Source organism: Diadema antillarum, unplaced genomic scaffold, assembly GCF_040938485.1.
Source record: "Diadema antillarum isolate AM-2024a unplaced genomic scaffold, OU_Dant_1.0 seq00000029_RagTag, whole genome shotgun sequence".
Lineage (NCBI taxonomy): Eukaryota > Metazoa > Echinodermata > Echinoidea > Diadematoida > Diadematidae > Diadema > Diadema antillarum.
In genome coordinates this window covers 300-144,478 of record NW_027271145.1, presented here as the reverse complement: position 1 = coordinate 144,478, position 144,179 = coordinate 300, and the positions used below count along the sequence as shown (strand labels likewise).

Genomic DNA, 144,179 nt, shown 5'->3' with positions numbered 1-144,179 from the left:
TTCAATTCAATTCAATGAAGGTTTATTGACAATAAAAAAGAACATGCAGCTCATTAGCTGAAATTGTTCATTTTACAATTAAAACAGAAATACAACATTGTACAAAATAAATATATATATTTGTGAAATTGGCTATCGATATGAATCGAATTGACCGAAACACTGTACAAACGATATGACGGAAACACTGTACAAACAGATAAAACATTGATATTTTAACCCGGCCTCAAATCCCTGAATTTTGAACCAAGACCCTAAAATTCCCATGGAAATTATCAACAAACAGTACATTCATAAATATTTTCTTTTTCGCTGATTAAAACCTTTGACCTCTTAACCCTCAATAAAAATGCATGTATCAAAATCATCAATAATGGAGTACGAATACTGAAAAATATTGCACATGTAAAGAAACAAATGATTGTAAAAATCATTGAGTAACTGAACTGAGCAGGGAGTAATTAAATTTCTGAACAATAAAATAATTGAGCTTAATTATCGATATGCATCATAAACACAATCATATGAATGTAAACAAACTCAAGGCGCCGTTATGGCACAACATGTGGTTCTCAAAACAAGTCTAAAGCACATCTCAAATATAAAACAATATTTCAACACAATTGACAAAACATTAAAAACACAGTGTATTTATCACAAAGGTATTGAGTGCTTCCCACCCCCCCCCCCCACCCACCAAGTCCAAATCAATGAACATCCAAATTATTAAATAAAAATGTCGTACATCGATTTATAAATATCATCATATACCGGTAAATCATCATTTACACGGTTGGAAATCTGTATTCTACTGGGTTTACCCACTGTGACATAGACATTGTCGCTTTGTGCAACTGCGTTCCTCTTGATTTACGATGAATAAATAAAAGCATAAATAAATAAAAGCATATGGAACTCTCCGAGTTTCATTCCCAGATCGTAGCTTAAAATTTAATTATTGGAATAACTAAATCCCTTTTACACTATGATTCATGTGATTCATATGGCAGTCGATTAATAAGCATATAAATTTTGTCTCCTGACAGGTGGCGCTCATTATTATGATCAGATTTATCGCGATAGCTTCAAGACAGAGAGCACAGATGTTAACCCCGGTCATATGAGTTCAAAGAATGGACCGGACGAAACTAGTCAAGTAGAGGATGGAATCCCAAAGTGCATTGACAAACGCATGGATCATGTTGATGCTGCAAACACTTTAATCGGTTCCTTTCCCCGCAAAAACTTGCCGTCACAAGAATCGACCCAAACGGTGGAGCAGATCCCAGAAACTTTGCACGATGTTACAAATACTGATGAGTCTGGACGGGATCTGATCGTACCTAATGCGAACAAATCGTCCCACAATGTCAATGAAATACGTGCCACCCATTACTCACACTCTCGAAGAGGAACACACTGTCATCCGATACCTCAGAATTCCGTTCCGATCAGTGGCATGATAGGTGATACTTTGGACACAGATCATCAAAACGTTGTCATCCCAAAGTATAGAGGGCACCTGCCTGAGAATGATGACATATCAAAACGAAAAATGTTCTCCAGAGATCTTCCACTTCAAACGATGAATCTTAGATGTGGTAATACCGTGCACAAAGAGTCTAAATCATCGGAAAGAAATCCAGAATATCCATCTAGGGAAAAGCTCGCCAGACCACTGATAAAATCTGCAAACTCTGAAGACACCGAGCAACTGAGTCACACGCATTCATGCCGTTCATCGGCCATCGCTGCCAGGTCCTCAGGATATGATACTGTGTCTATGGATGACAGCACGCGTGCTTACCAGGGTTTATCGGCTCATGCCTTATGCCCCGCATCGGACACCAACTTCTTTCCTCACCAAAGTAAAGAGGCAACGATGGATGTAGAATGTCCAGTTTCTGCAAGATATTCTTGTACAAATGTTCAACCACCTAAAGACCAGAAGATAGAAGCACCAGCAAGGTAAGAGTCATACTTCTGTTCCGTCGTTCCTTGAACAACCAAATAATAAACTCATTGTCAGCAATTTTTACGTTGAGAGTACGCAGTTCCTGTTTCTTCTAGGCAACCTTTAAAGCAGTTCACGTTTTGCAAACGTAGAAATAAACTATGATTTATCTTTTATAATCCACAGCGTGGTCAAAAGTGTCGGTCTGAAGTGGAAGCTCGTCCCTTTCTGCAGGAATTTAGCATCATCAGGCGAGTGCTGAACAGTAAATTCTGGAAAGAAGCTGTAGTTTCCATTTCATTTTTAAACATTCTAAAACTGCATGCACCACATAACATCTTAAGGAAAGCAATGATAAGAATGCGTTTTGAATCATGTACACATTGTATTGAGAGGATTTTCAAGAATTAAAGGTAATTATGTTCTTATTTGTCTGTATCTATGATTGCAAGTGTACATGTATTTAAATCCTGACAAATCAAATACATACTGTTGTGTAGATCATCTTACATGGCAGTGAGGGAAAAAGTCAGTAATTGATTTCTCAAGTATTTTAACTCATTTTGAATGATACGTTTCCATTATTACATGTTTGCCCTTCAGATTCAATGAAGAAATCAAACGAGGAAAGACTTTCTACATCACTTGCAACCTCGAAACAGGTAAGACGATAAAATTCAATGGCATTTAATTGATTTGCTTCTTTTCTTGATTGTCGGTAGGACGAGGAATTAGTGTATATCAGTTAATCTTGTTGGGACATTCTCTTTAGTGATATTTTTGGGAAGGCAGTCTGTAATTTGCTGATTTCTGTGCAAAGATGTTACGTTCACAAGGTGGTCAATTCTGTGATGCTATCTGCCAAAGGTGCGTACTTTGGGTACAAATAACTTTACTCTACATTGATAAAGTGCACACACAACTGAAAATGTCATCTAATTACTGACGTAGCTGATTTAAAAGCAGTTCCGTAAAGCATTGCTGTTGTTTTTTTAAGTTCCGATATGGTACCGTTAAATCTTACACGTTCTGCACAATGGTGACAATTACATGTATATTTATATGCTTTGCTAGATTTCGCGTGCAGGGAGCTCCAGTGATAGTCAGGAGTCAAGACAGAGGTCGATTCTATGGAAGTCTGTTACCGAGATGGCTTCATCTGAGTTGACGTCCTGGCAACAACACCTGTACACTGCTGATAAAGTGCTGATGACGATGATCTACACTGATGGATCGTCGCAACTCAGAGAGCCCCAAGAACTAATTAGTGTATGGTTGCTGTACAATCATTTATAAAATTCAATCCCAATGTGTTTTATTGTTAGCGTTTGATTTATGGTGATAAAAATGCACACATGTGCCATTTACTGCACACCTTATATTGACAAAATTTCTTGTGCAAAATTTGTAAAACAACATACATGCTGTACTGACATATCAAAGAAGAGTTTCATCGTCCTGACAGATCTGATGAATCTAGTTACCTGGTATGTTTGTGTGTGAGTGTGTTCGAATGTGAATGTTCGTGTGAGTCATGGAAAATTGTTCATGATTTTTGTTTGTGTTTTCATGTGTAAAGCAATTAATTCGACATTGGAATGACATGTTTCCGAAAATTGTATGTCACTTAGAAGAGAAGAGTGGACAGCACTGACGACAGTGAAGGGAAAGCCAGCTTTATTCTGGCGTCCATCCTGGTGACCAAACCTTCGGGATGTTCTTCATATCCTGTGACCTTTCCTCTGACCAATGATGGACTGCAACGTGCGTCTGATATGGCGAAGTATGTCAACGGTATTGAATTGAATTGAATTGAATTGAAAAGGTGTTTTATTGATCATCTCTGTATCCTTATAGTGCAGATTCGGTGCTCATTCCCTGAGAAAAACCCACTTTTCTTTCATTTCCGAGATAAATATCAATCAAATTTTAGTTTATTCTTCCGGTTAGTTCGAATCATTCTTAAAATTAGCGATGCAATTTGTTTTCAGAAACGTGCCAGAGAAAAGTACTATGCCATACGAACTTCATTTTTTTTAATAACATTTTGTGGTATAAAGGGAATAAGGAACTGATCATGTCATAAGAATCATAAACTGTGTAGTATTTTCTCAGTGTTTTTGGTAAAGCGGTTTATTAGCTGAGATTTGCATCAGTATAGAATCATACGAATGTTTAAAAGTTTATTTATTGTGTGTTTTTTTTTGTTTTGTTTCCTGTTTCCTTATACTCTCGTCAACAGGACAGTTTTGCTGAATTTACTTGACTGTAAAATCACGAAAATCTGTTTCTACGCTCAGGAGCTAATGCACGCTATCCTTCACCACTACCAACTTATTCCACGAAGAGGTTAGTGAGACAACTCAACTATACTCCATATAATCGATTGTGCACTCCCGTTATAACGAACACGGTTATAAGGAAATTTCGGATTTTACAACGAAATAAAGTTCAGGGCCCAATATTATCAATTAGATATCTTTATACACTTTATTTGTTTGGATGTAGCGAAATTTCGATATGAAACTGCCGGTCATAACGGGATATGCCGGTACAACAAACACACACACACACACACACACACACACAGACAGACAGACACACACACACAAACACATATAGCCAGATATACGTGATTTTTCAATTCACTTAAACGCACGAGTAATTGAACAATGTGCCTCAAAAGTATTATCCTGTAAATACACTCACTCTTTTCTTCCTTTTTGCCTGAACATACATGTTTGCATTGCATTCATGTCTATGAGTTTGCATCATATCGCAGTGTGTTAAATCAGGGAGGTGAGCAATCCGGACGACAGTATATGTGTTGTTCCTCTTGCCTGTTTTCAGGTTATCCTTCCTGGGAGGTCTTAGACCCTAAAGTGGCTAGCTGGCTCCTGAACCCCGACAACCCTCCCATCACCTTCTCGGAACTGCTTGACAAACATCTTGAGGGACGCTACACGATGGCAGCGGCAATCGGACGGGTCTGTGACTTTTTCTCGCCGAGTCATTTCCCTCGGGAGATACAGTGATACACCTAAAAATCAAAGCCCTGTCAAAAAGCATATTTTCTTACTTGTATATCATGTATATTGCGATGTATCAGGGTGCTGCGAATGCACGTTCATCACGGTAAACTTGGATTATACTTTCCCGCTAGTAAAGGGTGCGTAAAAAGCCATACGGACAACAAAAAGACCTACGTTGTAACTTATGTAAATTGATTCGCTATATATACATGTATGTATAAGACATATATTATGTCCGACTCCGAAGATCCTCCACTGTTTGATATTGAAGGTTTCCAACGAAATCCACTTATCGGATCTAGCCTTACTGGATCCAGTGATGACCGATCTGTCTCGGAAACTACAACAAGAGGAGCTTTGTGATCTTTTCACCAATATCGAGGTCAAGCTTACACCAATTCTCTCGGGTACGACTTTTTCACGGAGTCTTAAGCTCTTTCTCACATTTGGACTGTAGAAGAAAAAAAAAGCCCAGTGTTTAAAAGTGCTTTAGACTAAGTTTAGTTCATTGGGGGATCTGTGAGTACCTGCATGCAGAGATGGTTATATGTGTAGTTTTTGTTCGTTGTTCCTATAGGCATATGAACAAAATCAAATTATTGCACATGGACATACTATTTTCATTCCGAGAATGGTTTCACGTCCGTTCCTGGACGCTTCATCATTTCGTCTGATTTGTTATTCTTAATTTCTTACTTGACCATCGATCAGCGTATCAAAATGGGATAAAACTTGAATCTTGTGGATAAAACTTAGGCAGTGTCATTACCTTTCACTCTTTGTTAGTATACATACGTCTGTCTATTTGTCTTTGTGTATTTCTTTGTGCATTTATGTTACTATGCTTTATTCCTTGTTTTTCTTTCAAAGCCATGGAAGTTCAGGGCATCAAGGTCAGTGGTGGAACTCTTCATGAATATGGTGGCATTCTGCAGGTATGTTATAACTTTATCGGCCAAGGGAAATACAGAGATATGAGCTAAAGTTATGAGTGACCTACCTGAGAGCATATAATAGGACCATTACGACATCCTCTTAGGAAATACGTGTGTGAATGTGAGACTTTTTAGGTTGTATTTATCACTGACTTGTTAGTACTTTGCAGTAATGGTTATGTCTTATCCTTGATCATGACCAAACTCTTCATTCTACTTAGTGGGCTCTATGACAGATTTACACTCGTATACATGAATGCTAAGTGAAGTATCAGGAAAGATTTCTAGCAAGGCAAGGTCAACTAGGTTAAATTGTCTTTCATGTAAGCAGAGACGACTAATCATCTGATTTTCCTAGAGATAATTGGGGCGCCTAATAAGTTGACATAATATTCAAGTTCACTCAGTTTTAGTGTAAATTATATTTGGCTGGAGAATCTCTCGTACGGAGTCGGCATACATGTGCTATCAAAAAGAAAGAAAAAAAAAATCAGAATTACAGGAATTTATGTCGCTTACCCAGGCGTAAGGAATGCACTCGTGATTATCAGTCCAGTGCACAATGCAAATAGGACAATATATTTATTTGTGATTAGTTGCAACAACCACGTTTGCATCAAAGATAGCGTGATAAGAACGTGATTCATGTCAGGTGGAACTGAAAGTACGTGCAATCTTTAGTTTCAATTACACGTCACGGTCGATCATGAACTATATCCGGAAAATTCACGAAAATCAGTGTTGGAAAAGATGTGACCAGGATTTTGCGCTGGACTTTATTTACTTCAGGAAATGGGCATGCTGGGATTAATTTCTTTAAATCATTTATTCACACCTTAAATGACAGAGCATATGTAAATATTCATTAAATGGAGTTTAATTTTCATAATATTGACAACCTCTCTCTCAAAACGTGTTTCCCGCACAAAATGCAAGGTTTTAGTTCACGACAGCGCAGTAAATGACAACAATCAGGATTGTAACGCCGAACTATTGCTTTATGCATTTTTTCACGCGTAGACTGCCCTGGTGTGAGGTTATTCCCTTTCCTTCTAAATTTACTGTATTTTCGCTTATCGTGCATATATCGGGCATATAATATGGTATAGTTTAGCCCTAATCATGCATCTTTGTAATACTAGTATCTGTATAAGTACACTATTTTGTCCACCTACGTAACAGAGGCATATGGCAAAGGCAGAGATACGATGTCACCAAGCAGCCGGACATCCTTTTCAAATCAACAGTCATGTTCAACTGAGACAGGTAGTTTTCTACATATCCCAAATCAATATGTAATTCATGTTAGTGATAAGATATGTTAGGACAAACCTGTGAGAGAATAGTGTCACATTAAGCAGGACTGTTAAGAATTTTTTACTTATTCCTACAAGCATATACAAAAATGATTGAGTGATGACTTTAGCATTCTCCTATAATGAGCGCATGAGCAAACGATATTCCGTCATCTCTCCGAAAACGTCGTCTAAGCTGTGTCTAATCTAACAGGAGCATTTATTTCTCTTTGTCAGAATAATGGAATAAAAAGGGTACCTGATATTATGCAGTTCGTAAGAAGGACCGGTTAAGATTGTCAAACCTTTGTTTAATCTTCAAAAGGATTTATACGATTTGATTTGATATTTTCCCTAGAATTCATGTAGATAAACATTTTTGATGTTATTATTGTCGTTTGCCATTTGTTTAATTTGTTGAAAGAAAACAAAAAAGGACCGGTTAAAAAAGCAAGATCCACCTACACTGACATAAGGAAATGCATTTTGAGTGCAGAGTGCTCTTTTTCATGTTCTTCTAAAGGTTTTGTTTGAAGAACTGAAGCTGGATCAGCAGTGTCGTGGCCAAAAGCTTGCAAGAACAAATGTGCAGAACTTGAAATCGACATCAGAAGCTGTGGTTGGTTGCCTTTGTCTTCTTCCTTCATACCTTTCCCCATTTCTCTAACCCACTGCCATTCTACGCCACATGCTGTCTCATCTTTATGGATCACACTCGAGTACGGACAATACCTTACAAATGAATAATGGTGTAATGAAGCGAAGCCAACCAAAGGACAAACTACTCATTGAAATTCAGATGGTCAGCTCGACCTTGACCTGTCCAAATGTGTGTTGATCGTATTTCTATAAGTCTGATTAAATGGATTATAGGGTTGACTTCATTTTTGTGTCATTTATCTTTAATAGAAAAAAATATATTCATATATGCTCTAAAATCGGACCATTGCATTCGTTTGTAATCTAAGTACTTCTCCCTCGTCTGATTTTTTGTGCACAATTTAAAGAAGGAAGCATTGTTAGTATTGAGCCGTTGGTAATTTCACTTGCAAATACATTAAGTGCCCTACAGACACGCTAGAAGTTAAATATAACAGCGATCGATCCTTTCATTGGTAATTATGTGTTATGGAGGTAATGAAGTTGTCTAATTAGTTGAAAGCAGGTGTTTAGATTTCTTGATAAGTTAAAAAGATGATAGTACATTGTACAATTATTGACTGAAAGAGAGCAGGAGAATGAGTTTTTACGAAGATATCTGTACTCGCCTTCTTCTAAAATGATTTGCAGTTGCATAAGCTGCGAGGGATTCATCCTCTTCCTGAACTTGTCTTGAGCTTCCGACAGGTAAACATGATATCTTATCATTCCTAAGAGTATGACTTTTTTTCTCGATGTAAATGAAAACCTGAAATAGCATTTGCAGAGTAAAATTTTATGAAAATTGCGTTAACAGTAAGCTTAATGTAACATGATTTAAGAAATGTCCTTGGATTATTATTATTTTGTTTAATATGACTAAAAGTCTGACCCTATGTATCGAAAATAGAGCAATGAATCTAAGTTTATGATCTTTATTGTGACAGAATTGTTAGATGTTTTTATTGTAGATGAGGGGCAATGTGCTTTATTTTTATGATAGGCAATGACAGAAGTATGCAGAAGTCGCATACAAGAACACACAAACACACATACACACACAACCTACTCACGCACACCCATGCACACACATATACATGTAATACACGCAATCCTCTTATGAGTCACTGCGCAACATTTGTTATTGTCATAGTTTGTGAACTGCCATATCTTGATCATTTTCTATTCAGTGTGTCTGGTTTTTTTTTTTTTTTTTGACTAATCTCTTTTGTAGTTGGTGAAGATGAAATCAACGTATATTGACGGCATCGTCGATTACATCACCCGTGTACGTACCTACTAGTAGTACATCGATCACTGATCCTCCCCTCCCGTCTTTTAGATGTCTTTTATTAATCATAATTAGATTTGGATGACTTTTTTTTTTTTTGGGGGGGGGGGGTCAATTTCTTTTAGCCGTCTTTCACATGATAACTGTGAGGTAAATTTCCTTTACAACCCGATAGCGCATCGTAAGCGCATTAACAAGCGATTAATCTACTCAATTTGAAGTGTTAAGTTTTATTCAAAAATTAAAAAGAAGTGCAAGGAATGTAACAACTGTTAATTGTCGTCCAGCATTATGTTATTTGTCCGAGACACCCTAAGAGAGAAACAAATCATGAAAATTTGTTGCTCCATTATCTCAATGGATGGTGAAAATTTACATCGGACCCTTTTCCATTACGATACTAATACATTACTGACGGTTAATCGATGATGTTGCAATTAGAATAATTTGATTGATTCCTTTACAAATGATATACACTTCCATCCAAACCAACAGCATCGTGCAATGTAGGCCTACTTATCGTATTCGAATTATTAAATTTCACTTAGTTTCAATCATCGCTGAAAGTGCGAACTTCACACACCGACCGTCCTGTCTTTTGGCGTGTTGATTAGATATACAACATGTCAATCTTAAGTATAGTTTTCAATCTTAAGTATAGTTCTTTTTCTGCCAACTGATTTCATGCTGTCAAACTACCCTTTGTTACAAGGAGGTACTCGCCTAGTACCTCCATGGTTACACCATGGTTACACCCAATAAATGTCACTTCTTCGTGCAGCAAGGTTACATCCATACGAGCTGGGAACAAACTACAGCTTCGTCTGGACGATTACAATCCGCCAATCCTGTAAGTGTGTGTGTGTGTGTGTGTGTGTGTGTGTGTCTAAAGTGTGTGTGCTGTCTGTGTGCGTGCGCGTGTGTGTGTGTGTGTGTGTGTGTAAAGTTCGAACGTTGCTGTGATGGGAAATGGGCGTGTTTGGTGTATGTTATGTAGCATTATTATTTTGTTTCTTTGTACCGTTATACTGAGTACCAGTTTAGATTACTGTCCTTGTGTTATTTGAATGGACATTTAATGAAAATTTCCATCTGAATTTTCATCTAAATGGAAATCATTATACACTGTACATTGATACCTAAGCACCCAACACATGATGGTGATGGCGCGGTATTGATGACAAACTGAGAGTAGATTTTAATCTTAATTTGGCACTAGGTATATCTGTCATGTCTGTTGTGAGGATATTAAAGATATATTTTATGACATCTGACGAAGCTTAATGGAACGTTACATAGCTTGCAAAATCTAGCAACAACTATGATATTTGAAAAGGAAATCTTACTTTGCTTTTTATGAGATTCAGTGTGATACGCAGAGACGGTGTAGTGAAGCCACCCAAGTCTTAAATCATTGCATCATTTTCTCGTGCAGAACATTCAGAACATACCGAGACAGCCAGTTGATTTAGAAGAGGAAGAACGTTCGGAGGAACAAACGTGCAGTTAAGTAAAATGTTTTAGGAATGTCTTTGAGTTGATGTCGATGGAACTTACAGTAGTGATTATTCTTTTCTTTGGTGCTTTTTCACCCCGTCGTGGTGCTCAAAGTGATGTACTTAGTCAAACCTGAACCCAATAAAGTGTATTGTTCAAGTACTCCAGTGCCGAGTCAGGATTCGAATCCGTGACCTTCTCATTGACCATAACACCTCCGTACTGTATACATGTTCATGAATGTGATTTTGATGTAATTACTATATTTAGACTATCACGCACCTTAGTACTTCAGGGAATTTTTCATACCACTAGTAAATGAAAAGGATAAGATTTCATGTGCGTGCATGCAAGTTGTATTTACTTCGTTAGGATGCCATGTGAGAGTTATGACTGGTGTAACTAGCAGGACACGTTTATTCACATGTTATTAGCTGGTAGAATGCAATGGTAGTGATCAAACTGGTGGGGACGATGATAATGAAAACTGTAGTAGTAGTAGTAGTAGTAGTAGTAGTAATATCAGTAATAATGAGGGTATAATTGAATGGGAAACAGCAGATGATTTAAGAGAATGTGTGTAGATAAAGAGTGGCAAATGTTTTGATATCAAATCGTAGTATGGATGAATTATTGTCCGAAATGTTCTTTAACTTTGCAACATGGTATCATGTATCATGTCAGGTACTGGGCACAATGCCACAGCCCTACGGATGAGGGAACCATTTGTGTCGCACGATGGCTGGACGTTTGTGGCTGCTGGTATGTGTTAAGTGTTACTTCACAACGTTTGTCAACAGAGAGCAAAAGGAACATTTTTTTTTTTTCTGTAGGAGGGAAATCGAACGATGACTAAACAGACACCTGACGTCATCATTGTTACCGTGGTATCCTAATGTTATAGACGATTCGTTCCTTGTCTATGGCTGTTGATTGGTTTTCAACTAGCGTGCGATCCCATCTCCAATATTTGAAGAGAAAAAGAAAAATACTAATATGATATTTTCAGTTTTACACAAATAATGGCCTCAGTCCTAAGTTGATTTTATATTTCACGAGAGACTGCATTTATGATTTGTTAACTGTCTGTGGTGACGCCCCACAGGAGAAAGTGACGGAGTATGAAATAGCAACAGGACATTTTAGGAAAAGTGTGTATTGTAGGCACATGTAAAGTGTTATCTGTGCTTGGATTTTTTCCTCAAACCAGCGACGATTGTTATACCATCTTGTGTGTGTGTATATATATATATATATATATATATTTCAGCTAATAGAAAACGTTATTCCTTATTGTCGCAGATTTTCAGTCTATGGAGCTGAGGCTTTTGGCTCATCTTTCTAAGGACCAAGTCCTTCTGGACGTCTTTAACCAAAACTCTGCTGGAGACATCTTCGTACAACTTACTTGTGAATGGTACCATAGCATTTTTCTTTCTGGATAGTGGAAAACTCTTTTTTCCCCCTGAATTCCATGAAAAATAGATATGTATATGTACATAAATGCATGGCTTCACGTAGTTCCCAGTAAGATTACATTGATCGAATTGCACTTTAGTATTTCTGTCATAAAAAAAGTTGTGTAACATAATTCGCTTTCTTCTGTTCAAACATCACGGAAATATATCAGAAACAGTTTCATGCAGGAATGATAAAAATCAAGAATCGTCGTACCATAGTTATGAAGACTAGGAAGGAGAGTTTCTACAGTTGTTAAGTTATTGACAAATTGATGATTGTATGGTAACTAATTGCAAAGTCTTAAGGGTGATCGCATAGTTGCCTTATTAGATTTGCAAGTAAGAGTTATTACTGTTTCTTTAAAATTAAAAGGTTTGCAATGCTATGGTTTGTGTTCTTCGATTGCAATTAAGCCATAGTTCTGTTTTACTTGTACTGATTTCAACTTAAGAGTGCATTTCCCTTCGAAGAGCATGCAAATATGTCACCAGAGGATATTCTCGTAAGTCTTTTTTTAACTGATTTCCATCAATTACACAAGCATGTTTTCGATGCGGAGACAGTCATTTTGGTTTATGACGTCATAATACTCCCCCTCCGCATGCAAACACACACACACACACACAAACAAACAAACACACACACACAAACACAAACACTCACACAGAATTATGAACTAGTCAACAGGTACAGTAGTATGGTTTGACCTGCTCGGTGCCCTTTTGTCCAGTCATGTCTCGTGCTTTGCATTTGATTTCTCTCTTACCAAGGCTTGGAGTGAGCGAAACAAAGGTGAGTGCAGCACAGAGAGATCGAACCAAACGCATCGTCTACTCGGTAATCTACGGGGTTGGTAAGTTGGACAATATTGGCAGGTTTAAAAGGTCTTCCATGTTTGCCTCTTGATTGTTTTGTTTGGTTTGGTTTGGTTTGGTTTGGTTTGGTTGTTCGTTTGATGAGAGATGTTGTTCATGCTTGTGGGTTGAAAGGGACAATATATTTGCTGATGTGTGTAACCCCTTGGGGATCAAATATCCCCTGTGCTTTGAAAACCGATAATTTCATACCGTGGTGTGTATGGGTATTTTCTCAAGTATTGTGATTATGCCGCTGTATTATTCCGTCGACAAAGAATTTGTACCAAGGTTATTTTCTCTTAGACCAGAAGCGGATCTAGAGGGGGGTGGGGGGGGGGGGGGGTTGCACCCCCCCCCCCCAAAAAAAAAAAAAAAAATCCGGGGACCATTTTTTTTTTGTCTTATCTTTTTTTTTTTTAACTTGTAATTTTATTAAATAGTGGTGTTTTAGATGCAAGAAAACGCCATTTTCACACACAGATTTTCAAAAATTCTCCCTACTGTGGGAGGGGGGACACACCCCTCCCACACCCTCGCCTAGCTGCAAATTGACCATCACCTCCGTGTATTCCCTTGTGGCTATCTATTTGTGACCCTATGTTTATCATTTTTTTTTTTTCGATGTGGCTGAACAGGACCCGAGAGACTCGCAGAGACTCTGGGCGTATCCAAAGATGATGCTAAAGTATTCACCAAGAGTTTCCTAGGCAAGTATGATTAGATCATTGTCATTTAGTAATATCATAATTATATATGTGTCTTTGTTTCAATGTAAGAGAGTACCCATGTATCAGTCGGAAGAGCGCTACGTTCCAACGCACTTTTGTCGACTACTATGATGGTATGCTGATATGTTAATGACTGTATGGTTTTAACTATACCTGATATGGTTATTCAGATTAATGTATGTATGAATATGTGTTTAATGAATTAACTTTCGTCAGGATTTTATTGACATGATGTTGTGAACACATAAGCAGAGAGAAACATCATTTTCCCACGTACTTTTTGTGTTTTGAAGCATGCAAGTAATTTCTATCTCCTACCCATATCACCATTTTGAACAGGGAAATTCAAAGGTATCAATTCCTTCTCACATGGCTGTATTGCTGACTGTCAGCGTCATGGCTTCGTGCGCACTATCTCTCGTAGGTGGCGTCACATCAAGAACATCAACTCTCAGAACTTCCATGCTAGAGCCCACGCCGAACGCCAGGCCGTGAATTTTGTAGTCCAAGGTTACTCCCGGATCGATATATTTTGACTTATTTAGACTTTGCAAATTAAACTTAAAAGCACTGTATAAAACATAGATAGAACATAATACATGCAACGGATTCAAAATATTGTAGACGTATTTCTTAGAACAAAATTCGTTACAAGCTTATTGATTTTTTTTTGTTTGTTTTCTACTTTTAAAAACCTATCTGGGGCTATTTTAACCATTTTATCTTACTCATAGTCTAAAAACGTGTCCTCACCTTCTTATTGAGATGTACTTATCTAATGAAGACAATAACTGCTCAATTGATTGAGCTCTTGTCAATATAACCATCCTTTGTAAGAAGTCTCAGGCATTACACTCGGGTTAGTAACGTCTTGTTTTAATTTTAGAAATTTCGTTGGAAAAATGACATTTTCGCTTAAAAATGTTGACAATACGTGAACGTACATGCCAACATTATGATATCTACATTCCTTTTTTCAGGATAGACAAATCTTTACTCAACTTTCTGTTCCTATATTTGTGAACATCTGTTGATAGAGATATTCCTATCCAAATGTCACACCGCATTGTTCTTTATACGGCTTGGCAGGGAGAGTCAATGTGGACAAAGTTTACAATGAGATTCAGATAGCAAAGCTTAATTTCACTTTCATAGGTTCGGCAGCTGATATCTGTAAGCTGGCAATGATTAATACCGTTCATGAACTCAACCGGAAGACACATCTCAGAGCCAGGTATGTTGGAATGTTTACCAAAGTCACTTTGACTTCCACTCCATTATTTCCATATGTTTTTACCGCTCGGATAAATTCAACAAAAGGGAGAGCATTACAGTATTCGGTAGGATGAGGGCAAAGGAGTGGAAATGATACGCCACTGTCAGTGACTGTTGCACTTCCCGTCTTACAATCACAGGGCTAGTGACAAACATTTTATTTACCTATTCTTGTAAAGTCTATCAGTATTTATGGCTAACTTATTGATTAAAATTCCGATGGAATATTGACCGATAGGCTGGGTCTGCCGGACCACTTTCAAATACCAGTCAAGACGTCATGTCACCACGTTTAACCTTTTTTTTTAAAGCAAACAAACAAACAAAAGAGGCACATGACTGGAATCCCTTTTGTCTTTCTTTGATGGTATCATATCAGAAACTAAGAAGAAGTCATAAGATATGTATTGACGCATTGATCGGGACTTATAACAATGATTGCAATGATTGAATGTTATCAATAAATTGCAATAATGTCTTTCTCATGCAACATTCACATACCTCTAGGTTGCTTGTTCAGATACATGACGAGTTGCTCTTCGAAGTCCATGACAAAGACCTATCTGAAGTGAAAGGTTTGTATCATTTTACATCAAAACGTTGAATGTGTCGTAAATTGATGCTGACCAAATCACCCCGCAGAAAACACCCACAGAATATCAAATACCTTTATGTCGCATCAAAGAATACAAGAAATTTGGAATAAGACTCATAAAAAAAAATGACCCCAACAAGATATTGATGTCACTGCTAACGTGATTCGATTTCCTGCATGCTTATTCTGACACGATATGTTAAGCTGTTAAAGGACACGTTTTCTTTCTTTCCTAGACAGAAGAATGTTCACAGCTACTAAAGTCAAACCATCCAACATCATCATATACTAGTATACCGGTACCTTAATGATCTCCACAATTTGTATCAGTGTATATTTTGTCCAAACAGGCAAACGCAAACTGCATACATGTACTGTAAAACATTGTTAACCTTAACATTGATAGCATGTACTCTTTTACACCGTTAACATATGGCTGTTGTTCAAACATGAGTTCAAACATGTGTGAAACTCGCTAAATTCGTATTTCTAAGTAAAAATGCAATAACAGTAAGATGAACATTTTAAAAAGCAATGATTCGGTAGCTGATTCGTTGATATCCCAGCGTAGATAACTGAGCAAGTTTTCACTAAAATCTATCCGAAATGACCTACATCATAATCAATACTGTATAAATTTTCATGAATTATCTTAACATGTAGATCTCCTAAAGAGCGTCATGGAAGCAACTGCCGAGTCCTGCGGACCTACAGTCAAACTCTTGGTGAGTGAAACGTTAAATTCCTGGAGGTAATCTAAAATCTAAAAGCACGTCTCGATCTCACCTCATCATTCGTAAGTACGTACTCAGTGTTTGATGATTTAAAGGCACATATCGATACAGTGGGTGTAAGAAATAGAAAAGAAGTGGGTCTTGATTTCATTGTGTGATAATTCAAATGTGCAGCCCCATCTCAATGTGTGATGATTCAAATGCCTGTCTCAATCCCAGTGAGTACTGATTAGCATGATTAGAGCACATCTCGATTTCAGGTTATTGTAACTGATATGACATCTGTCCTCTGATGCAATCTTGTGTATCAGTGCAAAGTAATTGGAATTGGTCTGTAGACCTCAGTTATCTAAATATACTGATTACAGGTAGAAAATGTTTGTTGCGTTTTGTGTTTTGTGTTTTAGTAGTTTTTGTTTTTCTCCTGGCTTTTATACTTGCTACTATGTCTGGGTCGTCATTGTTGTAACTTTGTTCCCAGAGATTTCTTGACATCGTTAACATCAAAATAGGCGCAAAATAACTTCAACTAGTTGGGAAATTGGATTGTTGGTATTTTCTTGACAAGATTTTTGACATATTAAAATAAATATTTCGTGAAGTTTCTTATCATTTTTTCCTCCTCTTGCGAAGGTTCCGCTCCCTGTTTCTCTGAGTACTGGCAAATCGTGGGGACGTCTCCAAGCAGCTTAATTTCGACTTGCATGGAAAGATAATGTCATACAATTCGAATGCTTGTCTTCAACTTTGACACTTCGCTAAAGACTTTAATCAATACTGTTGCACTTAGATTTCCAAGATACATGCGAAATTTGTCAGAAAATGGAATAGCATAGTCGAATTCGTGTAGGCTTTTCCAAGGGAAACGTATTCTTGTTTACATTCTACGTACTTTGTAACATTGATGATTCAGAATACTCGATGTAGAAGCATCATTTCTTCAAATTAGAGTGCATTTTATTTTCCCACTCCTAATCTGATGTTTCTATCTCCGTTGAGAGTAAGATAGAGCAATGAACATTTCGTTATTATCGATGACTCATTACATGTATGTAGTTTTTGTGTATGAACTTTGACATCTTTTATTGTAATTTCATATTGATTTGCTGTCGCAAGGGATCCGTGAGAATAAATGTTATTTATGATATTGTGATTTGCTGATAGGTTTGTCAAACAGTCGGCATTACGTCTGTAATGTAGAGCAGCAGTGTAATCATCTCCGATATAGCTTAAATATGGACACCGTCATGAATTATTATTTCATTTTAGCTGTCTTCAAACAGCACACAAGTTCGCAGACATAAGTTACCAGTGATTATTGCATGGTGATGCGGATCCAGAATACCTTCACTTCTTTTAAACTAAGTTATGAATATTTCTGAGACAATGCTGTCTTGCTGCATTTCGTACCTCACATAGAATTAATGTCTGTCAATCGCTTCACGTATGCCTATACATGTATATAGGCCTATATTCCAACCCACTAAAACCAAGGATTATCCAGGGGCCTCAGTCGCAAGTCCCCCGCAGCAGTCATGACCAACCAGCTCCCCTACCCCCCCCCCTCCCCACACACACACTCACACACACTTTCAAACACAAGAACAACATTCCTCGACCCCTGTGTATGTATACTATCCTATCAGGTTGACAGTTATCAAGTGTGCTTTGATGTAATTTCATGCCATAATTCGAGACTTTGGAACCACGTACGTAACAAGTATGACCATTTATAGCTGCAAAGCAGCTGACTCATTAATGCCAGTACAGGGGATGAGCCAGTTTGTTATGATGTTAACCTCTGCAATCGTTGTACATATGACTCAATGGTATTCAAAAAATTCCTTCATGTAGTAGTGGTTCATTGAATTATATTAGTATAGTTTCATGTAAGATTTTAAGAGATGTGTCAGCTTTTTGTAAAACCACCCTACAACCTCTGAAGTTGACCTTTTAGCAAAGGTGTGGCATCTTTATGCGCCGATAAAGCGAGGAGTAACGTATAATATAGATAACGGTTGAGATAAGTGCATTGAAAGATGTGGTATTATCTATAATTGATGTCAGAAAATTGAAATTGGTCAACAATTATATCGTTATGTAGACAGGTTATTGTCCCCGCCGAACGAGTTCGAGCAGGGGACTATGAAACGGGCTCCGTACGTGTGTGTGTCTGTGTGTCCGTCTGTCCGTCTGTCCGTCCGTCTGTGCGTCCGTGTGTGATCAAAATGTTCAATTTGCTACTTCTCTGTCATTTATGAGCCAATTTTGATTCTGTTTGCTTTATATGATAGCACTACATGGGATCTTTGAAACTTCTACACAGAATTTCAGTTGTGACCTTTGACCTTGACCTTTGACCTATATTGTACATTTTGCTTCAAAATGCTACTCCTTCGCCTTTTCTAACCCGATTTTGATTCCGTTTGCGTTATGTGATGGCACTAGGTGAGGGCTTCAAAACATCTACACAGAATTTTGACCTTTGACTTCTTTGACCTTTGACCTTGATTTTTGACCTATATTGTACATTGGCTACAAAATGCTACTCCTTCGCCATTTCTAACCCGATTTCGATTCCGTTTGCTTTAAGTGAAGGCATTAGGTGAGGGCTTCAAAACTTCTACACAGAATTTTGACCTTTGACTTTTTTGACCTTTGACCTTGATTTTTGACCTATATTGTACATTTTGCTACAAAATGCTACTCCGCCATTTGTAACCCGATTTCAATTCCGTTTGCTTTAAGTGATGGCACTAGGTGAGGGCTTCAAAACTTCTACACAGAATTTTGACCTTTGACTTCTTTGACCTCTGACCTTGATTTTTGACCTGTATTGTACATTTTGCTACCAGATGCTACTCCTTCGCCATTTCTAACCCGATTTCGATTCCGTTTGCTTTATGTGATGGCACTAGGTGAGGGCTTCAAAACTTCTACACAGAATTTTGACCTTTGACTTTTTTGACCTTTGACCTTGATTTTTGACCTATATTGTACATTGGCTACAAAATGCTACTCCTTCGCCATTTCTAACCCGATTTCGATTCCGTTTGCTTTATGTGATGGCACTAGGTGAGGGCTTCAAAACTTCTACACAGAATTTTGACCTTTGACTTCTTTGACCTTTGACCTTGATCTTTTTACCTATAATATTATTGTACATTTTGCTACTAAATGCTACTTCCGGCGGGGACATATATTACGCACCGCGTAATTTCTACTTTTCCTTGTTTCATTTTACTTGAAGGTACTCATGTAGGGCTTATATCTTTATTCATGTTTCACCTGAATTATTTTGTTTAATTCATATTTGAATGGATGTGTTCGTTCAATGCCTTTCTTCATGTAATACTTTGCAACTGCATGTATGCTAAATGAAAGCGACAAGCCAGCCCATTCTCTGGAGACGACCCAAGTAACTAAATATATGTACAAGATCATGAAGATGGGTTATATTCAGATGGTGAAACTGTACTGTATTCTTATGTAAATATTGCACTCCAAAACGAGATGTCTACTTTGGAATAGAATGCCGCTTGTTTTCGCTTTCACGTTTTAGTGTTTGAGGCGTAGGTATTAAACGGCGAAACGAGGTCAACCTATTTGCATGCTATAAATGTAGCATTCTTGATACAAAATATTCCTTCTAGTCTTTGCTCAAATTATAAAAAATCATATCCACGAGCTCCCTCACACACCATAATCAGTCACATCAATCCTAGGGCCCAGAGAACCTTGCCTAGCTCTTAAAAGAGCGATGTGAATTGCTTTTGTCGTTTAAAGTGTGTACATACTTGATTAACAAAGTATACATGCATCTACCCTGCATGTACAAGTGTATCAATTAATAGCTTTTGTCGATCTTTATTTTTTTTTTTTTTTTCAGGACAACTGTATATTGTACTGTCTAAAGTTTAAGTACCGGGATATAATTTTACACCTGACATGCGAACAAGTAGAGTGATCTGTATCGACGCTGTTTTTGATCAATACAAGGTCATTATTTTCCCGAATAAGGTCATAATGTTCCCGATTAATCTCATGGCGTCATTTGTCCAAGGAACTGCGTTGATACTGTACCACCTAATGAAACGTATCGCATTAAAGATTTGGCATATTGCATCGATAGATGGCGTAGATCCTACTTTACATAAAGGAGAAGGTGATATTACTGAATGAGTGGCACAATGTATCTTAATCTTCGTGGAAAGGGCGCTTTCAGTTGCGCAGATCTTTGAGAGAAAGTACAGCAGTGACTGCAGCCGCAAAAGAATGTCTGTATCAAATAGCATGAATCTACGCCGTAATAAAACAAAAGGTTGAAGATTAGTAGGAAAAGAAAAAAAATCATTAAACGGGGTATCGCACCCCGCCCCACTTCGCTTAACTGTTTCAAAATGTGTCTGTTTAAGAACTGTACTTCATTGTAAATGTACTAGTAATGGTAAGTTATGATTCGATTTAAGAACATATTCGGAAATCAAGTCGTGATAAAAATTTCAATACTGACACAGTCATTCGGTGATCAAAAAACAAACAAAACCAAATACACTGTATATGTCAAACTCACGGATCATAAGCAACATTAATTTACAAATCAACACAAGAAGTACGGCACAATTTCATAAAACTGAACATTGTATAGGTATAGCTGAATATGATTAGATGGAGGGGGGGGGGGGATAGATAAAGCTGAAAGGAAACCAAAGCCCAAAAATAAATACTGATTTAGAGAAAGCGGCGATATTAGTATACTAGTGTAGGCCTCGAACAATCCGTTAAAAAGTTATGAATTTTTAGTTGCGGCGCCGTCATACCTGGATAAGGAGACTACTACACTCCATGACATTATGACAGCTGACCAAGGATACTCATTATAATATTTTCTTTTTTGTGAAAGGAAAACAATGATAAGAGGAAAAGAAATTTATAGAGTAGTGTTTTGGCGTAAATATTCTAAAGAGGATGGAAAACGCCACTAAACACAAAACAACAACAACAACAACATTATGGACAACAACAAGTTCAACATATTTTCACTTTTCCAGCATGATCAAAGTGCACTTGACTTGCCTCTTCAGAAAGCAGGGAAAATGTTTAACAAGTCGATGGAATGTGTACTTTCATGGAAAAAAAAATTGTGGAGATCTTATATTTTCTAGTGGATCGTCCATAATGACGTCATGAAGAGTAATCCAGTGTAGTCTCAGTGTATGTTTATAGCTGTTCAGTACAAAGCGATTGCCGAAACGATAGCCAAAATTTGAATGAATATATCATCTATTAGGGCCTACATAGGGCATCCTAAGTCTAATATTTTCCCTACCAGTCCTTCCTTTTCCGTCTGGATATATTTATGTCGTACCATCATATTCAAGTAGCTGCATGCTTGTTCTTACTTGGAATATAATTATTACTGTATGCATCTGACTGTATGTAACAATAACTAGTATGCAAAGTGTTGGAGTTAATGATATCATCAATTCATTTCTCCATTTTTTTTTCTTTTTGTTAAAAAAAAAATGATCCCACCCACCGAGGAGTTTTAAAGTGTTTGGAGCTCCTTGCACCCACCATTGCCCACGTTATTGTATTAAAATCATTGTAACAATAATTGATGAGAAAGGTACATGAATTATTTCTTCTTTGTTTTAACGACCATTAAATGAACGTTTTAACCAATTGTACCAATTAAAGCATCACCTGTATCAAAACAGACGTCCGAAAGCATAAATATGATATGAAATACATGAATACACACACATTGACACAGTAAGACAACGCAAAATTTGACATTATACCCCTTTTTGCCTTTCCTTCTCCCCCCCCCCCCCCCCAAAAAAAAAAAGAAAAAAAAAAGAGAAAAGTCCTACATACATGCTCCATTTTTCTTCTTCTGCCATAAATGAACTAGAGAACTTTGACATTTCATAAAATACAAGTCAAAGCAAAAACAGCAATGAGTAGTATAAAAACTATTGCCGAGACCAGGATTCGAACCTGGGTTATTGCGGCCACAACGCAATGTCCTAACCTCTAGACGATCACGGCGCACCATTCTGGATGGATGGCATGCTTGGGCGTTACGTGTGCTTTAAAGTAACGAACGAGACAGTGCAATGGCATCCGGCAATAAGTGATACGGTACGCTGGCGCTACCAAAGATGTAGTGTACTTGTTTTGGGTGCTGCGGACGTTTTACGACGCAAACGATACGACGCACGAAAAACGTAAGTGGTAACTATATTCAATATCCCCGTATTCCATGTATTTACCTGACGGTAATATAAAAATGAAGGAAGGAATTGCATGTCTTGTTTCGCTGTCTTTGTATCGATCAAAAGCCGAATTTGGCGTGTCAGATCTTGATATCGACGCACTCCATAACCCGTTGGTAACGTAACTCAGTCCCACTCATTCATATTTGTGTATGTAGCATCGCTCACGCTGCACTGTCAGTAAAATTTAGAGTTTCTAAACTTCAATTCACTTTTGACAACACTAGGCCAGGTCTATATCTAATTTGTTTATTGCAAGTCTGTATCATCACCCTGGCACACGGGGGATGAGGTACCGATGATATAGGGCCGTAAAGTGCATGGTTGCTGGTTGCCTAGACCACGTAGACTAGATCTGAAGCTCAACAAACTAGACTAGACCTAGAGTTCTAGAGTTCTAGACCTAGATTCTAGTCTAGTTTCATTAAATTTTAGTTTCGTTTCCTCGGTCTAAGTAATTACTATACTGACTAACCTAAAGTAATCTACACAAGTAACAGCCACTTTGCAGTCCGTTCGCCTTTATATGTAACGTTAGACACTAATGCTTATTCAGCAGAAGCATCTGTGTAGAAGTACTAGAACTAGTTGACTGATAGTGTTAAGTGATAAAATTTACTACTACTTGTACTTGGTCCTCAAGCTTCAGCCTATATCTCCAGTGTCAGTGATCCTAGGGCAAGTAGGCTATGCCAAGTTATGGATTTGTTCCTGGTGCACCTCAGAACTCCGAAGAATGTAATTTTCACAGCACAACTATTGACAACAGCAGTCATGTCAGAAGTCAACTCGAGGGCAGGCACAAATACTGTAATCAGCAGCTCCAGCTTCCAGGATCAGGAACATAACATCTTCTTTGGGCAATATTTCATCACTTGGACCCCTTGGTTGGACGGGACAGCCGGAGTGATATTGATCAACTATTATTATCATTATGAACTCCACCAGACTTGTTGACAGAGATAAGAATCATTGCTATCTTTCATTACTATGAAAAAAAGAACTTCAAGTAGTTCTGTGTGGTTCATTTAAGCTGTCAGGTTAGTATTTGGTAAGTGTTCCATATTCATGTGTAGATGTAGATCATGAGCCTTTTTGTGTGGTATGTGTTGCACAAAACAAAAAGAGATTCTGTACCTTCAAAGTATTTGGGCACAGTTTTTAATACATAATCATAGGTGTTTACAGACTCCTTGAATTCTAATTGTTGGTTTTGTTTGTTTGCGCATCATTCTGATTTGCCCTCAAACCAATTTTACACTGAATAGGTGGGTATGTTAATAATCTGGTTGCAATGCTGTCATATGTTTATTATAGTGCTCACAAGAGGACATCCATACTTGAAGAGGACAGGTGTTGACAGAAAACACCATGTCTTACGCAAGGGCAACGCTGCCATCAGTGGCGGCCCAGTCCCACAAGATGGAGGAACCGAGCCAGGGCAGTAAACGAGAGGACTGGAGGAAGGCCAAGGAACTGGAGGAGGCTCGAAAGGCAGGCACAGCCCCTGCCCTTGTTGATGAAGAGGGAAAGTAAGTGGATGCAGCCTTTTTATGTTGAGTAGCAAAGACCAAACAACTATGTCATGCAGGTGTTTGTTGTGCATTTAAAAAAGTGCTGTATATAACATATTTCACAAAATGCAACTTGTAAGTGACAGTACGATAATTTTCAAGTGGATAAATTTGTGATCGAGAACCATAGTAACAAAATGACAACTGAATGTACTGACTATTAATGAATCATACTTACCACCCTGGAGATGTTGTTCTCTGCATTTGTGTTACATGTAAGATTACTTGGCATTTCATAATTTCAAGCATATCTATCAGTTGACTTTAAAGTTAGGTAGCACAGAAAAATATCATTTCATAAACAATACGCTATTTTTTCTGTATTATGCAAGGTTGTTGTATCTGATCATGGTCAGAGGTTATACAGTGAGATTATAAAGTCAAAGTTTGATAGTTTATTCAGTGTCTGAAATAACTACATACTGTGATTTATTTCATCAAGCAAATGTAGTTGATAATGATGACAATTCAGTAATTAGATATGGGGCAATATTTTGTGTGTTAGTGAATGGTTTTATTGTGATTGGGTAACCCTTCATAGGCCTCTGCACCTGGGAGGCCCAAGGTAAAATAATGCTGCATATTTTGTTTGCTGTTATCAGAATCATATGATTTTATTCAGCAGGAATATCTAAAAGGATGTCCAGTTTTGAATAATCACATAAATGTTCATTATGCTGATGGATTGGCCTGGAAAAAAAAAATCAGGTGAGGAAATACTAAGTAACTTTGAAATAATATACTGTTCGTGTTAGCCTAAACACTGGACATGGCTTTAAAGGGGAAGGCTAGTAACTGATCAGTGGGAATCAGTGGAAATGCTGGGAGATGATTGTTCCAATCCTTATGGGCTTCATTCAGGAGTTCATTGTATTATCTATTGTTGTGTGAAAATGATTTGCTTCAGAATGGTCTCATATTCAAGTAATGTGCAGTTTAATGCTTCCAGGTTAGCGTCCCTGGTCAGTGACGGAGCATTAATCTGCACATTACTTGAATATGAGACCGTTCTGAAGCAAATCATTTTCACACAACAATAGATATACAATGAACTCTTGAATGAATCCCATAAGGATTGGAACAATCATCTCCCAGCATTTCCACTGATTCCCACTGATCAGTTACTAGCCTTCCCCTTTAAGAGGGAGAGATTTTTACGGCAACTTTGCATTCACTTTTTTTCTAGGGACATCAACCCCCACATCCCTCAGTATATTGCCACAGTCCCATGGTATGTTGGATACGATGTGCCAACTCTGAAACATCAGCGTCCTCAAGATGAGAAGCAGAAACAGTTCTCTGCAATCAATGAGTGGTACCACAAGGGAGTCAAAGATGTGAGTAATGTGCTGTAAGGATGCAGCCTTTCCTTACACAAGTGAGAGAACTTCAACATCTGTTTCATGTGATGATAGCATTTTATAAGTCTACATGATGCTTTGAAGAAATGTTTCTTTTTTTGTCCCAATAGGGTTAATGTTTTATCAATTGTAGTTGACATCCCCATCTGTGATTCAAATGGTACACAGATGGAATATTTTAGATAACTTATTTGTTCATCAATGGAAACAGTAAAAAAGTTTTACCTTTTCTTTTTTAACATTCCACCCATGATTTAGTGTAGTCCAAATGGCTCTACAGAATGGTGATGGAAATCTCTGAATTTCCCATGAATTATTGTCTTCCCTAGCATGGCTAGATATAATAGTGCTTGAAGGGGTGATTTATGTGCCTAATTACTTTGTTTTCTTGTCAGCTTTGTTGTGGTATACTCATACTACACAAACAGGTAAACAGGTACCAGAAAATCATATTGGCCCCTAATCGTTTGCCTTAAGGTACAGGCTATAATTAGCCACCAGTATCCACCCAGCATATTGTGTCATGTGAATTTAGATTATGAACCTTTGTAGTTATTAAGTCTTGAGTCCTCACAGTGCTGTAAGTGTGTGAATGATATTTTGTAGTAACATTATTGTGTTTGGGGGGTTTGTTTTGTGTGTTTTTTTTTTTTTCGAACAGGGCTCGGTTGCAACAAAGTTTAGGAAAGGAGCATGTGCAAACTGTGGATCCATGACACATAAGAAGAAAGACTGTGTGGAGGTGAGATTTCAGTGAAACACTGCAAAGTGCTTAAAGGGATTGTATAGTTTTGGTTGAGACCTAATTTCAGGTTTCTAACATTTTTAGGTGAGATAGTGAGAAACCTCTTATGAAATATGAAAGAGCATGTAATTCCATGAGGAATTCAAAGTTTATTTGATGAAAATTCGTTTTGAAGTGGCTGAGATATCCAAAACAGAGTGGTTCAATAAAGTGTGGGACCCACATTTTATTACGATCACTTTGTTTTACCTTGTTTTTGGATGTTTCAGTCATTCCAAATCTGATTTTCATCAAATAAACTTTGAATTCCTCTTAAAATGGTATGCTCTGTACTATTTCATAAGTGTTTTCCTGGTATCTCACAAAAAGTTAAAAGCCCAATTTTCAGCTCCACCAATACTGTACTATCCCTTTAAATAACAAAGAATATCTTTTTTTTGACTGGAGTCAGTAGATTGTTGGATATCCTGTACTAGATAGTAGCTACCTTAAAGTAAATATTATTTCATGTTGCATTACTGCTCTCTTTTCTTCCAACAATCATTCATAACCAAATGATACAATGTGTGTGCTTGTTTTGGATGAAGTATTTGCCATGTGTAAGTAAATATGATCCCTGATGAACCATATCTTTTTAAACACAGTGTGAGCAACACAGAGAGTAAACAAATTCCATAACTGTGTACATTGTATGCATAGAATAAAGGTGTGATGCAAGGGAAAGAATAAATGTTTCATGGTTCCAGGATAGTCTGCACTTGGTTTCAGCAGCATGTGGTTGTTCAGCAAGACTCAGTTCTTGAATTTGGAGTTGACACAAGGCGGTATAGATCACGTGGTGCGTTTTTCAATAAATGTGCCTCGCCACAATCTGCCCTGCACAGGGAAGCAAGTTAACGACAATCTGCCATGCGCACGATGATATATGCTAAAGCCGAAAATTGAAACAGAGAATTATCCTTCTTCCTCATTGGCATGACACATTCAGAGACCGCGCAAAGTTGGAGCAAAGTTTACAGGAGAGTTCCTTGCACCAGATGAGCACATTCAGCCCACTCTCAGCTTTGACTATGATGGCAAGCGAGACCGCTGGAATGGATATAATCCTGAAGAACACGAGGCAGTAATTGAAGAGTATGCCAAGATGGAAGAGGTTAGTTAATGAACAGTGTATGGATAGTGTTATCTTTCTCTACCCAAAGCATATTCAAGGTGGTGAAAAAATAAACAAACAAACAAACAAACCATCAAACATTGAAATTATGTCTCTAAATAATGAAGTACTTTGATTAAATGTATTCTTTCAATTTATGTATTTCTGTACAGCTTTTTGTCTTGAAAGTAAAAATGGTGACTCTTTAAGATTCTACTGTATTGTCTCATTGATTCATTTAATATGTTAGTAAATTTTGCTAGAGTGTGAATAAATCATTAGAGATATAACCATTGATATTTCTTAAATATTTTTATTTACAGGCTAAGAAACAGCTCAAGGCCAGGAAATTGCAAGATGAAATGATTTCTGGAGACATGGAGAAAGCAAAGGTACACACTAATGTAGAAACACTGCTCTTCCATTTGCTTCACATACATCTTGTATGTGCAAGACTGTGAAGGTTATGTACACTTGCCTAAATAGGCAGAAAATAACTATACAATATTATATCCCTCATGTAAAGCTTCTTGCCATAGGATTGTACAGAGCACGAACATGGTGTAGTTTTACTAGCTAGCTACGAGCAGCTGGATGCGGTGCAATTGGTTACTAGCCAGCGTGATATAGTACTTTTGGGAATCCACGATTTGCACCCAATCGTGATCGTGTGATCGATATCTACATTTCTCACGTAAGAATGTACGCAGTGCGCGTAGTAGCGATACTTTTGAGCGACAGTCCTGTGGCTTGTAGCGAGCTAGCAGCGCGGTGCGCGACACAGCAGCATTACAGAAATCTGTGGTGCGATGGCGTGTGTATTTATTAACGATTAGTGTGATCAATGCATTCAGCTCAATTGACAAAGTGACTGGTTCAAGTAACGGAGGAATGATCGCAGGAGGACACCATATCAGGTACGAATTAGGAATAAACTAAAACCGATTTTGAAGATGATCTGGGTAACGAAGCTGCTTTAGGCCTACTTCTAACGTAGTCCTGGACCTCCTCGATCTTTCGGAGATTTGCACGCTGTAGTGTAGCTCGTGTGAAGGAATCAACAACCGGTAACAGCACAGTGGTACGCGCTGCACGCACTGCTGCTGCACAGCTACGGCCTAACGTTAGATTTATCGTTCAAGAAACCTGCACATTTTTCCAAAAGGGAACCGTCATTACTCTAGTAAAATGCTCGAGAGGGATATAAAACAAATATCGACTGCTTTCTTTCGGGCCATGGTAAAACCATTTGACCTCGGTGATTTCTCAACAGTGCCATGTCCCTCGACTTTGTCTGGGGACATAGCACTGTTGAGAAATCACCTCGGTGCAAATAGTTTTACCATCTCCCTCTGCAGCAGTCGATATTTGTATACTATACTACAGTTCTCCTTTGTTGGATCATTGTCTGTCCCTGCATGCCTTGCCCATGGGTAAAGATAAACTAATGAAGCTAAAATTTTAATTCCCCAATCCCCACCCACCCCAACCCCCCCCCCCAATAAAAACAAACAAACAAACAAACAAACAAACAAACAAACTGACGAATCTTTGTAGACAGTATAAACTGTAGGTTTTCTTGCCATTCTAGTGTCGTGCCATTTATTTTGCTGTAATTATGCCTTTCTTTGATTCTCCCCTCACATGGTATCATGTAGTCTCGTAAGTGTATTGAAATAGTGGAAGCTATTCATCTTAAAAGTGAACCATAAAGAAATAGAGATGATTGAAAAAATAACCTCAAATAAACTAAGCAGTATCAAACTTCTTTATGAGTCAGTTGTAATTAGGAACTTCATTTCCATTTATTTATCATTTATAGCCTGAACTAAAATTGTATTGCCCTCTTCTTCTACTCGGGCAATACAATTCTATTTCAGGCCATTAATGCCATATCCCCATCAAGGCCAGTCCATATTATATTATTGTTTGTATGACATGAGACTGCATGGAATTTCCCCCTGCAGATACTCATCACCAAACAGTGAAATCTTCCCATGGATGCTCTACTGAATACACCCCCTCCACCCCCCCCCCCCAAAAAAAAAGAAAAAGAAAAAGAAGAAGCATGAGATGAATAGACCTTGTCTTAGAAACACCACTAAAAACACTAAAAAAAGCTGAAAATAAGGAATTTGAATTATTTTTCTATCTGTAGGATCATGACAGTGAAGACAGTGATGCTGATGAGGACAAGTACGCAGACTCCTTTGACATGCCTGGGACTAACTTTGACAGCAAACGCAGAATTACTGTTAGGAATCTCCGCATTCGTGAAGACACTGCGAAGGTGGGTATGCTGTGGTTCAATCATTGTATGTGATATTTAAGGCATAATACTCTTCCAATCATGGAAGCACACATTTACCTCCATCATTTTGTTATTTTAGGATCTTATGCTGCCAGTGCTAGAAAAAGATAGTATGTATTATATTTTGGCTCAAAAATTTATCCTCTGATTGGTTGAAAGAGTTTCATGTGATTATAGGTATTTTCAGCTATGTCAGAATGATGGCATATTTGGCACTCCATGACGTACTATTTGCAAAATGACATCACTTCTATGACAACATTTTGAAAATGGTGTACCATTTGCAAATTATGTCACAAAGCAATTCTGAAATTGTGCACAGCTTTTTACCATCACTCTGTGAAATGTAACATTTCTAGCAAAAACAGTTGTGGTGCCACAAAGCAATTTTGACATTGCGCACTGGTCGTTTCGTCAGTCTGTGAAATGTATCAATTTCTAACAAATCAGTTGTGATATCATAAAGAAATTCTCGCATTGTTCGTACCCTCACTCTGTGAAATGTATCATTTGTAAACAAAACATCACAAAGCAATTCTGACATCGTGCGCTGCTTCAGAGTTAGGGTTTGTAGCCCTATGTAGGGTCCCTTGACAAGATTGCATCCACCACACAACTTCTCGCCTCTCATTTTCCCCTATTTTCCCTTCTTTTGTTTAAAGTTTTGATTCAAAATATAAAACAAATAAACTTCGCCTAATTCTGAGTTTATTGTAAATACTATAGGCCTCTGTGGTGATAGTTCTTTTGGAGTCACCTCTGCCCATAGTTTTAACCAGAAACTCTCAAGGCAAAGTATATTCGTATCATATAAGAATGTTGTCACAGAGGAAGTTGATTTGAGTTAAAGCAGCTCCATAAATCGAGTGGATATAAGAGTGAAAAGTCTAGAGAAACAAGAAGTGATATTAAAGTTCTGACAGTGAAAAGACTAAAATTTTATTTGATCATTTGTTTTACAGTTTACTTTGCAGTGAGCTAACCAGATGTAGTAAAGTTCTTTTGTTTTATTTTGGTTGTTGGTTCTTATTTTGTCCTTACACTACAGTATCTGTACAACCTGAACCCGAATTCAGCCTACTACGATCCCAAGACAAGATCAATGAGGGAAAACCCCTTGAGGGAGACAGGAGCTCAGCCTGATGAGTAAGTAGAGTGGCACCCATGTCATTATGGCATACAGTATATGCCGAATATTTTGCAAGATTTTCATTTTCACAAATTTCGTGAGTCAGGTGCTATTCACGAAATGAAAGACACGCAAAAATACTGACTGTGATCATGCTATGAATGTGACGTACAGGTATGTATTTCTCCGTCCGGAACAGAACTCCACGATCGCGAATTTAGCCACTCGCAAAATTGTCAGGAAGTTCTGATTCGTGAAAATGTAGACTCGCTGAATGTATGGCATATACAGTACCATGCTTAGTCCTGTCAGCACATTAGTTGGTGACAAAGTAATGTACACTACACACCAGTGAAAGTTTTAGACAAATTAGACATGTCTTAGCTGTTTCAAACTAATTCTTATTTTGAACAGTATTTCTTTCTTCAAGTATCCAGGGTTTACAGTAGCTGTGATCTTGTGGTCCATGGCCACAAAATATTGATGTCCAGTCACCAAATTGCAAAGAAAAAGGTATATTTTGGTGGCAAATGTTTGAGCAATGGGGATTCGAAATGGATTGATATGGTTCCTGTGTACATTGGACCACCAAAATGTGAAATCTAACTAGACATTAGTGGCTCAAACGCTCCCTCAGAAAAAAAAAAAAAAAAAAAAAAAAATTAGTGTTGAGCCCTGCATAAGCTATGATTCTCTATAAAGAACGAAATTAAGAGACTGTTATTATTCCAACAGAATCACATGATGAAAATGGCATTTACAAGTTCCCGTATGATGCATAAGTAAAGAAAGATGGTAGTCATTGTTAAACAAAAGTTATCACATAGTAGATGATATGTCATTTGTGTGTTTGTTTGTAATTTCTAGGCTGAAGTATGCAGGAGACAATTTCATCCGAGCTGGAGGAGATACAGTCAATATGGCCAAAGCACAGTGTAAGTCTGTAGTGTTTATTCACACTATATTCTTATAAATGCATCATGAAAGAGGCGCAGAATTCATTATGATTTTTGAAGGCCGTAGGTTAAAAATTCTCAAACCTTATCTCACCTTCTATTCACAACTTAATCATAATATACAGGTTTGCACTATTGCAGTTGGTTTGAGAAGCATTGATGTAAATGTAGCTTAAACAACAATGAGAAAGTGATTTGGTAAGGGTATGCGTGAATGAGGATTCATTCCTTCTTGGAAAGGGATTAAAGTCAGTCCTCACTGTCAAAGGTCATGAACAATTGATTCTTTTATACAAAGTGAGTTGCCTGAGAGGGTAGAAGCTTCCCTATTAAGTGAGTGTGGTGGTAACATTATTCTAGCTTTTTAGTTTTACCAGAGGCAAGGGCTCAAGTGAGTTCTTGAAATGGTTTTCATACGTTTTGTCACCTGTTATTGATACATGTTCATCTTCCTATTTTGGGTTCTCTACAGTTGTCATGGTTGTATCATCCTCCATATTCTGTCCTAGACAAGCTTGAATTATTGCTTTAAAAGATACATCAGATTTGTGTCCATTGACACACAATTATACAGTGAATTTTATGCATTAGTTGTCATAAATCGCTTTTATAGAGAACCAAATACTTTTGTTGGTCTTATAAGTCTACTAACACTAATAATTCCTGAATGTAAGGTTTTTTTAATGGTTGTTGTTTTTTTTTTTTTTTCAAATGCCTTTAAATGTCCATACATGCTGTATTGACTGCAAGCTTTCCCCTTCCCTCCTCAGTGTTTGCCTGGGATGCCAGCAACCGAGGCACTGATGTTCACCTGCAGGCAGAGCCAACCAAGCTGGAGCTTCTTCACAAGGAGTTTGGCAGCAAGAAAGAGAACTTTAAGAAGAGTCAGAAGGAGACCATCTTGGAGAAGGTGCCAACTGTTGCTCAGAAGCTTTGAAATGGATTCAGAATACCAGTAGTCTCCCATTCTTACCTCCTTCACAAAGACAAAAAAGACTCAAAAAAAGACTCAAAATGAGCATTTGATATGGTATTGCCAATGGATCAGCATGATAGAAAAAATGATGTACAGATTGTCAAAATGTTATCATGGTCTAAGATTTCATTGTTTCTTTGTTTTCACATATCACGGGACTATAAATACTTGTGTATTTTACCAACATTCTGTTTAATGTGAAGAACTAATAGGAATGTATTGGTACATTGGCTGTATAAAATTGTCAGATATATTTTTTTTTAATAGGCGTAGAGTGTAGCTTAAGTGATCATGATAAATGGTCTTTATGGTATTTACTACGTATTGCTTAAAGAAAATTTAATGTTTTGCTCTGATCAATCTGTCCATGTACAAGTATTGGAAACATATTTTGAATGAGCTCTTGTTTTGTGTTTCATTTTATCCAGTATGGCGGGGCAGAACATCTTGAGGCACCTCCCAAGCAACTGCTCCTTGCCCAGACGGTAAGTGAAATGTTAACTTTCTTATTGAATGGGAAATATAATTGCTGCTCCCTGCAATGTTGACCTGGTCCAGGCAATGTGATGATATTCATTGTGTATGACCAGCGAATATTACTGATTTAATTTAAGCAATGAATTGAAAGAGAGGCAGTAGATCATTGTAAAAGTGGAAATTTTCACGGTGTTGAAATTTTCATGCATTTTGTGCAACCAGAAGCTAGCGCGAAAAAAAAGTAGGCGAATATTTTTGCGTGCCATATGTTTCAGTAGTTGATGTCTTGATTCCGCAGAATTAAAAACACACGAAATTCTTCTTCCCCAGCCAAGTGCGAAAAAATTAGTCGCGCGAAAATATCCACTTTTACAGTATTGCAGGTAGCAGGACCTGAGAAGATGTCTGTCAACGTATATTTTTCACAGACATGAAATCAAGTGTGAAAGCCTGATACAGACAGATCAGGATGTAACTCACAAGAAAATGCAAAAAAAAGAAAAAAAAATACATAGGAGAATAGCACAAATGATTCCTTGTACATTTATTAGTGAGAAATTACATGATCTTTGTGTGATTACATATATCCGACCTTGTATTCCCCACCAATTCAGACCAGTGAGCAGGCAGTACTATTACTGTATACGCTATATATTTCGCGGGGGTTTTATTTTCGCAAATTTCGCGAGTTGGGAGCTATTCGCGAAATTAACAACACGCGAAAATATTACCTTCCAAAATGAATCCCTTGCCTTGATGATACGAACATTTCAGTACTTATACCATGTCATGACTTACCGAACAGACCATACTGGCTGAGCTTGTTTACGTACATGTAGCACGTCCACGTCTACTTACGAATACTGTAGAGAGCCGATCCATTATCGCAAGGGGACCACTCGTCAGAAATCTAGCGTGACGGACTTAACCACTTCAAAAATGTTGAATTCTAACTTACTAGTTCGCAGAGTTTGGTATGCACAGAGTATTTATTCACTGGTTGCTGATTTCTTTGCCAGCTGTGCAAACAAAGTAGATGCCTTATAGTTTGTGCAGGTTATGCTATTGAAGAATATAGGAAGTGAAGTTTTGATTACGTAAAATCACTGTCCATAAATCCCTTTAGAGACTTGATGTTGATTCAAATTTGTGAGAAACTAATAAATAAGTAGAAAGGTTACTGCAAAGAAGTTAAGCCATCACTGGAAGTCATGTGAACATGCTATATGTAATGGGTGTCTCTGGTTATGCTGTGTTGAGTCAATGACATCATTTCATATCCCTCTAAATCCTCAGGAAGATTATGTGGAATATTCAAGACATGGTACAGTCATCAAGGGTCAGGAGAAGGCCAAGGTCAAATCCAAGTATGAAGAGGATATCTTCCTTAACAACCACCAAGTAAGTTTGTGTTCTATATCATGGGCTCTACTCACCGAGATGCTGAAGCAGTGTATTGAGTATCTGTGTTTATGGTCAACCTCTTTTTGATTGATCTTTCTTGTAGCAAGACAACAGCAATGTAGCTGATTATAAGAGCATTTTTTTTTAATCCTCCGTAAGCAGTTACAGTTAGCAAATTTAGGTCAGGTTTTGATATGGCATGATTACATAATGTACATGGCAGCCCGTATGTGCAAAGCTTAGTACAGGTGTTTAATCATCAACAGGGGCAAGGCCTTAATCCTTCAGTACCAGATTCAATAGAGACTTGAGAAAATTAGGCAAGAAAGGCCATTGGCAACTGTGTGTGGTTGATTATTATTGTTATTATTATTTTTTTTTTTTTTGATAAGCCACCTGAATAGCAACAATACTACCTGAAACGAAATTATATTTTCCGGTTAAAATATCTTAACTTCTGTGTACTTTACTAATGAAGTAGAGATAATATCTATTTACCTGATGTTTGCACTTTTTGCAGAGTGTGTGGGGGTCTTACTGGAAGGATGGTCAGTGGGGGTACAAGTGTTGTCACTCCCTGGTCAGGGGGTCCTACTGCACTGGTCAGGCTGGCAAGCTGGCTGCTGCAGAGGATGTGGTGGTCCTACCTCCAGAGGCAGCAGAGAATGGTCAAGAGGAAGGGGAAAAGGAGGAGGAGCCAACCAAGTCACTCATGGAGGTAAGAAGCTTTAGGCTATCAGTAAGGGCAAGCATAGGCAGAGATTCTGGTCCTGTCCACATTTGAAAAGAAAGTCAATTAAGAGTCTTTTTATGTGAAATGAGTAGAAGCTGAAGCGTGTGTTCAGAAACAAATGCATTATATTGAAAACAGAGTGATGAACTGCCATGTCAGGATCACTACCCTGGTATTTAATCTCCAAATCAACAACTGAGAAGTTCATTTGCTTCCTGTACGTATATCCAAAAAGTGTACATGAATTATTGTCTTGGATGAAGTTTAAGTTTTCAGTGTTTACCAACCCTGTGTGTGCTCATGATCTTCGAAGTCATCAAGATTCCATGAAACAGGATTGGCGGCTCCTACTCCATCTTTTTAGTATGTTAACTGGTCTGTTAAAACAAATCAATGAAGTTAACGATCTGAGCTACATTTATCTAACTCCATTTTGTTTCCCTTTACAATTTTCAAAGCAGACTGGTATTCTCATCTCAGAGCATCAAACTTCAGTCTTCGTCAACTTAACTGAAAGGCAATCAGTGCACACTAAAGTTTGTAAATCATTTTGTTAAGCACAGTGATAACCCACACAATCCTTTTTTGCAATGTATGATTTCTCTTCCGTTATATCTTGAAGCAACACAAAGAGAAACTCGATGCCGAGAGGGAGAGAAAGAAGGAGAAAAGGAGAAAGAAGAAGCAGAAAGAGAAGGAGAGGAGGAAGCGACGAGAGAAGGAGAAGAAAAAGAAGAAGAAGAGGGGCAAAAGTTCAGATGATTCTGATTCCACAGACTCCAGCAGTGACAGCAGTGAAGAAGAGGAGGATGAGGCAGCAATAAGGAAGAAAAAAATCATGGAGGTATTGCATCTCACAGAACTCTTTTTGAAATTTCATTTATGCATGGAATTTGATATGAAAAGTATCTGGTTATATTCTTATGACATTATTATAATTTCAATGATTGTAACCTCGTACGTAATTTGCTGAAATAATGATAGTTTGATAGTACAGTGCATTCTCATTATAACAGAGCCCTCGGGACTGGCAGTTTTCTTTCGTTATATAGAAGCTTTGTTATTAGCCGAACAGTTTAGTGTACAAAGATATGTAGATGATAATTCTTAAACCTAGATTTTGATTTCATTGTATTTTTTTTTAATACCGTAACTGTGTTTGTTACAACAGTAGTGCATTGTATGTATCTGATGCTATTTGTTTCATGCATAAAAGACATTGTATTTACCCTCGCACAATAATCTTTGATCTTCACTTTGCTCACTCTCCAATCCAAGGCTATGAAACGTCAGGAGGAGGCAGAGAGGGAGGCAGACCGACTCCTAGCCATGGATGAGAGGAAAAGACCATACAATAGCTTGAAGGCCTACGACTCTATGAAGGAACCTACAGAGGAAGAGATGGAGGCTTACCGAATGAAAAGACAACGTATGGAAGACCCCATGGCTGCCTTCCTTACCAAGTATTGATGGAAGAATGTCCCCCTACTGTCAGAGACATGTGTATTTCTGTGAAATATCAGCTGTCAGAGACGTGAATTTCTTGGATACATCAAACATCAGACATTTACATTTGTGTGAAGCATTGAATACCTGCAGGTTTGAAGTCTCCTGATACAGCATTTAAAGATGTGTAGACCCGGAGGTGGAAATGGGTCTAAGCATAAGTGCTAAAGAGGAATCGATAGCATAGGTGTCTGTAGGAAACTTGCGCCGTCTGCCCACGTACACATTCGACTAAACCACCGGGTGTATGTGCCTTTAACTCTCTGGTTACCACAGACTCGTTATTATAGACAATGACAGTAGCATGTTGAGCTGGTGATGCAGAGAGGGTTAAACAGAGTCAGTTATCAGATATTATCATACGGAATTGCCAGTCAGCAAATATGTATACCAAAGCTTACGTTCATTGGCAACGGTCAACTCCAGTCAAGTGAGATTCTTCAGCTGTGTGTTCTATGTGTATAAAGCTGTACAGAATTTATTTCAGAGATTATGAGCCAAGCACTGGAGATGTACATACATTGCCCAGGATCCAAACAAGCAAACTCTGTACCAGGTTGGGCAGTCAAAAACTGACAGTAAATTATTTGTTCTTTCCTGCAAGCTTTGCACAGATATAGACTCCTGTGTCCTACTAAGTGCAAACAAGCCGTGCTTGGCATATGTACATTGTACATCATTCAAGACTGTCAGTCTTTAATAGAGGCAGTGAGTGAAGATTCCCATGACATTCTAACTCTAAGGACTACCAAGTAGTTTGTAACAAGGCTTTGGTCCAAGAAGACAATTGCCAGTCTGTGGGTGCATAGTCATAAGGTCTTGAGTATAATGACCGGGTCTGGTGTATGTTTGGTGTATATTGACCCGTATGGCAATGAAGGTGGTGTGTACGCATGCCATGTTGCCATTCTTCACAAAGCATCAAGTGGAAGAGATATTGTTGCAACTCAGGAATGTTTTTGGCCAAAGTGACCACAATCAACACATCAAAAGACCCAGGTGTGAAGAGAAGAGCTGTGGATCCGTGTTGATGAACATTTTTTTAAACAGAATACTGATTAAGAGTGTATGCCTTTTTTCAGGACCCACTCTTAAAGATTAGTGAAGAAGATGAAATGTTCCTACAAGCTTTCAGATAAATAAGGTCATGTAAGAATACAGTGCACTCCCGTCACAACGAACACGGTTATAACGAAATTTCGTTATAACGAAGTAAATCTTCTGGTCCCAAAATTATCACCGTTAAAGTCTATGGTGCAAAATTCGCTTATAACGAACATGGTTATAGCGAAATTTCCGTTTAACGAAGTCTTTTCCGAGCGCCACAGACAAAGAAAAACAAAAGAAATGTGCTCCGTTCTAACGAAATGCGAATTGCTTTCGAAAATACGCAGCGGAACAAGCATTTATAGCGTCTCTGCATGGGTGAACGCTCCACACCACTGTGTATTCGCTCCTTGTGTCACGCACAGTTTCTGAATGGAACATGCGTTTATTATTGTGATACAGTTATCCCATCACATTTCTCATAGCTTTCCAGTGTATGACGAGTATTCAGCAAACAGAATATGATATATATACGTGGTTTCCTTGTGTCCGTTATATATTGTATTTGTTCGGTTATAACGAAATTTCGTTATAACGGGAGTGCACTGTACATCAATCCATGGAGAAAGAAATTACAAAGTTTTGAGTGGGACAGCAGTCCTAAAAATATTGAAAGCTACTAGTATGTTATTGCTACAATATTCAGAGCATGGCATATCCCTTATGAACTGTTGTGATCAGCAGCAACTTTAAGTGTTGATGGAAGCTGTTGTTGCTATGTGGGGCAAACCTTGGAGAAAATAGAAAGGCAGGCCTTGGCATCATTGTAGTAATCACTGTGATGAATGTACATGTATCAGAGCTAATACTCAATGTTCTTTTTTTGGAGGGGGTTTTAATGTTATTGAAGTTCTCCATGGCGATAATCTTCATAATAAGCCAGTTCGTAGTTCCACTTTGTGCATGAGCAGAAAAAGGTCATTTGTACCAAGAGGCACGTTGGTTTTTAAATTCACTGAGATAAGCACCTGTCATATAATGATTATTCATGCAATCCTTGTAAATGTTGCTTGCCAGTACATCCACCTGACAGGAAGCCTGGTATTTGGCAATATGAATAAAACAGTTTTTTAATGCATTCATTGCAAAACAATGAAATGGATGCTTCCCCGATGGGTGATTGACGAACCATTCTGGTCACTGCAGGTCTATGCAAGTTCATTCATTGTTTGAACACGAATTCCATGAATTGTTAAGTCGGGCAAGCTTACTGGTATGCATAATGAATGTCTCTTTGAAAACGATTAAAGTGCCTAAACAACTGAGAGAAAGGAAAGGTCATTTGTACCAACGTGCCCATGACCTAATTACGAACTAGCTTATTCAAAATGGCAGAAACAAAGTCTAAGTAATTGTTTTCGGGTAATGGCACCTGCATGGTATCTAGTCTACCAGTGCTTATGTATTTCTTTATGTAACAAAGTTAGTTACAATGTACCTTTTCTTTGACTTGCAATCTCTTATGTTAACATGAAAAAAAAAAAATCATATCATATCTAAGTAATACCACCAGAAAGTAATTCAAGTTTGACTTGAATATTGGGTACTGTAAAAGTGGATATTTTCGCACAACTAATTTTTTGCGCTCGGCGGGGTTAGAAGAGTTTTGCGTGTTTTTAGTTCCACGGAATCAAGTCATCAACTGCTGGAACATATAGCAAATAAAAATATTCGTGTGCTTTTATTTTTGCACTAGTTTTGGGTTGCGTGAAATGCGCGAAAATTTCAACACCGCAAATTTTCCACTTTTACAGTAGTTGACGAAATGAACAGGGCATAAAATTAGACATATGTTGGTGGAGAGTCTTTAGTTTGACTGTAATGTCCATCCATCATCTGTGTCCTGAGTTTCATCTTGTGTTTTCATGCACGTGATTGTATGATGCTTATTTTCATTTTCCCTTTTTATTGGGGGGGGGGGGGGGGGATAATGGCTACACTGATTTTTCACTTTGTAAGTTTGACCCCCTGACAACAAGGTGATTTTGCTGTACAGTGTAACATACATGACCCATAGACACCTGGCCAAGTATACTTTTGACTAGATCATTTTTTAGGTTTTGGAAGATTATTTGACCCAACCAAAGTTGACCTACAGATGTGCAGTATGTACCAGTATAATTCATAGACTAAGTGCCATTTCTGCATTTTTCACCTGTTTTGTGTGAAGATTTGTTTTCACATGATAGCAATGATTTTGACATGCCATGACTTCAAAATGGCTTTAAAAGTACTCTCAAAGAGGTGACTGCTGTGCTTTTGTCCAGAAGTTGTCCTGATTCCACAAGTGTCAAAAGCAGAGCTGCCAAGTCTCCCTGATTCTGCAGAAGTCTCCCTGAAAATGTCAAAATCTCCCTGATTTTGGAATTATTTTCACCCATTGAAATGCATGTAACACACAGATATCTTCCTGATTGTTGTGTGGAATCTCCCTGATTTGGATGTGGGAATGTTGGCAGACCTACAAAAGGTTCAAAGGAGTTTGCTCAATATAGATACTGCCTCTTGTCCTGCTTCACACAGCTTGTTCCAGTGTTATTTCAATGAGGAATACAGTATACATGTAGTACATCCTATGTTTTCAATCTTAGCTGCACATACATGATGCCAGGCATAGGCAACTGTGACATGTTTTGTGTAATGATACTTTTTGGTAAATTGGTAATGTTGAGATAGATATTTAAAATCTTACTACTGAATCATATCTTCCATAGCAGAAATTCAGGTGTTCCTATGGCTGAGTGAAGATTTATGGTTAGAATAAGATAAACATATTTGTAGCCTATAAGTACAGTCAGTGAGATTTTTGATATTGACTTCATTGTCAAAATACCAGTACTGTGGACTCCCGTTATAACAAAGTCCTTGGGACCAGCAGATTTCATTTGTTATATTGAAATTTTGTTATAACCAAACAGATAAACATTAAAAATACATAGAGTGGATAATGTTGCGGCCTGAATTTTTATTTTGTTGTAACCAGAATTCTTTTTAAAACCATGTTCGTTATAACGGGAGTGCACTGTATTTGCAGGGAATCACATCTGAAAATGTTTGTATTTATTGGAAATACGTGCACAAAATGACTTCTTCCTGTATGCAGTAAATGAATGTCACACTCTTAGCATCAGACGGTAAGTAGGTCATGATATCAATGTACTGTACAATAGTGAATAAAACCAATATCAAAAGATTTTCCTAAATTGTATGAGTACCCTCTCTTCCACATATCAATATTAAGGCTTTTTGGGAACAAAAAAAAAATACCAGACCTGTGTTGAAACAATAGAAATGTGACAGTTTTAATCTGTGCTGAAATCTCGCCAGTGCCATGAAAATACACATATTCACAGGTAGATTGGCCTTCCGTAAACACAAGAGAACAACAACAAAAAAATGGAGCAAGTTGTGTAGCGTGCTACATCTTGATGTTACCATGAAAGTTCCATACTTCTATGTGCATAAAATTTCACGCAAATTCCTCCCTTTGCTGCAAGGGCTACAGTGCTCTAGCCATAATTTCTATACACACATAAAATTCAGGCATGCACACACCATACCTACACAGCGTTTAAGGAGGGGTTTCATAATGTGTCTGAGAGATTCATGAAGCCAGAAGCATTCCTGTTTGTCATAACTGAGTAAGTTAGCCATTCCTGATTTTCTGCATAGGTACAGACTTGAGAAATTTGTCTTGCTATTGTTAACCGATTAGCAGCAGAGTAAATACAGTACTGGTAGTGACTCTCGCCTTAGTGAATCATGGCAACAACAACAACAAAAACAAAAATTGGCTGAGATGAAGAGAAATTCTACCCCTGATTGATATAAATGTGTTAATTCTATTTTGTCATTCGAAATTTATGTACATTATACACAAGGCAAAGGATTTTGTCCAAGTCCCTTTGACTTCGACTTGGGCAAAGTTGACTGAATTTAGCAGCAAACATTTGTCTTTATCCATTCATTGCCATAAAGAAAAGCCAATGCCAGTAGAATGGACACAAATGGGCGCATGGCTTATCTCTTCGCAATGAGGAGATTTTAGGAGCAATCTATGTCTATGTCTGGTTATGCCCTGTTAATCAACTGGCATTATTATTTTCTTCCGTTACCTAACACTGCATGTAAACACATTTTAAAGAACATCAAACTTGAATGAATTTATAAGTCATTGTTACACTCGAATCAAAGAAAGAGATGTACACACTCTCAAACCCGTATTTTCTGGTAAGAATAATAAACCCGTGACACACCTCCAAAGTGGGTGGTATTTCCATCAATTAAAATGAGCAGTATGAGAATCATTTGAATTATTTGTCCATCTGCATCTAAAACGTCGCTTTGCTGATACGGTAACATGTAGTCGTGTCGTGTTTCGAATGTTTGCTATTCCAAGAGAGAAGGGGGGAATTGAAGAGAAGGATTTACAGACCCCTTCAAGAGCAGTAAGACGGACCCCCTTGGTCCTTCCCCATTCCCCTTGTGTCGTCGTCGCCCCCCCCCCCCCCCACCCGTTACAAATATTGGGAGAGAAAGAAAGAAAAGTATATTGAAGAAATGGAAAGCTGGGCGAACGAACAAACACTCTAGTAATACTGCATTAAGTTACCACAAGATTAGCCATTGTGAGAGTTTCTAGACAATTTGAACCTCAGAAGCAAGAAAATGTAATTGTTGCGAAGATGAGGAGAGTATGGTAACAATCGTTACTTTTCAGACTGTTATGGAGCCTGCATTCTTGCATCTTAAAATTCAGATCTCATAAAATCATTGTCCAAACGATTAATACAACTTCCAATACACTGTTATCAACCAAAACTTCACACGGTTGAGATAATGAATACACAGTTACTGTGACAACACAGTTTTGCGCTACGGATCGTACAAAAGCTGTTTTTGAGATGCATGTCGGGTTATTTCGCCACATGTATTATAGGCATGCTGGTGGCGTCACCGAAGACACGTGTAGCGAGCATGCCTTCTTTCGCCACTTTCTTTTTAAGGGTCCTGTCTGGAAACATTTTTATTGTAACTATTGTTCACATTTTGTATATTTAACAATACTTAACATCGATTTTACCGATTCAAATTTTTACAGTGATTGTTTCTATCCCTAACTCATATTTTAGACCTGTTTCAAAGCACCCAATGCTGGGGTTTTGTTTCACCTGCAAATGGTAAATTATGCCTTAAAGGCTGATGTTGAGCCAGAACGAATGATATAATCTCTATATTAGTCATTTAATACGCATTTGACTTAAACACCGGGACCATGCACCTTTGATATAAATGTGTCTCTTGTCAATATAGTCATGGTCTGTCTCTTGCATGTATTTGACTCATTGCCAGTTTTCATTAACTCGGAGGGACATGACACTTTCTCTTTTAATAATTGCTCAAAATTTATATGTGCGAAGTTAACGGATTAAATCATATACAGTACGAGTTTGCGGTGTCCCTACGCCCGCCATTGGCAGTTACTGGTGAGCTCATGGGTTTCGTCTTTTTGCGGGCTCGTCGGCTGTGTATCTATATGCTTTTAAAGGGTTTCTGTTTAACTGGTGGCAAAGTGGAGGGTAAATACATTAGCTCGGGAGAGAAACGGCAGATTGAGGTACGTATGGACGCTCTAAATAGGCCCGCAATTTTATGAACAACAATCGCTTTTCTCATAGCATGCGGATGAGAGCCCGCACACAAAAGACCCGACAGCAACAACCAGACGTACTACATAATAGCCCTAAACCTGGTATCACAGGCGTATTGATCGGTTACAAAGTCAGCAAACTGTGTAACAGCCACACGCTTTATTGCACATTTTGGCTCAGTTTTTGAGTGATCAACTGTCAACTTACAAGATGTAGCTTTACTGCCGATATCATCGATGTTTACACTGAAACATTCGGGAAGTGGCTCGATTTTGTTCCCCTGCGTTTCACTTGTGAATGTGTAAACGTGCGAGGTGAATAGCCAGCATCATCTTCGTTTTTGCTTGAAATAATGTGTGCTCAGAAGAAGAAAATTTCTACCAAGCTATGGTCATTGACGCCTCTATTCGTCGCATTTTCATCTCACATCGACTTCTGCTTCATCCAAAGTTTGTCGGCTACCACCCTCACCCCTGCAGGACGTCCGACCTCGCACGATTCGTATTTCAGGGTCATTCTACTCCCCAATGATTTACCATAGCCTTTCGCGTTGCTAACGTAAACCACAGTGGTTGCTGTACCGTGGAGCAGGGAGGCGAGAGGTAAATCCGCGAGCTTACCACCATAAGGACAATGTGAATTCCCAGCTAGGTACATGGTTCGCTTTCTCACGTGGTTGCTGAATGGGTTTATACCAGTTTTTAAATAAAAGGTGGGGAGAGAACTGGGTCAGCAAGGATGCGTCAAGTAATCCCCTTAACTTTCGTTGTATGAATGCCTTCGATGACATTGTATACATGTCTATACTGTTGGCCTATTAACATTGGAAGTGGAGTTTGTGCGGCTGACCTGGAATATTATACCTGCGTCTTGCGCAGGGATCGTCTGTTTTGATATCAGCGATCATAACATAACAATGTGTGAATTAAGTGGAATGTGATCTATGGACTGAGACGTGGAACGTTAAGGAGATCGAGAGAGATAGAAGATGATTAAAGACAAACTTGACAGATGACGAACTATGATGGGGACCAGGACAGCAAACGCGAGCATGGTTCAGGACATGCTGAGAGTGGCGTGAGTATACACCCAAGCAACCACTCCTCAGTGGTACAATGTATTGGGTATGATGGTCAAAGGCTGCCAAGGAAACCAGTGCAAATTTCATCTAAATACGTATTTCATTGTCATAAAATACCATTATCATCTCTGCCCTGTGATCATTTTGTTGAAAAAAAAAGGACACTGGTTCGTGGTATTTAGTAGCAGCAGACATGGATTATAGTAACAATGATAATGATTTCAATGATGACGAAGATAATTATTTTTACCCTGAAGTTTTTCCTCGTTTGAGGGACTGAACTTATTTCATATCTTTAAGAAATCAGAAACATACAGAGAAAGACATAAAACATAATGAATATATATAGATATACTTCAATTGTAAACATTAATAACGCTTGATTTCTTTTTGAAATTTTTCGTGAACTACAACTTTTCTGTGTGAAAAGATGTTTCAAGAGCATGACATTACATGGTAGGCCTACATCTTCATGTACCTCTACATATCTTCTGTCTCAGCTTAAACTCAACCAATGAAGATCATACTGGCAAAGACTACTGATACATCATGCAAAAATATGATTATAATCATTATGAATGATGATTCATGGATAATCACTACAGCAATAAATACTTTGTTTATGTGTCAGTGCATGCGTACTTGACAATATTCATCATAACAAATTTCCTTGGTCGCCATCCACTCATCCCGTGAAAGACTCGGATTATAAGTGTTACATAAAGAATTCACTCTCACTTTTCTTGTACATAAGAGAGACACACACAACCTTGTCACTTTGGCACCTCCATTGGCACATGACACGATTTGCATCCCGGTATAGCTTCCTTGGAGCTGCGAATGGGATTACTGCAACAAGTAACAAGTAAAAGAATTAAGTTAGCTATTCTTAGTACATGTACCTCGTAATTATGCAGACAACTGTATATGTACATCTAGCTTTACGTATATATACGAACATGAACATACATGATTGTACAAGCAAATGCAACGAATAGCAGTCTGTATGTTTATTCTTATATTTTTATTATGATATCACATTGCAATGTATTCGTGTTTAACTGATATGCTGCTATGCGGATAAGATAAGTGAAATACGGTCATGATAGGCCTACATTGATCGAACGATATGGAGTATTCGAGCTCTTACCAAATCTGTTATAATAATTGTTGATATTCCACTGCGTAAAAAGCACATTATAATGGATGTCGCCCTATATTTAACTCTGTCTTAACGTTAGTTCGTATCAACAGTATACTGTAGTCAAATTAAATAAGCCCTTTTTAAAGCAAGTAAAAGATATAGTTTCTGAGTGCGACACAAATATTCCGGCGCAATGCAATATGCAAGGTAGTTGGGCTGAAAGTACAACTGTTGCCATGGAGATGTCATTCCTGCAGCAATTGATTCTTAGTATTAAGAAGCTTGGCAGAGATCGTTAAAGTTTTCACGCACAGAGTTGAAAGTAAAAACTTCAAACCAACGCTGTACAACCCACATGCTCTTTCAGAGAAAAGGCAGCTTTATGTATTTAAAATTCAAAGTCACCTGTGGAAGCATGTGTATGCTTTAATGTGCATCACAATTCAATACGATTACTTTATGTCGCGTCCTGTGTTTGTAATAATCATTGACGAGATTATATACTAAGCGCATGAGTATGCCATCCGAGAAGTTCATGTGTCTTTATGCCTGAACAGCGGTGCTGACAACCGATTCCTCAAGAATATGAATATGAGCTAATATGAGACGTCTACCTCAGAAATATGGATAGATAGATAGCTTGATAGATAGATAGATAGCTTGATAGATAGATAGATAGATAGATAGATAGATAGATAGCGACATAATGGATGATATACACTAATTGTATATCAATTGCCTCCCATGTTTGCGTGGTGTTCTTTAAATTTCTGTCGTAAGTAGGATCTCGGAAGGTTTAATTGCAAACCATCCTATTTTACGCTCATCACTGTACAGGACGCCGTTTTCACTCAACGTCGCATTTTCGTAATTCAAACGAGTATTCCACACTTCAAAATGAGAGCGTTTCATCGAATGCACAAAAAAAAAAAATCAATGCATTTGAAAGCTGTGACGTCAAAGGCAACAGACTCTCGAAGAAGTCATCAAGAGCTGACCGTCCACTCAAGGACGGGATTCTCTCTAAAAATCGACCACAAGGTGGATGTAATCCCACAACAAAGCGATATTTTAGAAGAAGGTTGATAGACCGTTTACAATCGATAGCTCGTTTCTCTCATGGTGTGACCACAGCTCTCTGTCTGTGTCATGACCCGTCCTTAAACTTATCAATAGTCAAATGTTATAGATCTTCACGAAACAGTGGTATATCGGTCACAAAAATACACGCTATAGATACGAACGGGTAACGATGTCTTGATCTCAAATTTCTCCTTCTGACCTGCACGAACATGACGAATATCATTTTTTTTTTCAGAAAGTACTAATTCGTTCCGAGTTCAAGTTTCTGCACTTTGATAGGTATAATGTAAAATTGATTCGGAACAATAAACAGTCGTGAAGGTCGAAAATCGAACAATTTCGAAAACGGAACGGCTGTTGCGTTTTGAAGTCTAGTTTTAAGATGCAAGGCTGTTTGTGTCCGTGTAAGATATCTATGACAATCCACTAAACTTGTCACTATTATACAGAGTATATACAGAGGAAGCAATGCAAATAGGAATAGCCATAAACCTTGGTGGTATACGTATTAGTTAAATTGCTTGCACAGTCAAACAAGCATTGCTATACTGGAAAATACACATACATCACTCAACATGAACCCATCATTATCACTTGACGGAAAAAGAGGTGTGAGTGTCATAAGACAATTATTTTTTAAAGCTCAGCTGTTCTTGACGATATCGCCTCATGAATAGTGTCACTATGCCGAATTGCTTGATGTCTTTAAGGATTTCCCATTTGCACTGGTATCATCACAATTATTACTGTACTTCATGAGGGGACGGGAAACGTTTTTAAGTTTGTGTGTGCGTGTGTGTGTGTGTGGGGGGGGGGGGCGGCGTGCTCAGGCTGGAAGGGTTAAAGGTCAGTGCTCCCTCACATTCCCCCCCCCCCCCCCGCCGAATACTGGGCGGAATCCTCTGTAAGTAGTGTTCTTTTCTGATTGATTTTGGGGAGGGGCAATTCTTTTGGTGGATTTTTACAATTCGCTATCCCAGGAAGTTTTGGATGACCCACAACGTGACGGGGATCGAAACATTTATGTCAACGATAACAGGAAAATGAGGACAATAACTGTGTTTTCTTCGAACGCAGTGAAGGAATAGCACTATAGCAGTGCTTACCACAAAATAAATGTTTATTGCTGTTTTGCATCCCGGTCATTCATGAGGGCACATTGTATATAATACGTGTATGACAAATGCACTTGTTTGATGCATCCCAACTAGATGACAATAATAAGACTCCCTTCGTACTGTGACAGTGATTCATTCCTGGAATGCCTCGATGTAGCTTCTTGACACGATCTGGCTGACCTCACCGCACGTGCGCACATCCACGCTCTCGTCTACATCTGTATATACAAACGTCGCCATAGCAACTTGCTGACCTTATGGTCCGCTTTGGGGTCATCTGTTTTCCTGCTATTTCGTAGTGGGTCTTATATTTGGACAGGTTATACACCGCATTGAGGGACTACATATAGGCCTATACAATGTGTGCCACATGCGTAATAATCGTGTCTTTTCTACCCTCTTGTACAAAGTGTACATCAGATAAAGCAGCATACTAGTCATCTTTGCATCTTTTTATAGTATCGCGAGTGTGAGATGAAAAATTCTGCAACATAAGCCTATAATGCTTATTATGTAGCTTAATACTGTTTGTTTACATGCACCGGTGGCCCTTCCTTTTACAAAAGAAAGAAAGCAAACAACCTATGTATTATACATTGATTATTTCAAACTCGATGTTCTATGAATGAAAGGGTAGTTAATCACTTACAGGATATGTTTCTCATTACACAAATTTGACACGTACATCAATGGAAGTTTGAGTAAGCTACAATATGTCTACATGCATATGACAAATGATTATGACAGTTATCAAGTTCTTAAGTCAGTTGATAACAATAATGATTAAGTCACTCAATGTAGAATGGGTTCCATTATCCACTTTGAATTGGACGTTGGGATTTTATTGTATTATAAACAAAATAAGAGATAACACACACCCACACAGACGCACACACAGTTTGACTGTCGTGCGTATATCCTTTTAATCAAAGGAAAGAAAAAATCAATAAGATTTTATTTGTGACTACAAGGAATTGTCACCGTTATCGGTATATAGATGTGTGATTATGCGATTCTATCGTGTACATTAACTTATGGAGGCTCAGAGTCGAAACGTTATTTGAAATGTACTCACAACTTGAGGAGATACCTTATTGCTATTTGTTACTCGTAGCGAGGATCAACGACAGTAACTGTCAATGGATTCCGACGAGTATGATCAAAAGAATAAAATTACACGCTATTAGAATTAGACAAGTTGAACTGAAAAGGTGATGACTTTGAAATTCATTTGACTCGTGCAGTCAAATAATAAATAAACAACATGCGGTGACACACATATTTGAAAACATGTACCAGTACTTTTGATTGCAGTTTGGATCTGTCGTTCCCTGTTTAAGCTATTTATACATTATACATGTAGATAACGCTCACCTTGAGTGAAACGCGCAGGCTATTGTCTGTTCTCATTACTCTTTGGACGGTAATAAACCACCGCGAGAACATAATTAGGGAATGTGACACATGACATCATGGACACAGGCCACCCACCAAAGATGGTTAATTATCTTGGCAGCCGATCGGTAGGGATATCCCGTCTCTTACAAACATGGCAAACATGACAATAATAGCTGCTAGAGTACATTGTACGAGTTATAATGTGATTGTTGTCACGAAGCGTCAAATGCAAACCACTGTCGTGGAAAAAGTGCACGCTATGTTATTTGTCTAGTCTCCCACTCAGTTTGTTGACATGTTCGTTTGTACAAACAAAAGGTTGTTCATAGTGAAATCTCTGTGGGGGGAAGGTGCAGCTCAATAGCACAAGGTCTACTGAAGTTAGGCGTAACACGACATATCCGCGTCTTTACATTAAGACGTCCATACAGGCAAAGGGACGAATAGCACCTGTTCTTCTTTTGTGACATTGTTACGAATCACAGGTTGAAAACCGTACTGACAGAAGACTTCAGGGCGGCTAATTGTAGCTCAAAGTGACGGATTGTGCAATGAATATTGTATACTAGTATCCAAACCATGGTTACTTTGTAACAGTTCTCGATAACTAAACTCCATTGTCTTATATCGGCCAAGCAGGTTCATTTTCCATGCAAGGCGCTTTATAAATTTTGTTTGTGTCACAGTGATTCTTCCACCTATCAATGGTACCTACACTGTACAGGTGACGTACAGTGAATATTGGAAGGAAAGGCAGATGAGCTTCATTATTATCTTACATTTACTATTGGTGCCATTTTATTCTAAAGGCTACAAGTATTTGTCATCACTACATTCGTGTTTATAACTCCTTTTGTCATGCCTAGCAGAGTATGCAGCCTTGTCATCTATAAAAACTGATGTTTTTAATAAAAGGATGGTAACAGAAAATGATTGCAAACTTTTAGACTTTCAACCCAATCACACCATGCGGTTTGGTTGGTGAATCGAGCAACAATTTTTTTTTTTTTTTTTTGGTGTGTGTGTGTGTGGGGGGGGATGATTGTTCGTTTTCGTTTGTGGTAATGAAATAAGAAACCAGTAGCAACAGACAGGACAAAAATAAAAGGAGTTAAGCTCACTTCATGAACATTTTGTATCACGCACAAGACTTTAATATCACTCCTCTGTTCCTAAGATACGTCCTCTGTAGTTTGAGATTCGGCAACATGACGATATCACACGTATCACGTCAGGGAACATTAGTGAAATATAGTGAAACTTTTCTTGAATAATGCTTCTTTTATATTCTTCTCATGCCGACACTGCCAACGCGTTCCCATAACACTGCCGAGGCAGTCTGTATTTGCTCTGTACACAGACGAAGTGGCTGGTTGCCGGAGAGCACTGGAGAGAATTCTTTTATGTCCGCCCCTTTCAGAAGGCGCTCCAGACTTGTCAAGAGGATCAAACTTCTTACTAGGCTTGTATTGGAAATTACCGCCACTCCCCCCCCCCCCCCATGCACAATTTGAAGAGAATCTGGTAGTTATATACTATGATACTTGGCACACCCTCTGAATCCTGGTGATATCACGTGGGTCATAGATATCATGATTAAAGTCAAATTATACACCTGATTGAGAACATTTGGTTATGTTTACGTTTTATTTGTCGAGGTTGAACAATTGTAACGGTCCTGTGATGATTTATCGTCTTCGATGAAAAATAAAAGCTGACTCGAAATCACTGTTGCTAGTGGACTTAGAATGTGTATTGTTACTTCTATATCCCTGATTCGATTTTTCTACCCCTCCTCCTCTTCTTTTTCTTTGCTTTTCTTTCTTTCCTCTACTTGTTTATCTCAGTTAAAGTGCATACTGCATTTGCATAATTTGGCACCGTGTCAAATTGAGTTGCATTGTCTACAGTTATCATATTGTTACTGAAACTGATTACGCCACAATCATGTTTCTCCTATATGAACTCTTTTCTGTCAAGTTCTTTCTCTCTTTCTCTTCAACTTCTTTTTCTTCTTCATCATCTCTTTCTTCTTCATCATCATCATCTACTTTATTTCCTCTTCTTTTAACATTTCTTTCCCTCTTAGTACGCCATTGTCTGCTTTCATCATCTTCTCCTTCTTTTTCTTGTTTTTTTTTTCTTCTTCTTCTTGTTAGTGATAGAAGTAGGCAATGTGCTACTATCTATTTCTCTGGCTTCAATCTTCTTAAGAAGCCAATAATAGATGGGAAGCCTGGACGGGAAGACAATAGACGTATTTTGCTTCTGTTGGTATGTTTCCCTTTCTCTCTGTACGGTCTTTTCAAGTCCTTCGTCCTGTCCACAAGCAAATTAGCAATCATTGTTTGCACACCCACCAAAGTAAATGTGCGTTAGTAGTCTTCGTATTCTGAGAGTCTGACACAAGTATTTTTCCACATACTTGTTAAAACTCGAAGCCCCACAACAAAGCTCTTCTTCGCAACACAACATGCCATCTAATTAAGCTAAGACACAATTCGGGCATTTTTGCACATATTTGGATAATGTTGAATATTAGGACATGTTTTGAGCCTTCACCATCATACGTGATTTACATGTATCAGCTGAACATGATATGTATACACACATGAAGAAGATCTCACAGATGATTCCGCCTTTCTTCCGTTTACTTTCCAAAAGCTCACAGGATGAAAACGCGTAGATCGTGATGTAGGTGTAACAATGGTTAGCGGTGATAGGCCTATATACGTCGGTAGAGAGTCACGAGCAAGGTATCTGGTTATTATGTTTGGTATCAAATTGCATTTCTGCAGCGATGGATTATACAACGTATCATGATATCATCATGAAACAAACATGTTATAGTGTCGAATATGACCCGACGTTGCATTATATTCTGTCATAATTTAATCTAATGAGCGTGTCAACCTTGCGATGTGCATACCGTGTAACCAGTTTCATTTAACTGAGCATGATACTAAGGATTAAACATTGATCTTCGAGCTTATGAATTCGGGGTAGCTTAATTGACTAAGTTAGTGTTCGAAATGTTATATTTATTTCATTTTTATTATTATCAAATCAGTCGTCGAATCGCGTATTGCGTGGTCAATGTACCGCACGTTATTCTTAATTGTGTCGAGCTGTGACTGAACTCGCACCATCTTCCAAAAATTTCCTTCTCGCAATTCTCGGCTGATCATGAGAAGTCCAATTGATGTAAAATCGACATAAGTCTGAGGGAATCTGAGATAAAAATATGTGCCCTTATCGAGACTGACATGACCCTCGTGACGAGGCGAACATAAGAGATGTTGACGTTCTAAGTACGGTCACCTCTTGATTTTTGAAAGAGTATCTCATACTCGAAAACGGTAATTCAATACATATGACTCGTTGTGTTGGGATCACAACTGAGAATTGGAATGCTATGTTCCTTTCCACTGTATAGCATTGAAGCCTGTTACTGGTCTCCCATTTCAAATAAGCTCAGTGAGTTCCTTGACAGGAAAGTAAAAGTTTAGACCCCTCCGCCCCTCCCCTTTAACCCTCCGATGTCAGGTCTAGTTTACATTGGTGAGCTACATAAGGTTAGTGTATGTAACTTCACTTACGACGTGCACAAAGTGTGTGCGTGCGTGTGTATGGTGTCCAAAATATGCGAATATTTTTCATTTCATACAGATATACCAGTTTAGAGTTTACTTATCTTTTTTTTTCCAATGGAAATAACCATTGAAAGAAAAGTATATATGTGAGTGTGTGTGTGTGTGTGTGTGTGTGTGTGTGTGTGTGTGTGTGTGTGAGTGTTACTGTGGATGTGTACACTTTGTTTGTTTGTGTGTGTGTGTGTGTGTGTGTGTGTGTGTGTGTGTGTGTGTGTGTGTGTGTGTGTGTGTGTGTGTGTGTGTGTGTACAGTGAAAGGCAAAGTTTACCCAGGGATCGAGGTAGAAAGCGTCCCCTCCCTGGTGTCTACGCTACCTTGAAACACCCCTTTGCCTGTGTTTTTCTCCCTCCCAGCAGCCCAAGATCCAGCCCCATCACCTTCGAGACGAGTCAGCTGCTGGCCGCAGCGGGCGTCCTTAACATTCTGCAGATCCTCTGTATTGATGTTAGTGTTGGTGGTTAGCTCTCCTTTTCGCTCACACTATAACCTGAGATACCTGAATGATCTCAATGGAAAACGAACAAGATGATGCACTTGTATTGGAAACATTACAACTTAAGAACTATGCATAAGCTTAAATTTGGGGGTCTAGACAAGTATTTTCTCACCAATTCTTCAGACGTAAAATAGTGTGCTAGTATTGAGCACAAATCGAGACTAATTTATTACATAACAATCCGACAAACCGTGAAGTAAGGTTCATTGACAAACTAACCCAACATTGCATTTCTTACAGGCTACACAGCGCGAGATTTGAAAGAGAAAATAGGTCGTTTGTATTTAGAATGTTTACTCCTAAGGTTGCGTTTTAATGGAAAACACTTTTTGATGCCTTGGCTCTCTACATTACAAAATGATATGGGTGAGGAAATAAAGTCAGCCCCCTGTAAATAAGATATTTTCTCCTAACACCAGTCAACGATACTGACTACTTTTTTTTAAAATAATGATCGCAATGAACAAAAAAAAAATCACCGTAGTTCCTTTCGTCTTCCATTTTCTAGAAGAAATCATGGAACATATCAAAGAACAAATGAAAGATCAGTGTAACTATGTTTCAGACAACATTGTTATGCATCCTGTGATCACCGCTTATGCGACTTATGTCTCTGACTCCTATACATGCGCCGATCAGACACATTCAGGATAACCGTCGACATTACAAAAGGACACAAGTAATAACAATAATGGTAATGATGCCCAACACTCCCTCGAACTACAGACAGTTTATTCTGTTCTCAAATAGTCGATCCATATTTGTATGATAATTATGATCTCAGACAAGTCAGATCTATGCTGCTGTTGACACATTCGTGATGACGAGAATCCTGGAATTCTGATGATGAAACTTTCGAGTGTTTGTTTGTTTGTTTGTTTGTTTGTTTGTTTGTTTGTTTTTGTTTTTGTTTTTTGTTGGTTGTTGGTTCGTTTGGTTGGTTGGTTGGTTGGTTGGTAAGTTGATTGTTGTTATTGTTGGGGTTTTTTCGTGGCTGATTGCGGATTTTTGGGAGCGTGAATTTCGACCACCGTTATGTAAGCATCATGAGTACGAGATCTGGTGAGCAATACCAAACACCAAATCTATTACATTGATGCAGGAAAACTTTGATTATCTACTATCTGAATGATGTGGGACGTAAGCAGGGCTGGCAACTTAATTTTTGTGAAGATCATTTTGCATCTCGGATGCCCCACGCAGAGTTTCGTTTGATATTACTCGCTGCAATGTAAATTTTAGACAAGTGTAAAACACTTTTTAAAAACATTGTATTCAAGATAGTCAATAAATGAAAAGGCTGCCATAGCAGTTGAATGCCACATAAATTATAACATGCTGCATGAATACAACACTAACCGATATGGCATCTATAGGACTCTCAGTTCGTAGGAAAGGCCGTACGGGTCGTCTGTCTCTCCAGCAGTAATCGACCCTAGTCTTTTATTCGTCATACTCACATTTATTGACGGATAAAGTGAGGTGATTGAACATTATCTAATATCATATTAGACTTTTTAAAGATTAGCCTATATCATGATATTAAACTCAAGACGTTCATACTGCTATGACTATAACGGAATTGATGATGCCTCCCTCTAACGTCCTCATTTGTCCACGCTCCTCCTTTTTCAATCTTCACAGACCGGGCCCTCGGGGGAGCGTAACATTGATGATTATGGGACATCTACCGAGATGCTGCCTATGACCCCTGTGAATGTATGATCACCTGATCTAATATTCCCAAAGTTGCTGCTAGTCTTAAAATAAAAGATGACTTTGCCACACTTCAGAAAGGGTGTAATGAGCTTATGTAAGGCAGCACTTTGACAAATATCTATGGCCATATTGAGACATTTCTTTGACACTGACAAAAACCACTTAGCGAGTGTCCACTTGGTCAAATGTCCCTGCATCTTCGACATCAAACTTGTAATTTTTTTTTTGTATGAGGCTATCTCCGAGAAATCCTCCCAATTTCTTGTCTCAAGGCAAACTACCCAAGATTCCACGTATATGGCAGCATGTTTTACGAGTGTGATGCACGAATAGATGACGATAAATATCACGTCATTCTCAGTTTCGTTCTTTTTATAACATGTTGTATTCCAACGATTGATCAAGTAGAGAATCGCATACTTGTATAGCTTGTTTTTCTATCAATCTAATTCAGAATGAAACCATTCTAGCTTTCATCACAAAGTGAAAAGATGATTATCATAAACAGCTCCCCTAGTTGCATTGATGCTTCAATCATTTTCCATTCCTTTACAGTTGGCAATCGATTAATATGGGTTATCTCTCGGCTCCATCTTTATATTATAGTCTGTGTGCATACCTATAAAATATTCTCTGAGAGATACCAATATTCATCAAAATCCAAAGTCCGATACATGCCACCCTTGTATAGTCATACAGAGACATAAACAGTGCTTCCTTTCTCTGCATCGTATCAAACCAAATATTCTGCTGAAACCAAAAACCCAACAAAGGAAAAAGTATTCAATAAGCATTCGCCGCGTAAGCTGCAGGTTATAGTGTAATCTATCATTCCATCTACCACAGTTCATTTTGATCGAAATAGTATTGTGTTGTAGCTACTTTTCTAAAGAAACGCGCAGGGTCTCTGAGATGAAAACTCCAAGTCGTGTCTCGAACATTGTCGCTTATCGCACATGGTGGAGGGATATCCATGTACATGTACAAACACCGGCTCAGGAGAACGAAGCGACCATGATAACGAACCTATCGTAGATCCACGACGTATACTTTGTCTTTGCCCGTTTAAAACAAATTGTAATCACTCTTAAATCTGGTTCGCTACTTTCGAGATCGCAAAAAAGAAGGGATGATCCGTGCGAGAAACATTCCAAGAACCCATACAGGTCACAGCAACAAGATATCGAGATCTTTGGCTTCTAAGTGACATGCTAACAGTATTCCAGTCTCAAGGTCGCGGAACAAACGCCAATCACAGTCGTATCGATCTAGCTAGTGGGAAGACGATACCAGTTCCATGATCCATGTTTATTTAAGTCGATACATGATACACAAATCGACCTCGTGCACTGAAGGGAGTTACTCTCAACAGTTTATTGAGACACATTAGTGAGGTGCTGTGATTTTTGGGTAAAGTAACCACAACCTTATTGCCATCATACACTGGACTGGACAACACTATGTCAGTCCCGCTGCTGTTAACTACCTTTACTTCAGTAGACTCTTAACTCTCAAAATAGATGCACACTCACAAAAGTACGCCAAAAGGAGTGACGGGAACTTTTATATACCATGGAGCTACATGAAACTTTAAGGATATGATTCTTCGTAGGTCGTCGTTGTTATAGATCGCTCTTGATTCAAAGGAGGTTGTGTTGTAGATGGAGAGGACATCACAACTGTTTTTGCCCCATGAGGAAGCGATGAGGTCAGGGACAGTGATCTAAGGATGAGTGTGATGACACCCCTGGACAGTCGATCTCCATACGCACCGACGCGAGCCAAACTAGCATGGTCATCTCTACCATCGTCACGAGATGGCAACGAGAATGGGGAACAGCGACAAAAGTTCACAAACATCAATCCATCGATGTCATCGAGGTCTTCTCAGTGGGGATCAGTTATTTTGAGATCGAAACCTTTCATCACACCAGACACCTCCTCAGCAGAGAGCATTCCAAAAATAGTAAATATCTGCGAAAAGAAGTAAGTAAGAGGAGAAACGCTTACCCAAATAAAAACAATCATTGTTATTAAGTATTCAGGGTGCTTATTTCCTGATTCTCCCTTTCAGTGGTTATTATGGAGCTCGTAGCTCATGAATAAACAAACGTCAATGTCAACTTCCAAATGCCAATTTGCCATCTTTCTGACTTTTTTTGTTGATATACCATCAATTCTTTGGCAATCTCCTAGTCCGTCAAGGTAGCGAAAAAGTCAACTTAAACTTTGAACCGAAGACCTCGCCACTAAGTAATGACTTTAATGAACGTTTTTATTCTCTATCAATCTTTACGAATAATATGGTAAGTACAAAACTTCTATCAACGATGATATCATTATGACACAATATGCATACAGTACTCCTCGCTCACCTTTCGAGTAGTATATAATGCTGAACGACTTCGACAGGTATATGCCTGGGAAATCAACGTGACAGTGTTTTGCAGTGTTTGCTATACCATGTCACTAGTCGAGTGACCGAAATGGCCTTACAATAATTTACATGAAAGCTTCTATTGCCTGAAAGCTATATTTTCTAGAAGGATTAAGATTGCTTATAAAGAATATCACCTGTTGCTCTTTCGCCGATTCTGGTTCTCTTTTGCGCCTTATCTCTAACAAGCAGTTTTGGTTTGAGTATAAAACTTGTCACTTTAGATTGCAAAGTTGAGGGTTCAAGGGAGATCTGAAACACACACACACACACATACACACACACACACACACACACACACACACACACACACACACACACACACACACACACACAAAACACCTCCTGGTGTGAATTGTTTGAAGAGTGTGCAAAACATTTTCGACGAACGTGCAAGCAACATTGCCTCTAACAGAACGTGAATGTGCAAAAAAAAACAACAACTCTGAACTTCCATTTTATTATTCCATAATTTTGCTATCTGAAAAGTAAAATGCCCTTCAATGTTGACTTTGAATTTAATAGAGTAATATCAGACCAAAAGAATGGTAGAATAGTAGACCCATTTAAATCGGACGTCGAATAAGAATTTAAGGAAATTATAAGGTTCACATGTTATCGTGAAACAGTCGTACCGCTTACAATCGCTTATCTAAATTATACGACGTGATGTCACGCCTGCACAACTCTCATATTTATCTGCGCACAGATCTTAACAAATTTTGAAAAATTACTTCAGAAAAATTGATTTTTTCCGATGAAATCAAAACCAATAAATCATATCAATATCATAAAATGATTGGAGAATAGTTAAACAACCAAGCATTGATAATTTTAACGGGAAAGATATGGTTACTACACTATTAACCAAAAGCCTGTTCTTCGTAATATTTTTGGATGTTCTGTTATGATGTCATGATCTCATCTCATTATCATAAAGTGATTACGACCAATAAGACCTTTTTTTTTTGGTAACAGTCACTTAAACTCTGAAATTATGTAAGTATTTATTTGAAGAAAAGATGAGTCCAGAAAAGTGCAATTTTCACTGTTTGAATTTATGTTTTAGATATAATCAACCTACACATAAACGATTTATGGCAAATCTAGAGGTTGTGATTTTGTATGTACAGGGGAATGAAGACCTAAAAACCATGAGAATTGTTTTGTTATATCAGGTTTCTCACTCAATCAGGGTACAGAAACAAAGAAATAGTACTGAGTTTTGACCTGCAAAGTTACCTTGCAAAAGGTTTTCTTATATTCGACCTCTTTGTAACGAGGTTCCACTGTATAAGCTAAACAAGTACGTAGGAACAATTTGTGTGTGTGTGTGTTCTTTTTTTTTTTCTTGGTTTTTTTTGGGCTCCGGCCGAGAAAAGCACAAGGAAAGGAGTATAATGTATGCGCAGAACTCTACTGGAGTTATCTATCACCTTTCCTTCTTCCGTCAGTCCGTTTGTCTGTCTGTCTGTCTGTCAATCACTTTGTCTCGCTTTGTGTGTCTCTTAATTAAGGAAAGCATTCTGTGGCTCTTCACGTTGTCGGACTTTGTGTTAATGTGTAAAAGGGAAGAAGAATAACGAGTAAGAGAGGTTGTATAGCTGGCATTTCTGCTCTACCAGCGTGCTGTATCCTAGCAACGTAAGACAGTTCCTTCGCTCCTATACTTACTCACAATTGCCAGATACTCTTTTTTCTTTATGATCTGTCATTTTGTATTGCTTTATATCCACGAGGCTGCACATCAGTTACCATACATATATATGCATATAGTGTATATGTGCGTTTGTGTGTGTATATGTATAAACAAGGAGGTACTTGCCTAGTACCTCCTTGGTATAAATACATGACATGCCAAATGCATGTGTGCAAATACAACAATTGACAAAGTTGTATAGCAGCTTTTCAGAATTTTCCGGCGACCGCGCACACTTTACAGTCATTCAAGCGAGAGAAGCGATGCTTTCAAGCACCGTAAACAATCACGGACTCCACCGCTCGTTGCCATAGTCTCTACCAGTAGCTATACCAGCTAGTATTATCAGCCAACATGTGGCGCTTTTACCTCCCTTTGAAGCAGTTTGTGAAAAGATGACATTTGCTCTTCGTCACGCTCTGAAGGATCTTGCAAACACTGGTGCGATCGATTTGTGTTCCCCTTTTTTTCTTCTGAAAGTCCTGCATTCCCCAGAAAAGACTTGTTCGTCACCAACCAGACAACGTTGAACCACACTGTGATGGAGCTATGTGTATAATGGATAGCCAATTGGACTGGATCTATAGGCAAGGTCAAGTGTACGGAAATCGTTGGACTTAACTTAATTTGCTGACTTTTCGACTGCGGGACGGACAACCTACTGTGCATCTTCAAACTGCTTAGCGCTACATGTTATTACCTGCAAGTTTGGATGTATTAGACGTGTTTGTATCAAGTTTTATCCTTACATCCCAGGAAATTGTACGACTTAGACAAAGGGAGATACAGCAGACGATGTCGTCACGACTGGGATTGCCTGCAGGTGTTGCACAATCTGCGCTAGGAGAATCAAAATGTGATGTTTCAACGGCGAACCCAACATTTGGACTTTTGATAAGTCAAAGTAGGATTTAGGAATGTGGGACGACTGCAGCACATCGTCTAAAATACTGGATATCTAATGACTTTTAGAAGAGAAAATATAATCTGGGCTGTCATACCCAGTACAGACCTTTAGGATTACTGCAAACTTTGCAGCAACATATCAGGGAAACCTCTTACCCTAAATGGTAGAATATTGCCAAGTCAACTGAGCAAACATATCAACAGTTTCGATGTTTTTGCGCGTCGTGATTATTAAATGACGTCGACTTATTTTCTTCAACGTTTGTTGACCTGTCATGAATCTATTTGTCCGTCCATTCAAGAGCTTAACATTTAAATCACTAATATAGACTGAGGCATATAACTTTTGTGCGAAAGTGATTATTTTGTTCAGATATTTCTATATCATATACTCTTTATCGCATGTACTGGCGCAATCAAAACGATATTGCAAAACTTTCTGCATGAGTGTACAACTTTCAGAATCGATTTTAGTTGACCAAAATATTCACAAAATTCAATGTCTAAATATTTGCAAATTTCATGTGGGAGTCTAATAGGCACTGATGACTGAACATAATCTAGCTTTCCGTGTGAGAGTAGATAAAAAAGAGGGTTTTTTTTGCATATAACTTATCGTTTGTCAAAAATCATAGACTTTGAACTCTATTCGCGGCTATATTTGCCTGCAGAAAACTGATTGAAGCTGATTCAAATTGACTCAACCAGCTTGGTGGAGACGGACAGAATGTGGCTCAGTGCTCTAGAGAGAGAAGTAGAAATCCTTGGCAACAGAACGTACATTATTTCGCAGACTACAAACTAGTCGAAATTTGTCTCTTGTACCTTTTTTGTGCATGATCTATAAGATCGAAGAGCATTAGAGATCAGAGAGACACTGAAGGACTGTTGGCTATGCTGGCTTTTCTGTGTATTGCTGGTTCACGAGATCGGATGCCTTCATTTTGCACCAATCAATAACTTCTTAACTATCCTTCTGAAATGTTCTCATCCGAAAAGCCACAGGGCATAAGCCTTTGAAGCTACCATGACCACATTCTTTGGACATGGGCATTCAACTCGGAATTAAGTTTGTTAGTTGTTGTATTTCTAACAATGTACTAAGTCGAAGTGAGATAAAGTTGTGACATTAATTCAGGAGCCTGCGTGATGATTTGACAAAACACGCCTTCCCACACTTTTAAGATTTTGAAGCCAACTTGTGCTTGTGAAGGACGTTTATTACATTCGTACCTACCGATATGAAGACTGTGATGAAGTCAATACTAAATGCAAGGACAACACGACAGTAAGCCCACCAGCATGACGCACCCAGACCTCATGGGGACGGCGAGGGATGAGGCCAACATGCATTTACCGAGGTAACGTTGCAATGGGTATTGAGGTGGTCTCCACCTTTCGGCGTGCTTTAGATTCGTAAACTTAAAACAATACCAATATCCGAAGTCCGAAGTGTCCTTTGAGGATTACATGCCAGATTTGGGAACATAGACCTACATTATAATACTCTTTTGATTGATTCATGTTCAATTATAGTCATGTAAACAACTCACGAATGTAAATCTGTGTGTTGACGTGTCTGATTGTCATGTACAGAGAAGAGGGGGGCAGGAAATGAAGTCTTTCCAAAAGGGAATACGAGAGAATAAAAAGAAGGCAATAAATGAAGAGAAAAAGAGAGGAAAGCTAGAAAAGTGGGGTAGTCAGAAGAATACAGGATATACCGTGTAGGGGCCAAAGAGCTAATCCCCCGTTCATTTAGAAAAAAAAATGGTGCTCAATCCACTTACAGAAAACCGCTCAGAATCTTTATGTCCAGCTCAAAGAGCAACGTACATGTCTTTTCTATCATTCGTTTATATTGTTCCTTGATTTCCAATCTCCAATACCTGCTGCAACACTTGCTTTAGATGAGTCTGATGTTTGAAGAAATAAAGATGCCTCATGATCCGATTAAAACAGAGAGAGATTTTAAAAAAAGTAATTCAATAGTCGTTCGAAGGATACATGCATTGCAGTATATGCCCCTCCCCCTCCCCCAACGATGAGAGCTGCTGATTACGAGGTACAAAAGATAATTAACAATTAAGGGCACAATTTAACTCTCATATTGTGCGCCTCCCCTTTCATTCGTAACCATGCAGGTAATTAAAGCTCACACGGGTAATCCGAGCAGCGTTTTTTGTGCCCGAATGGTTAGGCCTTGAACATGCCGAAAAGCTGACAACTCTCTTTTCTGTTTTCCTATAGCACAATAAAATACTCCATAACAATCACATAGTAATACTATGATAGTTACGGATTCGAGATGGCTCCACCTATTCACATTTAAAGTAATATATACTGTAACTGCCATTTGACGCAACGCGTAAATGAGTTGGATGATTACAATAAATAACTTTTCATACAAAGTTGTATGCAGAACGGACAGACCGAGTCGATCAAGAAACACAATTTTTCTTGTCAATGTGAAAACTGTTCAAACTCACATGACATTGATTAATTTCCTTGTTTTAAGTACCAAACAGCTAGCACAAATGACCTTGCATAGTCTCTTTTTTATTTCGTTAGTTTTTGTTATTTTTATCCTCCGTTCGGGATCGAAACAGTACAATTTTACTCAATAAAAGCGGACAGCAAGTTAACATAATTGTAACCACGCTCCCCAAACAAACGCCAGTCTATGTGATTTCAATGTCTTCATTATGTTGTTTGTCTGCCTCTCCGTACAGAACGCTCAATTTTACAAATTCAGCAGTCTTAACTTTGCACTTTCTGTATATTGGATGTATATCGGGTACAATCAAAAGTTTGGGTTGTGGAGATTTTTTCTTTACCGAACACATTGCTTTTTTCGTCCTTTGAAACCATGCATAATAAGATTTTTTTTTTCACTGAAGTACTACCAACCGAACAAGAAACTGTGTGTTTAAAAGCGGAAGAGAGGTCTGGTGTATATTCAACGTTGGGAATCATGCTTAACATCACCCGCCATGTGGCGTTGCTTGGCAAGGACAAAAAAGAAAAAAGAAAAAGAAGTGGAATAAAATAAAACGAAACAGAAGAAAACAAAAGTACTGGCAACCAGCTGAATCCATTGAACTACTCGTTGGCATGAAAGAAAACCTTCATCTTCTCTCATGCCAATCGCACGTATGTATGACAAACAAAAGGAAAAGCAATCTGCAGTAGAAAATCTTCTAGAATCTCACCGAATCCAAAGAAATGTCGTGCACTCTTTAGAAATGCTCAAATCCCACAAACAATAATCTTAAGTGTGTATTCTGTATGGAGCCTGGCCTAGGGGCCAGACTTCTATTTTGGTTCCCGTGGAGGAACTATCGTAGTGTTTTCTGGCAAGTCCCGTCTGGCAAAGGCCTTTTTATTTCAATTCTCAACTGCCGTTGATAAAAACATATCTTACGTTTTGATGCTCATGGTCATTGGTCCCAAACATCAGACATGTCATGGTATGTAGAGTCTTTGTTATATGCCTTGTTAATTATATCGTCTCCACTTGGACGCAGAAGAATTCTAAGCTCAATACTAGATACCACTCGCTCTTCTAAGATGTTGCCTTCTTGGCAACTACAGAGGGATCTCGTATGAAATTTACAATTTTCTCATGAGAATTGTTCCTTGAAAATTACGTGACGTTTGTAGTCAGTGGTCAGAAATGTGAATAATATACTAGAATATCAGGAATTGTTGGAAAAACTGAAGTAAATTAATGACGAGAGTCATAAAAACCAGTGAAAATCCAAGGCTGGCTTGCTACGTTTATTGAACGTATAAGATATATCCGTGCCACCTGATTGATGAGTATCATTGTTAAATCTGCATTGATACTTCCTGATGTACTCTTCTTTCCCTTACTGCAGCCATCTTTTCTCACGGAATCACATCTCCTTGTTAACCGGGCCTTGTTTATTTGCCTGTCAATATTGCTTATATCAGTATACATGTATTACCTGTTCATCAAAATGCTGTAACAAAGAGCTCAACTTCATTCAAGGATGGTAGTTGTTGTTGGTTTTTTTTTAATTCGATGCCCCATTCCAGAGCGGGTTGATAGATATCTATCAACCCGCTCTGCCCCATTCTGTTGACGCAATCATAGAAAAGTTATTGAAGAATGTGTAAGAGTGTGTAAGCTGCGAGGTTTCTGAGAAATACACAAATAAGAAGCACACTCCCCATTCTGGTAGCAAACACATGTTGCTCTTCACGAAGGAAGTCGTTAGATGAAAATTCGTCGTAAACATCACGGGACCTAATTTGACTAACCATCAGGCATCTAAACTGTCTTTATAGATCTTACATGTCTGAATGCATGTTAACTGTAAACACCGTCTATAGGAATGAATACATTTTATTTCAGACGGTGTTTTCGTTGAGGAAATTGTGTTGTGATTAAGGCACGAATGGGACTGCGTCTACGCTTTGGTTGTTTCATTCAATCTTTTTGCATATTGCTTTCACAACATGAAAGCAATTATGTTATCTTTAAATATTAACGAACATTACAAGGTAACTATGATTTTTGTCTCTGTCCAACTTGTAGCTATGGGCATCTTAAGTGCCGTCTGTCACTGTCTTTCTTTTTTATGGACCTCATTTATAACCCTCCCTTCTTGATAAGTCGGCAAACCAGGTTACATGCTTCATCGAAAGAAATATATCATTCAAAGTATGTGTTCTAAGGGTGACAACGGAATATTGCTTATCGTACGTGCAATGTATCACGTGCAAGGGATTACAATTGAGCAGCAGACGACAACTACTTGAAACATCTCGTCACTATGACAACGTATCAATGGTGATTCTGCTCAAGGAGGGTCATGTCTCGCTATGAGTGACTCAGGTTTGTGTGGAGCCGCCGGCTATTCATGTTACCTTGAATAGTCAGCTTACAAATACAATATATATATATTTTTTTTCTTGTAAATCAACTGCCGTGATACATAGAATTTGATGATTGTTGTGAGTACAATTGATTTTTTTTTTCTCACCCCTTGCAATCCGAATGGAAATTATAAGAGTTGTATTGCAGCTGCACCGTGAGCAACATGCATTGTGATAGATACACAGAAATGAACAACAAAGACGATACACAGAAATGAACAACAAAGTTGGCTAACAAGCAATATAGACGGAGGAGGAGAAGGAGGAAGAGACAGAGAAAAAAAGAGAAGAATGAGTAAAACGAAGATGAGGAAAAGTGAAAGACGAATGTCAGTTTTCTTCACGCATAACTTTATATTTAACCTCTTTCATCTATCTGGCTCTCAGAGGAATGGTGCTAGGGTGAGATTTACGTGCGTATAGGTAGTGTGTAGAGAGAAAGTTTTGGATTGTTAAGGAGGGAGAGGGCTCTCGAGTGCCTTATATTGGTCCTGCAGTAAGAATTTTCTGCACTTGTCACGCTTCCCGTTGCGCCAGTAACGCTTCTGAAGGGCTGCTTCTGACAAACTTTACCACGTTATAGGCATTTCACAACACATCGAGGCATTTTATCGTGGTACCTCCTGATTTCTTAGTGATCGACCAACCGCTCCAGGAGACAAAGGCGGGACAGAAGAGCTAATAGCTGCAAGCACTTATTCCTTCTGGTATTGTTTGCTTTGCAAATTATACTAATTGCGTGCGAAACAAATGAAGACAAAGCAAACGATCCCAAGTAGATAGGCGTCCAAACAGTCTTTTATTCCTACTTTTTGGATGTTTTCCGTCACACTTTGGGAGTGATTAAATTCCCCTGCATATCTCAATTGTATATATTTGCATGTTGGCATAAACTGGTTCACATCTTGGCATAAACTGGTTCGCATCTTGGCATAAACTGAGCTATCAATTGACATGATTGATATTAGGCTATGTTGCAATGACTGACTTAGAAATATTATCCGCTGATATTTAGTTAGAAATCATCTATAACCCAGAGAGGAGACTTCCGCTGTCTGTAACTTGGTACATCAAACATTGAATGTTTGACGTGAAATGGCAATTAGAGGCGTGCGAGCGTTTCTGTCGTCTAGCAATAGACTCTGAAAAGGCAGCATAGCTTGTGTCAATATCAATCAATATTGTGTGCTAGATGGCCGTGGACTTGCCACAGAGGTCCACGTCATTGAAAGTAGAACAATGTCAACAATCAACTTCTTCCGCGTCCATGGCAACAGCTTGTTTGCCCAGAAGGTCAATTAAAACAAGCGTTGGTCAATGGGAATATATACCCCATCTCCCCCACCTCTCTCTCCTCTTTCTCTCTGCTTTCTGCCTCAACAATCAAAGAAACAAACAGAAAGGGTGGAACTAACTAATGGTTTGTGTTATTCAAAAGAATCGTAAAGAAGGTAGAATGCATAATAGCTGCCTACACCCAAGGCGTGAGACACTGCAATTTGTTTAATTGACTCGCGTAAGAGCAGAAACATTGTTAACCTTCAGATGTTTTATCAATGCATTTTGTCCTGAAACATGTCATGATATGTGGTATATTTTGTTTACTTTTGTTTACTTTATCATTTTTGTTCGCATGTTGCACTTGGTTCAATCTTTCATTCACTCATTTTCATTTTTATTTCAACACGGTAATAAAATGAACTTGCTCAGCCAGTGGCTGTTATTCTGCAAGTCCGGTCATACAATATAACGGAAAAACATAGCAAAATACACAAAAATACCCACATATCACACATAAAGAAATATTACATACAGAGCATGAAGGAAATACAGACATTGACAAAAGATTGACAAAAACAACACAGCAATGATACTCATCGCATGATGAAATTGTATGACATCATTCTGGACGTTTCCATAATGAAAGATTGATTGTGTCATTTCAAGCCAGTAACAAGAAAACATCTCTTCGAAGGAATAGAATTCAAATACCACTACAAAACAAAACATCGAAAGCGTATCAGCAACAATGGGAATAAAAGATTTTCATATCAATTGCTATGTGCTGTCAAAAAACAAACAAAGAAAATATGAAGAGCTACTTCCATCCAATTTGTTTCCAATTCCATCCAAATAGTTTGAAATGACAGACGGCTGTATGTACGGATATGAAAAACAAAACTGTGATGGTAAAGAATCATAGTCGTAATACATGTGTGTGACATGATGATTTGGGTTATCATATTTATGTGACCAATCACTTAATTAATTATCCATGTCTTTCCTTCTCTTTCAATCCGTTGCTAGGTTACAAGGAGGCGGGACCGTGAAATGGAAATCGGTCCAAGAGAAGAAGCGCCCTCATCATCCATCGTCCATACAGCTTCCCGCTGTCTACGAGACGTGGAAGCAGCCTTCACGCCTTACTCGTCGAAAAGCCAAAGCTGCAGCAGCGAGTCGACGCACGACTCGTAGTGTCCCCTCGCTGTCAAGGCGCGAAGATTCGGACGGTGAGTGCCTCCTTACCTCACACGCATGTACACAGCCACATTTTATGCCTCAATTATTTAATGATATACATAATAATACCGCTTGTTTAGCACAGGTATGTGTTTCCCCCCATACATGTAATGGAATACAGATTCTTGCAGTTTGCCATTCACTAAACGTGAATATCATAATTATCATTCATTACTCGATATATCACTGTAACAACTTTGAACTGCGGCATGGCATTTTTCTCTCATCAGGAAAATCAAACATGAAAAAACAACAGAGATATCAAACTAGGAACACATGAGCGAAATCGACACAGACATCGACACCGGTGTTGTGAGAGTTTATCAGTATGTCCAATGTTACCTCGATATAATAAGATTTTCGCAGCTCTTTTCAACGGACACGAGTTTTCTACTAGTGTGACGATTGAGACCCAAACACAAACAGTGCATGGTCGCATGATAGTAGTGAGTAGAACTAACTAGTCATACCCCTCCTATATAATATATGATAACAATCATACGATATTCAGAAACATTTAATAATCTTTGCATGTGCAGGTCCCAGCAGGACCGTAAGTTCCGCCCCTCCCTCAAAGCCCGCCCCTAACGACCACGACAAACAATCGTCTGACGGTGCAGCTCTGATTGACAAGGGTGGTACCCCTCCCCGACTCCCCAAGCTTAACACGCTCGTCAATGGAGGTAAATATCACGATGCTTGATACCCCTAACCAGCTACATTGCAGATTCAATCACCACATGTTTGTTTTAATGCAATCATAGCATCATCTGAACAAGTGCTTTTATCCTTATATCAAGTAACATTCAGCGTCAGTCAATGAAGTACAAATGTGATCTCACTCTATGGATGATTGTTTTCCTATACGTCCATCTTCCTTTACTTCATGGCATCGTTATATACCCCTTTCCCCTTATATTCTTCTCCTCTTTCGTCTGCTCCTGTTTTTTCTTTAGAGCCACTGTCTATGCTTTTCCCTTTCTTCTTTAGTTCAGTTTATTTTATTTTAGCACGGAACCTGCTTCAGGCCATGGTTGTTCTTCAGCTGGTCCGTGCCTTCTGCCTCTCGTCCTCTTGATCCTTTCTATCTCTCATCTCCGAAGGTCTACAGAACCTTTTCGGAATGTGAAACAGAAGGATGCAGTCAAGAATGAGACACATTATTCGGCAATCAAGCAATTACAAAATCTCACAGTATCACATTAACTATGTGGCATTGCGGACAATATTATAATGATGTATAATATTTTTTTCTAATCTCTCGAAGCAAACAAATAGAAACTCAGGAAAATTTTTCATATGCATTTCTAACAAAAGTAATAGATTTTGAAAGACACTTTGGTCTAATATAAGAGTGGCTTATTATAGTCAAAATATTTAAACGCATTTACCAGTACCTAAACATTGAGCAACCAAATTCTTCGCAGTCCGTATTCTTTGAAGTTGCGTTTCAGCATTGCAGAAAGTCAGCAGTTACCACTTATCCTCACGTTTTTCTTCAGCAGTGAGTTCAGATTCATCCAGTGACAGTCCATCCGTACCACTCGACCATAGCAGGCCGAGAGATCGCGGAACGAAAACGGATAAGCCAGTGTCCAATGACGAAACCTCGGTGAATGCCACTACTACCCGTGACAAAGAGAAGTGAGTTTACGATTTCAATTCTTCTTTGCTTGTTCATAAATCGTCATATGAAGCAGATTGTAGAAATCAAAGTAAAGTACAGATGATATTCCTTCGTGAAATAGATTTATACTTAGAGCTTATAAAGCTTTACTGGGTACAGCCAGTCCACTGGTTACCTTCAACGGCGAACTCTGATTATCGATGAATAGATCTTTTTTTTCAGGTAGACATTTGCCATAAAACTTATATCGAGAAAATACAATGTAGTCTTATACAAATCAATTTCACGGAGAGTATATCTCAAGTAAATCGCGTATTGTGTTGGCGTTATGTTACATGAATTTCTTATGTTACTTTATATATCCTTTCAGGTTACCCAAAGCGTCAAAGAAAGCAGAAATTCACCATGCCAATGATGGTGCAGTATCACCAAAAAAGAAAGAGACTAAAATTACTTCACTCGAGAATGAAAAACCTCAAAGAGCGATAAACAACGAAAAGACAGCGCATGAGGCTCGACACAAATATTTATCAAATCGCGATAAACCGGAGAAAATTGACTCAGTTCCAGAAAAGACAGCTACTATATCAGTGAAGCCACACACGAAAACGTCTTCAACTGCCCAAGTTAAAACGAAGTCATCAGCAATTGATGATACGCATACCAAATCGACACCTCCCAAACATGTGTCTGAAAGCAAACGTCCTCAGGTAGCTCTAGAAAAGAAGAGAGAAAAGTTAAAACCGAAAAAAGACGATAACTCTACGGTACATTCCGATGCACATGGTATCGACAAACAAACTCTCAACAAGGCTAAAACAGAGAGCTCAATCTCCGTAGGAGCCATAGCTAGGAGCTCTCCTTTACGGACTTCTGATACTCGAGATAGATCGACTCATCGTGTGAACGCGAGATCGAAGTCCGATGTTACGAAGCGAAAGCCACCGCTCCTAAGACGACAGACCAAACACGGACACTTCACCGCCAGCGGAGAATTCGTCGCCGCCAACGACGATGGTGAGCAAAGCGAGATTAGCGCGGTGACTGCAGCCACGAAAGACACCAAAACGTCAACAACATCTCGAAGAAGCCACGCGAGCAACGCATCGTCAGGGGCAAAGACAAAGGATGGTGCCAAGAAACCGTTTAAGAGGCGACCAGTCATCATCACTAAAAAGACACTCGCGCGGCAAAAATTCTACAACTCGGTCTACAACAATCAACGATTCAAACTGCAGCGACAGGTGATCTTCCTGAAGAAGGTGGAAAATGCTCAGGAAAAGATTCATGACGATAGGGTACGACAGGCACAAGAACTAGAGAGGCGTAAGAGCGAGAGTATCGTCAAACAATATCAAGCCTTGAAGCACATTAGAGATCGATTCGACGAGGAACAGGTGAAACGGTTTTCACGACAATACGTGTCATGGCGGAGTGTGGAAACAGACCGTTTGAAAAGAAACAGTGTTGCCTACGGCCTGCCTGACAATATATACGAAGATCGGTACGACAAGACTCTCAAGGAACTCCCGACGATCAAGAAGGCGCCACAGCAAAATTCTGGGGACAAGAAGTTTTCACGATTCGCGAGATGGGTGAAGAATATCAAAAAGTTTGAACTGATTCTAAAACCAAACACCGGTGCCGGTTTGGAGGACTCCCTCCTGCAAAGCACAAAGGGGGCGCTCGTCGAAGGCAAGGATATTGTCGAGCTCCATGAATCAAGTGAAGACGGAGGTAAGAGAGAACGGAACTTTTAAATATTCAATTTTGAGACAATTCAAACAGTTGTGAAACTCTGTCTTTCCCCTATTAACCAAAGAATTGTGACAATTCAGTTTTACACTGTGTAGAATTGTAAATACGAAGTTAAAGTGACAGAACATAAGTTCGTGATCAATGACAGAAAGTTTCCATAACATATTGCTTCATTATCGAATGACCAAGTGCTTTGATCGCGAGTTATAATGAGTTTGTTAATCTCAAGTATCAACAGTCTTTATTGTCGCAATGCAGAAACAGAAACGATTTTTTTTAGTATGTTACCTGAATGACTGTCGTCTGTGTTTCTGTATCGTCCTATAGGTGGGCGGACCAAACAGGTCAAGGTGCGAAATGTTCTAGGATCAGCACGACGTCTTCTCAAAGCCACTCAGGATATGGGTGAGTTACGAGCATTGCATTCTGATTCCATTTGTCACATCTAGCCCCAAGAGGGGGTCAGAATCCTATGCCATTTGTATCCTTAAAAGGGGCATTTCCAAGAATGTGGAACAAGCATTATAATCATGTATGGTTGGCCGCCCGAGTGTGTGTGTGCGTGCGTGCGTGTGTGTGTGTGTGTGGGGGGGGGGGGGGGCATCCAACAAGTAGGCCTACCTGGTCCCACCCAATATTGCTGGTGCCATCCAACACACCTTAATTCAACAAACCCATACAAATTCACTGAATAAGCACCATGTAAACTTTGAAACGAACCAGAAATGTAGAATTATAAACAGAAAAAATACATATAAATAAAGTGTTCAGCCATTCTACATTTGAAATGATACAAATCAGTATAGATCATCCAGTGATATGTTTGACTCGCCTTATGTTATACAGTAATATGTTCTCTTGCACTGTGTTGGTTACTCACCAAAATGACTGATTTGTTTATTCTAACATGGCATTACCACTTGAGTTACAGGCTATTTACTCATTTTTGTTTTGTTTTGTTTTGTTTTGTTTTGTAATGTTTTGTTTTCTCTCTCTCCCTCTTGAAACCAGACGCAATTAGTGAAGTTTCAGATGAAGCCAGCGAAGATGAAAGGGAGAATGCCCGGCTTGGCATCAATGACTTCAACATCGACGACGACGACTTGTCATCGCTAGATTTGAGCGACGACGATGAGAAGGGGAAATGAATCAGCATTAATCCGTCCGAATGTCAGTTTTGTCATCTAGATGACGTCATCAGTGCCAAAAGCATATCCTGTATCATTAGACGCTCGTTTTTCAATAAATCGCATAGGCCTATTTAATTAGAAAATCTTTTCTAGTGTGACGATCATGCTGTGTTTGATTTCTGTACGTTGTATATCCGTCCTTCATATCCACCAACATTCCTTTAGTTATCCTCGACAGGCTAGTCTCAAATCAGACTTTGTAAACCTCTTCTTTCTTGCCTATGTGATGTTATTCCTCATAAGATACTCTTTAATATATTCATGTACATTTTCCCCATGGGAGCTTTGTTGAAATTTTTAATACACGCATAGTCTTATAACAAAGAGCTTGTGTGTAAAAGACATCACTGAATATGAGTGGTCAGGTATAATTCTCTTACTTCCACTCAAAGTAGATGTAGATTTTTTTCTTTGCTAACATACCTACATGTTTGAACATACAGAATGTATCAATATGCGAGACAACTCTTTGCAGCCGAGTGCCCAACTCTTGAAGATATGTGATAATGTCCAGGGGATTTTCAAAGTTTTGAAAATCATACAGAGTAAATATGGTTTGTGTTGTTATAACAGCATCGATGATTATCGCAAGTGGATATGAACGCGATATCCCTATATGCTTTTGTTTCAGTATATCTTGAAAAAAAACCAAAACTCTATACATGTCCTGTAAAAGTGTTTATTGAGCCCGGCTGACATAATGATATCTATAGAAATGCACTACAGGGTATTTTAAGGGTTCTGAGTAAGTGCCAGTATTTGACTTTCTACACAGTTTGTTCCCTCCGACTCTAAATATCTCTTGATAGTTGGAACTACGCATTACATATTATACTGTGTACTATTACAACATTAAACCAAAGAGCTCCTTGATTAAACCAAATTTGTTGCAACTAAAATGTTATATAGGCAGCCTATGTGTTTTCAATTTATTGAAAAGGTTCTTAGGATTAATTGAGAACCACATGTTTGTTGTCGTGGAAAGTTTTAACGGGATGAGCTGCTAATACTTTTCCCGACATAGCACTTCTAGTGAAAATTGAAATTTGCGTGAATAATTAGTTCTAGCTCTCCTCATAGGGATGCAGATACAACTCTTTACATGTTTATTGTTCTCAGTGAGCTACAAATCAGTTAAAATTTAGTCTACATCATCCAAATCAATATGATTAAAATAACATGTATGCTTCACAGGATATACATTGTACAGCTACGGTTTCTTGTTTCTTAAAGCATTTATTAACTCAAGGTGTGAAAGGAAACGTGAGAAATGCTGTATAATAAAGGCAAAGGTACATTTTGTACTAGAATACACTGAAAAATGAGGAAAAAAAAAGAAACAAACAAAATTATTCAGAAACCAAGAAAAAAGAATGAAATCAACCTACAAAAAAAAAAATCACTAGAATGGGGGAAAGAAGTATTGACCCGTTGCAGTTCAGTGAACAACTCTGAAGTCTATCCCAATTCTCAATACTCTCAATGCTTTCATATTGGAGCTCAGCAAGACAAACAGGTCAATTTTATGTAAAGGCAACTTCTGATTACCTAAACTTTGCATTCTCTGATAAGAAAACAAAGACTTCTTGTATATGTATGTTGTGATTTCCCATTTGTGTGTTGCCCTATTTATGTTGAAATATTAGTTAGAAATAATTTTGTTCATTTGGTAGGTCAATGTGTGTGAATATTTACATAGAACAAACTGACTTTTAATGTTTGTGTAAAATGAGAATCAAACACCAATTCAGGGGTGTGTGAACAAAAGAATCATATTTTGATACCATTAATTAAAACACTGCTGAACAAATCATAGTGAAATGTACATGTGTTTTGTATCTATTAAATAAGACTAATGTGACATGAAGATGAGCAATTATACTTGTGAGAATGTGTGGAGAGAGAGAGAGAGAGAAAGAGAGAAAGAGACAGACAGACAGACAGACAGACAGACAGACAAACCAAAGATATAGAGGGAGAGAGGTCGAAGGTCACAGGCTAACAAAAACATTTCCAAAACAATAATTCAGAAAGTTACTTCTACCAAAACAGAAATCTTTTTATGTGACATCACTTGTATGGAAGTTGTTTGTTTTCCTAAGTTTGATGATGAATATACATCCAATCACTGGAAATTCTTTCTTTTTTTCTAACTCTGATGGGGAAAGGTAAAGAAGTTTAAATGAAGTTGATAAATTCTTTGCCTATTGAAAGGGGTATGGCAGTATGTTTATCAGAAAGCTTTGTTAAGATGATAATTAGGACATTTCCTTTTTAAACTGATAAATCACGCAATCCTCATTTCTTTCTCTCTCACCCAGTTCTCAGATTTCCTATGGACATTATTTTTTTGAATGCACAAATGAAAACGAATCACATGAAATACATTCGGGTATCAATACGCATCAACAACTCTTCAACCTGATGAAATATCTCTTCTCAATCTACTTTGTACTCCAATCATGTAATTTTTAAGATAAAAATGTGGGTGTGAGTTTGCGTTTGTGTATCTGTGTAAACTTGTGTCTGTATCACTTTAAATTTCTAGACAAGCCCAATAAGGATGGCAGTACATGCATCTTACTAAGTTGCCAGTGTAAGCAATCCATGTACAACTCAAATTATCCAGGGAAGGTGTGAATGACTTTCAGATTCTGCTTCATTAAATTTTGTCTTGAAGTCACAGAGGAAACATGTCAACACACAGATAATTAATAACAAATATACAAGAGAAAATTGATACATATTCAATCTTTAATACTTTGAAAGATATATGTATGTACATTGTAATGTACACTGTATATGTAAAAGAGTAACATTGTCAAGAATATAAGACAATAAGAGAGTGATGGCAAACAACATATTCACATCATCTTTGGTTATACAGCATATGCGAAACGTAGCTGGAACACGCAATCATGCATACACTTGTATGTTGCATGCTGTGCAAAACAGGCAGTATAATGCAAGGCTATATGAATGTCAGTTCCTAATTTGCAGTCATTAATAATCACCAATCATCTGGCTACCAAATTACTGGCTGTTTGGATCATTTCTAAACTTACATTCTCAAAAAGCTGTCGTTCTAAATTCTGGATGCTGTGTCATGAGTGGATGATGACTGTGTGACAACAAGTGACCCATGTCAGAAACACTTCACACATGAATTTTCTTGCCACTGCTATTCTGCATGGTGAATCAATATTTTACATATTTTATTGCAATCAATTACATCTATTCTTTGCAATTCCTCTTACACAGGGTTTCCTATATAATGTAATGTCCTTAAAACAAAGTTTGTTTTGTTTTTTTTCCCAAAGCATGCAAAAAGCCTCCTTCAGACAGTAATCTCCAACACGCATACAATGTATGTGAATATGGTGGAGAGGCACCTGAGAACAGATCAATTACCGATTTCTTTTCTTTTAACTCAAGTAGGAAAATCACTCTCTTACTCAGATTACTGAATCACCGCAACACATCACAGCTGTCTGTCAAAGGGTAAAAGGCATTCTCTTTACACATGACCTTTGCATATTGTATGGAGGTACCAGGGTATGTATTGTAAGTATGACAGAAACATTTCTAATAACAATTGACCATGCCCATGCATACAAACACTGACATTTTACATACAGTTTTTATTAACAACATACAGATATAAATGATTTAAACACACAATGCTACAAACAAAATGAGTACTAAAATGATCAGATGGGTAAAATCTACAATGGGGAGATTTTTAATCTCCTTTGAAATCTTTGATTCCAAATATGGCAAGGTGGTCATTGTTTGATATGGGAGAATATGAGAAGGGGAGGGGAAGTATTTACACACATGAGCACTCTGATGATAAACTTGACAGCTTAGCAATTCATTTGTCATATTCAGAATAATGAAATATGATAATTTCCAACTGTTCTCTGTCATCTTTATTGAAATTTGAGAATGTAAGGATTTAAAACTATCAATCCTTAAGCATTCCACTGCAAGAGTCTGGAAATCTTACCAAACTTGTGGAATTCTTCTGAAAATGGAACACATGTTTCAATACTCATCGAAAAACAAAAAATGGCCTTCATTTGCCATCCATGATGTGGAGAACTCCCATAAAAGGAAAAATGTAAAAAAGAAAGAAAAAAAGAAAGAATAAACATCTATGCACACGTATGAAGAATTATTCAGCATCCAAAAACATTGAGGTATGGCCAACTCTCGTCATAGAGAATGCATGAAAATTCTGCTTCCTTAAAGCAAGTTTAATGCAGACTTTAACATACAAACTTAAATAAGACTTGAGAACTGAAGGACCAAAAGTCAAGTTGAAAGTTGACATGTTCTCTTGTAAACCTGACCGGTAGGCCGATGGTACTTGTTGCAATACTATCTTGATCTTAACAGACATTCGGAGATGAAATTGTATCAAATTGGATGTCATACAAACAGGGAAACTATCTATGAGGTTGGCACATGTTTAAGGAATACCTGTTTAACTTTCCAATAGATGCCATCCCAAGCCACTTGCTCCTGATTGTCCCTTCTCCTTCTCCCTCTTGACAAATTTGGTGTAAAATCGATCAATCCCACTCTGATATTGAATGCTATCTCATCCTTCATTGATGACATACAACATGTGGAAGACTTATGAGTCACAGGCCTATGTTACAGTAGTCTTTGCATGAGTTGAAGTCCTTGGGACTGGAGAAAGTGTTTCAATGCATGCAAAATTCATCTCTTGCAAGAGTCAAAAGTTTTGACTCAATTGATTTCTAATTTTGTTTCAATTAGTTCATGTCATTATTTCATGTATATATCAAAACATATATTAACTAGTGTCTATTACGTATGTTTCTGTGGCATGTTGCTGTTAGCCAGACACGGCTTTTGTCATTGAATTGCATAGATTTTCTATTTAATTACGTCAATGTAGGGCAAATTTGTCAGTTGCACTTTCTGTTGAGTTATTCTGATTAGACATTACATGGGAATACAATGTCCTAATGTACCAGTACGACAAAACAACAGTAATGCAAATTAATTCATGCACTCATCTGTGCATGTGTGTGCATGTGTGTTTTATATCGGAGATCATTGCTGTGTTGTTAGCCAATGTCCCATTATGATAGTGGGGTTAACCAACCAGCGATCACAACAGCCATCATAAAACTTTGCTGATTTTTCACAATTAAAATGACACACACACAATTTGTATGTTGTATGTAATGCTCAATGTGGTGTGATAGAGGTATTCATTATGAGATTAACAAGAAGACTTGGTCACTTCGAGCCATGCGATTAAATTCTTGTTGACTTCCAGTGAAAGGAACTCAAATGTATCCAAGAATTCACCTGATATACAAATGCAAATTTGAATCAGTCAAAATGCTTTTAGTACAGTCAAACCTGTCTTAGCGGCCACCCGTCTATAGTGACCACCTGTCTATAGCGGCCACTGAAAAATCCCCCTGAGAGAAAAGCCCTGTTAAAGACCCTGTGTATAGCGGCCACCTGTCTAACGCGGTCAGCGGCCACAAATCTTGTTTCCTGCGGTAGATTTTAACCTGTCAATAGCGGCCAAAAACCCAATGGGGCTGTAGCCAAGCCGATAATTCAGCGTGTTTTTCTGCTTTGTAGCCGTGCGGGCAACGTTCAGTGATTGCCACCGCTGCATTCATCCATCAATTAGTCATAATAATGCACTAGCGTTAAGCTTTCTCCACGACAATACACATACTACTGTGCAACAATTTCATATACACTGGAATGGTTAAATGCATGAAACACACGGTGTGTGTACATACATGCACACATACATGTACATGTAAGGATACAACGATGATACATGTACATGTAAGCAATGCACACAAAGTTGGATTACCTGTCTACAGCGGCCACCTGTCTATAATGGCCACTTTTTCCGTCTCCCTTGCTTGGCCGCTATAGACAGGTTTGACTGTATATGAATGCAAAACAGAGAAACAGGGACATTATTTTGGCTTTAGTTCAGGCAGTTTTGGGATCATGTGACTTCAATTCATGCAGACTTTACTGTATACATACAAATATGTGAGTTGATCTTTGGTTGAAGAAATGTTTAGTGAAGTCTTAACGTCTTGAGAGAGGCCCACGTCTTTTCTTGGCTGGTGGCTGTCCATTATTCTCCTTGTCAACCTCCTCCCCATCATCATCAACCTCCACCACCTCCTCTCTCTCCTCCTCCTCCTCCTCCTGCCCATTCAGCTCTGCATCCGTTTCATCCTTGGAGACAATCAACAGATCAGGAAGAAAACTTTAGCACTATATGCAATTTGGTTGGTACGTAATCACAACCATAATATCGTCGGCCTCATGCCAAAAGGGCCTTAACACCATAGACTTTGTACACTGTTAGGGCCCTTTTGGCATGAGACCGACGATATGCAGCATCTGGATCAAGCCTAATGCAACCATTTAAGAACAACTAACAGCCTTTGTAGTACTATGGGACTGAAAGTGTATGACTCCCATGAGAGGGAATGACAATAATCCACGGACAAATCTTGTCCCATGCACACCATACCCACTTTTATAGCAATGTAACGTCCAAAGCAACAATAATACAACAAATTCACCAATATCAAATTCACATAAAAACGAAAGATGCTTGCTTGCTTGTGTTTTACTTTTGTTAGTTTTCACGTTTCCTTGAAATCTGCAAAATTGAGATGATCTGTCTGCACAATTTGTCTTCCATGAGTCACTCCACGAGTGTTACACTGACCTGTCAGTGATTGAAGTCTGAAATTCAACACCCATCCTGCCATTTTGCATCATGTAGTATTATGGAGAACCATACTGCATTAACTGACAAAGCCTAATATCTGCTACAGCTATGAATATACATTTTTTTTTTTCCAAATGGAGACATAAGGTAAACTGTAAGCCATTTTTAGCTAAAACATTCATTCATATTATCAAAGACTCAGTGCTTGTAAAGTTACAGTTTAACATATGCAGGGCTTGACATTAGCTCCGGCCCAGGCCACTAAAAACTGATGTCGGGCCATTAATTTCCCAAAAGGTTACCTTTTGGTGCCTCGATTGGGCAGCTACAGTTCAAAATGAAATTTTATGTTTCCTTTTATTTCGGGCCACTACATTTCTCTTTGAGACCACCAAAATTACCAATTCAAAGGCTTTAGTGGCTTGAAAGGGCACCAGAAAGAAATGTTAGTGTTGAGCCCTGTTATATGCACACGTTAATTAACACAAATTATGATATTAAGACATTAAAAACTAAAGTCTGTAACAATTTACAGTCACACCACATTTAAAGGAAGGAGTGTTCTAGGATTCATCACTAGCTTTATACACAATACCTCATCAGAGTCTGAGGCCTGCTCAGCTAGGTTTGCCTGGACCATGGCTGTGTTGATGCGGAAATCTCTCGATGTACTCAGCTTGAAGTCAGCCAGGAGGTTGGTCTACGATACAAATTATCATCGGATCGTTAATCAAACCAGAACCCTTACATTTGCATAACATTGCAAATGATCTCACAGAATCAAGCGTAATTATGGTTATATCTTTTACATAAATTTGATAATTTCATATAATTACTGTAAAGCTCATGAGGACAAGTATGTAACATGTATAAGTAGAATGTATCGTTATTATCATAATCAATTCAATGTACAATGAAATTTCATCATTGATATCACAATCAAAATCACCTTCACCATTTTCATCTCCCATCATCTTGAGTATTAATATCACAGTAAGAGGAAGACTTGAGACTTCTCCTTATAATTTATACTTCTGTATGATACAGGTGCACTAGACAACAAAGACAAATGACGAAAGAATGAAAACAAAACCTCAACAATTCATTTAAATAACTTGTAAAACAGAATTCTAAAGAACAGCGATAAAGTATCACACAGAGTCATCCTAATACCTACCTTGGTCTTCTTAGAGAGTTTGATGAGGAAGCTTTCATACTGCTCGATGGCATAGATGAGATTTGGAATGGGTCGAGTCTCTCTCATCACCACCCGCGCCTTGCCTGCCGTCAGGGCTGATGACACCGGTCCTTTGTCCCCCTTCTTCTTGTCTTTACTCTTACCACTCTTACTAGCTGCTTGGTGGGCAAGCTTCTCTGACTGAATTTGCTGTAAGGGGATTAACAAGACATCATAGATTAACATCAAAGGGTTGTCATCAGAATTATGACCTATCATGGAAAGTCTCCAGCATTTAGATTTGGGCTATGACACAATATTTCAGTAAGAATTCAAATATCTAAAGAAGAATCATATTCAAATATTAGGGTTGATATGATATGTTTGTTTTTCACTCCAAATTGTAATATGACATCAAACACATGTTGATTCTCATGGCACAAGTCAGCCATGACCTGATTTAAACTTTAGACACATGCTTATCACTTCAAACTTCCCACAAAATTTCATGGACTTTAGGGGAGCTTGTTCAAAGGATATACAAAATAATGAATATTAATTTCTGATACAGACAAGATAACAAAGAATTAAACTTTTTTGCTACAAACAAGTCTCTGGCACCATTTTGAGGCATGGCATGTGACAAGGCGCCATTAAACCAGGTGAAGTCCACATGCCGACATCATAAATGGGAAAATAATGCTGACCCCACATAGTTTTCCCCAGGTGACAAGCTATAATCAGCAAAAGGTATCAAACAAGCACATTATTCCATACAGAGAGCAAGAAGTGTCTTAAAGAATAGTATACTGTAAAACGAGGAATTTTCGCGTGCATTTTAATTTCGCGAATTTCACGAGCGCCAAATTCGCGAAATTAAAATGCACGCGAAATGTTTTGTCTACACTACATGCATTGAACACCAGTGGCAATTCGCGAAAATTTCATGCCACGAAAAGGGCTGTCGGCTCCAATTCGCGAAAATTTCATGCCGCGAATATATCATGTTTTACAGTATTCTCACTGTGTCAGGTACAATCCAAGATATTTCACCATGATGTAACCCCCTCGCCATGGCAAACACAGAATTGGAAGGTACAAAACACTCACCTGTACATGTGTGATGAGGCCATAGACATATTTGGTGAGATGAGTTCCAGACAGCCTGACAAGCTTTTCAAACCTGCCTGACATCTGACCAGACTTCTGGGCATACATCACTAGGTACTGGGTAGATATGTGAATGAAAGGGAATGAGTTGGATAGACTTTAAACAGCAATAGCCAAGCAACAACTGTGGGCTAGTGACTGCTTTCATAAAGTATATTAATATAATGTATTTGTTACAGTTAACAACCTTAAGAAATCAGTTCCCCATCAGTTACCCTGTACTATGTGAGTATCATACCCTTCATGATCTGTGCAATCTTTTGGCTCCTTTTCACTACATCACAACACTGTGATATTGAGGTGTAATTTGACCGTGAAATCTTTCAAGGCTTCTGTGGCAGTAGAACGTTGGGTGGTAGAAGGCTTTATTAATGGTGCACCATATATTCTTTCTTGGGTATGTTTCATTCTCTTGAAAACCGTTGCAACATGCTTGCCGAGACGTCGGGATTGGGTAGGCCCTTTTCAGGGCCACATACATACCCAAGAAAGAATATGTTGTGCACCGTCAATCCTTCTACCACCCAAATTTGACCATATTGTGTGCTAACTCCAGAGTGAGAAGGAGTCTGAATCATGGCCTACAACACTTGTAGGAGCCGTTCCATGCATTTGTTTCATTTGCGCCATCTAGTGTTGAACATAGGAAAAGTCACATGTATGTTGGTTGTTAGGGAGAGAGGAGAGGTGAGGCGCCAGGGTAAGAAAAGAGCTTCAGAGGTGAAGTGAAGACTGCTGTTAGAGATAGGCAGGAAAAGGGTCATGAAGAGCAGAAGGTAGAGAACCAGAGGTAGGGGTGGAAACCTACAAGTTTCCTTTAACCTCTCATTGCTTACGTTGTTTTCTTTGCTCATATTGTGTGATATTTGCCACTTGGTTTGGATCAAAATAAAAGGAAGGGAATTGTTCATTTGACCGCCAGATGAGATCCAAATCTGTGATTACTATCACTGCGTGTGTCGCATGTGAGTACGACAATCAACGGTGTGGTGCACGATGAACAGTGTGTTGGTGCGCAGTACAGCTATTAGGAGGTTTAGGATGCTGTTACATAGCACGGAAGAAACATCGATGTCAGTATATGGGAGCGTGTAAGGCGCCTGTAGGCGTGTGGCTGTTTAGTACGGCGAATACCCCCCTACCGTCTGTGACTGTGTGTACGTGAAACGTCGAGAGTGAAAGGAACAGCTGAAAGGAAGGATGAACATGTGTATTTAATGGTGGACAACATACACAAAGTCACAAGATCACACATAGGACCTCGGCGCGTACATTCTTAGTTAAAGGAAACTTTGGTTAGCTGTTCAGCTGCACAGTTCATGACTCGATGAGTTAAAGGGACAGGTCTAGCAGTAGCAGTTATTACGATTTTGAGTTGGATATTGAGGATCAGAACTGCTAGAAATCTACATTTCAACTCTCAACGAGTCAAGGCATTTATGATGACAGCATAACGTTGGTCACTACCCACCCTCGACGGTCTAACAGAGTAACGTTACATTGAGGCGAGTTCAACTGGAGCCAACACAGAGTCAGATGCAACAAATGGAATGACAATGGCAATGGTTTCAGTGTTTGGATTTGCTAGGTGAACTGCGAGTGTGACTGTGAGTACTTGTACAGGCACTAACAACGTTAGAATACAGTGCAGTGTACATTTTGCCCTGCTGGATAAAGGCAGGCATACGTCTTGTGAAATATTATCGTACTCTATAGAATTAGGTACAGGTACAGCCCTACATACACATGGTAGAACCTACCTAATAAGATGAGTTCATAAAAGATGAAATAAGCAGTAGAAAACATATTGAGTGAACAAAGCATTCTGTCCAGAGACTGAAATGTGGGACCAAGTCTATGACTCTAAAAGTCTAATGTCAATGATACCAAGGAGAAGGATATGAGACAGGACTTATGTCTGGATATGGTATTTTGGATCTACTATCTGGTATTTGACTACAAGACCCAAGAACTGTACACTCTAGTCAGATGTAGACCTACAGCATATTGTGGAATGGATTGCACATCAACAACAATAGAACCTAAATGAACAAATGAGAAAGATGATTAGAGAAATGCAAACCAAGGCACATAAATATGGAACAGAATTAGCCTTGAAAGAGGATCGTAGTCATAGAGGCAAGGCTGCGCAATGAGGAACAGCTACTGGGTTGCACAGGAAGTAGGTAGAAGACAGGATCAGACTTCAAACAAATAGGAAGGAGGAGGACCATCTATGATATAAAGCAAGATCAGAAGAAGGTTCTACCAGTAGTTGTGAAAGTAAATTGAGAACTTTGCAATACAGATGGGAGAGGTAGCAGATGAAGGATAAGCATCTCGCACATCAGGTCCACATTCAGAGGCAGGATCACTAGTAAATAGTAGGAAGGACGTGAGAGGCTCTCTCGTCTAGAACCTATTTGATCTTCACACACTGGTAAGTTTTGTTGGAGATACACAAATGGAGGAACCAATTCCAAGTTCGAAGTTATTAGATGGTTCACTGCAACCAAGTGTTGTTCTGCAGAGCATGGATCCATGGATGCCAGTAGATTCAGATTTCCCTGGGACAAATTTAGAGATTGAGGAGTCACACGGAGCAATGCCGCCCCCAACGAAGTGTGATGAGGTACATGCTATGGATAGTGTGTCACAAGCATCAGGTAATTCAAAGACCAGCGTGACCAGTGTGCTCATGGAGGCTGCTGGGAGGAAGGCAGAACTGATGGTGAAGTTGGAAGGATTGAAGAGGAGACAGGCCCTCGAAAGGGAGGAACAAGAACTGCTAAGGAGAAAGGAACAAATGGAAGTTGAAATAGAACTTGCTGCAGCTACTGCAAAGGCAGACGCCATGAAGCAGTTTGAAGGACCATTCCCTCGAGCCTTTAATCCCATTCCAGCAACACCAGTGCAAGTTCATAGCCAGACACCAAACCCAATCACAGGCAGTCCTGCAGAAGGAGATTCAAGAGCAGATGTAAATGCGGCCAGTCACTTGACAGAGGTACAGATGCAGCAAAATCAACTCACACAGCTTCTGTTGGAGTGTCATATGAAGTCATCGTTACCACAGAGGAATGTGCAACCCTTTGATGGAAATCCCATGTATTTCCACAGTTTCATGAGGGCATTTGAACATGTGATTGAATCCAAGACTACCGATAACTCAGACAGGCTGTACTTCTTGGAACAGTACACAAGAGGTGAGGCTAATGAAGTTGTGAGGAGCTGTATGTATGGTGACAACCATCAGCAGGCTTTCATCAAGGCAAAGGCATTGTTGGGGAAGAAGTTTGGTAATAAGCATCAGGTCCTCGACAGAATGATGAAGAAAGCTGAAGCTTGGCCAAACGTGAAGAATGAGGATGCTGAAGGATTACAGAGCTACACACTATTTGTGACCGAGCTGAGCAATTTGGCCAAGGACTTGCAGCTTGAACAAGAAATCAATCACACACAGCACATTAAGATGGTGATATCTAAGCTGCCATTCAAGCTTCGAGACAAATGGAGGTACACTGTCGACACCATACAGGAAGTACATGAAGAACCCCTGACATTTGCTGATGTGGTGCGTTTCGTGAGTAGGCAATCACGAATTGTAAACAACCCATTGTATGGTGATATAACAGGAACACCAAAGTCAGGCGAGGGACGTGCTAACCCATCCAAGGCTACTCCTTCAAAACCAAGGCAGAGTTTCAGCACTGTTCTAAAGAATGATGAAAGGAAGAAGTGCTTGTATTGTAACAAGGACAATCATCACCTGACAGACTGCCGAATTTTCACCAAGAAGCCCCATGATCAGAAGGTGCAATTTTGTCGCATGAAGGGTTTATGCTTTGCTTGTCTCCGAGGATCTCATTTCTCCAAGGACTGTAAAGAAAGGTTGAAATGTGAGCTGTGTCAGAATAATCACCCTACAGTGCTACATAGGAATCCTGCACACTCAGATGAGAGGAAGTCTGAAGCTCAGAGCCAGGTAGAGAATGCTGAATCTGAAACAACTCAAAGGAAAGAAAGGGAATCTGACACTGGAGTGCAGTCAACAAGGAATGGAGAAGGAACACGAGTTGTGGAGAACCATACTTGCTCGATGACGAATCGTGGAGTAACAATGGATGCACAGCCAGCCATCATTCCTGTGGTGGTGCGATCAAGGGCAACTGGCAGAGAAGTAAACACATATGCCTTCATTGACAGTGGCAGCAATGGGACATTCTGCACTGAAGCACTGAAGGAAAGGTTGCAGGTTAAAGGAAAGTCAAGGATGATACATCTGCAAACCATGACTGATGAGAAGGTGGTACGAACACACGTATTACATGATCTGGAAATATGCAACATCAACGGGAAAGATGACTTTTCCCTTCCTGAGGTCTATACTAGGGCATCTATACCCGTATCCAAGGACGATATCCCGAGAAAGGTCGATTTGGAGAAGTGGTCGTATCTACAGGAAGTAGAAATGCCAGAGATAGACGCTGAAGTGGACATATTGATAGGAAACAATGTGCCAAAGGCATTTGAGCCCTTGCGAGTCATCAGCAGCCAAGATGGTGGGCCATTCGCGTGTCAATCAAGATTAGGATGGATGGTGTATGGATGTCAGAGGCATGACAATAGGAAGCGACAGTGGATCACCTCGCATAGAGCTCAGGTTAAAGGCTTGGATGACATTCAAGAGAAGTTGAGCAGTCTATACAACACAGATTTTACAGAGCTGCTGTCGAATGACAAGGAGGAGATTTCCGTAGAGGACGAGAAATTTCTGAGAGATGTAGGAAAGACGATCAGGCTTCGTGATCAGCACTATGAGATAGGACTCCCATTCAGAAGGGAGATAGACTTGCCAAATAACAGGCCTCTCGCCGAACAGAGACTTGAACATCTGAAAAGGAAGTTCCAAAGACAGCCTGATTTCCATCAGAAATACAAGGAGTGCATGGAGACAACAATTCAGAGCAGATACGCTGAAAAGATAGGAGAGCAGGAGTTGACAGGGACAAAGGGAAAAGTCTGGTACCTGCCACATCACGGAGTCCTGCACCCACAGAAAGGCAAACTGAGGGTAGTGTACGACTGCTCAGCGCAATATCATGGAGCGTCCCTAAACCACGAACTCCTAAAGGGGCCGGATTTGACCAACAGTCTATTCGGAGTGCTGACAAGATTCAGACTGGGAGAGGTAGCCATCATGGCTGACATAGAGGCAATGTTTTCTCAGGTCCTAGTGCCCAGGGTAGATAGAGATTTCCTGAGATTTTTGTGGTGGAAGGATGGGGACTTTCAACAGCCGCTGATCGAGTATCGTATGTGCGTACATGTGTTTGGCGCTATTTCTTCTCCATCATGCGCAAACTACGCATTGCAGAGAACGGCGGATGAGCATGTGAAGTCATCATTTAGGGATGTAGTAGAAATCATTCACCGTAATTTCTACGTCGATGATTGCTTGTATTCTACCGATTCAGTGGAAAAGGCAATTGAGACGACAGAAGAGCTGACAAAGACGTGTCAAAAGGGGGGATTTCACTTAACAAAGTGGAACAGCAACAAGAGAGAAGTCCTGGAGCAGATCCCAGCTGAGGAGAGAGCGAAGGTTGTCAAGGATTTCAATTTTGAGGAAGGAGGAATGCCAACCGAGAGAGCACTTGGCATGTTATGGCACACAGAAGATGATGCTTTTGGATTCAAAATCCAGATGAAAGAACGACCACCTACTAGAAGAGGAATTCTCTCCACAGTTTGTGCTCTGTTTGACCCCATTGGATGTGTGTCTCCAGTCACATTGCAAGCAAAGCAGCTTCTACAGACATTGTGTCGGCTGGGACTAGGGTGGGATGAACCTATCCCATCAGAGTTGCTGAGGAAATGGCAAACATGGCAACGGGAACTCCCACATCTGTCAGAATTCAAGATGCCTAGATGTCTAATGCCGGGGCCTTTCAGGGCAGCGAAGTCAATCACCCTCCACCACTTTGCCGACGCCAGCGAGAAAGGTTATGGCACTGTATCATACATCAGGACAGTGAACGACCAGGGCGAAGTGAAATGCAGCTTCCTGATGAGCAAGGCAAGAGTAGCCCCTTTGAAGCAGATTTCCATCCCTCGAATGGAGCTAACAGCTGCGACAGTAGCAGTGCGAATCAATCGGCTGGTAAAGGAGGAGCTTGGTGTACATGTACCTGTGGATGACACATATTTTTGGACTGATAGCATGACAGTGCTCAGGTACATCAGAAGTGAGACAGCACGGTTCAAAACCTTTGTGGCAAACAGGATCGCCGTAATTAAAGATGGATCGCGAGTGAACCAATGGCGACATGTCGAATCTGCACTCAATCCAGCTGATCTGTGCTCTAGAGGATGCAGAGTTGCACCATTCCTCAACATGAAACTGTGGAAGGAAGGTCCAGACTTTCTTCATGCAGATGAAAGCATGTGGCCAGCGCAACCAGAGAACTTGGTCATGGCAAGTACAGACGACCCAGAGCTGAAAAGGAAGATTTTGGCTTGTGATGTTGAATGTGACGAGCCATGCCTGAGGGAGACAAAGAGTACCTTTGTGACAAATGCAAAGGAACGTGATGAAACACTTGACCCTGTTGGAAGGCTGTTGTCTCACTACTCAGACTGGACGAGTATGAGGAAGGCAGTGGCATGGATGCTGAAATTGAAAGAAATGCTGAAAATGAAAAAGAGGGGTCAGAGGGATGACACGGGTGAAGCTACAAAGCTGACTACGAAGGATATGGAAAATGCTGAGGAGGCTATTTTCCGCTACGTCCAAGGGCAAGCATTTGCTCCAGAAATTGCAACACTGAGAGGAGAAGAGTCAAAGGTCAATGGGAAAAGAAATGGAGTAAAGAAGTCAAGCTCCATTTACAAGCTTGATCCTACACTTGACAATGGCCTGCTCAGAGTCGGAGGAAGATTGAGTAAGGCAGCCTTGCCTATGGAGGCAAAACACCCATTGATTCTGCCAAAGGGTCACCATGTGTCGGAACTCATCCTGAGAAACATTCATGTGAACTCTGGACATTGTGGGAGGAATTACATTCTCTCCAATTTGCAGCAGAGGTACTACATGCCTGGTGCCAATTCAGCTGTGAGGAAAATGTTGCGAAGATGTGTCATGTGCAGACGACGCAGAGGGCAGCTGATGCAGCAAAAAATGGCAGATCTTCCAAAAGACAGAGTGATGCCAGACAAACCACCGTTTACACATGATGGTGTGGACTATTTCGGACCAGTGGAGGTGAAGAGGGGACGCAGTATGGTAAAGAGATATGGAGTGATGTTTACTTGCCTTACCATACGTGCTGTACACATTGAAAAGGCAGACTCGTTAGACACAGACTCATGTATTGCTGCCATAAGACGTTTCCAGGCACGCAGAGGAGCGATCAAGGAGATGAGATCTGACAATGGGACCAATTTTGTCGGCGCTGAGAGAGAACTCAGGCAGGCAATCGAGAGCTGGAACTTGGACCAGCTTAATAATGCGCTGTTACAGAGAAACATCCAATGGACCTTCAATCCACCTGGTGGATCTCATCATGGGGGAGTCTGGGAGAGACAGATTAGGACGGTTAGGCAGCTTCTTTTCTCCCTGACGAAGCAGCAAGTCATGAGTGACGAGAGCTTGCAGACGCTATTCTGTGAAGTGGAGAGTATCATCAATAGTCGACCCATCACTAGAGTTTCTGACGACCCAAACGATCTGGAAGCTCTAACACCGAATCATCTGTTGCAGTTGAAGTCTACCCCCCTGCTGCCCCCATCGGTCACTAGGCAGACCGATATTTATGCGAGACGTCGATGGCGACAGGTACAATATATGGCGGACATCTTTTGGAGGAGATGGCTGAAGGAGTACCTGCCGCAACTGCAGGAGAGGCAAAGATGGGTGTGCCGCAACAGAAACATTCAGGTCGGAGATGTTGTGCTCGTCGTCGATGACACGCTACCACGAAACGTTTGGCCGATGGGACAAATTCAGCGAACCATACCTGACAGAGAAGGCCTTGTCCGTCGCGTTGAGGTGAAGACCAAGACTGGTGTTTATCTGCGACCAATCAGCAAGCTGTGTCTCCTTTTAGAGGGAGATTCATGACTGTTTTTGCAGATCTACACATTCGATCGCGATGGAACATTTTGCTGGAATTTCGCGATACTCTCAGTGATCATATGTGTGTAAAAATTGGAGATCCGGATACATATACGCAAGTAAAGGTGATCAGATATTGTGATAACAAATTCTGGTTAGTATAGAGTGTGTTTTGACAATGAGTAATTCCTTTTTTGTATTTTTTACATGGAACAAAATTTGTGTCGCAAACCGACAGGAATTCACATTGCGTTTCGTCACAAATCAAGTCAACCAGCTGAAGGGGAACTGATCGTAAAGCTTGGTTTGTGATTGGACCGTGAACAATTTTGTGTCAAGCCTGGACGGACTGTGCGAACAGATATTATGATGTGACTTGGACTCCATGGGATTTGATAGAACAAATGAGGAGCCAATTAGTCACATGAACAATTCGTCAGATGCAAGAGTTGAATTTTGTATGCAAGTACAGTTTCGTTACCTGGTATACATCATTATGTGTTTTGATAAAGCATTGATGTGATTTGTATGCGGTAGTTTTTATAATTGTATGATTATGCACAGATGGTATTGTGTAGTCATATATAGTGCATTTTGCCATGTGATATGTGATGGATACAGACAAATGCTTAGCAGAATTTGCTTATTTGTTTGGTTGTATTCTCCTTTAACCAGTAATGTAATGAGTAGTATATTGTGTATTCAGCCTATTTTAGAACATTACAAATTCCAAACATGCCAAAAGGGAGACATTCTAAATTTAGGCTTGTTGTTCAAGTGGAAATATTGTCAAATTCAAGATAAGTTATAAGCAAGGGAAGAGATTTTGATTTTTGGCAAAGCATATATAAAGAAAGATGGTATTGATTTTAGTACAGCTGTATACACAAATAGTGTGTTAAAGGTCAGTACATAGTATGATGTTATATACCCGCATAGGTATACATATGTATGCATTTGAGTTATAAGAAGACATGAGAAACGCATATACATGAAAATGTATCTTATGTGTGTCATGGTGACATATGTCTTTTTTATTCAGTGGCAAGCAAATTTTCTTACCACAAGTGCCATATTGTAAAGTAAGTAGCATGAGTTTGCTTTCATTATGTTGTTTCGTTATGTTGTATTTGTATTGGCAATCAGTGGAAAGGTGATACAGGTTTTTTAATGCTGTTTTGTATGTACAATTGTATACCGGTATTCGGGTATACTGCAGTGCAAAGCAACTTCACTCTCTAGGCCAAGAGACCATCCAGAGTGAGTCAGTGAATTAAGATGGCTGTGGCATTCACAAGGCTGTAGATAAAGTAGATTATGTTTGTTAGATCTCAAGAGATTCAATAATTTTGTGCAGAAATGACAGAGAAGGTCAGTGCACTTCTACCACAGTGTTTGGTTACTTACACAGTACACTGATGTTGTTCGGGTTGGGTTATGTTGATACATGGTTTGATGGACAATAGTCATTGAAACACGTTTTATTGTTCATGTTTAACCCACTTTAATTACGTTTTGTTTTGTTGTTCCTTTTTTGTGCAAAAAAATTTGGTGATATACAGTATTGCTCAAAACAGTATTGTTTAGAAATGCAACACTGGAAGGATGCATATTTTTTTTTGAAAGAAATAGGGGTATCTGTAATAAGCATATCAACAGAGTTCATGAGAAATGTATGAATAAGATTTTATATTTTATGTTGATACTTGATATGCATTGGTGCACAGGTATGCAGTATCATCCAGAAGTGGTACAAAACTGTATGTGTGTATGGTTGAATTCCATGCTGTAAATACATTTATGTTTGGATTACATTGTAGATTAAGGGTACAGTGTAGGTCAAATTCAAGCTAATAGATTTGGTAGGTTTAGTTGGTCATTGTACATTTGAAGATGTTATATGTTTCGTTCTGTTTGCTATGCCGGGATGCATACATATTTGACACATTTATGCAAGCTGGGTATAGTATCGAGTGTACAATATGTTTTGTAAACAGCTGGCTTTGGATTTGGCTAAATCTTGAAGTGGTCAACAGTTGTGTTGCAGAAGTATGGGAATACATTTGATGTAGTTTGTTTATGTACATGTTAAAGGTATAAGTGGACTGCAGGTATGATGTATATTTGTTGTATCATGGGTTACAATTAGCAAACTCATGGTTGCAAATAAGGAAGGAACAGAAGAGGCGTGGCAGTTAACGTTTTAGTGTTTATTACAGAACTGTCTGTCTCCAGACATGCACTCATAGATATATAAGAACAGTTTCAACAAGTGGATTGTTGGAATGCATGCTGACACTTGAGGCACATGCATACATTAGGCTACACAGAGGTTACATAATGAATGTCAGGGTGTTTAGACACTTTATGAATATGTGATGTTCTTCTGTAAACATAACAATATTCAATTTTGTCCTTGCCATTGTTGCCAGTGAAAGGTGACTATTTCTGCATCAAAGACATGTTTTATAGGCTTACATGTGTAGCACAAGGTTGTATGTGTAAGGGGTTGTTGTAGTTCGATAGTATGTAGCATATTTTTGAGTTAGCGTTGTTTATTGTGGTCAATAGATTGTTGGGTGGCAAGAAGGAACATTAATGTGATTAATGATGGTGGTAGGTTTTGGTAATTTTAAAAGGGGTTACCCTCTTTTGAAAATTAAGGGGCCGGTATGTAGGAGCCGTTCCATGCATTTGTTTCATTTGCGCCATCTAGTGTTGAACATAGGAAAAGTCACATGTATGTTGGTTGTTAGGGAGAGAGGAGAGGTGAGGCGCCAGGGTAAGAAAAGAGCTTCAGAGGTGAAGTGAAGACTGCTGTTAGAGATAGGCAGGAAAAGGGTCATGAAGAGCAGAAGGTAGAGAACCAGAGGTAGGGGTGGAAACCTACAAGTTTCCTTTAACCTCTCATTGCTTACGTTGTTTTCTTTGCTCATATTGTGTGATATTTGCCACTTGGTTTGGATCAAAATAAAAGGAAGGGAATTGTTCATTTGACCGCCAGATGAGATCCAAATCTGTGATTACTATCACTGCGTGTGTCGCATGTGAGTACGACAATCAACGGTGTGGTGCACGATGAACAGTGTGTTGGTGCGCAGTACAGCTATTAGGAGGTTTAGGATGCTGTTACATAGCACGGAAGAAACATCGATGTCAGTATATGGGAGCGTGTAAGGTGCCTGTAGGCGTGTGGCTGTTTAGTACGGCGAATACCCCCCTACCGTCTGTGACTGTGTGTACGTGAAACGTCGAGAGTGAAAGGAACAGCTGAAAGGAAGGATGAACATGTGTATTTAATGGTGGACAACATACACAAAGTCACAAGATCACACATAGGACCTCGGCGCGTACAACACTCACTGAAGACATAAATTACAGCAGTATCTAACAGACCACCAACCTCCCTTTCCTCTTTCCTTTCTTTAAGGTATGTGAAATGCTTCGATATGTTTAGGGATACTACAAGAGGTTAATACTGAAATGACACTGCTGTAATTTCATGAACTTATTTGTAGGACTCAGAGAATAAAATTATTTCAAATTACCATTAACAAAGGCATGGACTGCTACATTTTGGTACATATTTATCTTGAATTCAGGCACTTTATTGTAGATGAAACGATTTCAATGTTTTTCCTTTCCAAACTTTCAAGACCAATAGATGGAAATTAACATTTTCTGACTCTTACGGACTGCTGATATGAAGTTATACACTTCTATTTCTATACTTGCAAGAACACACCATAAACACTAATGACTGATAGGAAACAATGTGATACTCACAAACTTGCAGAGGGTGGTGAATGTGGCATACAGTCTTGTCAGGGACTTGAGAGTTGTGTCAATGCAAGGTCCAGCTGGAATGGCTGTTTGGACCAACTCATGGAAGCCAGTCACCAGCATACCAAGATGATTACAGATAGATTTCTCTGTGTCCTCTCGCTGGGTGGAGAGCTGGTTTGGTGTGTCTATAGAGGAGAGAGGTTTAGAATGCAGTATAGAAAGATGATGGTATGGAAGATCAAGCAGCAACATCTTGGCTAATGATATGGATATGTAGATTCAGACTAGGACTCTTTAAAATACCTACACATAACTTGCATAGACAGAACAAAAGTACCCATAACTGAAATGATATTTCACCAACATCATTACAATCATAGTCTTCCCCACCACAACCTCTGAGTATCATAATTTCAAATGAAAATTTGTAAACAAAACACGATGATTAAAGTAAATTGCACCTGTATTCTGATGCTAAGGTAAAAAATTTGATAAGGAAATTGTTTTCAGGGACGTAATTGAAGTTTAACCTGAACAGAAGACTCGACAGGTGGACATTATAGGAGATTTCAGAAATCCAATATATGCATCCAAACTTTGTGTAATGACTTTATGAAATATCCTATACCCCTACAAATGTGGACCCATTGATTACATGCATTTGACATGATCAACAGCCAACTTCATCTACTGTCAGTAAGGGAGGTTATTTGTAGCTGTCATAGTTCATTCTTAATGCCTGAAAGTTTAATTACAACAGTTCTGAAAGGTTTTATCACAATCCTGACACTTAAACAAGTTTCAAACTGTCATCTCATGAGCATTGACTGAAATTATTGTGAGAGTATGCCAGTGGCATCAAACCTCTTTAGTCATCATGATAAAACATCTTACCCACAACATCTGCTTGGGCAGCTTGTATTTCAGCCTTTAGTCTTGTTACCAGCCACTCTGTGTCATCTAAGACTTGGTCTGCTTGGTGCATCCATAGAAGCTGGGAATGATGAGGAAAAACAAAAAACAACTAGAAATGTCGCTATGGCGACTGGTATGCCTCCGCCATAATGCATGATTCTCCTAATAGGTCTATAGTACATGTGGACAATGTGTGATTACATTTTCACAAAATTGGCAAAATATTAAAATTACATGTTTGTCACAAAAGTATCAAATGTTCACCTTCCTTGACCTATGTTTAATTGGATGAATAGGAGAGCATGTATTTGGGGATTTAAGAACTTTAACTTCGACTCTGACCCTTTCATAAGTTTACGCACTTGAGTAATTGTCAAGGTATAAAGAAAAAGTGCAATTTCTGTATTGAGCAGTAAATTGTTATCATTTTCATCTGGCCTTTGATTCATAAGAGAATCAATGTCAGGCAGAACATACATAAATATGTACTAAGTTTAAAGATAACTTGAGCCACTTCCGAGATATGGAGAAAGAAGTTCAGCACTTTCACTTGATCTTTGACCTTTTGACCTTTGACCTTCTTGGCAAAAAAAAAAAAAAAAAAATCCCAGAGAATCTCTAGTGGGTTATACATGCATACATCAAGTTTTAAAAAGATAATCCTGCTGGCATTGCATAAATATAAGGAAAATAGTAACATTTTGAAGTATTGCCCTTGACCTTTGACCCCTGACCTTTGACCACATGAACCCCAAATTCCCTAGATAACCACTGCCAGTCAGAACATGCATACATACTTTGTTCCATTAAGATACCTTGAACAATTTCCAAGATACAGAGAAAAAAGTGAAATTTTAAAATTTTACTTGACCTTTTGACCTTTGACCTTTTGACCTCATGACCCCAAACTTTCACCAGAGAATCTTAATTGGGTAGTACATGTATACACCAAGTTTCAAGAAAATATCTTCAGGCATTGCATAGATATGGGGGAAATAGTAAAATTTTAAGCATTTGACCTTGACCTTTTGACCTTTGACCTTGAGCATGTGCACCCAAAAGTTGATAGGCACAACTTCACCCCCTAATACACATACATGCCAAGTTTCATTAGGATACCTCGAAAGGTTTTGGTAGTTACCCTGTCCACAAAATTCATTACGGACGGACGGACGGACGGACGGACAACCCGAAAACATAATGCCTCCGGCACCACTTCGTGGCGGAGGCATAAAAACAATGGGGACACAAATAATCTCACTTTGATGGTTAGAAACAACCATGAATCACCGAATACTGAGGTATGTCCTAACATAAGGCCAATCAATGGTTTGGTTGCAAGTAAGAAATTTGACTTTCATGGTACTTCAAAGAGTATAAATCTTACTTTTGTATGTGATTCTCTTTCTATCAATGTATGGTGACATTTGACAATTCTCCATTCTACAATTTTGATTCTATTCCAAGCAGTGATTCAAAATATTGCTCTGTTTGAAGTCAAACGCACATCTTTCATCTGCCCCTATTCAATGACTAAAATGACAATAAAATGATAATCATTGGTTCATACTCCAACATCTGGCATTACAGAAAACTACCTCATTAAAGCATATAAACAAGCAAACAAGGCAAGACTGACAACTCACCAGGATAGTAGGGGTGGCAGTTTTAGAGTTGATGATGGCAAAATGAGTTCGGTCCTCTACTTCCACCTCCTGTGAGAGACATGTAACATAAAGATAAATAAATAAATAAAAATGATAACATAATTCAGTTCTTTTCGTGATTTCAATGATATTAAGAAATAGAGAAGATATTCTCGGACCTTCGAAATAATGCTTTCTTTACTGTTCCTTATCATCAATTTAACTGGATCATAGCCATCTTCACTGGAGTCAGAGCATCGTTTCATTTCAGTGAAATCTGATCTGACAACAATATTCAATGAGGAAGAGAGGTTTGTGATAACACCATGTGTACGTAATACTTGGTTAGTGAAACAAGAACCTAGAGAGCAGAGAGTGGAGGGAAGATATATACGGAGAGTGTAAGGAAGGCGAATAGTGACAGTCGAAGGGCAGCAGAGAGCCAAAGATTGAGACTGTACTAATATAACTTGTAAGTTACAATAATCTCAATAAAGCCATACAAGTGAAGAAAGTAAGTCACAGTACTTACAGCATCAACATCTCCAACCTGGGTGTGAATATCTTCAGCAACATCTCGGAGGAGACCAACAGGGCTCTTCATCTTGGTCGTCATGGCAAACAGGAGATTGATGACAACCTTGCACAGACTAATGTCATCTGGAAAGGAAGAAAAAGACAAGTTATGTTCATTAGTGAAAAGGAGAAAATATGAGATGGCACTCAAGATGCTTGGCGCGCACACACACACACACACGCGCACACACACACACACACACACACACTCACACACACACACACAAACTTGAAAAGGATAAATGATCACGTGATGCAATCACTACTAAACTTTGTGGCAAGAACATGCCTGAACAAGAAACTTACAAAAAAAAAATCAAAGTCATATGAACACGGCTAGAGCCTATCAGGTAGTTATACTTGATGCATTGATTTGTCCGTCCATGAGTGAAATGAGAAAAAGCAAGGACAAAACAAACTTGTGAAAGGATTGAAGAAGATGGGAAGATGAGAGAGGAAGAGTTAGTCTAAATTTGATAAGAAAAATAAAGAGAAAAAAATATCAACAATACTTACCCTCTGATGAAATGTCACCACAATGGGAAGGAATAAAATTCTGTATGGGGAGAGGGAGGGAGGGCAACATACCAAATATTGGTCTCGCTCATCTATGCTAGGCAACATACCAAATACTAAGTATTGGCCTCACTCACCTATGCTGAGCTCGGTGCACACCTTGGTCACCCATGACTGGACTTGTGCAAACTGTGAAAGACAAATTAATCATAGATGCTAAAATCTTGGCTGTCAGTAAATAGACAATCAATGTAAATAACCATGGCAAAGTGTTCAAAGAAATAAATGCAAACAGATCTCTTGCAAAACGTTCAAACTGCTGGTATCCATTATCATATAGCATGTCGAAAGTACAGAATGATCTTCCATCCAACAATTGTTAAATGATAAACTTCTATAGAGAGAATTAAGTCCTCCTACCTGGGCACCACGAGGAGACACATGCTTGACAACCATCTCTATGATGTGGCACAGTGGGATGGCATCCTTGGTGGTGGTAGACACATCATCTCCTCCTGTCAAGATATCCATCACTATCCTCTGGTAGATTGAGGAACAAGACACAGACACCAGGCGTAATGTGAACAAACAGAAATCTTATCAATTGCACAGCAGCAAAGATTCTACACTGCAATGTTAAGAAACCAGTGATCAACACTACATTCATACTACTAACTTAACACAAATACTAATGAAATTAACAATCTGGCATGCTCATGTGATTCTTCAAAGCCTAAAGACAATTTGCAACCTCGGAGAATAATGTGAATGCATTCCATTTTCACTTAAATCTGCAAATGGCCATTGATTTGAATTCAAAAAATCTCTCATTTCAATTTTGTTTAAGAATAAAAATGATTTCTGCTGCAAACAATCTTACAATTAATTGTGACACATGCTTTCATAGATGTAGTTTCTACATAATGCAAGAATAATGCTTACAACAATATTAATGGTAATGATGACAATGTCAGAGATGATAACTGCAGTAACGATGATAGTATTGACATGAAGCAATCATCAAGTGCATTTTCTAATTTCCAAGGATTTCAAGGAATAGCAATAATACCATCTCCACCTCAAGATGAGATGACAGAAGATAAAACAGAGACTGGTTTGACATTCAATCAGGATTTCAGTTTTACCTGATACTTCTTGACGTGTAGGTGGATCTGTTCTTGGCATTCTATGTCATCATCTGCAGAGACTGGTTCCTTGTTCCTGTCTTCACCCATTGTGGGATCCACACAGTGTAGGAAGTCCACTAGTTTGTCAGGAAAAAAGGAACACACCACGCTGACTGCTGTAGACAAACCTTGAAGACAGAGGGGCACCACGGACTTGCTCTGTCATAGAAATAACAGAAAGTAACCAGGCGTCATCAAATTGTCTAAAGAACTTAAAAAGTAATGATTAAGAAGTACACAGTAATCAATCAAACAGATCATCTATACTTGAACTCTCTCCTAAATCATTTTATCAAAAAGATGACAAGGTAAATATGTAAACAATATCAAGCCTCCATCTGTACTCCCTCTTCGTCGACTCAAAGTATATATATCTTTCATTCATATATTTTTGAATTGTTTTGTTAATGTCTGTCCCACTGATTAACCGAGAAGCTTCCATCAAAATACATTTCTTGAGCATCAGCTTTGAAGACACAACATCCAGTGTTATACACATGCCAAACATTGAGTAACTTACAGGCACAAAATATTTGTCCCTAAATGAAGTTTATCAGCAGTCTTATATTGACTTTTTTGGAATCTGGAATTTCATGTCACTAACACCACTCTCATCTCGTTTTCTTACCTTTTTAGATTTGTCTTCATGAGCACGCAGACCAGATGAAAATTTTGTGAGGAAGACCCTTTAGTTGAATAAAATCAATTCAGAAAGACAGCATTTTAATTTTCTTTTATACACATTATCATCTCTTTTCTTTAAAACTATGAAATAAAAATCAATATAACACCAAACATGACTATGATCTTAATCTATTAGGTACAAGCACTACTTATTACGAGCTATTAGCTGAATTATTGAAAGGCTAGTCTGACCAACTTTCAGTGTGGCTTTTGTGGAATAGATCTCTCATCCCTACAGCTATGTTCACTGACTTACATTGTATGTCAAGTTATTATGGGAACAAGTGATGCTTGGTTCTGGAAAGTGTTGTAAAATTTGAAATGTTTCTTCTGATGACATCTATCAAAGTAACTGAATGAAGATTTGCTTGACATTGCTATATCAATGTGTGATGGCACACACACATATGCCAAGATAAAGTTTGATGCCTGAAGTTGTGACCAAGTCATGGTGGTCATAAAAATGATTATACATTATGTACACAGTTGGATAGTGCTTAATTATTGAGGACCACCAGTAAACATATATTAAACCTCTTGCACTTTAATGCAAAGTACTTGATAGTGCGTCACCACTCTAGTGTCACTATTCTGACACACAGAGGAACACATAACACGATAAACCAACACAACATAATACATAGATATCACGTTTCAATAACAAAAATCAAATGGGAGAGGAAGTAAGAAAACAAACAAACAAACAAACAAACAAATAAATGGGTGTGTCTGTTTCACCACAATGGGTAAGAGGAGCCAACCTGGCTATGGTGCAGCAGTGTTGGTAGAGGCGACTGGGTTGTGTGCCCTGAGGTCCCTCACACTCCCCTTTCTCCTTCATTTGCTCGATCTTTTGAACTGCAGCACTGACCACATAGCGACAAAAGTCTGCATTCTTACGCAAGAGGTCGATGCCCTCTTGATGAGCAGGAATCTCATCGCTATGGTGAGAGGAATGTGAAAAAAAAAATGGTCCTTACTCAATCTGACATCTTAGCTAACCACTAATACAAACCATTTAGTGATCTGACTGTGACATCACTTTGTGGACACAAAATGCACAGATAACAAGTTCATTATCCAAAATCATTATTCGATAACATGTTGTTACAACAAACCATTTCCCCAAAACAAAGAATTTTTTCATGATACACAAAACAGCTTGACACTTTCCTGTAACTTCAATAATACCTCATCAAAAAGATAGATCTTTCTACATGTTCTTATATTCTCATGAAATGATTTCCATCACATTACTTGAGTACAGTTGGGTAACAGCAAATAAAAAGAATAAGCTTGTAGGTTCACAGGTGAGTCACATCAGTCTTCTTTGTACCATGCAATCTGAATTGAGCACACACTCTATTTTTATAGCTATTACCACCATTATTATCATCACTGTGTAGGTGGCAGCTCCTGCAACATGACAAATATAAACCCAACTGACCTGTAGAGGGCGGTCATCATATTTGCTAGACATGCCATAGACAGCAGGCTCTTGTGTGCCTTGGAGGTACTGCTGCTTCCTCCTTTCCCCTTGCCACTCTTTTCCCTCAGGATGTCTGCTATTTGATGACACTTCTTATACAAGGCCAAGATCCTCTCCACATCTTCTGTCCTGCAAGAGAGAGATTGCTAAGTTTTCATCAACACATTGGTGTAGTGACTATGGTTTGTGATCAGCCAATCTAGACTGTGCTGCTTTCCACACGGTAATGGACACTTAACAGCTTTTTGTGGAAAACCACAATATCTTCATATCAGCAGGTCACAACCAGGATGAAAGGTTAACATGAAATTCGCTCCCTAACTATAGAAACAAGGTAAGAGGAAAAGCAATCAAGTTATACATAGACATCATTAAGCAGTACCATGCTTTGTCTTGCAAGCTGGAGTGCTTTTTTTTTTTTTTTTTTTGCTGATTGGCACTGATGTCTGGAGATTAGTTGTCAATGAATAGAGCTTAACTAATCCCTCTAATCCCAATTGTGTTAACATGGTCTTCTAGCTCATAGACTGAGGCTCATCACTATGTCTGAGTGGCTGGCTAACTTTACAACTACGTCAAGTTTGGATGTGCTACTGAACGCTAATAAAAAAAGCTTGACAAGTTAAGCTGAGTACCTGGTCATATAAAGGATTATGGGGGGGGGGGGGGGCGCGTAAGTGTAAAACACGTTTCTAACATGCTTGAAGTTCACTATAAACAATGTCATGAACAGCTACCATAAAACATGCTTCACAGATGCACTGGTGATAGTTGAACCCTTGAAGCAATGAAGCGTCTCCTTAGAATACACAACAGCTGGTATAGGACTGTCTTTGAGAACTGGTATTCTGACATGTTGCTACTGCCATCCATCCATGTCTATCTATAAATGGTAATATAAAGTCATTTAAGACATGTGAAAACTATGCACTGGCATGCCAATAAAACTTACTTGAAGTCTGAAGAGCTGGCTCTGGTGAACACATATTCCATCAAGACCTCGTTGACACCAAGAAGTAGCGTGGCGAACAGGTTGTTACGTGTCCCAACCCCGGTGGAGGTGGAGAAATCAGCTGACTTATCCTGGAAGGGAAGAATCATTACAGGACCCGATGAAAACTACCATACAGTGAGACGATCGTTGTTAATATGCTCCTATAGTCTTCAGATACATCATGCTCAACTCAAGATTATCTCAATGGATTACTTTGTTATACCTACATCCAAGTCTGATTACATCGCAATAAACATAGCTCCATACAGGGAAAAGTGAACAACTTCAGAATTTTACATACACCTATGCCGGGCCTTTCATAACTTCCCTGTACAGTGTCCCAGGTTGCAACAATATATAGTTTGATCGATGAATAATTCTCAAACCATTTACAACATTTAAGAATAAATGGTAATGTAACCCTTGTCATGGACTTAACATGAATCTAAGATATAATCATGCACACAAAGACAGTAACCTTTAAATAGAATGTCTCTAGCAAAGTACTTGATCACTATCATATCATAATAAAGAAATCAACACCTTCATGGAATCCAATCAAGAACACTTGAACCAAAGCTTCCTAACATCACTTTCTTCCTCATGAAAATCAATGTCATCACTAACATCATCATCATCACCATCTACACCAAAAGTTTCCTAAAAATGACTCCTCATGACTTTCCTAATAAAACAAACATGTCAGACAATCCTCATCTTCCTCCTCCTCCTCCTCCTTGTTATCATCAGCATCACTCACATCATCAGCATCATCATAACTGTCATTACCATTGTTGACCTCATAATGTCTGCACCCTAATCATCACCATAGCAACACACTTACCACCTGGAAGTCCTCCAGCTCACACGTCACCATACGGTGAGTCAAAGAGTCCATCATCTCCTCCAATCTTGTCAGCACCTGTTTGGACTCCTCACCCTCATCATCATCATCCAGCTCCTCGGCCCACTCCTCACCCTTATGCCGTGAGCGCATCAACTGGCAACGCAGCAAGCTCTGCACCAGTGTCTGCAGGAGGTGTGCCTGTGGATTGAATGCAGGGATGAAGGTACGGACCAATCCATGAAGAATTCGGGTAATCTCATTTAAATTCAATCAGAATGTGAATGCCGATGATCTTTTATCATGGCTACCACTAAAACACAGAAAAGTTGGTGCTTATCTATGTCCATAAAAGGGCAATCAGTTGCAATACAAAACAAGCCAATGCAACAATTCATTAATTTGAATAACCTGGCAATTTTTTGTTATATAAAAGTTTGAATGATACTGCTGTGAGTGTAATCTAGCTTATACATCAAAAGCAAACATCAAAAGCACTGAGAACTAGCTGAATTCATGACAGAATGAAGAATTCTGAAGTTTGTTCGAGTTGAGTTCACAAACAAGTCAATCTTATCATTGAATGTAATGTAGGAAAATTCAGGTTCATGATGGACAGGCAGTCCTAGTCTGCCTGGTTCAGTAAGGAGAAGACACTCACAAGAGGCTCAGCAGTAAAGACATTGTTTCCTTGGGTTGTGATACAAGGCTGCAATTTGATAGGGGGCTGGACATCTTCATCACTCTCATAGTAACTCTTAAACTGGCCTAGGAGTAGGTCAAGTATGGAGCCCTGCAGGTGGGAGTTGCGGCAAAGCACCTCGTACAATCCCTATGGATATAAAGGAGTGATAAGAAAAAAAAACAAACAAGAAGAGACAAATGGCATATATGGTACTGTGAATGTTGTGATTACTGTTCTATGCTTGTCTTGCTAAGCAACTCTTCTTATACTCATGTAAGAAGTAAAACAAACAAACAAACAAACCAATAAAGTGAGCAAAATGCCCTAAAAATGAAATATTGAAGGAGCATCCACCACTAGAAGATATCATAATATTGCTCAGCAGATTTAAACAGACCTTTAAATCATGACATAAAAGCAACATTTTGCTGAATTATGCAAGCACATTACGAACACGGCAGAGCTTTACAGCGTGGTAAATACAAATTTACAATTTACCTTTATTTCCCAACTCTACGTGTTGTAGTTTTTTCATTTTGTTGAAAGTGTAACAAGTTTGATCTTTGACACAAATCAATATTTGTAATCCACATAATTCTATGCTGAAAATTTGTAGCCATGTGAAATTAATGTAAAATGTTACAATATGTTAAATTGACAAGTATAGAAGATTGACAAAAGTGTGAATCTGTGGTCTATATGAGATACCTACGCAAAATGACAATTGAAAACTACCAGAACTCTTGGATATAAGGTACAAAATGATAAAAAGTGAACTAAATGACTACTGGGCAGGATATGCTTTGCTCACTTAGTGATCATCTTTAACAAGCACATACATTTTATACTATGCATGTGGCAGACAAGTGTTAACTGTTTCCATACATACCTCGTATAAGACCAGTCGTATGTCAGCTTGCTGGGTCAGACAACGCCGCATGTTACCAAGGATCTCCATGCAGACAATTGCTTCATAATTTGGAGGCTGGCGACTGTTCCCATGGATGTCAACTTGAACCTGAGCAGAAATTTTACAGCACCAACATTTAATTTTCATTCACTCAATTTGTGCCTCTGGACTTACACTTCCCAGTGGACCTACAAAAATTTGCACTGCAAATCAATGACATTTATAGGAAGCAATGTTTATTTATGAAACAGTTTCAAGAATTATGTTGGGATTTGAAAACAAAAACAACCATGATGAATTGCATTTCAGAAAACAAAGCTCTTATAATTTCTTGTAATTTGGATATATTCCACTGCATTCCTCAAATCATTATAGTCCGGAAAAAAAAAAATCTCAATTGTATGAACTTCATTTATCCTCTGGAAAACTTGTACACTTTGTAACAAGTTACAATGAAGTCATAATGAATAATAACATTCTATAAATCAAAATCAAACAGTCATCAGCAAACAAACCACAAGTAAGTGAGCAATGAAACGAGTCATCAAATGAAAATGTCACGTTTAACCTCCATCCAACTAAAGAAAGCTCACAAAATAGCTATCATGTGTTTGCTGGAACTTACATACACCTCCTGAGAAAAGCACAGCTTACGAAATGTCGGGGCATATACTGTACTTGAAAAGAAACACTGTGAATAGTTGTCTGTTACCTGACTAGAGGTCGAAGTCATCATACTATAGCTCTGGCTAGACTGGCTGAGGGGAAGACTACCATACACCCGAAAGTGCTTCAGGATCTGCAGGTAGCCCAGAACAGCTATCTTACGGGCCTCTCCTTGCCTAAAGAGTAAACAAAGCATGAATGAGGTAGGAACTTATTCCTTACTAGGATCAGTTCTTGTTACATTTTTCCTCTGCACAGGCTTGGTCTCCTAATATAAATACTGTAAAAGAGGAAAGTTTTGCGCCTTTCATGCAACCAGAAACCAGCACGAAAATAAACACATCCAAATATTTTTGCAAGTCATATGTTCCATGAGTGTCTTGATCTTGCGAAATTAAATACATGGAAAATTCATCTTACCAAGCTGAGCGAAAAATTTTTTAAAAATCACTCGAGCAAAAATGACCACTTTTACAGTACAAGAAGAATAAATACAAGGTGCTCTCTGTAGCAGGGATGTTTATATAGTTGCAGACACGATCACAATCCATGACTTATTGTCTATTATAGCCAGTGAATACTATGCAAGAAAACTGGTAAGAGTGAACAAACTTGGTCACTGCTGGAATCAAGCAATGTTACATGCACTACCTTCATATGGCAGAGTATTTTAAATCAAACTCCATTATGAGCAGGTTGATTTTCATTAATGAGTAGGGCAAAATCAAAACGAACAAAACAGTGAAAGTTCCATTAAGATTGAATAAATAAGAACAAGAAATTAGAATGTTGAAGTTTCACATGTTTTCCCATACATTACTATCAATGTTGGTGAGAGTCACATATATGCAATGTAATGTAAAAAATTAATGAGGAAAGAGTTAGTTAATATTACATTTGCTTATGCTGCCATGACCATAATCACTACAGGCTGGATTCATGAGTCATATGACTTACACCTACTAGTATCATGCATCTTGTCCTACAATGGAATACTTGATATTGTACTGAACAATCTCTTTGATTACTGGTATAATTCTAAGCAGTGTACCTTGAGAACATGGCTTTCCTGAGCACCAGCATAAGGGAGTCCTTGAGGGTGACATTAAGCCTCATGAGGGGCTGGAAGGCCTTGAGGAGACCCTCAGCAGTGAGAGCTGGAAGGTAGGCAAGGTAGTCAAAGGCCTCCCTCACCTTTCCCATACAGTCTAAGACTGTCTGTGGAGCTGAGGATACCATGCTGGATAGAAGATCTATAGCAGGGAATGAACAAAGCAACATAGAAATAAAGGGGGAAGAATCTAGGAACCTGCACTGGTCAATTTGTGAATGAAAGATTAAGTAATATAATGATATGCTCATTCTGTTCCACAGTGACACAATGCAATCTTCTGTTCATTCATTCATTCATCCATCCATTCTTATTCATTCATTCATTCATTCATTCATTCATTCATTCATTCATTCATTCATTCATTCATTCATTCATTCATTCATTCATTCATTCATTCATTCATTCATTAATCCATTCATTCATTCATTCATCCATCCATCCATCCATTCATCCATCCATCCATCCATCCATCCATCCATTCATTCATTCATTCATTCATTCATTCATTCATCCATTCATTTTCATTTCAAAACATAACAACATTTACAAAATTCAAAATACAACAGCCTCGCTGCAGAGTATACATTTTGAACGGAGGGATCATTACACGTACACACAAGGCTTGTTGGAAATGATCCCCTACACTTGCTATACATTATAGACATGAGCAGGTTGCCTTATTTCGATAATGTGAAGTTGAGGGGGCATACAAAGAGATGTAACTTCCTGATTTATCAGATGTGACTTTGTTACAGAGACTGCATGGATGTACAGAGCAAGACGACTCACTGATGTACTGAGATGCTGAGCCTGCTGTCCTGGTTACCACTCGATTCAGTATTTGCTCCAAGACATCAGAGCGTACAGTCTCCTGAGACTTGAATAGTTCCAGTAAAATCCTGGCTCCCAGCTGACTGGCCTGCTGGTTAGGGGTAGAGGGCGCCCCACGCACCTCTAGGAGGTAAATATAAAACATGCGAAGTAAACAAAGCAGCTCACAGGCATTTGAAACGTTTGAAGGACAGGTGAAAAGTTCTATCATGATTTACATCTGATACACTGTGTAGCAATTGTTAGGCACTTAAACAACATGCTTCGGGCATTAAAAGATATTTAGATAACATATCAAACACTTCACAGAATGATGCCATAGGACAAACACTCAAATACATTTGTTTTCAACTTGATTAGATTTGCTTCTCCGCATACATAAAGCAGAATATCTTCACCTTGAGAAGTACAATGTCAAACCAATCTTGGTATTGACAAGTGACAAACAAATGGAGAATCTTTATCATAATCATCATTCTAAAAGATACAGGTGACAAACTTCTCCCCCAAAATAAGTAAGAGGAAATATTCAATGATAACCAAAATATACAAGTCCACATATTTATCCAAAAATTAAAAGTAAAAAACTATGATTGATGGATATATAGAGTATAATTGCAGTACAAGCATCTGAAATGAGATTTTCTTGGAATAGTTGGTACATGTATCCAACCTCACCTGTTCCCTTTCCACCAAATGGACCTGGCTTGGGTCCAAATGCATCCATGAGAGTGAAGCCAAGTTGGACCAGGCCCTGCATCACATGGTCCCACCCATACAGACTGCAGTCATGAACAAAGCATAAAACACAAACATACCATAAGTGAAATAAGGCATATGCCAGCCATACTGACTACAGTGATGCATCGAGTGTAATACACAAACATACTTCCGATCAAATAAGCCATACCCCAGCCACAGGGACTTAAGAGATATGCATGCACAGAAATACATTAAATAAGATAAATCTCAGCTTCACAGATTGCAGCAATATTTCCCATTGTGTAATATGTGAACACACTTTAAACATGGCATGATTTTACTGGCAACAGGGGAATATTAAAGAAAAAGTTATAACCCATGAAAGGAAGGTCTTTGAAAGCATGCAGAGAGCTAACCAGCAATCTGACTAAAGCCATTATATCATCTAAATAAAGATGTATCACACATGAAAGAGATTACTCAAGTGTACACAAAAATCAAAAATATGTATTCCTACCTTATCACATGTCTACAAATATCTATTTTACTAATAACAGACAATGTGTGTAGTGTAAGTCTTCACAAACTACATGATTGGCCAACTTAAGTATAAAATATCGACAAACATCACATTTAATACAGCTCACACTGTTCAAACTGTGTGCGGTCATGCCAACACAAAGTGCTATATGATAACTATGATCAAATTTGCCCCATAACATCATTAAAAAGTGTAGCAAAAAAAGCTGCTGAAAAGTGCTTATCCAATAGTGGCAAGCCAATGGAATAGATCATTTTATATACACTTTGATATGTTTGATTACTTGCATTTGTTGGTTGACTCTCATTTTCATTTTGTTGCCTCTTCTTGATAAAACAGGTTAGGGCTCACTGCTTACTCAACCTCCCCCCATTCTTGCTGTTGCTATTTCACTCTTTTCCCTTCTTTATCTCTCTGTTGTTCCTCATCTTGTTTGACGTTGCCTCCCTGTTCATCCTTATCCTTCAAAGGTTACCCCCATGGTCCTCGGGATCATCACTGACCCTCCTCTGCCTTTTGTCTGTCTGCCCTCCTTTAATCCCCCTCCCTTCACCTGTTGGGCTCCTTGCCCATGACCTCCAACCCTCCCCTTTTGTTTTCTTTGTTCTGTGTCCCTAGCCCTCCCCTGACTGTTGTTGTTGTGTGTAGTCCTTACATGCGATTGCTTTTCCTGCCTGTTAGTCATTTTGCCTCTGACAAAGATTCTGCAAGGATCAAAAGCTCTGGTCCCTTTTACATCATAAAAAAACATATATCTTATTCACAGATCTCTTCATAGATTTATTCTCTTTTGTCTTTCCATTCACCTGTTCTTCACTGTCTCAAGAATCAACTTGGTTACATCTCGGCCAGCAACAACAAGATCTGTCAAACAAAGCATAACAATTTTTTAATCAAATAAATGTGAAACGTCCACGCAATAACCTTCTTTTATGGGAACTTCCATACATTCTTATTTTGCCAGTTGGAATCTTGCTATAGAGAAGCTTGAATCAAATTTTCAGTTGCCATAATGCAACTGTACAGTTACAATAATTGTTCATAAAATGTGCATAAAAGTTTGCAATCATTCCACCTTACTGGTGTTTTACTTTTAAGTGAATGGAAGGTGACGTTTTTAACAAGAAGTACAATGGAATGGTAATATCAAATACCTGATATCCAGGGAGATGTGCCATGGCGTTTAGCATCTTTCAAGCTTTTCAGTATGGTAGCTTTCAAGAAGTCAAAGATCTGTAAAAAAAACAATCACAGTTTTAGTGTACGACAGTACATCCTATTATAACAAACGTGGTTATGATGGAATTTTGCTACAACAAAGCAAAATTCAGGTCCCAAAATTATCTTCTATACATCTCTATCTATTCATTTGTTTGGCAATAACAAAATTCTCGTAACAATGAAGTCAAAACTCAGGTCTCAAAATGATCATCTATATGCCTTCAAATAATTCACTGTTCTGCTATTATGAAATGTTGATACAACGAAAGGAAACCGCAGGTCCTGAGGACTTCATTATGATGAGAGTTGCCTGCACTGGTAGCAAATTTTCTCGCTGTTTTCATGTACACATATATAAACAACATTTTGCCAGGTTTTCTTGATACTTCCTTCATCCAAAATAAGAATAAATATAATACTAGACAGATGAATAGATTGTATATCCCAAATTTTAGATATTGCATTTCAAGATACACTTTCAAATATATGGGACCTGTTCTATGGAACGACTTGCCAAATGTGATAAAGCTGTCTAATAGACTTTCAATTTTTAAAAGAAGATACAAATCATTCCTTGTTCATAAAGATATATTATAAATTTGAAGTCCTATGCAATGTACAAGCACCACACTTTGATTACTCTTGCCTTCTTATATGTATTGTGCACTTCTGTAGTATAGTTTTTCTTGTGTGTATTGCATCAATGTAACTATTCTTTGCTGTAACACTTGGGATCAGCCATAGAAAGACCAACGGTCTATGTTGATCCCCCCACAAACTGAAATAGCTGCTTTTATGTTGTGTTTGTCTGTTGTAAAATCTTGTAAGTTGGACTTATTTTTCTTATATTGTTGCAATGTCCTACTGTGTATGTATCATTCCTGTATTTTTTGTAAATGCTTTTTATCAGGATGTGGAAATAAATGAAGTGAATGAAATGGAATGAATAAATTACGAGAGTGGGTGAGAGATAGATGATAGACAGATGATATCAAGAAAATATATGATAGAGAGGGAAGATGGATGACAATCAACAAGACTAGCTGTTGTCAAAGTGGGGATGGTGATAAAGATGCTGGCATGTGCTGTGCATATGTTCAAAGTTCTTGCATGCAAAGGTTTCCATGACAGTTATGCCTCTCTCAGCTACCGTGTGTGGTGACTCCAGCATGTATGAACACACTCAAAGGGGCATAAGTCTAAGTACTTCAGGGGCATCTCATGAAGCGTTTTGTCCAACAAATTTGTCGGAAAAATTTGCCCTCAGCCAATCAGATGCAAGGATTTCAGTAGCTTATAACAGTTTGTCAGAAAAATATCCAATCAAAATGCTTCATGAAATGCCCGCTTCAAGAGTGCACCTGGTGCTTAAGTTTATGTATAAATGGTGTATCAAACAATCATGGCAGCAAACTGGCTGTACTGACCTGTTCCTCAAACCTATGTATCTGGGCCACAGAGAGTGCTAGAGCCACGCTGAATGGAGCCAGGACAGTGCTGCAGTCTCTTTGCTGGCCAGCCTGGATAGAAGGCAACAAGACAGTGAGATACAACAATGAATGACATATCAGCCTTTGATTTCCCCTTTGTATGTGCCCAAAATGATATCATAAATCACTCAGTATTAAAGAATCTGGCAGTCAATTTGATCAATTTCACAGTAAAGAAATCTTCGAATGTCCAACTATCTCCCTTAAAATAATACATTTCAACTTTTTGAAGATCATCTGAATGATGCAGAAGCAAAAAATAGAAATCAGGTTTCCAAGAAAACTTTGTTAGGTTCCAGTACATGGTATAATTGCTGAAACTGGCACATTCATTCTCCTGCAATCAAAGGATGAAAATGACAATTCAGCCCCGCATCCTTGCTCATTTTCTAAGTTGTTGTCACGTCTGGGCACCATTTCATGAATGTTGTCAATCCTGACAAGTTGTCAGTCTCTGACAATTTCAGCAAAATCCTTGGTTTTGACTGGCTGAGAAGCTGTGGTCACTGACTGTTACTATGGTGATTATCAGAAACTGACAACTTGTCAGAACTGACAACTTTCATGAACTGTTGCACTGTAATCCTTACCTTGAGGAACTTGATGAACTCCCTGCCTAGATCCTGGTCCTGTTTGATGGAGAATGTGATGTGGACAATGATCGTGCCCTCCGTGTGACGTAGTTGCTCCTGGGAGAAAGCACTCGTTTCCACTGCATCACTACATTGGATGTCACAAAAAAAGGCCAGCGACTCACATTTATGATAGCCAAATAGGAGCCACACATCACGCATATCCTGTGATGCTTGGTTATCCCGACCAGGAGATCAAATAATTGTCAGGATTTTAGACAAATTTAGAAGAAGCAGTTGTATTAGGGAAAACATGATGTTTCTTATAGCAACATCCCATTGCATGGAAAAGGGACAAGAAGTTAGAAATCTTCTTATGTTCTCCATGTGATCCAGAAAGTGTTCATACCTCTCCACTACAAAACACATGCTGAGTATGCATGAAAGATAGCAACCAAATTTTCCACCCTCCTTCAAAGTAGTTCAGAAGCATGACTTGCTGTCACTGCCTCTGTTCAAATTCTGGCAGTGATATATGGAGTATTCAAACAAACAAAATCCTTGAATCTTGAAACAAAATTACAGAACATAACAGAGCAGATGGCTTATTTTCTATGCGACAAACTGAGGCAAGTTTTGAAGTAAAAGTTTTCAAATGAATTTGAATTTGACATTACTAGTCTGCAGCAGGAGACCTCTTGTTCCAGTTCAATCAACATCATCTCATGCTACTATAGGACATTGAAAAAGTTCTGCCTCTATCACTCTACCCTGACCTAAGACAGCCACAATGGTCAGCCAGAACATTGTATATTGCAGCACTGTCTCGACTGGTGAGCTCTGACCACAAGTAATGAAGAAAATGTTAAACAGATAATCATTTCTGTAGACTACAAAAATGTATCCTGTATCAGAGAGGGTCTCAAGTACAACCCTGGGGATTCCCCACAAGTTTACATGTTGGAGGAATTCTGCTTTATCTGGCATTCCCCACAATTATTGCCTAATCACCAACAGGGTTAAAACTGAAAGCAACATACTCTTGATTGGCATAGCCGTGATGGTCTAGTGGTTAAGACATTACATTGTGAATGTAAAGACCCAGGTTCAAACCCTGGTCACAGCAACTGCCATCTTTTTTCCTCTTTTTTTTCGATGCTGGCAAGTGCAGGCTAAGAACACAAAAAAGTCTCCAATAATTTCAGTTAGACAAAAAACACGGTTATGAGGACAAAAACACTGATGAAATTTAAATGGATTTTTTTAAATATGAATAACACATTAATAATACACATACACACAAACATGCACCTTACGCATACATACATGCACATGCTTACCAAGATTATCTATATTGTGCTTTCATCTGGCATTTCTGTTGATTTCGAAAAATATTCAAAGGATATCATGACTGTAATTATCATAGATATAATAAAAACAATAATATAACATAATATAATAGTATCGGTGACAGTAATAATGATAATGATAATGATGACAACACAGTGTGGTCACATTTCTGCTATTGACCCCTCATGACCGTCTGCTCTTTGTTGTTGTTGTTGAAGAGCCCTGTCCTGTTCAGAGAAGAAGGCCACAAGTCCCTCTACCACGACCCTCTTATGACCCTTGGAGGAGAGGAGGAGAAGCTGGTAGACCAGGGGAGGTAACTCCTGCACTTCTACATACTTCAACATGCGCAGGAGCTTGTTGATGACAAACTTCAGCTGGTCACTGCTTAAAGTGACCTCCCTGTTATTCAAAGAGAAAGAATAAATCCAAACCTTTTCACAATTTCAAGACTTGTGTACTTTGCAGACAATCACATCTTGGCAATTTTCATTGAAGTTGCAGCATAAATTAAGACTGAACATAAAGGATTATTACCTCGAGTGATGGAAATTTTGTATTTTGTTGACATTTGACTCTTTACACAAAAGACCTTGAGACCTTTTCTATGCACAAATATACTGTAGCTCACATAGTTTTAAACACAAGATTAGAACATTTGTATATTTCTATTGTGTGTGTGTGTGTGTGTGTGCGTGTGTGTGTGTGTGTGTGTGTGTGTGTATGTGTGTGTGTGTGTGTGTGTGTGTGTGTGTGTGATAACGATAATACTGTGATATCAATACTAGAAAGTACTAACCTAAACATGAAAGAATGACAGAGCAAATGAAAGGATAAACACAAAAGTGAAAGAGTGAATGGATTAACTTAAAAACAACAAATAACAAGTGAAGAAATTATTTACCACGAACTAAGGGTAAAGAGTTGGCTGAAATATACAGGGGATTCTTACCTGAAGACTGATGCCAAATGGATTGCACACCTTGCTTCCCATCTGAATTGAATCCAAACAACAGAATGACACATTTTAATGATACATTGAATAGAATATCCTTCATTGACACTATCTTTTCAAATTACTATACAAGCATTGGCAAAAACAGAGAGAGAGAGAGAGAGAGAGAACGTGGAAAAAGAAAAAACAGGTTCGTTAATAGGACTCTAGTAGTGATAGAACACAAACAGTAAGGATATAATAACACATTTTGAATGATGTATGAATAGAATACCCTTCACTGACGCTATGTTTTCAACTTATTATACAAGCATTGGCGAAAACAGAGAGAAGGAGAATGTGGAAAAGAAAAACAGGCTCATGATAGGACTCTAGTAGTAATGGAACACACAGTAAGGATATTGGAATCTATCCCTAGAGCTGAATCATTTTCTGCTTTTTAGTGTATAAGCACAATGTGTTGTTTCGCTGGACTCACTCAGCTTGACTGGATTAGGGAAGGAGGGTCAGTGCACACAAAAAGTAAGCACATTTTTGGGAAGACTTGGAAATAGCCGTTTTTTTCTAAATCTCATCTTTCAGACAACATCTATTGGACACAAGAATCACAATGCATATCTAGTGAAATTTACCTTGTTTTGTTTGTTTGTTTTGGGTATTTTTTTGGGGGGTGGGGGGAATACACTTTGCAACAGAGAATAATTGGATCAAGTTTAGGCTACTTTGAAGAACCTTTCTTGACATACATTGTACTCTCATTCATTCTGGCTTCAGGCTAGTCTGCTTCTAATGAGTGATATCAGCATCTTTCAGAGAATATTCTACAGATTTCTATGCAAAATTCTGGGATATTTTCCTTTGGACAGGAGGTATTTACAATATCAAACTTTTGTAACACATTTAAATTTTCACAACACATCACCAAGATCACCTTACTTTGAATTTTCTCTGCTTTGGTAATTGCTTCTTTATCACAGCTAAGTTGGACATACCTGCAGGAACACAAATCATTCAAGAGGTGATCCTTAAACTCCTTGCCAGACATCCTGCCGTTGTCAGTGGCAACCATTTCCATGGCAGCCAGAGAGGATATCACCTTGGGAAGCAGCTCAAGAGCTCTGATTAGAACAAAAGAGATAAATCTCCTTTCTAATTTTTGACTTTTCAGACAGCTCATCAGAGTCTCCATCACAAGGTCAAAAGCAACTTGTTAGAAAACAAGTGACAATCAGGAGCAGCTTCTCATTTTTCTTCAATGATGATATGATTTTTAGCGAGTGGTATTGTGATGATGATTGTGTAGTGGTAACAACACCTACTCACTAATTAAAGTCGAATACACTATAGGAAATGAAGACATCGAGCACTCCGAGCGTACATTGTAGATGAGGTTTTATTGAGGCCCTGCCGAGGCGAGTTGTCTGAGCAAGTCGCTCATGATGAAATTGTAACACACTCTGCATTTTTACACAAAGAGCAGTCGGTATTTATACATGTAAAACAGCAGAGAGGTGACTCACCCCTCTGGTATGAGACAGTGAAACAAGTGGTCAGTGTTGACAAGCGGTTACCTTGGAATTGTTTTGAAGAGAACCAGCGGGGAGGATAAATGACCCACAGAGAGAGGAGGAGAGAGAGTGGGGAAAGACGGAGATATCGGTGCGGAGAGAGAGAGATTGTGAAGAAGAGAAACGGAGAAAAGTTGAGCTGCTACAGTAGCTCCCCCCTAGTGAGCGTCTCGAAAGGTGAAAGAGAGATGGGAACGATAGAGAATGTAAAAGTAGGCAGCGAGGCTAGAGCACACATGGAAATTATAAAATGTACTGAATGGTTTGGAAAACGTACATGCTAACAATTAACATTCGTTATGTTAAATTTCGTGAACCGTTGTAAGGCATGATACGCGCTATGTAATCGTAAACATGACAATGCCAAAGTGAACGTGGTTCGAAAAATGCGAACGGAACAAATGTTAATTATGCTGAATCGTTTCAAAGCAATGAACTTATCGAATTGTATGCGTCGTGTACAGTTAAAATGCATGTAATGCAATAAACGTATGAACTTTTAAATGGTAACACAATAATTCCGTAAATTTACCTGTTTTCGTTTCAAGATGACGATACAAAAATAATCACTGGCATGCAGTTTGACGCGTGTCGTTTTAGGCAGTGTTTATAAACCGTGTTATCGCATATCGAAAGGCAACATAGAAATTTAGAGAATTAAAGCACGATCACAGTACAATTGAAATGTGCAAGGTGATGCTTACTTGACAGAGTGAGACGTGCATGATGTATAATAATGATACAAACGGTGAAATGAGTGTCCAACACGAATGTCCAGAATATGACTGAGTCTTTTTATCGCTTGCGATTATAACGTGCTCGGTTAATGTCCAGCTATCGCGGTTGACGAAGACTAACTGTAGTCAGTAGGACGTGCATGGCGTGGACGAGAGTCGGGGTGAACTGATGGTCAATGTTGATGTCAGATTGTCAGCTATCAACGGTCTCTCGACAGGACAGTGAGTCGCCTGGAGATGTCGTGTTGATAGTTGGCAAGCGCGAGATGGCCAGCGGCAGCAGCGAGTTGTGCCGGTAGAAGCCGATGCGCGATGTGTTCGAGGTCGAGCCGAAGTTAGGCGGAGGGCGATCGAGAGTTCGTGGCGGTCGATGAGGCAACGGTCGGCGATGTCGAGTCGTATCGTGTCGAAGCGACAGCTGTTGAGCAATTCGTATCATATCGTGTCGAGAGTTCGAGCGATTCGAATGGCGTCGTGCGGTTGAAGGCGGGTCGATGCTGGCAGGTGTCGGTGTCAGTGCGGCGATTAGTCGGTCGTGGATGTCGATCGTGCGTGCCTGCCGAAGGAACCATCGAGGCGTGCGGCGGGTGAAATAGACGACGGCCGGGCGGCATCGTGGCGGGCAAAAACATGCAGCGTGCTCGTTGCGATGGCATGTTCGAAATCGATTGGCGTTAGCGTGGCGGGCGATGTCGTCGTCGACTGCATTGTGACGTACAAAAATTGAGCGTATTTGCCGGCGTAAGTGATGGCAGGTCGAAATCGTCGAATAGATGTCAGTTCGTCATAGGCGCGATGAATTTCCCCGGCAGTAAGCGTAACATGGTTCAGAGAACCAGTTGAGTCGGGGAGTAGCTCATGACTAGAGAGGCGTGGTTGAAATGTCGATATGTGTGTCGATGAAATGCGTGCACGAGATCGAGGGAAAGTCCTTTTGGTGAATGAATTGAGGGAGTGGCCGCAGGCTGGTCGAGTGCATGTCGTGATGTGGCAGCGGGCCAGTGACGAGAAAAAGGAGCGATCCCGTTGATGCAAAGTTGAGTGGTGCATGTCGAAAGGTAGATTACCGTGATGCAGAACATCGGCTCCGAGAAAGGGGAGATGGACTTAGGTGAGTTAGGTCAGATGAGGAATATCCATCTCAAGGTGGAGAGAGGCAGTAGTGTCGGCAGCCATTGTTGAGGCAAGCTCGGGCGTGGTTGCAGTTGGAGTTGATGTCGTTTCAGTCATGCTTGCTGCGTTGTTTGTTCGTAATACGGGGTCACCAATTTAGCGAGTGGTATTGTGATGATGATTGTGTAGTGGTAACAACACCTACTCACTAATTAAAGTCGAATACACTATAGGAAATGAAGACATCGAGCACTCCGAGCGTACATTGTAGATGAGGTTTTATTGAGGCCCTGCCGAGGCGAGTTGTCTGAGCAAGTCGCTCATGATGAAATTGTAACACACTCTGCATTTTTACACAAAGAGCAGTCGGTATTTATACATGTAAAACAGCAGAGAGGTGACTCACCCCTCTGGTATGAGACAGTGAAACAAGTGGTCAGTGTTGACAAGCGGTTACCTTGGAATTGTTTTGAAGAGAACCAGCGGGGAGGATAAATGACCCACAGAGAGAGGAGGAGAGAGAGTGGGGAAAGACGGAGATATCGGTGCGGAGAGAGAGAGATTGTGAAGAAGAGAAACGGAGAAAAGTTGAGCTGCTACAGATTCTATCAGTTTTAAAAACATCTCTGTAAACATGTTCCTTTCAGCTCCCTTAATTAGAACTTGCCCATCTAGATGGCCATAATCGAAAATATTGGGTAATCTTTGTTTTCTTTTGATTTGTGCACAACAATACAGGTTTAAGCCAGACATATACATGTATGACCTCTGGATCGTGTAATCATGTTTTGACAGTCAACATCACAACACAAATAGAACATCCACTATGAGTTTTGATATAAGTAGTGTGAGATGGGCAAGTTGCAACCTAAGAAAAAGAGATGAAGAAAAATGCAATCACACTTACTTTCCATTCGTTATGTCTTTGGATCTGATGATGTCTGTGAATACTTCTGCCAGTTGTACCAAGCTAGATGCTGGAAATTTATCAATCTACAAACAGGAGGTCAAAACCAATTACGTCTCATCATACATTGAAATGAAATCAACTGTTTTATGGGGGGGGGGGGGGAAGTGTCACATTAAAATTTTGATGTTATTCTGCTGCTTTGTACCTTTCATAGAGTTAACTTAGTAACATTTTCAGAGGAGAATAATCATCATATGTTAACAAATAAAAACAGCAAAGACAAAACTAAGATTTACTCATAATTGTCTCCACATTGTCTGAATATGTACTCTGTCTGCTAATGTAGTGTCAAATCTTGCACGATTGTATTCTCAACTCAAGAGTGACCCTTTCTTCTCTCTTCTACCTATCTAATATCCATACGGCATTTAAGAGTTTAGCTTCATAATGCAATGTGTTGAAAATGTATACTTCTTTTCTAATTTTTCTATATAGAATTTTTGTTAATGCTTTTTACTATTCATATAGGCAATAACAGATTGCAGAGGTTGATACATGTATTCATTAGTGCTTGAGTGCAATCAATAAACCAAAAGGCCAACCAGCTAACCTTCCAACATATATTCCACACACACACAGACAGACAAAAAGACAACAACAACAACCAAAAAAAAAACAAACAAACAAACCCAAAAAACTGTATGGTTATGCTTTCTAACCTCAATGAGTAAGTAGCCAGTGATTTCTGAGGCCATCTTGGTACTCAATTCCTGGCTCCCAAGAAGGCCCAGGGAACACTTGCACAGATGGAGGCAACGCACCACACCTTTCTCTGAGTCAGGTGGGGAACCCTGAAACACAGCATGGAGGAAGTTGGCCACATCGCTAGTCTTTCCTGATAGTACTGTCTGTCTGAAGTTAGACGTCAGCTGCAGAGTAGAACAGTACATAAAAGATATTACCATTGCATTAGTGAGTACTTTGTACAAATTGTAGCTACTTTTTGACTATCATGACTCTCATTTGCAATAAAAACTCTTCAATCTGTCAGTTTCATCCTTACTTTTAAAGTCGCTGGGAAATCGGTCGTTAAATATTTGCTCCTGATATCTAAAGTATATCTCATGGATCAGCAATTTACTCAGCTTATGCATATCTTTATCTTTGCACATAGGCACACAAAATGAGCAAGATCACCTGTGAATAGTCGGAAATAGACAAATCTTCTTATAATGTATATCATAACGTGAAATAGGTGGACAGAAAGAAGCAATAACGGCATGCCAAAACATGTTATGTGTTTCATATGAAATATCGGTACTTTTGTAATCAGAGACTTGGAGATAGTGGTGTAACCGATCATCCGATCCGATGCCGATCCGATACCGATCATGCATGATCGGCAATTTTTTACCGATCGCCGATCTTCGAAAAAAATCGGTGGATCGGTGACGCATTTAGCGCAAAAAAAAAAAAAAAAAAAAAAAAAAAAACGGACCGCGTGTCACAGCGCACCGCTCATGAACGTGACTCTCACAAATACGAACATATCACTAAATTACAACTTACGATGAAAAATTTTACTTTTTGATAGTACAAAATTATATTATAAGGTGTAAAATATTATCCTTCCGTTTATGACATAAATATTGATACTTTTCACGTAACCGATGTTTATACTTGCATCGGCTTTTATCATTTAGGGGAATTTGCTTTTCAAGGAGCATGCACGCAATTTTGAAGGAAAAAAAACGAAAAATCGTAGGAAGGAGAAGAAAATATTGGTGCAACTAACGGAGCGGCATCGCGCTGCGTTTTGCTCAATTTTGCGGCGCTGAAATGACGTCTTATGTCCGAAATTTTCTTTAACGCAGTACCTCTTTGACATGATTATTGAGTATTGATGATAATCATAATCAGGGCTGCACACTAACCCATTTTTTCTGCCGGTCCGACCTGTCTCTGTAGGACCAGTAAATACCCCGTTCTACCATTTTTTTTATTGGTCCGAACAGAAAATTTACTGGTCAACAACAACCTAAAAAAGTATTAAATGACTTGCAAATTTATTTTCATGTTTTTTGTCGACACTAGTACCCCCCCCCCAAAAAAAAATACATTTTACAGATTAATATTTTGAAAACTTGCATTGTTTACGGATCATTACATTGAGAAGGAACGAAAAGGATCATTTGCGAATTGAATTGTTGATACAAAAAGGAAGAAAAAATAAAGAAGGGATTGAAATGCGGTTTTTAACTTTTCTCCGAAAATTTCTTCGCGTATCTTGTATGCGTTCTTGAAAGTACACTGCAGGGTCGAATTTGTGATGATTTGTACTCCTATCTCTTCTTCGTGCGTAAAATCATTTTAAAAGAATTGAATGTTTGCTTGTGAATTAAAGTGTAAAATGATTATGAACAAACTCAGATTGTATCAAATGCGTTTGTGACTTTTTGTAAACATCGGCGCACGTGGAGTAACACGCGTTTATCATACTTAACTTGCTGCGCATTTCACACTCTTGTTGCTCAGCTGGACTGCGATGATTTCATGAATTATTTTAGCTGTAGTACTATTATCTGATGCACGTGCCAGAAGGGGTTCTTTATTTTTCTCCCGATATTCTCTTCGCGTTTGTGCATGCGCTCTTGAGAGGTATGTACGACAGGGTCGAATTCACGATCCTTTTTGCGCCTATTTCTACCTCAATATCAGCGGGATTGTGACGATTTCATGAACTACTTCGGATGTAATCTTTTGTGATGAACACACCAGAATGGTTGAAAGTGCGCCTTATATTTATCTCCCGATAATCTCTTCGCATTTCGTAAATGTGTCCTCTCGGATTAGAAGATTGACACGGCCGAATTCATGATTCTTTTTGCACCTCTTGTTTCCTCAAACTTCAACGGGATTAAAATGATTTCATGAATTATTTCGGCTGCAATCTTTAATAATGCACGCGCCAAAAGGGGTTGAAAATGTGTCTTTTATTTTTCTCCCTAATATCTTCGAATTTCGTAAATGCGTTCTTAAAAGATAATCAACACGGCCGAATTCACGATCCTTTTTGCGCCTATTTTTACCTCAAATTGTGACGATTTCATGAATTACTACGGCTGTAATCTTTTACGATGCACGCGCCAAAAGGGGTTGGAAATGTGTCCTTTATACTTTTTCCCGATAATCTCTCCGCATTTCGTAAATGCATCCTCTCGGATTAGAACTGAGATATTCACGGCCGAATTATTCTTTTTGTGCCTATATTGTCTCCTCAAACTTTAACGGGATTGCGGTGATTTCATGAATTACTTCGGCTCTGAACTTTTGTGATGCACGCACCATGCAGAATAGTTGAAAATGCGTTATTTTTCTCCCGAATATCTCTTCGCATTTCTGCATGCGTTTTTGAAAGATACACAGCATGCACGGCCGAATTAGAGATCCTTTTTGCGCCTACCGTTTCCTCAAATTTCAACGGGATTGCGATGATTTCATGGATTATTATTCGGCTGTAATCTTTATGATGCACGCGCTAAGAGGGGTTTTGAAAATGTGTCCTTTATTTTTTCCCGATATGAAGATTCTTCAAATTTCGTAAATGCGTTCTTAAGAGATATACAACACGACCGAATTCATGATTCTTTTTGCGCCTATTGTTTCCTCAAACTTCAACGGGATTGCGATGATTTCAAATTATTAATCGGCTGTAACAATTATGATGCAAGCGCCAAAAGGCACTGAAAATTTGCCTTTTATTTTTCTCCCGGTAATCTCTTTGAATTTCGTACATGCGTTCTTCAAAGGTAAACGACACGGTCGGCCGAATTCATGATCCTTTTTTTAATCTATTTTCTCCCTCAAAATCAGCGGGATTGCGTTGATTTCATGAATTATTTCTGCTCTAATCTTTTGTGATGCACGCACCAGAAGGGTTGAAAATGCGTTCTTCATTATTTTTCCTCCCGAAAATCTCTTCGGAATTGTTCATGCGTTTTTTGAAAAATACACAGCATGCTGGGCCGAATTCGAGATCCTTCTTGCGCCTATCGTTTCCTCAAATTTCAACGGGATTGCGATGATTTGATATTCGGCTGTAATCTTTATCATGCACGCGCCAGAAGGGGCTGAAAATATGTCCTTGATTTTTCTACCAATAATCTCTTCGCATTTTTATGCGTTCTTAAAAGGTATAGGCCCTACGACTCGGCCGAATATCACGATCTTTTTTGCGCCTATTTCTACCTCAAATATCAGCGGGATTGCGATGATTTGTGCATGCTTTTTTTTTTGATAACCAACAGGGCATGCAGGACCGAATTCAAGATCCTTTTTGCGCCAATTGTTTCCAAATTTCAACGAGACTGCGATAATCTTATGAATTATTCTTTTTCCCGATAATCTCGTCGCATTTTGTGCACTTTTGTTACGTGATAAATACCAACGATCATGCATAAAAAACTTCTTTCACAGCGACGTTGATAGTGCGATGCCGCTGCGTTAGTTACACATTCTCATCTTCCTTTTTTCTTTCCGTTCTTTTTCTTCTAATCCGTGTGATCTTTAAAGTTACGAAATAGGCGAACGAAATGATACAATGCGATGCAAACATACCTTTACAATTGTAAGTACGTGATAACTATATGTCACAGAAGAGAAGATAATTTCTGACATTGGAAATCATCGCCACGCAAAGTTAAGCTAAAGCCAACATTGAAAGTGCGAAGGCATTTATACGTTAGTTGCGGCAATATTGTCTTAATTCTTCCTCCGAGTTTTCTTCTTTTTTTTACTTATAAATCGCGTGCACGTCCTTGAAAAACAAAATCGCCGAAAAGATAAAATCCGATGCAAGCATACACATTAGTTACGTAATTTTGTCACAAATGGATAAAATAATTTCGTATACTTTTAGTAACATTTTTCGTCGACGTAAGTTGTAACGTTAAAACTGTACGATCCACTGGTACTATTTATGTTCGTATTTGCGAGATTCATGCACGGTAAAAGAGGAGTACCAAAACGAACATTTTTTTTTTTTGTAAATAATTTGCTTTAAAAAATGCTAAAAAAAAAAACATACCACGGAAGCGCGCCCGGGAACGGGGGGGGGGGGGGGGGGGGGGGGGGGGGGGGGGTTAGGGTCGTAAAAAACAAGCAAACAAACAAACAAAAGCCGCAAAACACGCGAAAATACGTTGCCGATCATTTTGCCGATTTCCGATCCGATACCGATTTATCGGAAAATTTGCCGATCCGATTTTCCGATCCGATCATAGCTTGAGCTTACACCACTACTTGGAGATATCAAATCATGTTACAATGGAACTTTTTATTGATACGTTTAAAATATTACATGTCATGAAATGTAATATGAAAAGGCTTAACAAGACAACCTTACCTCTTCTGGTTTCAGGCCATCAAGATATTTGTTTAAATTTGCAAGATTTCTTTCCTGCGATAACTGCAGTATATTTGCCATGGCTCCTTTTCATGAATCTGGAATTAAAGGAGATCAAAAAGTCAGTTATTCAATTTTTTAATTTTTTATTTTTTGCTGCACATTACAAAAAATTATAAATGAAATATGCATGAACATCTCATGTACGGAAATATGAGCGAAAGATTCCGTACAATTATCAAATATCAGAAACAATGTAAATCTAATTTTAAGTGACATTAGGAAGCCCTTTAGGCATAATACATGTATACAACAATGGGTGCACCTTGCAAAAGCAGCCTTTGTATAAAATGTACATGGTAATGATGTTGATGGAAGTAATATTTCTCAGCTGCATAAAATGTTACAAATTTCCACTAACGTACAGTCAAGTACAATCAATGTAGGGTCTACTTTAGTACTTGGCAAGAAAAATATTTGGCGAATTAGGGCTCGTCACAAAATTTTGGGAGTGGTGGTTGACCTCATGATGAAGAACCAGTCAACCACAGTGATGAAATGCAATTTTGGCATGTATCATCCTTTTCAGGAGAAAAGTTAGTGATTTCTTATTCTAGAAAATTACGAGTTACCGGTATATCGCTCCCCAAATTATTTTGCCACACCATTCTACACTACTAGTACCCTACCCTCGCCCTCATTATCTCACGCACAGATACCCATAACCGCAACAGCGACCCCAACACTCCATGATGCACGCTGTTCCTACCACTTGCCAAGTGTGCATCCATGCACAAGCTAGCCAGACCAGTATTGTAATGCGCAGTTCTGTACAGCGACAGGGTTATGTAGACCTATATACAGATATATATGTATATAAAGCCAAGGCCCCAGGGTAGGGTAGAAAGTGTATGTAGAGTGGTTTGGCAAAATCAGCAGGGCCAGGGGGAACAACACTACACAATGCTGCAGGTGTAATTAATTTATAGGCTCTCTGGAATCTACTTCATACTTTCTAACAATTTCTTATTTTTCTATCTAGAATAATCATGATATAATAAAATCTATTCAATTTTGATATGAATCAAGTTTTTAAAGTTCTGCACTGTATGCATGAGGGACTGCACATTTATTTTATAGCCCAGCAGCGCATCGTCGGTTGGTGCAGTAGGCCTACAAACAAGACATTTTCTAGACCCTAACGTTAGACAAGAAACGACAATATTTAACACCGACATATCAGATTATGACCTGTGTGTGTGTGGCTGTATACGCATAGACTACGTATATGTGGGACTGTTACAGTGGGCTTTTACTAGACTAGACATACGTACACAACTACAACGTTAGTTGTGTTGTTGATATACATTGTATTGCAATAATAATCAACCTCAGAACATCTTTGTAATACGTTTATGGAGAATCTTATATCGGCCCTTATACCTTATCCTCAAATACATTTAATAAACTTCCTGTTAATCGATCAGTAGATAAATGAGGTCATACCACCGGTAGAAAGCTTGGCCTTGCTTGGGATGGAGGGAGAGACGGGTATTTCTGCTGGAGTAGCACAGCACTAGCTGCACTCGACTCGCACTCGACTCACACATTCATTCATTTATGGCGCGCTAGTTCGCGCTGAGAGCTGTTTGGATTTCCGGTTGGTGCAGCGCAAAGAGATTTTACACAACCTTTATACACCTGGCGCAGCGCCACCTACCGGGAAAAATAAGGAAAGAAACAAAGAAAGAAAGCAGCCTTGTAACAACGCGTTGGGATTCAACTACGAGTTACTTAGGTTTTCCCATTCATTTTCAAACTTTTTTCATTCAATTTCACAAATTTTTATTTCAATTTCGTCGCAGGATGTCGGGAATAGGCAAATCTTACTTTCAAATTCGTCTTTCGTTGTTCATTTTCAAATAAAGTCCATTCAATTTAGTCATTTGGCATACATTTTCGTCATTTACAGTTCAAATTCGTCAGTCTCACTCGCAGCACACAAAACAGCAGGATCGATTTCGTCTTTTGTCAATCATTTTCGTTAAATTTTCATTCATATTCGTCTCATATCTCTATCCGGTGTGATTTTCCAGTCATTCATGTATTTATTTCTGTAACCGTTCACATTTTACATTCAGGAGTTAACATACACACAAGTGTCCCGCCCCCCCCCACACACACACACACACTCACAGAAGCACAGATACAGACAAACACACAAGCAATCCGAGTACACACTGATACAAACAGACGTCTCGCAAACGAAAACACTGACAAACAATTTCTAGGCAAACATGATTTGCCTAGAAAAATTTAAGTGTAGAATTGTAGCCTGTTAAATGTCAAAGAATGGATAACATAATTATATTTGCTGCTTTCCAGGGTACAAAATTTAAAGTTTGCTTCATGCATTATGATGCAAAAACCTGAAAATTACGAGTTAAAGTTCAAAATGTGACACTGACATACTGTCCCGGGTTATGACTTTTGACTGTCGTGTAATCAATTTTGGTTGGCAGTCATGTTTTTCGTGTGTATTGTTTAAGCAAATGGTTAGGGAATAATGTGTAACGATACAATTTACAAGAGAAAGTAAAAATTTGTCGACTTAAAGTTGGTTCACCATCAAAATAAAGAATCGACAACATCTGACTAATCTGAATGAAAAATTCATGAAATTGTGTGAACAAAAACGAATTTGATCTTCACATTCTGCGATCCGTCAGCGGGAGGGATGAATTTGAATGAAAATTGACGATTCTGAATACTATGTCTGCGAAAATGTTTGACGAAAAAAGAATTACAATGACAATTGACGAAATTGAAGTTAGGATTTGCGTTCCACGTTCTTCGCGGGACGAAATTGAATAATAAATCTTTGAAATTGAATGACAAAAGTGTGAAAATGGATGGGAAAACCTAGTGTGTATTTCCATCTCTTCGATAAGTGGGTTTTTCATTACGTCGGAGGGAAAGGGGGGGGGGTGGGACCTGTAAATTTTCCGATTATGCTGAACGCAGTTTTCCAGAATCCTATAACGAATTTCAAGTGGGGCTTACTTTCCATTACAGAATGAAATCATGAATAATCAGAGTAAAAGGTTGCGATTGATAAAATTGATAGATTAGGACCTAATTATTTTTCTCTCACAAAATACCGTGTATGCCTATGTTCTAAATGAATCTCCACTTTCCATCAAGTTCGGAGTCATTGCTTCAAAGCTGTTTTCTTGAATTCTGAACGTAAAAGGAACCGTTGTGATCGAGTTCATCAACATTTTCTCTTCCAGTGATAGACTCCTTTCCTTTCACTGATTATTCTTGGAGGACAAATCCAAACACATTGACTTTGTCTAAAAATATAGGTTTTCCCGATCAATTTCACTTCTGTCATCCCAATTTGTGAATATGCTCCCCGATGCTCTCAGCTTCCAACAGTGCAAATGCGCGAAAATATTTGGGCATTCAAATTCACGCCAAAGTCAAGTTGAGCTTGGTTGGGGTTAGCAAATAATTTTTTTTTTTCATTTTCAGGTTATCCGACTTCGCGCAACCGATTCATTGATAAAGTTTTTTGAAAAATGGATATTAGGGGGGGGGGGTGGGGTCTCGAGGGATAGAAGGGGCCAATATTGTTCATGAAACATATTACACACAACACACGTGCACATCCCGAAACACACACGTAATTAAAAAAAAAAAAAACTTGTTTTTTGGTGGCTTCTATCGTTAAGTTACATTCATGTTTATCTTTTAATGTTCGTCATTAGCTCTGTGTCTATAGTTACGTGGCCACATAACTTGATAACAATATTATCATGTCCCTGTACAGACACATAATTAGATGTTTGTTTGTTTCCTTTTTATTATTTCAAGATATTCTAAATTATAAGGCCCAGTCGGGTCGCTTCAGAACAACACATTTTAGGCTCTTCGATGACACCAGAAGCGTTTCTCGCGTTCCCGACGGAGGCGTCTAAACCTCTCCTATATCCTCGTAATGAGCTTGAAAAATACTGTAGATGCGCCTGTAATCGTTTTTTAATCAAATTTTTACACGAATGAGGCTATATTATTGAGAACGAGCAAGTCAACTGACAATCGATACTTGTCATTATGCATAAAGTTGGCTCTTTCCAAGAGAACTCTATCATTGCACATTGCCCTGCATGTCGGTCATAGTGCAATCATTTCAGGAAAATAGTATAAAGATGGTCTTTAAAATCTACATATTATTCCTTATCTATGAACAATGCACATCCCCTCGTCTTGACTCGATCATTATCTTTAAGTATTCTGAATTCCTTCATTAAAAAAATCACTAATATAAATACTGTATCTGTCAAGTGCTCTTGAGATGTCCCATCAGAAAACTATTTTGTCCTCGAAATCTTTCCGGTGTTTCATTGATTTTTTTTTTCTGCATTTTGAACTTATCCAAATAATCATTTACCTCCGCAGATAAAACGCATGGAGTCTTCATTCAAAATGAAGATAATTTTTTTCCTTTGACAGAGAGACGTTTAGGCCTACTTGTACTTTCATTTGAACGGAAGGTATATGAATTATTTCAGATGAGAATTCTTAATGTTGATGCTCTGTAGCAGGGATCTATGCTTTGAACGTTATTGCAGAATCAACATTTAAAAGGAAAATTGTAGCATGTATATTGTTAGCACTAACAAAAAAAAAAGTATCACAAGACCAGTAAAGTAAACGTATGTACCAGTGGCGGATCCAGAGGGGACACACCGGGGGCACGCCCCCTCTTTATTTTTTGTTAAAACAGAAGAAATAAAAAGAAAAGACGGGGGTGCCCACTTTAATTTTGTAAAGGCGCTCCCCTTTACGGAATTCCTGGATCCGCCCCTGTACCAACTTCTTTTGGCCGATACATCTTGCCTGCAACGTTCAATCGAAAACTTGACGCTTCTCGTGTAAATAAGCTAGCTTTCTTCAGCTATTCTAATAAGACGGTTAATTGAAAGAATTACGAACAGCAACACTTTAGTAACGACGACAAAAACAACAGAGGTAATTAGCACAACTGAACATCTGCCAAATTTGAACTTGATCAAGAACAGAGCGGGAAAGAAGGAGAATAGAAAATCCTCTGTTCTGCCACGTTGCCATTACGTAATGACGGGGAAGGTGGGACTGCACCGCACAATGCTCAAAGCGCTCTTTTTGTATTCACTATCGATTCATCGCCCAGAGTGAGGGGTGCGTAAGACTTTTGAGCCCCCCTTTCTTAGGAAGTCACTAGACGGTTGAAAGGAACAAAAGATTTCCATTTTTTCGCCCTCGCCCTGTGTCCATGAATGAATGAATCAGCATGACACACAGCCAGCCATCAGCTGTTGAGGATAACGTCTACGCTCGGAACATTATGAAGATCCACGCATATACTTCACCAATGTGGTGCGTACACTGTAGTAAGTATAGGTAATTGGCTTGGATGGTGAAAACAGTGCCTGAAAGAACTCGCTGGGGCTTTTCACACCTTACGGACAAAAACACTTGAGGGCGACACTCAGCAAGAATGGATTTGTCTACTTTCACACTTGTGCAGGCTTGTGCCTGTCACTAGTAACGTGGAATCGTGAAGTCGTGTTAATCCTGGCTGAAAACAACAACTTTTTGGGCGTCAGACAACGTCAGAGGACCAGTGCGCATTCAGTTATGACGTCATCAAAAGTGTTGCGCGCATAAACAATAAATACGCATGCCCAACTGTCACTGTACAACATTAGTTGTTTTGTTATCTTTTCTTCTGAATGGCACAAGATCACAACCTGCCGGCGGCCTGATGAAACACATCGGGACATACAGGCCTACATACTTTCATCCAGGATATAATTCAACCATACTACCAGCACAATAAACAAGCCGTGAAAATGCTGATATTTCAATAAACACCCGTCGCCTCAGTTTGCGTCAACGCCAGTAAAACAGTTTCAATTCGTAGCTTTTAAATTCAGTTCTTACAGTAGAGGAATGAAGACAGAAGGTATGCCCCAAGGAAGCAGGTCCAGCAGAAGTCGGGACAAAAAACGGTATAATATCATATCTCTAGTCATAGTGATATTGTTATTCTCCTTCATCGCATTTGCACAAGGAGTGCAATCCTCGGAATCGAGCGACGATAGTCGCCTTCGAATACGACGAACTGTTAGCGAGTTTCAAACGTTCGACAATGAGTCGGCAGTCGAATCCACTCGTAGCTACTACAGTCAGGGCTATGCTTGGAATGCTCTCGGGGAACTCGCGGCTGGATGGGCGAAGGACGGTGCGCTAAGGAGCGTCAAACCAAGTACCGTGATCGGTAGGTTCACTATTCATGACGCATCATGCTCATAATATAGCGGACATAGACTGATATCTTCTTATCGTTCTTGAAAAGATAAGTTACTGCTATCAGAAAAAGGATTTGATATAACACACAGATAAACCACTGAAGACACAATGGTAGGCCTATAAGTAATGCAGCACCTATCCTAGGATAGTAGGCGTAAATCTCCAAATATTATATGAGTTTGAAAAAAAAAATCACATTTATCGTGAAACAGTTAAAGACCTAATTTCAATATATAAAACTGCCTCATACTTTGTCGCTATACCAGAAGGCCATCATTTAGTGTTGAGAAGAGAAATCTCTTTGGTTTGAGTCAAATATCGTTTTGGAAGTCAAAAATATACCACTTAGACTGGGCTCGACACTAACGGTGGCCCGGTGGCCCGGGGCCACCAAAACCGGGCCACCGGCCACCAAAAATGAAAGTCGGGCCACCAAATTTCAAGAAAGGGCAAAATTGGTGGCCCGCCTCGGGCCACCAAATTTTTTTGAAAAGTATGTCAATGAATTCGTATCTTTTTTTTTCTCTCGGGCCAACAAAATTTGAAACTTGGGATTTTGATGGCCCCATCGGGCCACCAAACAAAATAGTTAGTGTCGAGCCATGCCTTAGATGACGATTATCATGAATGATCAAATAATGTTTCTCGGTCAGTTGCTGTAAAAGTAATATATTTGCATCCCTGTAAGCAAGTCCTGTGTCCTTCAGACTTGAAGATTATTACAGGCGTGATTCATGCTGTGCGTGCTGTGCTTGTGTGAATTTGCAGTTGTATGAAATATCTAAAGGTGCGAGTATAATCTATCAGCAGTCTACACTACATAGCTTGCTATCATCTTAACAGCAGACATAAATGACTTGATTTGAAGCGAACATGGTGACATGCATAATTTGAATACGTGCCTTACTTATATTCATATGTATGCGTATGCAGAGAAAGAGAGAGAGAGAGGGAGAGAGAGAGAGAGAAGGGGGACACAGAAAGAGTTGCTTGCAGAAAATGTTACCCACAAAACAAATAATTCAATAGCGTAGTAACACCATACACCATCCCTGTGATGGATATCACCATGGTAGTTACCGTTATACAATGTATAGGAACATGCCTCTGGAAGAAAGATGATTATGAACAAAAGATTGAAAATGCCATATATTGTTCAGAGCTCCAAGCATTTTGTCAAGGATGGAAATACATTGTACATACAGTTGTAAATGTAACTATGCCCAGCCCAACCGTACATCATGTACATAGCTGGTGTTTCGAAGTTTTTGCAGCTGATGGAAAAAAAAAATCTTATGGGGTAATCAAGCTTATGTTTCATAGAGATACTCATAACATTAATTTCCCGTTTCTTTTGTTTCACTGGTATATTTTATTATGCTTAATGTCTGTACGGTGTTTTTGTATCTATAGTGGTGTGATGATATTGATTAGCTGTTTTAATTTTTAGGTTTGTAATTGTTTTTGGTATTTAAAATTTAAGCATAAATAGAAATGAGTTTTAATTGCAGCGCAGTATAATCATAGTGCATCGACAAGCATTGCGCTATGATGTGATGTAAAGCGCTGTGAAACAACTTGTTTTGTTTGTAAGAGCGCTATATGCATAATGTAATCAATGTATTGTATGGTATAACATTTCATTGCTATCATACATTATTTGCAAAATAACATGACACGCATGGTTTTGACTTACCTTGATCGTTCGTAAGAAGCCAATTTAGATGCGTCCTGAGGACATCCACTTGCAGAATGTAATGTGATTGAATTCATATAGTGTACATCACTGTATAAGTATCAAAATATACCATGGTATTGTGCCAAACTGTTACTGACTACTTTCGCCTCCATTCAGATCTGGTAAAGGAACAACTCGTGTCGGGACATTGGAGCGCAGCACAAATAATCAAAAAGGTGATTAAGATTTGTAATAAGTGGAGGAAAAATCAGTGGAACATTATCTTTATGATATTCACTAAATTACAGTTTCGTGTATATATTTTTATCCCGTCTTCCCTTTCAGTTTATGTATACAATGTATGTGCTTGTTCGTTTGTTTTTGTCCTTATACGTTAGCAATTACAACTTCCTTTTACTACATTAGCAATTACCATTAGAATTGTTGAGGTATTGCAATGTCCAGCGATATTATATGTTTTTCCATTGTTTTTAATTTTGTTACAGATGAAATATATATTTTTTTTTATAATGAAGATTTTGTGTCATGGTCAGGGGGATATCAACTTTTTAATGTGAGACGCTTTTAACGCTGTGATCACAGTGGAATGTGATTGGTATAACCTTCCTCTCCGTGCTCTGTCCACTTGTTATCGAGTTCTTTTTTTTCTGAAAGGTTATTACAAATAATCTTCAAATAATAAAGATACCAATGGTCTCCCAAATACTGTTGGCAATTCCGACTATATGACTTTTTCTACATACTTGTAGAGAGTATGATTCATTTGTTGCTATATAGGTGTACATAAACATATTGCATTTTTCCAGTTATATAGGAAAGTGTCGTCAAGCTTATTTTCCGTTCTTATTTCCATTTAAAGGCGCTGCCCATCGTCATTGCATCGGCCATTCTAATACTAATGGCTGTTGTCCTACCTCTTGTCGGCATCGTCTTCTGCTGCTGTCGATTCGCGGGAAAATGTGGCGGGAAGCGTCCCGAGGAAGAGATGGCAAATCTCCGCTTCACTCACGCTGTGGTCCTCGGGACTGGACTCCTGATTGTTTGTGTATTGCTTTGGTGCGTTGGTGACTCGAATTGTTGTTTGTCGGGGCTATATACCAACATACAACTGGTTGCAGTGTCGATTACTCCATTCTTTCTGATTTTTCCATACATGAGGAACATTCAATTTTCATTGTGCATGATGCACTTAACTTGATAGAGAAGGGTCCTATATACCTCTTGTAATTTCTGGCAGTTCAACAAATGATTACAAAAGTTCCAAAAGTGGTATCAAATTTATGGACACTATATAAATTAACATTATTGAACTTCAATATTGCTTATTGTAAATCTTAAAAAAAAAAAAAATAGGCCGTATATTCCGCTATCGTTTTCACGAAAGGTTAATGTTCAGTTTTTATGTAACATGAAAAGGGGAAAAGGAAAAGGAAATGTTCCCAAAATGATTAGTCATTGTTTTGAAGTAGGTTTGGATACTAGGTTAGTGTTAAATCACAAGTAATAAATGCAAAAAGACGAGTTGACAAAAAGGTGCCGTGACCAGGATTCGAACCTGGGTTATTGCGGCCACAACGCAATGTCCTAACCTCTAGACGATCACGGCGTGCCACATGTCCTTGACACAGCGTACAAGTTATTTTGGCGTACAAATTAATTACGGTTATGTACGTCCACACACTAAATGTAACCATGACCAGGTTAAAACCTACAAAACTTCACAGATTAGGATATCTGTAATGGACAAAAACCACGATGAAGTTTGTCTTACCTGGGAAAGTATTCTCTGCGTACACATGTCAACATCTGGCAGCTTAAAACAAAAGCGAAATCGAGATAATAGCAGTTTTTCTGGACCATTTTTCTCGGACAGGCACTGCTTTTACTGGGGAATAGAGTGCTATTCTGATTGATACTTGATGCACAGCACGCCTGAGTGACCCTAATCTTTAAATCCTTTTTTTCTCCCTTTTCAGTCACACTGCACATCGTAACTCTTTTTTTTTCAGTCACTTTTGATTGGGTTGTATAAAGGACGGTCTAATTTTAGGAAGTTCAAAGCTGAGAGCTGAATGCTTAGAACTATAATATGTAGAAAAGTAGAAATTCATTTTGGTCTACGTTTTACGGGTTTTGAGCTGAGATATCACAAATGAATATTTATGAATAATGTATATTATAGAAGTCTGCATCTGCGTACTCGCATAATCAATGATTATTATATGGCAATCTGATATTACTGACCTTCATCACTATATTCATCCTTTTTGATCATCAGAGTTAAGATATAGGGTTTATCGCTACTTTTCCTGTCTTTCTTTCTTTTTTTCTTTTTAGTTGTGCTAGTTATTTAACTTCGCCGTCAACCTTGCGAGTATACGGAACTCTTCAGCACACCGAGACAGTCGCTCAAGGAATTTTTGAAGACATTGAAACATTCAAGGACGATTTTATAGAGGTATACACGTATATACGTATGACCACTTTGTTCTACCCTTGATTCTATAACTATGGTGAGATTGCTTTATCATAATTACATGTATGTGTAGTCCTTCCTCTTCATACTATTATTTTGATGGACAACTGGAAAGAGAGAGAGAGAGAGAGAGTAAAATAGTCTTTCCACTTCGTTAGTCTTTGTGAAACGTATAGAAAGGTCAATAATCATGATAATGAGTGTATTATATTTACTACAAGTATACTCTGTCTGAAGCTGTGAGCTTTCTTCTCGTTAAAATGTAAACTTGAAGGAATAACTGTCTTGGTCATTTTCTTTAGTGTCCGTCATGATGTGATGAGCGGTGATGATGAGTTCACCCATGTGAATTCAGTGATGAGAATTTATGGAATAAGTTTGAACCTAGCACAAACAAAATGAAATGACAGCGCGATCTATGTTCTGTTTATACATCCAGGGTTGATAAACATCTCTCATAAGACACATTATTCTGTTATTCACATCCACTGATAAGTATAGGTCTCACGCTGTAAATAACAACATGAAAAATATATGCTATGTGTTTGTAATTTCCATCTCTTTCTTAACACTTTTTTTAAAACCTTTGTATTCTGTACAAGAGCTCAGTATATATAGCATGATTATTGTGGATAATGTCTCTTAAATTTTTCCCAACTTTCCCGCAGGACTTAGAAAATATCGGACTCACTGAATTCGGCTCTGTTGCCGATACTATCAACAACAAGTTAGATGGTAAGTGACATTTTGTTTATCCATTCTGACTATTTAATGCATAAGTTTATTATATGCCTATATTTTATGTAGCCCTTTTAATGAGTCATTTCTTCACAGCCAATTACTCTAAAACAAGGCCTTTTCTATAATGGGCGACTTTTGTGCATGACTTGTGTGTGTGTGTGTGTGTGTGTATGTGTGTGTGTGTGTGTGTATGTGTGTGTTGGAGGGGTGGGGGTCGAGGGGGTACGGTTTACTCTGTCTCTAAAATATCGAGTGAAAATGTTCACTCTTGAAGGAGTGACAGGAAAGAGTGAGTTTAGAGTGAAATTGGAGTGGCCTTTTGAGTGAAAATCTTCCTATACTATAATACTCGAAGTTGTTGTTGTTGTCGCGGCCTTATGTATTTCCTGTTTTATTTCGGCGTTGCTGGTTTCTCTATCTCCTCCCGAGCCGTGGGCTCCGGGCAGCTGCGACCGTAGCCGTCGGCCGCAGGAGAGTATCCTACATCGAATGGCGTGGGTTTCGTCCCCTCTCCGCCTCCGTGTCGACGTCGAGGACGAAAAAGAAAAATTAATTAGCTACATGCATAATGCATTTTTGTGCGTGACGAAAGAGCCGAGCTTTTCAATATTCACGGAACCTGCGCTGGCCTCCTGCTTTCTCGATCTTCCATCTTTTAGCTTGCAGAGACACTGGGGGATACTAAAGATGATGATGCAGCGAAATCTCTGACATCTTCCGGCGGACGCGCACGCACACACACAATGTACCTCGCAGAACTCTATACACACTCTACACTGTGTGTATAGTTCTGTGATGTACCTTTGCCTCCGCCTGTTACGTGTACTGAATGTGTTGACGATGGTTACACGAATCTGTGTGTGCGTACCACAGAAGAGTTCTGTGGTGCGTACACGTGATATGGACTACAAGGGCATTTACGTACAGTTCGCCATTATTGGCGTCCCCAAATGAAAACAACGAACGTTGGTTATGTAATTGTATTTTGCACAACTGCAGAATACTATATGCAGCTCAGGTACGTCATTGAGTTTGCTCGCCGTTTGCTCTCAAGTCCGGTGTCATTGTACGCAGACTGTTTAGGACGCGGCTAAATATATTTGCCGATCGTACCCTTACATATCAGATTACACGCGCAGCTGTGTCCATTCGTTTACTGCAGAGCTGCTGTAATCATACATATTCATAAGATGAGCGGACGTAGAGGAAAACCTCGCTTTGCCGACCGCCTATTTTTAAAATTGCAAGTGGAAATAGAATGTGTGGTTCTATGGTCTATCAAACCAAGTTTTGGTGACAAAAAAAAGAGGGAGCAAATGAAGACGAATGCAGTGATGTATATATTCTTCTTTCGATCTTCCATAACATGGGAAAAATATTAAAGAAAAAAAATACGAGGTCGTGAGAATCTACTCCCACGGGTGCCTATTAAACCTGATGACTATGATCACCCCCTCCCCAAATAATAACAATGATAATAATAATAATAATAATAATAATAATAATAATAATAATAATAATGATTTAAGGATAATGATAATAATGATATAATAATAACAATAATAGGAGCAATAATTGTAGGCCTAATATTAATTATGATAATGTACAATCTGAAGCAGATGTAGTTCTATATTAATATGATATATCAAGCCAAGTTTTGGTGATTAAAAACAACAAGGAGGGAGCAAAATTATGAAGACGAAAATATCTTATTTTTCTCTCATAACGTGGGGAAAAGAAACATGAAAAAAAAAACACAAAACAAACCGAGGCCTTGAGACCAGCCGTGGATTCCCGCGGGTGCCCGCGTGGATGCAAGAGCAGGGGGTAATCAAAGTCATAGTGTTAATATCTTCCCGTTTCAACGGGAACAACCTGTGGGCAGAACTTTCGGGGAATCTCATTTGCGTTTTTGGTAATTTTTCCCTGAATGTTTTTGTTTTTTGCCCTGCGGAGGTGGAAATGTGTGTGTGCGTGAGGGGGGGGGGGGAGGGGTGAGGGGCAACAAGACAACTGTTGGACTTCAACGGGTGCAAATAACCCCTCGAAACTCAAGTTCTATAATAAAAGCAAGTAGTGGCGGGAATGATCCCTACCAATGGACCGGATCGCCTGGCATATACTACAAAAATGTATTATAAAATTTCTGGGAAGGGTGGTCATTTAGAAGACAGCACAATTAACGAAAGAATGAGAAGACTTTTCTTTTTATTTCTTCAATAAAAATGTGCAAAATCGTATTATGAGAAAAAAAATAAAACCCCTCAGACCCGTGGATTTCCACGGGTGCTGCTAGTTATTTGTACTAATTTCGGAGTGACCTCGGATTTCTCAAAGATTTTTTAGTGATCCCTATAATTATGGTCACTCTGAAATCAGTGAAAATGAACATTTTCACTCCAATTTCACTCCAAATTCACTCTAGGTGAAATTAACTATTTTCTTTCATTCACTCCCTTAAGAGTGAATATTTTCACTCATTTTTGTTTTTGTTTGTAATAATACATGAGAGCGGGTATTATACTTATTGGTCATGATCTCTTCCGTGTAGTAGCAATATAGACTGGTCAGAATGATGCTTGAAATATTCCAGTTGCCCTAATAACGACACAACTCTGTGTATATCTGAAATCACTCATATTTTGAATTTGGTTGAAATTGAATACAGCAACATAGTGTTGAGGATTGCAATTGCACAAAATTATATATTTTGAAATATGAAATATACATGTCATGATACCCTTAATTGACGTATCCATAAAAGCCCTAACTGTATGTTGAGATTTAATCCTCGTGCCTCGATCCGGAGAGAGCTGCTTTATGATATCCTATAAAAACGAAACGCTTATTTTAGTTGCTTGCTATAAAAATTGTTGTTCTTATGTGACATCCAGAATTTTATTCCAGAGGGATAACTAAATCATTACATATTAGAAAGAAAACCATATTAATTGATGATATAAAAGATGATTAGAAATGGGAAATAAAACGAAAAGTGCCGACGAACAAGAAACAACGATAGCAAAAGTTGACATACGACGCGTCGTGTACGCAAAAAAAAAAAAAAAAAAAGATTGTTTGATGTAATCCTCAGTTATAATAACCTTGCTTTCCTTTTCATCTTTCCTTTAGGTATTGGATCACAGGTTGCGAGCCCGTTGCTATTGGATACAGCACCATACATGGACCGATTGTCTTTAGCGGTCGACTTCTTGGACGTCGGTAAGAAACACTTGTGATAGGGTTTACATTGTACAAAATGTAGCACACATTGATTTAAGTGGCCTGGATATAATCATTTACTATTAGATCGCACTGATGATTTAATTTGTTGTTGTTTTTTTTTTCAAGGCTGTGTCATGTGCACCTACCCTGTCGAAACAAAAAAGATCAAGAACGAGAAAGAAATGAAATAACATTTAAGTTACAGTGATATTTGTTTGTCATTGTTTTTATGTATATAATTTCATACCATCGAATCATAATCATCCAATGCATTTCTTCGTAATCAACAACCTGACATCGACTGTGAAACATATATGAACATGTATATTACTGTATGTATAAAAGTAAAGATATAGACTGATGTGTTCTCATTACACCTATGAAAAGCGCTCTCGAACAAAATGAAGACGTACGTATAAGCGGTATTCTAAAATCATTGTTACAACTAAAGAAAAAACCTTTGGCAAAAAATGCCGTGACCAGGATTCGAACCTGGGTTATTGCGGCCACAACGCAATGTCCTAACCTCTAGACGATCACGGCGTGCCACCGTGCGGTGCACGCCCTTCGAGGGCTTTATAACATTATATAGCTAGAACCAGCTCTGTGCACTGAAGCATTCTAGAAACACATGGCGTGCATTCGTGTTGTCGAGTGCGGTGCGTGCACACACCATACACTCTCTTCACGCGGGCGTACAGGCAGTGACAAAGGACTCGCGCGCACACAGCGATTGAAACGAGCGAGCTCGCGCGCTGTGTGTACGAGTCACCGAACTAAAACATGTTTTAGTTCTTCTTCTTCTTCTTCTGAGGTTGAAATGAGAATGTCCGGTGTGTGATATAGCCTGTGTATCGACGTATTTTTGGTCATTTTGAACACAATTAGGCCTACATATTGTATCTTTTCTTACCATTTGCTTTTTCCACTCTGAGCGGATTTCGCGAATGACCGAAAATTAATCTTTAAAATTGCTGAAGGCACATCCGCAATTGGCTCGAAACTGTCAAAACATTAAAGAGATAATCCTTCATCGTCAAGTATTTATGACTTGATTATAAAATCCCTTTTTTAAGACTTAAGAAATAATCTCACCACGTAATTCTTGTGTACAGAACTGGCTTTAAGGCTTGATTATTGAATGAAATGTTGTCTGCTGATTACCTTCACCACTGTTTGTAACCCCCCCCCCCCCCCCACCCGACACACATGTGTACTAGTATTTAGCAATTTAAAGGGACATTTAAAAACATAAGTCTGGTTATATAGCCATATAAGTAGGCTACGGGCTCTGAAAAATGTTGAAAATAAATGGTCTGGTTGGAATGCAATAACATTTTCAAACTTTGTCATTCATATAATGGTCACGCCCACCGCACCTCAGTTCTGTGCTGAAGAGAAATCTACGTCACAGCTGTCTGTTCCTGTCCAGATTTGCTCATTATAATACTGTATAGTCAAGTTAACATTTTCAGCGATTATCGATCGTGCAGTTTTTGATAACTAATCATGATGCTTTTATTAAAACGATTTTCCATCCCACAGGACTCTGGATTTTCAGCAGCAATGGAAACCCGCTTGATGTAGTGTTGCAGAACATTGCAAAATTAATTTCATCAGGACAGGTGCTAGAAGCCAGTCTCAGTGTTGCTAAAGGGAATCTCACTTCTATACGAGATGATTGCCTGAGCGACCCAACGAAAAGTGCGTCTGGAGCGTGCGACAACATACCCGATCCTGCAGACATTGACTTCAATGCGGTAAGGAATAAGGACAGCGACTATTCACAGCGAGTAAACATTTAAAGGAAATAAAAAGAGTATGAACATAGACCGTTAGTGGTAAAGTTTAAGTGTATAATGAAGTCTTTTTAAAAGTTCATTGAAAGGGAAATGCGTTTCATACAGTGTGTTGAGAGATCAATGATTTTTCCGACTCGGAGGTGGGGGAGGGAGGGGGGTGGGGGAGTATGGTTTGGTCAGAGCGATGTGAGCAAAGGTTTCGTTTCATAGGCCCATCTGGCGGGGGGGGGGGGGGGGGGATGAGTTAGAACATTACAGTGATGTCTATCATCCACCATCCGATCATCTTGTTTGTTTTTGTTTTTTCGTCTGTGTTGTCCAACGACGTTTTTTACCTTTTCTTTGTCAAAACTGGAAACCGACCTTGATTACATGACATGTTGTATGTTTGTTTTATCTGACACGGCTTAGTTATATAAATGTAAATTCGGTGAATTTCTTTTTCAGATTCCTAATTTGATTTCACTTTGTTCCTACAGGACTTACTATGTCAGACACACATGCAGAGCTGCTTATATATCACAATTTTGCTCTATTCATTGAAGATTGCTTTCTACAGTTTTTTGTTTCGTTTATCACCCTGACGAAGACTGGCATACTATTCTCCGTACAGTCTGCAAAAAATGCGGTGTTAAAAGTGTAACACCAACCGGGTGTCAAACTGTGGGTGTTAAATTTGGTGTTAAATTGACACAATTTGACACCCTTCGGTGTTAATTTAACACCAATATTCTCTCATCCATTGGGTGTTAGATTCTCGGTGTTAAAATGACACCCAAGTGGTGTTATAGTTTTGTCATGAAAAGGGGGTTTTCACTAATAACACCGTATCGGTGTTAGTTGTCCACCAGAGAAAGTCACGTGTTCGCAGTCCGATGATCTCATTGGTTACACATGCCAATGCCTGAAATTTGTTGCTGTGGCGCGGAGTCGTCAACGTCTGTCATCGCGATAGTCAGGTTTTCGATGTCGTCTGGGGCTAAAAATGACATTGAATCTATGATGGTGACTTTGCTAAGTCTGTCAGCGGGGATAAGTATCTTTTAAGGTAATTATTTCCTGTACCAGTTATTTTCTATCATAAACGATGTGCATGATTTTCACGGATTTCATTGCATATTATAAACAACTTTGTCTTTGCACGCTCGTAATACTATAGTATACTATGTAGCGCAGCATACTAAGTACATGTAGCCTATAGTGTTTGCCATACATAATAGGCCATAACACCAACGCGCTGGAGCGGTGCATTGAGTCCGAATTTTGCTGAGGGTTCCTTTGTCCAATAATTGCATTTTAAAAATATCATCAAATTCTAAATATAAAAGGTTCCGTGGCATTTTGTATTGTTATTGATGTAGTTTTCTTACCTCTGAGGCTCTGGTGCGGATCTTTGTTAGCGCGCAAATCATTACCCGCTACTGACGTGCACGAAGACGAAGTTCGAACAATGTTTGTGTGTACATGTTCGTAGGTTTGTACATGTTCGTAGGTATAGTGGTAGGCCCCTAGGCCTACTATATTTTTTGTAGGGCCTACTGTAACTGTTCTAGGTCCAAACTGTTAGGTTTAAATTAGTACTAGGTACTAGTAGCAAATATCGCTCTAAAAAGAGCGTAAATACCCGATTAAAGGGGCTGGGTGGGGGGTTCTCCCGACCCGATTTTTGTTTATCACAACAGGTTACGTGATGTTTTCAGTAGCTACAGTGTACACGTAGGAACGTAGGGGCCTATATAGGACGCTAGTGTTTGCGCGTGGATCTTACGTTAGAATCTACTAACTAGTTTCTAATATGAGTACTACTATTTATGAGTTTGCTAACCGCTTACAAATTTACATTATATAAGAATATGCTCTTATAAAGTTGATGACGTCACATGCATGTAAAACCGGTATTTCCACCGAGTCCATGTTAAGACTCTAGACTCTAGATCTAATTGTAAGGTGCGAGTTCAAGGGTAGCGAGAAACAGAATCACAGCCCATATTAATAACTGGCAGTTGTTCTCTGTCTGAGAACTGATTCTAAATTTCACAAATGAGTCAAAATAGAATACATGTATCATCGCTTTTTTCATGATTCAGGTGAGGGAATATACGTCTACTTTGATGGTAGACCCCTAGTATTTGTTGAAATAATCTCTTGAAAAAAAAAGAATCCCTTCTGGAATATGCCTCTTCCCCATACTTATGTTATTGCCACACTTAATGATATTGGCAATAGTGCACTTGAGAATCTTGAAAATGACAGAATTGCAAAAAGACCTTTTATTATCTATCTAAAAAACCTTGAAAATGAGAGTAGATCAATTGCAAAATGGCATTTGATTTTTCCATTTCTCAAATATTATTTGCATAAATGTACATTGCATAAAGATGATGAATACATGGAAGCAGGATATTATTGCCCCCCCCCCCCAGTGGCTAATTAAAACGAACTTGAAATTATGAGCATATCTCAAGTAGGTATATATAATAGAATCACCGACTGAATTAATCTGAAGCCACCTGAACAAAACCCTTTGTTTTCTGCAGTTCTGATCAAATCTTTCATGCACACAAGATAAATCTGTTTCATGCACTTGTATACAGTAAATACACTAGTGCAGTTATGTGGATGTTCAGTACTTTGAATCCTAAGCCAGTGCATCACACCTTGCGCACCAGTTTGACAGTTTGCGGACTTGTAGCCACTTGATAATTACATGTATGTATGTTCATGGTCCTTACACTTGCAGGTTGAACAGTACTTCTCACTCCTTCTCCCAGGCAACGATGCCAAGCTTTTTTGAGCAGTGGCCAGTTTTTGGTGGAAGGTCTTGTCAAGCTAGCAAGAGGAAAGCCTTCACAGTCAAGCTGTTGAGATTGCTGGGAGAACACATGCGGAAAACTGATGTGGATTCATGAGACTTGGAGCAATCATCAAATAGTGTACCACCAGACCTGGTAGCAGTCAGGGTATGCACAATACTACAGGTTTTGAAAGCCCCCTTTTTTATGTTCTAGATGTCTATCCATCCAATATCGTTTCTTGTGTATCATGCTGCAAGTTGAAAACAATCATCTGTGAATAAAACTTGGTAAGGCTATGTAAATCCAGGGGGCGTTCCACAAAACTTGTCATTGGTGACAACTGTTATAAGTAGCTGAAATCTTTGCATCTGACAATACATTTTATCAAACGTTTCCCTGGAGTCGATAAGGGTCATGAGGTCAATAATCAAGGGTCAGGAGCCCTTCATTATGAAAAAAAAAAATGCAGGAAATATCTTGTGTCTTTGATTTTTCAAAGGCAGATGAATGGATTTCACCAAACTCAATTGTAATATAAAAGTTCACAGTCACAAATCAATATGTAATATAATTTTGTTATTTTGGAGATGCTGATGAAATAAAGAAGAGGTTTTTTTTCTTGTTTTTTTTTTAAAAGAAGTCACACAACAACCCATGGGTTCATCCTACATGAAGGATCATATGTTTTACTTTTAATGCTCCCTGATTATGCAGTGCAATTCACTGATAATTTCTGTTGATACCTGGATACTTTGTTAATGAGTCGTAGAATATATTGTATATAACATGCATTTCTTACAACACAGCATAGAATGTAAGTAACCTGCAAATCCTTCTTGTACTCTATCTGCTTCCACCTGTGAACCAGGGCGCAAGGATTGTGCAAGATTGCTGTGGCTTTGGCTATAGACTACCTTATCCGATTTCAAAAGGTAAGTCTACATGACTATAAGGTTTGTTCAAATATGATGCGACAAACCCCCTGACATTTTTAGTGTTCAGATATGGTGCGCCGAACCACGCCACTTTATGTTAATGAATGCACATGACTCAAAAAAAAAAAATAAGATAAAGATAAACTCATGACATTGTATCTTCACTTACTTTTGAGCTTGATTGCACCATAACTTCTTGCCACTGTGTGGCAAAATATATTTCTCTTGCCTCAGTGTTTTTGTTTTGTTTTGTTGCATTTTGATCTGTTTATTTGTTTGTTTTTTACCATCTCATATCGCATTGATTTGTACACTAAAATGTTGCCGGAGTTTGAGTCATCATATCTGAACAAGCCTTTATGAGTCATTTTGGACAGGCAATTAGAACTCACAGTACTTTGGTATTCTGAAAATGAAATTGATTTTTACGAGTTTAATTGATTTTGCATTTTCTACTTTCTATGATCTGTTTTTGTATTAGAAAAGAAATTAGAGGTCAAGGGAAATTTTCTGTTTTTTTTGTGTTGTTGGACTATGTAATTTATTAAGATCACTTGCTTTTCAATGTTTCACAGGTTAACTTTTTTTTTTTTGATGTTGTGAATATTTTTGCGCACTTGCCTTTGTCAGGGTTATGTCCTGATGTCGACGAGAACTTTACTCATGAATGCTTCAAAGTCGATCCTTGAACTTTAAAGATTGTCTTCCCCATATGTAGGCTGAAATTTTGAAGTTGCTTTTTGATCAGTCACGAATAAGAGAAAAGTGATAAATTTCAAAGCTTCTTTAAGACAAAATAGGTATAAGTGAGTTTTAATTGTGAAATTATAGTGATCTTTAAGTAAAATGGAATAAGATCCATTTATTATCCTCTGCCAAGAAGTGGTGCCTGAATTGTTATGGTTTTGAGTAGTCCATCCCTCCGTGTGTGTGATAGCTTGAAATCTGTTAAAATAATCATAAATGTGAATAAAATGTGTTAAGCCTATGTATGACTGAGTCTATCAAATTGCATTACACGTGTATGGAATCGAAATAAAGGTCACAGTCAAATTTGTCTAGTTTTTATTTGTAATATTTTCATACAATGTCTGTTTGTTTTTCATTGTTTCCTTACATTTTC

At 38.8% G+C, this 144,179-nt stretch overlaps 3 protein-coding genes and 4 non-coding genes across 7 annotated transcripts; 3 read left to right on the top strand and 4 right to left on the bottom strand.

The window, feature by feature from the left end:
• Nucleotides 1-22,275: 22,275 nt before the first annotated feature.
• Nucleotides 22,276-22,347, bottom strand: Trnah-gug (transfer RNA histidin (anticodon GUG)). The gene has a single exon. It is a non-coding gene; the product is annotated as a tRNA-His (tRNA).
• Nucleotides 22,348-23,945: 1,598 nt separating this feature from the next.
• Nucleotides 23,946-38,242, top strand: LOC139725247 (pre-mRNA-splicing factor SLU7-like). The gene is made up of 14 exons (XM_071636340.1): nucleotides 23,946-24,106; nucleotides 25,335-25,485; nucleotides 26,171-26,251; nucleotides 27,243-27,407; nucleotides 27,731-27,799; nucleotides 29,566-29,697; nucleotides 30,767-30,864; nucleotides 31,715-31,782; nucleotides 32,574-32,713; nucleotides 33,208-33,264; nucleotides 34,553-34,657; nucleotides 35,181-35,378; nucleotides 36,016-36,237; nucleotides 36,672-38,242. The coding sequence occupies exons 1-14, from the start codon at nucleotides 23,946-23,948 to the stop codon at nucleotides 36,861-36,863; spliced, it is 1,839 nt and encodes a 612-aa protein (XP_071492441.1). The 3' UTR covers nucleotides 36,864-38,242.
• Nucleotides 38,243-67,571: 29,329 nt separating this feature from the next.
• On the top strand, nucleotides 67,572-72,925 carry LOC139725246 (uncharacterized). Its single transcript, XM_071636339.1, has 6 exons — nucleotides 67,572-67,806; nucleotides 68,356-68,499; nucleotides 69,319-69,460; nucleotides 69,814-71,180; nucleotides 71,529-71,606; nucleotides 72,213-72,925. Exons 1-6 carry the CDS (start codon nucleotides 67,572-67,574, stop codon nucleotides 72,347-72,349), a joined length of 2,103 nt encoding a protein of 700 aa, XP_071492440.1. The 3' UTR covers nucleotides 72,350-72,925.
• Nucleotides 72,926-78,304: 5,379 nt separating this feature from the next.
• LOC139725254 (Fanconi anemia group I protein-like) lies at nucleotides 78,305-123,104 on the bottom strand. The gene is made up of 32 exons (XM_071636346.1): nucleotides 123,024-123,104; nucleotides 118,339-118,548; nucleotides 117,617-117,702; nucleotides 114,284-114,409; nucleotides 113,289-113,330; nucleotides 112,517-112,738; nucleotides 111,005-111,134; nucleotides 110,352-110,444; nucleotides 108,858-108,936; nucleotides 108,510-108,567; nucleotides 107,134-107,242; nucleotides 106,419-106,581; nucleotides 105,567-105,768; nucleotides 104,562-104,691; nucleotides 103,829-103,957; nucleotides 102,916-103,086; nucleotides 102,255-102,455; nucleotides 101,369-101,499; nucleotides 100,375-100,545; nucleotides 99,689-99,868; nucleotides 98,872-98,929; nucleotides 98,202-98,402; nucleotides 97,477-97,596; nucleotides 97,194-97,245; nucleotides 96,497-96,624; nucleotides 95,965-96,033; nucleotides 94,298-94,397; nucleotides 93,404-93,588; nucleotides 81,442-81,558; nucleotides 80,332-80,541; nucleotides 79,750-79,854; nucleotides 78,305-78,649 (listed from the first exon to the last, which is right to left on the bottom strand). Exons 1-32 carry the CDS (start codon nucleotides 123,102-123,104, stop codon nucleotides 78,497-78,499), a joined length of 4,212 nt encoding a protein of 1,403 aa, XP_071492447.1. The 3' UTR covers nucleotides 78,305-78,496.
• On the top strand, nucleotides 112,041-112,112 carry Trnah-gug (transfer RNA histidin (anticodon GUG)). The gene has a single exon. It is a non-coding gene; the product is annotated as a tRNA-His (tRNA).
• A 9,512-nt stretch (nucleotides 123,105-132,616) lies between the features above and the next one.
• Nucleotides 132,617-132,688, bottom strand: Trnah-gug (transfer RNA histidin (anticodon GUG)). The gene has a single exon. It is a non-coding gene; the product is annotated as a tRNA-His (tRNA).
• Nucleotides 132,689-137,995: 5,307 nt separating this feature from the next.
• On the bottom strand, nucleotides 137,996-138,067 carry Trnah-gug (transfer RNA histidin (anticodon GUG)). Its single transcript has one exon. It is a non-coding gene; the product is annotated as a tRNA-His (tRNA).
• Between the last annotated feature and the right edge of the window lie 6,112 nt (nucleotides 138,068-144,179).

Coding starts and splice junctions, on each gene's coding strand:
- LOC139725247 (XM_071636340.1), top strand. CDS start 23,946: ATGTCTTACGCAAGGGCAACGCTGCCATCAGTGGCGGCCCAGTCCCAC. Junction 32,714..33,207: donor AGGAGACCATCTTGGAGAAG/GTGCCAACTGTT, acceptor CATTTTATCCAG/TATGGCGGGGCAGAACATCT. Junction 33,265..34,552: donor AACTGCTCCTTGCCCAGACG/GTAAGTGAAATG, acceptor CTAAATCCTCAG/GAAGATTATGTGGAATATTC.
- LOC139725246 (XM_071636339.1), top strand. CDS start 67,572: ATGTCTTTCCTTCTCTTTCAATCCGTTGCTAGGTTACAAGGAGGCGGG. Junction 67,807..68,355: donor AAGGCGCGAAGATTCGGACG/GTGAGTGCCTCC, acceptor TTGCATGTGCAG/GTCCCAGCAGGACCGTAAGT. Junction 69,461..69,813: donor ACTACCCGTGACAAAGAGAA/GTGAGTTTACGA, acceptor ATATCCTTTCAG/GTTACCCAAAGCGTCAAAGA.
- LOC139725254 (XM_071636346.1), bottom strand. CDS start 123,104: ATGGCAAATATACTGCAGTTATCGCAGGAAAGAAATCTTGCAAATTTA. Junction 111,135..112,516: donor AGAGCAGACGGTCATGAGGG/GTCAATAGCAGA, acceptor CATCCAATGTAG/TGATGCAGTGGAAACGAGTG. Junction 107,243..108,509: donor CTTGAGACAGTGAAGAACAG/GTGAATGGAAAG, acceptor TCATGACTGCAG/TCTGTATGGGTGGGACCATG.